Source organism: Myotis myotis, unplaced genomic scaffold, assembly GCF_014108235.1.
Source record: "Myotis myotis isolate mMyoMyo1 unplaced genomic scaffold, mMyoMyo1.p scaffold_m19_p_1, whole genome shotgun sequence".
Lineage (NCBI taxonomy): Eukaryota > Metazoa > Chordata > Mammalia > Chiroptera > Vespertilionidae > Myotis > Myotis myotis.
In genome coordinates this window covers 187,850,998-187,972,893 of record NW_023416313.1, presented here as the reverse complement: position 1 = coordinate 187,972,893, position 121,896 = coordinate 187,850,998, and the positions used below count along the sequence as shown (strand labels likewise).

At 40.1% G+C, this 121,896-nt stretch overlaps 4 protein-coding genes across 13 annotated transcripts; 2 read left to right on the top strand and 2 right to left on the bottom strand.

Moving 5' to 3' along the window:
• Positions 1-497: 497 nt before the first annotated feature.
• On the bottom strand, positions 498-28,104 carry CGRRF1 (cell growth regulator with ring finger domain 1). 3 transcript variants are annotated; one of them, XM_036307613.1, is made up of 6 exons: positions 27,904-28,104; positions 13,132-13,271; positions 5,819-5,996; positions 5,526-5,673; positions 1,375-1,482; positions 498-1,167 (listed from the first exon to the last, which is right to left on the bottom strand). In XM_036307613.1, the coding sequence occupies exons 1-6, from the start codon at positions 28,005-28,007 to the stop codon at positions 847-849; spliced, it is 999 nt and encodes a 332-aa protein (XP_036163506.1). In that variant the 5' UTR covers positions 28,008-28,104; the 3' UTR covers positions 498-846. The 3 variants fall into 3 exon arrangements, with proteins under 3 accessions (XP_036163506.1, XP_036163515.1, XP_036163524.1); XM_036307622.1 differs by lacking the exon at positions 1,375-1,482; XM_036307631.1 differs by lacking the exons at positions 13,132-13,271; positions 27,904-28,104 and adding an exon at positions 8,123-8,291.
• An 8,656-nt stretch (positions 28,105-36,760) lies between these two features.
• On the top strand, positions 36,761-54,167 carry GMFB (glia maturation factor beta). The gene is given in 8 exon segments (XM_036307589.1): positions 36,761-36,912; positions 42,638-42,734; positions 44,334-44,383; positions 45,922-45,971; positions 46,459-46,541; positions 47,932-48,005; positions 50,470-50,535; positions 50,537-54,167. Coding segments are annotated over 8 exon segments (465 nt in total). The 5' UTR covers positions 36,761-36,909; the 3' UTR covers positions 50,579-54,167.
• A 10,440-nt stretch (positions 54,168-64,607) lies between these two features.
• Positions 64,608-81,346, top strand: CNIH1 (cornichon family AMPA receptor auxiliary protein 1). Its single transcript, XM_036307602.1, has 5 exons — positions 64,608-64,817; positions 69,286-69,354; positions 73,736-73,848; positions 74,878-75,021; positions 77,040-81,346. Exons 1-5 carry the CDS (start codon positions 64,737-64,739, stop codon positions 77,065-77,067), a joined length of 435 nt encoding a protein of 144 aa, XP_036163495.1. The 5' UTR covers positions 64,608-64,736; the 3' UTR covers positions 77,068-81,346.
• A 1,884-nt stretch (positions 81,347-83,230) lies between these two features.
• On the bottom strand, positions 83,231-99,321 carry CDKN3 (cyclin dependent kinase inhibitor 3). Of its 8 annotated transcripts, none has more exons than XM_036307555.1 (8): positions 99,184-99,321; positions 96,950-97,032; positions 95,041-95,096; positions 94,467-94,511; positions 91,883-92,105; positions 87,877-87,908; positions 85,509-85,612; positions 83,231-83,445 (listed from the first exon to the last, which is right to left on the bottom strand). In XM_036307555.1, the coding sequence occupies exons 1-8, from the start codon at positions 99,190-99,192 to the stop codon at positions 83,359-83,361; spliced, it is 639 nt and encodes a 212-aa protein (XP_036163448.1). In that variant the 5' UTR covers positions 99,193-99,321; the 3' UTR covers positions 83,231-83,358. The 8 variants fall into 8 exon arrangements, 7 of the variants coding, with proteins under 7 accessions (XP_036163448.1, XP_036163409.1, XP_036163418.1 ...); XM_036307516.1 differs by having other exon boundaries at positions 99,100-99,253; XM_036307525.1 differs by lacking the exon at positions 99,184-99,321 and adding an exon at positions 98,908-99,051.
• Positions 99,322-121,896: the final 22,575 nt, after the last annotated feature.

The following is a 121,896-nucleotide window of genomic DNA, read 5'->3' as shown; positions in this document are numbered from 1 at the left end:
TAGAAGAAAATAGTCATGTGTTTCTGTTAGTGGTTTTTCTGGCTCTAAATCCCTCCAGTTTTGGATGGATTTGCTGTACAGGAGGAAACCTAAGGTAAGGCACTGAGAGTCTCACAGATCTTCCCTGGTAGGCCACAGCCTGCTAATCTAATCCTATTTGGCAGTAAATTTAATTATCCGAGAAATGTTATTATTCTTGTTTTATATATCTGCTTCCTATAAATGAGCATCATTTCAATCTAGGACACACTGAGAACAGTCAAGAATTGTATCTTGCATTTATAATTTAAGAAGCTATATTTAAAAATTACGGCTTGTGTTTATGTGGCTATAAGAAAAATTAGAAACCAAACAGATGGATATTTATAAAAACTGCTATTTCAGGAAAGGACTTAAAGTTAGAAGCCCTTTCCAACTCCTCTGTAAACTAGGGGACATACAATTACTTTAAGAATTCAATTTTTCCCCAATTGCACCCTAAATTATGGCAAAGGAAAAACATTCAGAAAAAGACTTTTACTTACTCAAATTTGAGATGGATTGCTTTTTTGGAAATTTTCTAATTAATATTACATGAAATCCCATAGCTGATAAAAGGCCAGACATTTGCTTTCTTCTCGAGAGCTGAATGCATTTTTATGTATAACACAGATGGTATTCCAGCATTTACCATATGGAACAGGACGGAATAATTAAGTTTCATCATCCAGGTACCGTACAAATATGAAGTTAAAATAGAATTGTCATTGACAGTCAACACCGTACATTCCATGTTATGATTAATTCCAAGAACACAAACTTCTGCGTCTTGAGTGGTAATTGTACTTTTCAGTTGTAACAACATCCTCAGAGAGTTTTCAGTTTGTCTTTATCTTGCTCCTTTTGACTGCGAAGTGCAAACGACTCCTGAACGAACTGCCTGCACATGGGGCACCGCTGGAAATACCTCACACAGCCATCGCACAAGCACGTGTGCCTGCAGGGCAGGAGCACCCAGTTCACAGTCCCGTTCTGGCAAACAACACAGTCCTTGCTACTCTCCTCCGGAGGCTCTACGTCACTTTCAGAAAGTCCAGCCTTTTCCAACAAGCTGCGGTCTGTGCTTTCACCGTCTGGAGAGGAATTGCTGGGAGGAGTGGCATTATTATTTGCAGACATGTAAAGTTGCTGAAAAAATCAAAGAAACAAGTTTAAAGATAATTACAAATGTCAATTACTCTTCAGAGGGTCATAAGAGATGCTCAAAATTTATGAGCTGGCAAATAATAGCTAACTTCTATGGGAACTAACTGTAAAAATATATCCCTTGATAAATGGTCATTCTTTGAAACTGCAAATGAGAAACAAAGATAAGACTACAAGGGTACAACTTACCTTAAGATCATGAAATTGACCTTGAGTCGGGAGTAAATATTGACATAATATTCTACAGGACAGTTTATAAGTTTTATCAGGAATATGAATTACTGACACCATGGAAATCTAAAATAAAAATTGAACACCGGTCAGTACTTAACCTCTTTATATTATTTCACAGATATGTGAAAATATGTCTCAAACAAAAATAAGCTGATAAATTAGAAAACTTACAATAATTTATTCAAATCAGTCACTATAGAGAAACCAGTTACTGACATGTTTTTTCCAGAGTTTTTAAAAATTATACTAGTTTACAAATTTAATGTGATCCCAACAAAATAGCTGAGTTGACTCTAAAATTCTCAACATGGGAAAATAACACATAAGAACAGCTGGGAAAATACTGAAAAGAAAGCTATGGGGTAGAGGATATTAAGCACAGTCAGATATTAAAACATACTGCCATGCCTCTAGAGCTAAAACAGTGTGGTACTAGCACATGGATAGACAGGTGTCTGAAACAGAATAAACCGTCCAGAAATCATATATACAAATATGATAAAAATGGCATTTCAAATCACTGGCAAAGCGAGTCTTTTTAATAAAAAGTATTAGGACAACTGAATAGCTACTTGGAAAAACAAAAATTAGATGTACTCCTCATACCATACACAAGAATAAACTCCAAAAGCATAAGAAATCTAATAGTAAAAAAAAACAACTATACAAATACTAGGAGAAAACATGTGCATTTCTTTCTAGTCTCAATGTAAGGAAAGACTTCCTAACTGTAACTCAAACCTAGAGGCAGATCAATTTGACACATTTGACTATATAAAAATTAAAAACCTGCATAATAAAAAAGCACCATAAGCAAAGTTAAAAGACATATTAGCAAGCTGGAATAAAATATTCGCAATTTATGTCACAAACTAAGGGCTAATATCCCTAACTTATGAACAACTTTAAAAATTGAAGAGAAAGTAACCAAATATCTCATAGAAAAATGGGCAAAAGACATGAATAGACCATTCACAAAAGATATAATCATGGTCCTTAGCCATATTAAAAGATGTTCAATTTTACTCACAACATGATAAATGCAAATCAAAAATTTACTGAGATATTTCTCACACATCAGATTAACAAAAATGCAAAAGCTTGTCAATACACTCTATGGAGTAATAATCACACTCATATATGGTGGAAATGTTAAAAAAAAATAAATTTCAGCCCTGGCTGGTGTGGCTCAGTTGGTTGGGTGTCATCCTATGTCCAAAGGGTTGCCAGTTTGATTCCTGGTCAGGGCACATACCTGGGCCAGGGGTGTGCAGGAGGCAGCCAATCAATATTATGCTCTCACATTGATGTTTCTCTCCCTCTCTCTCCCTCCTCCCCCTCCCTCCCTCTCTCCCACTTTCTCTAAAAGTCAATGGAAAAAATATCCTCAGGTGAAAATTAATAACAACAACAACAAATTACATATATAAAGATCTGGAAAGATACAAATATTCACAGTGGTTATATTTGGATGATAGAATAAAAGTGATTATACTTTTTTCTTTTGGCTTATCTAGAATTTTCTAATGTTATTTCCTGCCATAAGCATATATTCTATGAGTAATACAAAAAACAAACTGATATAATTATGTAAAAATGAAAAAGTTTTAGAGCCAAAATCTTGCAATAACAATCCCTGCTTTCCTTTATCTACTTATAATAACAAACTAATGACTAGCTATATTATCTAAATGTAATTTTTACTGTTACAATAGGAATGGGAGAGTTTAATTTTCTCTTTTTAGATTTAGAGTCTCTGATTCCCAGATAAAATACTGAAAAACCATTTATGAAAAAGAATTATGAAATGCTCGGTTTGCTTTTAAAATTAAGAACAGAGAACATGCCCTGGCTGGTGTTGCTCAGTAGTTAGAGTGTCAGTCTGAAACCAAAGGGTCAGGAGTTTGATTCCAGGTCAAGGGCACGTACCTAGGTTGTGGGTTTGCTCCCGAACCCCCAACCAGGGCACATGAGGGAGGCTACCAGTCAACGTGTCTCTCTCACATCGTTGTTTCTCTCCCTCTCCCTCTCTCTCTCCTCCTCTCTCTCTCCTACTTCCTCACTCCCTTCTAGTCTCTCTGAATGGCAATAGAAAAAATATCCTCAGGTGAGGAGTAACAAGAAAAACAAACCAAAAAAGAACAGAGAACATTATTATAAAATATACTAACAATTATACTTTAGTTCTACCATTAGGCCCAATCTGGGAGATAAGAGATGGGAGAAACAAGGTTTAACAGAAAAAAAAGGGGAGAGCCTGCTGATAAAAAACACAGAGAAGGACCAAGGCAGGGAAACATAGGCAAAGAAAATAATTGTTAACACTTTAGGGCCAGGGCCCAGGCGCCCTGTGGGAATAAGCCGTCCACAGCCACAGCAGGGCCGTGGAATCTTCATTCCAATTGGGTCAGGGACCTGATAAGCAAATCTTTCCCTATTTATAATGCCACTGTACACTGGAAAGTGGTTAAAACAGCATTTAAGTTATATGTATGTTTTAGCATGCACACACCAAATCCTTTTCTATTTAGATGGAGGAAGAAAAGTCAGAAAACAAAGACTATCGGTACCTCACGTAGATAGAAAGCACCAACCCAGTGAGAAGGAAAGGAACCAAAGGGGAAGCTGCGAGGAAGGTGACTGAGAACTGACCCTTTTTTGCAATAAAAGGAAAGAACTAGGGGAACTTAGACGAGATCAGGAAGGCAGGGGTATGAAACACCAACCTAATAGGTCTTATTTATCTTCAATTGAAAAGGGGGTGGGGGAGAAACCAGAAGATCTCTCATATACACTTCCTCATGCACGTGCAACTAAGGAGTTCTGCTGCCGAGCTCTATGAAGCTCAACAATACTGCTTGGTATGACTTTTCCCACGCTGATTAAATGTAGTGAGCACCTCCTGTGTTTAAGGCACAGTGCCAGATTCCGAAAATAACTGCTGTTGGTATGTCTTTTATTTGGAAAAAAACAAGCTGATTTCAGTTCAATGGAACTTCAACTTGATAAGGTTAAAACCCCAAAACCTAGATTGGCTTAACTGCATATGAACAGGGTCTACATTTCCCAATAAGGGTCTAACACCTTCCAAAGCTCTATGCGCACTTGTTTCAGAAAGATATTCCTGTAAAAAAGAAAGGGAGGAAGAGCTACTGGCAAAGAACTACACAGGTTCAGGGTCAAGACCATCTCTTATTTCCTGAATGATTGGGATTTTTCTACCAACTCTGTTTCAGTCCTTTTAAGAAGGATATTTGCCTAACACAATGTTGTTAGAAGAAATAAATAAGTTAATGTTACTTAATAAGTTAATATATTACAAAGTACCATAAAGATGCTACCATTTCTTTATTAATGAACATATCTATATCATGCACTTCAGAAAAGTAGTAAATTGCGTATAAGGGCATTCTTACCATGATACTATTTCACCAACTTTATTTCATGTATAAGCTTCTACCATACTTAGAGGATTGTCAAGGCTCAGGTCTTCTTAGCTCCCTAAGATGCTTTTATCTTTCTAATAGGGATAAACTACCAGACTAAAGAAGTAATTAGTATATAATGAGAAAGGTAATTATCACTATAATTACTGAAAATATAAGGACCAAACATATATAAGATATAGATGCAGCAGACACTATGATCAAAACAAGATGACTGTAAACATGCAAAGAAAAGAGTGGATACTGTCTTAAAATTGAGCATTTTGTTTCACTACTACAATGCTCATTTATTCAGTGCTCAAAAAAATGTTAAAAATAAAAATGTCTCCCAACAGACTTTTCTATGCAGCAAACATGACAGAATGATGAAATTAACTTAATTCAAACATAATGTAGCTTTTATTTTCTAAATAAAATCATATTCTTGTAACCCATATGGGAAAAAAAGTCGTACTCTAAAGGAACTGTTACATGTATAAAAATCATACCGATGTATTTCCCATGTATTTATTTATTTTTTTGTGGGGGGGGGAGGGGAATGTGATCAGGTCAAATGTATACCCTCAGAAATTAAAATACTTTTTCTACATTACCAAATAATTAAGACCTATTATCCAAATCACTTAAAAGTAATGCTTCCAAAACTTTAAAATTACTTACAATATCATAAATTTCTCGGTCATCCTCATCAGCTAGGGTCAACAGTGCTACCAATGGATAGCGAGATCTGGGCACTGTCCCAAAGTCTTCAATGTTAGTATCTTTTGGTAACTGGCAATATATTTCTTCTTTGCTGTCCTTTTTAATACTTTTTGAAAATGTAAAGGTAAATTGTCACTATAAGCAAAAATACAATAAAATACCAAAGGGGGTCGTAACTTAGCAACACTTTATCCATAAAAAGTCTAATGCCTAAAATTCTCATGTCCTGATAGATATAAGATAAAGGATACAAATACTGTTCTCGATGGAGATATTCGCTATACAAAGCATCTTCCAGTGCTTGGGGAGTGCTTATTCGGAAGCAATAAACGTGCTTCTGCAGAGCCTCGTACAATTTTTGAACACTGCACCCCCAGTAGCATGTGAGGAGGCTATCTTCAAGGCAATCTGTTGTCAAAGTTATGCCAGCTATAAAAAACAAATAAGACAGAGAAGAAAATTACCTGACGTAATTTCTAGTACAATTATACATAGCGAGTAATAAAAGCTTCTTTTTGGATGCTGGCCAGGCTGCTGGCAGTTAAAGGAACTCATTAAAGGGTATGTGCCTATAAACGAAGGACCTGGTCTCTAAAACAGGAGATATAAAAAACCTCAGTGTCTACACAATTTTGAAGCACTACCAGTAAACCTGATTATTTATACATTTATGCTTGGAAGTGATCAATTTAATGTTTTTGGTGACTTCAAGACTTTTCCCACAAAGATTTTACAAACTGCAATACAGTTCACTATTGGTAGCCTACCACTCTAATAGTGTCTACAATCCTAAAAAAGAAGATCCGCACAACCTTGCAACTACAAGCAGCAGAGCTCTCTCTGAAAGTGGATACACGCCACCCGCGGCCCCACAAGATGATCACTGGAGTAGGACAAATATTAAAAAGAAACTGAGCTTTACTAATATCAATATACACACTGACAACATTAATATACATTCTTGTCACAAAGTTAATGTCCCATGTAATATGCAAAATATCCTGAGGAAAGCCTGGGGATTCCAAAACATGGAAGTTTAATAGTGATGTCCTCCTTCATTTGTTTGCTTTCAGCATAATAAAAGATATTATGATTTGAGTAAAGCCGATTAAGGGGACATATAAATTATAAACGGACAAATTATAATATATAGTTTTATTTACTTACTTATGGATTTACTATATGCCACCTATGCGATTTTCCCCCTCCCTTGTAGCAATAAGTTCAAAGGCAGCAACATCCAGTGCCTCACATTGTCGGCAGCGCAAGCGCTCGCTCAGTGGCAGTGGAGTACTTGCTAAATCAAAAGGAAACGTTTTTGGTCATTGTGAGGCAGGATAGGAAGAAGCTGGGAAAATTCCTTGACAAGTGGAATGAGGGAAACTGAAACAAAATAGTTAAACAAGGCTGAGCAACTAGCCTGCTAGTAAATCACAAGATCTTGTCTTCCCTAACCAAGGACACTTAGGAGCAGATGGTTTATACCTCTCCTCCTCAACCAGAGAAAGAATAGCTTAAACCACCCAAACTCCAGAATGGATGAAGGAAGGGGAATAAATAACAACAACAACAAAAAAAATAGAGTCAGACAAATCCAAGATAAAAGTAAAGCAGTGAAACTGACCATAGAATGATCCCAAACTCCCCTACAGGCTCATTGTGATGCATCAGCATATTAAAGGACACACCTGGAAAGCTGCTGAATATTCTATTGAGACCCTCCCCTGAGACCTCCCCTAAAATTCCCTTTAGAAAACAAATAAAAACCCTTAAGACAAAAGGCCCAGTCCTCTCGCCTGAGCACTCCCGTACCATTTCTTCAGGCATGTCCTTTTACTTTCTTTCCCCTTAGCTCGAAAGGTTTCCAGGAAACTTGCAATCAGGTGAGCAATGGGCAGCAGCAACTAGTCCTGGGCTAACCCTGTCAACTGTCTCCAAGGGCCCTATTTTTGCCTCTATGTCTTTCTTTCCTGAGTCCACACAGCCCAGCATGGCTCACTTCTGTTCCTATAATTTGTTTCCTGAAGCCAGCCGGCCCCACATGACTCAATTTTGTTACTGTGACCTTTCCTGTATCCAAACAGCCCAGAGTGGCTCAATTCCATTACTGTGACTTCCTTTCCTGAGTCTAGGCAGCCCAGTGTAGGCCCACTCCTGTTGTTGTGATCTTGGGTCTTCTATCTTAAGCCTATCCTTTGTTTCACTGCTCCCAACTTTAAGAAAGGTACTCTCAAAATCATCTGCACTCATGTTGTGAACTTTTTCCTACACAAAGTCAAGAACCCACACATTCCAGACCATGCCAGGGCAGATCTGCTTCGGTCCCGGTACTTTCAGTGACAACTGTTCCTGACTGAACAACCTTGGTCTCTGATTCTGGCTTTCCAAACCTACTGGCAAGTCTGTATACTATTCAATATCCTCCCCTCCCCCCATTTTATTTATTTATTGTTGACAGTATTACAGATGTCCCCCATTCCTCCGCCCTCAATATCCTTTTACTGGAGTCGTTTCTGTTGCTTGCTAATAGGAATTCTGGTTAATATATTACCTACTTTTAAAGGTGCTCATCAGAATGTGTTGGAAGGAGATACACAAATACAACCAGATCATCCACAGGATGCCAAATATTGTACTAAGTACAAAGTGTCAGATTCTGAGTATGTATAGTAGCAGTGACATAGAGCAATTTCTAATCACAGTTAAGCAAAAATTTTAATTGACAGAAACTTTACATACATAATTGATACCAGATTTGATTGCACATTTTTATGATTCTATCAGGTATTAATTCAATTAGCTTTATTTTTCAATTAGCTGTTAAATAGCTGAAGAAAATCACTCCATTAATACAAATTTAAAATATATGTATTAAAAATCATACATAATTTTCTCTGTCACTTTAGAATCACACAAAGTGAGGCAAGAAAAAAAAAGTTGGAAGTAGATGGGAAAGGGGAAAAAATTTAAAGCCTACACAAAAAGTGGAGGTGACGGGGGGAAGAACCCAGAAAAGTATTACTGGCAAAAATGTAAAAAGATGTATAAATAGGCTATTCATTGTAGCACTAGTTATATCAAAATGCTGTACTCCACCTAAATGTTCATCAATAGGAATTAAATTAATAAAATATGGAATACTCTCCAATGAAGTACTAGGAAGCTCTTTAAAAAAATTGAGGCATACCAAAATATCTGTATACAGTACTACTGTGGAATGAGCTTCAGAATATACCATTAAATGAAAAAAGCAAGGTGTAGAAAATATCACATTGTGGGGCAAAAGATGGTTTACAGTTGTGAGTACGTGAAATAGAGTTTATTCTTGTATTATTATTTATTATTTATTGTATTATTTTCCATATGAACAACTGTAAACCCATTTTTCCCCCACTCTGTATATAGTATGCTACTGTTTATCTCACAGGAGAGGATATCCAAATATATGTGTTTGTTTACACTAAAGAAAGAACAATGGAAAGATAAGCCTTAAAAAACAACTCCGCTTTACACAACATACATAGTATCAGTCTAACTGCTTTGTAAAAAGAATCAGAGTTCCAGACATTCAGAGCTAAATAAAACTTGTTTATAGACTTTGTATACTTGACTAAAATGGGGCACATCACAGACTACTGATAATGATATTAATCAGATTTTAATATGTCTCTGATATTAATATCACAAGCAAATGAAAAAGAATTACAGAATCTATAAAACTCTGCCCTCCACAATCTTTCATAAACTTAGGATGAGGAGAATATATTGATTTACACTAAGCGTTCAAACACCCTTAGACCAAACTATTCTCCCTTTAGTTTTTATCACTTCTTCTGCAAAGACCCTTATATTCATTCCCATTCTTATATTTTTTTAGTTTTCTAAAAATTCGGTGCGTACACTATAACATCTTAGATCAACAGCATTAACAGAATTGGAAAATAGACATAATCCAGAATATGCAGAATCCAAATGAAGCAACCTAGGTAGGATTTCTCTCAACCTGCCTACCTGTAACAACCAAATAAAGAGACTGTAAAAGATGGTCTTGCAAGAAATTTAAAAAAAAAAAAACAGGCTATAGTCAAATGAGTTGAGCCATTAATAAAAGGAGAAACAAGGGGGCAGTAAAGCCGCACACCTTCCTACAGAAAAGTCTGTGAGGGAAGAACTAATATACAAGGAGCCCCTGCCCGAGGATGATGAAACCAAAATACTGGGAGATGAAAATTTTGGTCGTAAGGAACAGAAGCTCACAAATTCCTCCAAAAATGCTGTGTCATTTTGCTTAACTCTTTTGCTTATATTGGCTCTTTCCAGGGTGAATAAGTCAAAATACCAGAAAGCTGTTTACAAAAAGACAGCAGAATCCCTGAATTGAATTAATACAACACAACTAATATGTCCTGAGTACCTACTTTCAATTTCATTAAAACCTCTACATTGAGGACATGGAAACATCATAAATCCAAATACAGTATCATTAGAGAACAACAAAAAAATCCCCAAAACCCACCTCTGGTAAATAGAACTAAATGACTAAGATTAAAACTAATTCTCCAGCCCTAGCTGATTTTACTCAGTGGATAGAGCATCAGCCTGCGGACTGAAGGGTCCCAAGTTTGATTCCAGTCAAGGGTACATGCCTGGGTTGCAGGCTCGATCCCCAGTAGGGGGTGTGCAGGAGGCAGCCTATCAATGATTCTCTCTCATCATTTATGTTTCTATCTCTCTCTCCCTCTATCTTTTTCTCTGAAGTCAATAAAAATATATTAAAAACAAAACTGATTCTCTGGTTAATTTTCAAGTAAATCAGTTCTCTATATGTTCCCTGTCCCTCCCCTATGTGCCAGGCACCTTGGGTATAGTGATTTAATAAATAAAACAAAACAAAAAAACAAACAAAAAAAACCTGGATTTTTTAACTATTTATACACCAAAAGAAATAACTTTTTAAAACATCACAATTATTGTTCAGAATATTATTTCAATATCTTGGTTAGACATCTTTTTTTTTTTTTTAAAATATATTTTATTGATTTTTTACAGAGAGGAAGGGAGAGAGATAGAGAGTTAGAAACATCGATGAGAGAGAAACATCCATCAGCTGCCTCCTGCACATTTCCCACTGGGGAAGTGCCCGCAACCCAGGTACATGCCCTTGACCGGAATCGAACCTGGGACCTTTCAGTCCGCAGGCTGACGCTCTATCCACTGAGCCAAACCGGTTTCAGCTTGGTTAGACATCTTTAATGACACCCATCATTCCACAGTTTAAGCAAATGAATTTTATTCTGCCAAATAAAGAATTCCCACCGAAATTCTTCTCCTTATTTCCCCATAGAAGACAGATAATGAGTAATGTGCATTGGTATTTAAAAATTAAAATACTTGAATAAGCACGCTATAAGTACACACATTTAAAATGTTCTTCGTGTACTTCAGTAACGCTACTGTTGGTTAGCATATAGTGTGTTGGGCATAGCTGAGAGGTCCAGCTTCCAACATTTACAGGGCAGGCGCTATTTAGGACTATTTCTATCTTAATAACGGCAGATTGATCGATTTCCTGACACTTTCTAGTTCACAAGTGTCCGGTGTTTGTTTGCTCACGATGTATCCATTCTTACTTTCTCAGTGTCTCCAGGCTTTGGACCTATGCTGCAGGAAGAACCACTCTGTACTAGAATTTTTTACAGGCAGTCCTGCTCAGGAGCCAGATGTGACAATATAGCAGGCCCAAGTGCATGGCCACAAAGGTCAGAGATCACCAAGCCACCTTATTCTGTACATTTTATTCAGGCATGTTTCCTAAATAAGCTAGTCTTCTCTGTCATATCTTGAAATTTGGCTTTCCCAAGTGAAAAATGTCAGAATGAACTCCTTATCTACCACTAGTGGGGGGAAAAAAAAGGTCCTTAGTTTCCTTCAATTCATAGGGGTTATTATATATACAGAGTGTCCCCAAAAATGTATACACACTGTAACAACTGATAGCTCAAGTTTGAAAATGAACTATTTTTTAATAAACACTGCCTTCAAAGTGTGTGTATACATTTTTTGGGACACCCTATATACACACACATACACAGTATAGTATTTACAGCTAAGGAAGAAGATAAGAAACTCTGTCCTTCATTGTAAATCAAGATTTACTTCAGGTTGATAGTGTAACTAATTTTTGACAAGTGATTCTGAAAGTCAGAGGCAGGAAGATGACTAGACAATAAAGTTCACAGAAGATAAGGGAGCAGGATGTCAACAAGGAAGGACTAGTCAACTCTGTTAAACTCTGCAGAGAGAGCACTAACTCAGGCCTGAAAATGTGCCCAGTAAATTTATGACTGCCAGGAGATAGGGGTAGGGGGCAGAAGTGTTAATTAGTCATCTTGGGGAAAGCCATTTCAATAGAGGGATACAGGTAAAAATCAGACTACACTGCTCCGAGGAGTAAAAGGGAAGCAGGCTAAGAGGAGAAGGCAAATGCAAATCACTTTTAAGAAGCCTGGCTATGGCCTTGCTGGTGTGGCTCAGTGGTTGAGCACTGACCTATGAACCAGGAGGACACGGTTCAATTCCCGGTCAGGGCATATACCCAGGTTGTGGGCTTGATCCCCAGTATGGCACATGCAGGAGGCAGCTGATCAATGATTCTCTCTCATCATTGATGTTTTTCTCTCTCTCTCTCTCTCTCTCCCTTTCCCTTTTTCTCTGAAATCAACAAAAAATATATATATATTTTTTAAAAGCCTGGGTGTGAAGAGAAAAAGAGAAATACGACAGCAGCTAGAATAAGATGAAGAGCTGCAAAAATTTAGGATTGTTTTTAAGATACCAGAAATGTGAGCAAGCGTAAAAGGTGATAGGGTCTCAGCCCAGAGAACCTGGTAGAGCTACAGAACTGTACCTAGAACTGCATGCTCTGTGTCTCTGCTTAACTGTCACAAAAGCACTTACAGGGCCAGAAGTTCAAAATTGAATTCATTACCTTTCTTCCCAAACCCGCTTCCTCCTGTATTTCTCATCTCTGTAAAAAGACCCAGCTATGGAGGACCCAAGCAAAGAATTTGAGTCTTCCCTGACTCTTCTGTCTTGTCTGTGCCCAGCATCCCCTCTCTTTCACTCCACTGGCTCCTAGATAGGCTCACAGACAATTTGTTTTCCAAGTACAGAAACAAACAGCTACCATCTATTATTACCATCTACCAAAATAATTTTAGACCAAAATACCGCAATTTCTGACTAACAGACAGCTGTTCTTCAGAAGGTGAGCAACCTTATATTAACTGAACTTACACTATACCATTCTTACCTTTCTCACTGCACTGAAGACTTCTCTTATTAACACCTGTGATACTTCATTTTAGTGTAAATAAGCACATGTATTTGGATATCCTCTCCTGTGAGATAAACAGTAGCATACTATATACAAGGTGGGGCAAAAATGGGTTTATAACTGTTCATGTGGAACATAATACAATTAATAAATAATAATACAAGAAAATTAAAGGGCTAAAACAGGGGCAGAGAAAGAGAGAAGAATCTTTGGAAAATAGCTACCAACTTGAAATCGAAGCTGAAGATGGATTAGCGATCTCTAAGCCAAAAGGATTCTTGACTTGTCTCATTTGCTTTTTGAAAACTCTTGTTTTGAACTGGGTCTCTTCAGAATTTCTCAGAATTACTGGAACATCCCAACCAAACCTGAAGGTGAAAATAAAATAATACATTATTTTAACAAATGTTGAAACTTTATGTTATATGTAGACTATGTTATGCTTCATTAGTTAATCCTCTTAACATATCAGAAAAGGAGATTTACTCAATTTACATTATATTTGAGAATTAACCTAGAAATAACAGAGATTAGAGGTCCCCTAGAACTGCAATATATTGTTAAGCTGGTTGAACCGACATATTCTTGAAACAGAGTTCTATTGTTAATAACAAAGAAGTATACGGATTATAAATTGTACCTAATGTAAGAGCAAAAGCACGATAGAATTATTAAATTTTTAAATGGCATTATAGACAAATACATGTATTTTTAAAATATATTTTTACTGATTTCAAAGAGGAAGGGAGAGGGAGAGAGAGAGAAAGAGAGAGAGAGATAAACATCAATGATGAAAGAGAATTACTGATTGGCTACCTCCTGCACACGACCTACTGGGGATCGAGCCCGCAACCAGGGTATGCACCCTTGACCGGAAATGAATCTGCAGGCTGACGCTCTATCCACCGGCCAAACTGGCTAGGGCGACAAATATATATTTAATATGCAGACTATTTGATATTATTTATGGGATAAGAGAACTTTTTTAAACACCAAATATAGCCCTTCATTTTATAGCATATTTTCTCCTTTTAAAGTTCATGTAAAAATGTGATACTGAACAGACTTAGAAGGAAAATGAAAAGGACTAAATTCAATTATTTATAAAATTAGAAAGCAGCTAAGTTTACTCAATTTAAATAAAATAACTGAAAATGAATACACATTAGTTTAACCAAGAGACTTTAGATTAAGCAGGCAGTTAGGTTCATACTTGGATGCACTCTCTTCTCTCCAAACACTTAGTAGTGACAGATAAAAAGTAAAGAAAAATCAAAAAGACCCTGCTGAAATGAACAAATAAACTGTGTTTAAACAAAGGAACAGAAGAACTCAGCAATGAAAAGGAATAAATTATTGCTATGACCATATGGATAAATCTCAAAAACAACATATTGCGCAAAAGAAGCCATGCTATGATTCCATAACGTGAAATTCTAGAGTCCATAAAAGTAATTGAGTAGAAATAAAAAAACAAAACAATGGTTGCTTCTGGGGTGTAGGAGTATGGGCTGACCAGGAAAGCGATAAGGAAACTTTCTCTGGTGATGGTAATATTCTATATCTTGATAGAGGGTTGAGTTGTATAGATGATGTGTTTGATAACACTTAAGATATGCACATTGCCAAAGCCGGTTTGGCTCAGCGGATAGAGCGTCAGCCTGCGGACTGAAAGGTCCCAGGTTCGATTCCGGTCAAGGACATGTACCTGGGTTGCAGGCACTTCCCCAGTGGGGGATGTGCAGGAGGCAGCTGATGGATGTTTCTCTCTCATCGATGTTTCTAACTCTCTATCTCTCTCCCTTCCTCTCTGTAAAAAATCAATAAAATATATTTATTTCATTGTTTATAAATACTACTTCAAAAGTAAAGTACAAGTGGGTGAAGAGTACAAGTTATTCTGAAAGTGATCAACAAATAAGATGGACTGATGGGTGGATGGAAGGATGGATGGATCAGGACAGACATGTAATAAAGACATTACAGCAAAAGGTTGATTTGGAACCTAAATGATGGGCATATGCATGTTTACTGTATAATTCTTTCATTGTATGCATGTTTGAAAATTTTAATAATAAAATGTTGGAAAGAAGAGGCATAGTTGGGTTCAAAGACATCTTCATAAATTTGAAAAGGGCAAAAAATATAAAGTGATGAGTAAGGCTTATGCCATGGTTTGATGGGCTCTGAGTCTGGCAGTAGGCAGTGGAAACTAAGCCTTCACATACAAGTTGTCCACTCATGACAAGGGCCAGAACCAGGTTCACAACTTGAATCCAGGCAGTGGGTTAGGTCAGTGATGGCAAACCTTTTGAGCTCGGCGTGTCAGCATTTTGAAAAACCCTAACTTAACTCTGGTGCCGTGTCACATATAGAAATTTTTTGATATTTGCAACCATAGTAAAACAAAGACTTCTATTTTTGATATTTATTTTATATATTTAAATGCCATTTAACAAAGAAAAATCAACCAAAAAAATGAGTTCGCGTGTCACCTCTGACACGCGTGTCATAGGTTCGCCATCACTGGGTTAGGTCAATGTCAATATGGGACAGAACTGTCATTGTAAGACCCGGTCCTTTACTAGGGGAGGGGGCTGTCTATAAATCTGGATGTAGGTAATTGTAAAATGGTTAAAAGAGGTCCCCAGTTCCATCTCAGGTCAGAGCACATGCCTGTGTGGGCTCAATCCCCGGTAGGGGGTGTGCAGGAGGCAGCTGATTGATGTTACTCTCTCACATCCATGTTTCTCTCTTTTCCCTTCCTCTAAAATCAATAAAAACATTTTTTTTTAAAAAGCTGAAAAGCAAGCATCGAACAGATCAAATTGTTTCCAATTAAGTTAACTGCATCCCAAAACAAAGCTCAAGAATATTTATATGAATAGAGACATCTACATCAGCCCTGGCCAGTGTGGCTCAGTTGGTTGGGTGTTGTCCTGTGCACTGAAGGGTGGTTGGTTCTATTCCTGGTCTGGGCATGTACACAGGTTTCAGGCTCAATCCCCAGTAGGGGGCGTGCAGGAGTCAGCCAATCAATGTTACTCTCTCACATCGATGTTTCTCTCTCTCCCTCTCTCTGTAAAAATCAATAAAAAATCTTTAATTAAAAAAAAAAGGAAACAAACATCCAGCATCAGATAAGGTAAAATGCACAATGTTTCGTGTTCAATTAAAAATTACCAGGCATGCAAAGAAGCAGGAAAATATGACCCACAATGAAGAGAAACTAATCATAGAAATAAATCCCCAAAAATGACACAATACAGATACCAGAATAAGTAGACAAGGACATCAAAATAATTGTTGTAACTATACTTTTTAAAGAAGATAATAAAGATTGAGCATTTTATACAGAGATATGGATTATAAGGTCCAAATACATTGCTGAAGATGAAAAATATGTTTGAGATGAAAAATACACTAAATGGGATTAATAGCAAATTAGATATTACAGAACAAAATATTAGAAAATTTGAAGATCTAGCAACAGAAGGTATATAATATGAAACACAGAGGGAAAAACAACAAAACAAAATATCAGTGAGGTAAGGGACAAGTTCAAGCAGTCTAATGTACATGCAGAGGAGGGGCAAAGACCGTACAAGAAAACTGCAGACTATTATCACTCAGGAACATAGATGCAAAAAGTCTTAGCAAATTAAATCCAACAATATATAAAAAGATTAATACATCATGACCAAGTGAGCCTTATCTCAGGAATGCAAGGCTGGGTTGACATAACATTAAAATTTTGTATGTAATTCACCGTATTAAAAACAGAGTAAAAAAAAACCCAGCCACATATGATTATCTCAATACATGAAGAAAAAGCATTAGCTAAAATCCAATGTCCATTCCTGATAAAAACCATCAGCAAATTAGAAATGTAAAGGATCTTAACCTGATAAAAAAGGCGCAATAAAAAATGTACAGTTAACCTCATACTTGAAAAACTGCTTTCTTCCTAAATTCAGGAATAAGACACATAATATGTCCTTAAGCAATCACTCCACCTCTGTGTAACTGTTACCCCATCTGTAAAAGTTTGTAACAGGGCTTGGCACAACGTAAGTGCTAACAATGATAATATTGATGACTGCGTAGACTTAGGAGCTGGCAGAAGGGCTAGACCAGAGGTTCTCAACCTGTGAGTCGCCAACCTGTGGGTCACGCCCTCTTTGGGGGTCGAACGACCCCTTCATAGGGGTCCCCGAAGACCATCGGAAAACACATATATAATTACATATTGTTTTTGTGATTAATCACTATGCTTTAATTATGTTCAATTTGTAACAATGAAAATACATCCTGCATATCAGATATTTACATTACGATTCATAACAGTAGCAAAATTACAGTTATGAAGTAGCAACGAAAATAATTTTATGGTTGGGGGTCACCATAACATGAGGAACTGTATCAAAGGGTTGCAGCATTAGGAAGGTTGAGAACCACTGGGCTAGAGAGAAAAAAACAAATCCAGAAACTTCTCTTTGATCCTCAGAGTCAATTACTCCATAGGTTCTGTCTCCACTGCTCACCACTGCCCCAGTGCCTTTTAGAGGTTCAGTCAGGAATGTGGAGTGGTAGGACACAAGATATAACCTTTCTATAACAGCCATAGAATAACACCTTCCCCTGCTTTCCTTCATCCCTTGGATTGGGAAAAAAAAAAAAAAAAGAAAGCAAATGAAGAAAAAGCACTCTAGCCTGGCCAGCGTGGCTCAGTAGTTGAGTGTCAACCTATAAACCAGGTCATGTTTTGATTCCCTGTCAGGGCATATGACTGGTTGTGGACTCTATCCCCAGTGTGGGGCATGCAGGAGGCAGCTGATCAATGATTCTCATCACTGATGTTTCTCTCTCTCTCTCCCTCTCCCTTCCTCTCTGAAGTCAATAAAAATATATATTTTTAAAAAGATACATACATACATTCCCTGGCCTCTTCCTCATAATTTTAATTTACCCTACCTTCCTCCACCCTTTTTCTTTACCCCCACTGTCTGGCTCCTTATACCCACACTAAAAGCTAGAATCCAGATCTCATAGTATCCATTTCTACTGTAGGTTCAAGAATAGTATTTCAGGTACTTTATCATGTTGTACCTAAAAATTGCAATTAAAGAATCCTTAAAAATGTAGGAGCCAGAAACTCCAAAAGGCAGGGCTTTGAAAAAGTAACAGGAAGCAGCCTGTTGTCAACATGAAATTCCTTTGTAATATGCTTTATATTCTCCATGATGTATCTGGTTTTAATATAAAAATATTTATTCAAATCTTTACTTAAAATCATTGTTGTAGGAAGATATACCATATCTGGCTTTGTACACACTGCAGAATGAAACAAACAATCGGAGATGTAAAGTGTTGCTTCTCTGAAAGCATGGATATCCAAGGCTGCTTGGCCCAGCATCACATCAAGAATTGACCTATTGCCCTATCCGGTTTGGCTCAGCGGATAGAGCGTTGGCCTGCAGACTCAGGGGTCCCGGGTTCGATTCTGGTCAAGGGCATGTACCTTGGTTGCGGGCACATCCCCAGTGGGTGGCGTGCAGGAGGCAGCTGATTGATGCTAACTCTCTATCCCTCTCCCCTTCTCTCTGCAGAAAAATCAATAAAATATATTAAAAAAAAGAAAAAAAGAATTGACCTATTATTAAAAGAAATTCAACTCTCTAGATTTTTATTTCTCTGCCTCATGCATAATCTTGGGTCTACATTTTCTAATATCCTAAGGTCCTTGATTTAACTCACATACGTCTTTTAAAATTGATATTACGAATCTTGCTCAATCTTTAGCCTTTTTACCTTATGTAAACTTTTTTTTACTGTGAGGGATAACATACATTCAGAAAAGTACACAAAACATAGTTCAGTGAATTACAAAGTAATTGTTATTCAGCTTAAAAATAAAAATAATGTATTCAGAAAGTCTCCTTATGTCACCTCCCATGTACTACCCCTTCCCTCTCTACTATATTGACTTGTTACTATAACTTTAGTTTTTTAATTTATATGTAAGTGGAAGTATGCTGTGTATACTTTTATTTTCTACTAGAGGCCTGGTGCACAGATTTTTTCACTGGGCCTCTTGCAATCCGGGACCCCTCGGGGGATGTCGGACGGCCGGTTTCAGCCCAATCCCTGCAGGCCAGGCCGAGGAACCCCACCGGTGCACGAATCCATGCAGCCAGGCCTCTAGTATGCATATAAGATCTTTGATTAATCTCTTCCTGCCTTTCCCCCTTCCCCCTTCCCTCTGAGAGTCATCAGACTGTTCCATGTTTTCATGCCTGTGAGTTGAGCGTCTGTCCCCTGGTGGTCAATGTGCGTCATTAGCTACCGGTCAAACTGTCGAACTGTCGCTTAGGCTTTTATATATGTAGATTTTACAACATTTTGCTTGAAGACTCACCCGTGTAGCTATATTTAATGTATTTTTATGGCTGTATAATATTCTTTTGTATAAACATGTCATAATTTGTTTATTCATTCTAATTGTAATGGACATTTATGTGTCATATTTTGGCCATTATGAATATGTATAAACATTTTCATACAAGGCTCTCCGTGCACATACATGCATTTGCCAGGTATACCCTGGAGATGGAATTTCTCAGCCATAACGTCTGTGCTTCTTCAACTCTAGTGGATAATGCTTACAACTATTCTATGTGATGGTATCAATTTCCACTCCCCTCAGCAGTGAATATCCTGGCCATCCTGGTAGATGTATGGTGGCACTGCAGTATGGTTTTAATTTCTATTTCCCTAATGACTAGTGAGGTTGTGCATTTTTTCTTATGTTTATTGCTACTTGAATATCTTCCTTTGTGAAGTTCTTTCCCTGTTTTTCTACTGGTCTGTCTTTATTTTTCTTATTGATAGAAATTCCTTATATATTCGGAACATAAGCCCTTTTTGGGATTTATCTTCACCCCTTCTACATCTTGCCTTTTCAAGTTCATAATGGTATCTTTTGATGAACAGTGTCCTAATTTTAACACAAAGTTATTAACCTTTTCCTTTAAGGTTAATGGTTTTGCTCTTTGGTTTTTCATCCCTGCCTTATCTGAATTATGTCCTAACACTGCTATATCTATTACTATCTCAGATGCTTTTGTATTACTGTCCTAGGGTTGGAGAAATAAAGGAAAGAGTGGGAATTATTACAAGTTAGAAACTTAGAGAAGGGACCCCCCCGAAGCTAGGACCCAGACTGTTTTGGTAGCAGTTCTGGCCAGCTGGTGCTGATATCTTTGAAGGAATGCCATAAGGCTGGTCCTAGATATGAGAAAAAATGATAAGCTAAAAAAAAAAAAAACAAACAAAAAAAAAACTGCTGCAACTTGGGGCAATTGTCACTGCCAGGGTGAAGGCCAGTGTTGCAAATATGTAGACCAGGAAAGGGGAGCAAATTTTTAAGAAAGAGACTGGAAGGCTGGAGGAAGAAGAGGAACTTGAGGAGGAAGAAGATATGGAACTAGCACAAGAGAAATGTGGTTTGCAAAGGCCCAGCCCCAGTATCATAAAGCAGAGTAGAGAAGAGCACATTTGCTCAGAGACAATAGCCTTCGAGAAAGGTCGACTTACAGTGTATCTTTGTGGCAGTACTAGAGGACACAGGGTCCTTCCCCAAGGGGACCTGACCTCCCCTTCATTCAGAAGCTCCCAGTCTATGGATTGGTTTAGACCTGGAAACTGGCTGAAAGGTCACACTCTCCATTGTTGTGACCCAAGTCAGGTCTCTGGCTCCAGACCTGCAGTTTTTCCTTTTATGCAGTTCATGTAGCATTTAGTAAGCCACCATCTATTTTATTCCCAGGGACACTGTAATCCATTACTCACTGCCAAAGATCCCCGCAGGCCGAAACATTTTCTGCTTTGTCTTCCCTTACCCATTATGGAACATGTCCACCTTGACTTCTGTGGTTATGTGTTGCCACTAGACTTTAAGTCAGGAAGTCTGCCCTAAGGGCAGCATCTCTCACCATCATAAATAGCCTGGAGAAGGCAGGTGCCAGAGATTTCCAAGGATAAGTCTCCCCTCAGTAATATATTTCTCAGTGCTTTATGCAAAGCAACTGCCCTAGGCGAGATTATTATAGAACACGGGAAGGCTGGTTTTCTCAGACATGGAGAGCAGGCTGCTTCCACCAATAAGGAAGGCTCAGAGTGACGTGGGGTTTCCAGATGCTCAAGTCTATTTCGATGTTCCCAATCCAAGTTTCAGGGCTCCACTTCTTTCTAATCGGTGTCCTAAATGAGATATCTACAGGGCTGTGCAATGCTATTACCAGCACAATAAAAGCTGTGTTCAATTTTTAGCACAGGGGCTACCTGATAAAGTGCTTTAGAACCACAGAAACTCTCTCATTCTCTAAGACTTGATCTGAGAGTTAAAAGACCTGAGTTTGTCTGTGTGCTTTTCCCCCCTTAAGTGCTCTAGTGATCTCAGAAGTATCCATCCCACCCATCCCTCAGTTCTTACAGTCATCATTACTGCCATATTGGTCAAGTGCGTTAGCCACATATGGACTGCCAGCTGGCAACTGCTGCCCCAAAGCACTTGCTTCAGAAATCTTCATATATAATAAAGAGCTGATGTGCTAATTAGAATGACCTTCCAGAACAACCAGTGGGTGGGAGGCAGAGGAGCGGGTCCACGAGGCAGCCAGGGCTGTGAGGGCCAAGCCCCTTGCACGAATTTCGTGCATCGGGCCTTTAGCTGTATCATAATCACTCAAAAGTAGTGAGTGATTTTATTAACTGTGATGCCAATGTATGCCATGTATTGGCAAGGAGCTGAAGAAATGACCATACCAATCTCCAACCCCACCTCTGAGGCCCCCGCTCTCCAGGATCCCATTCTTAGTAATAATTTATCGACATTTTTATCAGTCCAGTCAGGAGACCAAAATCACACCAGTAATTTTAACAGAGATAATCTATATATATAAAAGCCTAAGTGACCAGCTGACCGTTTGACCATCTGCATCTGACCGGTAGCTATGATGCACACTGACCACCAGGTGGCAGACTCAACGCAGGAGCTGCCGAGCTGCAGTGACTTGGCAGCTGTGGTTCTCGGGTGATGCACTGGAACCAGAGAGGAGGGAGCCCGATTCTGGGGTGCGTCACCCGAGAGCCGCCCTCTTGCAACCTGGGACCCCTCGGGGAATGTCGGAGAGCTGGTTTCATCCCAATCCCTGTAGGCCAGGTCCAGGGACCCCACTGGTGCATGAATCCATGCACTGGGCCTCTAGTTTAATATAAAAAAATGTTAGACAGATTTTAAAGAACTGAAAAGGCAAAAGAGGGACACTGAGTATCAAAAAAGTACTAACAATAGGAAGCAACGATCACTCTTACAATAAGGAATAGAGAAGAAAGAGTTACTAGAGCCTAGAAATTTGGAGGAAGGACCCCCATAGAGCTGGGACTCAGATCTGAGGAAAGGGTATTGATATCTTCGAAGGGTTGCAATGAGGCTAGTTTTAAGAAAGTGGGAAACCTTGAACTGGAAAAACTGGGAATGACTGTTAGTGCCAGAGTGAGGCACTATTGCCAGTGAGACAAACGAGAAAAAGAATCAAACAGGAAGTGGCAAGTCCTCTTGTTCTCTAGCTTTCCATTCTCCCTCCCCTATTGGCAAAGCCTCATGGGCAGCCAGCTAGCAAAGAAATGAGGTTTAGAGGTTCTGCCTCAGACTCACAAAGCAGAGTACAATAATGGTGATATAAAGCCAAGAGACAATCCTATATAATAAAAGGCTAACATGCAGCCCTAACCAGTTTGGCTCAGTGGATAGAGCATCGGCCTGCGGACTGAGGGGTCCCAGGTTCGATTCTGGCCAGGGGCATGTACCTTGGTTACGGGCACATCCCCAGTGGGGAGTGTGCAAGAGGCAGCTTATCGATGTTTCTAACACTCTATCCCTCTCCCTTCCTCTCTGTAAAAAATCAATAAAATATATTTAAAAAAAAAAAAAAAAGGGCTAACATGCAAATTGTCCCCTCGGGAGTTCTACTGACTGGGAGTTTGACCGCTAGCTATGACTGACCACCAGGGGGAGGAGGGTGTGGAATGAAGGAAGGAAGGCCCCAATCAGCCCTGATTGCCAGCCAGGCCTAGGGATCCTACTGTGCATGAATTTCATGCACCGGGCCTCTAGTAGCTTGATAACCCATAGTCAAGAAGAAGCAGGGAGTAGGTTACAGAGTTAGGCTTTCTGATTATTTGAAACTGTTAAAAACTGTGTGTGTTTTTTCTGCACCGTGCATGGCAAATAGCAGGAGTTTAATAAATGTGGGCTACTAGGGTTCACAGAACCCACCGTGTAGTTAAATAGAAACACCATACTTCTAGTTGCATGATTCTTTACTATTGCTATTGAGAGTCCAATAATCAGAAGTTCCTGTTCTTTTTCCACTCCCACACAGTGCAGCTGGACAAGGAGAATGGTGGAAAGAAGCAATGGGAAGAAAACTCAGAGCTGTACTGAGGTAAAAACCATGTGCGAGAAGACAGATGACCACTAGGGATTATATTATGAGAGGTTAAAAAAAATGACAAGGGTGAAGAGCATAGTGGATTAATGGGTTTACCTTCTGCCTGCGGTACTATTAGGAAGTTGTTTTAATGAAATCTAGATGGTTTTCATTGTTTCCACTCAATGCATCTGTGACCTTGGCTTAGGTTAGCAAATAAATGCTAGTAAAAAATATATCTAGATGAACAAAGCTAACCCAGATGGAGAGAATAGTTGGGTTAGCCTCAAGATCAGTGACTGGTTTGACCCAAATCAGGATGAAAATTACTAGCACAAACCGGGTCTCTGGCCTTAGCAGTCCTGCACCCAGAATTCCAAAAGTTCTACAATTATCTTAGCTTCTTCCCTTTGAAAAACCATACCTAGAGTATCATTAAGTTTTCAAACCAAATCTTACACTTGGCTGAGCCAGGATTTGAACTAGGTCTAATACCAAAGTCTGTCTCTTAACCACTACAAACATGAGGTTCCTGACTACCCTTCACACACAGATGCTGCTATCATTACCAATAAGATGTTCACTCATTTTCTTCTTCCCAATACTTAACAGTGGTTCTCAACCTGTGGGTCGCGACCCCTTTGGTGGTCGAACGACCCTTTCACAGGGTTGCCTAAGACCATCCTGCATATCAGATATTTACATTACGATTCATAACAGTAGCAACATTACAGTTATGAAGTAGCAACGAAAATAATTTTATGGGAGAGCAACTAAGATGGCGGCATAGGTAAACACCGGGAAATTATCGCCTCACACAACAATTGAAAATTACCGCTAAGGACTGAGCAAACATCATCCAGAACAACAGGAAGGCTGGCTGAGTGTAAATTCCACAACTAGAAGGAAAGAAAAGCACGCTGAGAGCCAGAGGCGCTGCGGAGGTGAAGTGCAGAGGTACGGCGGCGCGCGCGAACGAGGAAAGGGGGTAGCACCTGAGGACGCGGCTGACTTTTTGAGTCACAAACTCCCGACTGCTCTGAACTCCGGTTCCGGGAAGTCTCTGGGGACCCAGGACTCATACGGGGAGAGGCTGGTCTATCCGGCAGCGAGCGAACTTGAGGGCGGCTTTCCCTCAGAGGTGCTTGCAGCCGTTACCGGAACACTGAGACACGCGACTCCGGGCGGAGAATCGGCCATGGCCGCTTTCTCCACCCTCTGACTCCCTGAGACCCCGCCCCACCCAGGCTGCGGCAGAGGCTTTTGCATGTGAATGTACCTAACTGCAGCCGAACCAGGCAGACCTGGAACTTCCAAGAGAAGGCCCAAGGCCCCGCAGCGGCTTGCATTGCTTCACAGCTGAGCCTCTTCGTGGCTCCTGCTGTGTGGCCTCAGGCAGAGGCTGAATTAGCACCTCCTTAGATCCAGGAGCCACTGTACCCAGTGGTCAGAGGGGGTCCATCCAGACTGAAACTCCTCAGATCCATAAGGGACGCACTCAGGGAGCAGACTCAGTGAGCACCAAAGCCCCACTGAAGCAAGTCTTGCCCCAGAAGGGTGTCTTCAGCACAGAAGTTCTCCCACTTTAGACACAGCTGATTCTCACAGCCAATTGGCCTGGAGGTCAATTCCTCCCAGTGATTCTACAACAACCAAGGCACCAAGAGTGCACCAAGAGTGTCCACCCCAGGTAACTGGGGAGGCTGAGCTACTGGGCCCTACAGGACACCTGGCGCGCAGGGCCACTCTATCAACACAGGGAAGCTGCCAAAATGCGGAGACAAAGAAACAGGTCACAAATGGCAGAAATGGAGGAAAGCAAACGATTGGATATAGAGTTTAAGGCCACGGTTATAAGGTTTTTCAAGAATTTTATGGAAACCGCCGATAAATTTAATGAATCCCTCAATAAGTATAGGGAGACCATGGAGGACATGAAAAAGGACCAACTAGAAATTAAGCATACACTGACTGAAATAAAGAATAATTTACAGAGATCCAGCAGCAGAAAAGAGGATCCCAAGAATCAAGTCAAAGATTTGAAATACAAAGAAACAAAAAATACCCAACCGAAAAAGAAAAAAGAAAAGAGATTCCAAAAATATGAAGATAGTGTAAGGAACCTCTGGGACAACTTCAAGCGTACCAACATCAGAATTATAGGGGTACCAGGAGAGAGAGGGCAAGATATTGAAAACCTTTTTGAAGAAATAATGACAGAAAACTTCCCCTACCTGGTGAAAGAAATGGACTTACAAGTCCAGGAAGCGCAGAGAACCCCAAACAAAAGGAATCCAAGGAGGACCACACCAAGACACATCATAATTAAAATGCCAAGAGCAAAAGATAAAGAGAGAATCTTAAAAGCAGCAAGAGAAAGACAGTCAGTTACCTACAAGGGAGTACCCATACGACTGTCAGCTGATTTCTCAACAGAAACCATGCAGGCCAGAAGAGACTGGCAAGAAATATTCAAAGTGATGAATAGCAAGAACCTGCAACCAAGATTACTTTATCCAGCAAAGCTATTATTCAGAATTGAAGGTCAGATAAAGAGCTTCACGGATAAGAAAAAGCTAAAGGAGTTCATCACCACCAAACCAGCATTATATGAAATGCTGAAAGGTATTCTTTAAGAAGAGGAAGAAGAAAAAGGAACTCTTACCACTTGTCACAGCAGGGATGGAACTTGAGAGCGGATAAATACCACAGGATCTCACTCATTTGTGGAATATAATGAACAACATAAGCTGATGAACAAGGACTGATCCAGAGACGGAGAGGCATTGATTGGACTGTCGGGACTTGGAGGGAAGGTAGGGGAGGGTGGGGGTAAGGGGGAAAGATCAACCAAAGGACTTATATGCAAGCATATAGGCCTAATCAATGGACATGGACAACGGGGGGGTGAGGGCATGAGCGGGGGTGGGGGGTAGAGGGTAACGTGGGGACAAGGACACATATGTAATATCTTAATCAATAAAAAAAAAAAAAAGAAAAAAATAAAAAAAAAAAGAAAATAATTTTATGGTTGGGTCACAACATGAGGAACTGTATTTAAAGGGCCAGAAGGTTGAGAACCACTGCAATACTACTAAAGACAGATATCTAAAATATCTCATTAGTTGGCCATTGAAAATTAAAATGTAAAGATATAATGCAATTATCAACTAGTCACCTATTTTCTTTAGTGAAGAAAAATTGCATTTCTTTAAAAGAATAACACTAACATTGTAGTTATTTTATTTATTTTTTATTTTTTTAAAATATATTTTATTGATTTTTTACAGAGAGGAAGGGAGAGAGATAGAGAGTCAGAAACCTCGATCAGCCGCCTCCTGCACATCTCCCACTGGGGATGTGCCCGCAACCCAGGTACATGCCCTTGACCGGAATCGAACCTCGGACCCCTCAGTCCGCAGGCCGACGCTCTATCCACTGAGCCAAACCGGTTTCGGCGGTTATTTTAAAATCCTGTGTTAACACTGCTTCTCTCACTGGGCAACAGCTTCCTAATTCCAATTACAAACTTTCTTTAAGAACGATAGCAATAAAATCTGACGGGCCCAGAATAACAAATTGTGTAAAATTGGTCTTAATCTTCCCCCACCACACACAAGGAGTTTTATGCTCTACTGGGGAGCAGTGTGAAAGTGTTAAAACTGCTTAGATCCTAAAGAGAGCACACATTGTCAGAAAATGACAAGGGCTCCTGTCCTTTCTTTAAAGTAAGCACATATACTGTGATCAAAGGGTATTTTTTGTTGTTGTTGTTAATCCTCACTCATGTTACACATGTCTCCTCTGCCCCTCAGCCCATGCTGTATTCTCTGGAATGCCTTCTATTCTCTGCCATACATATTTTACTCCACTTATTTTTCAAAACACTCATTCTTCAAAATCTAACAGTTATAGATTCTAACTCATATCTTTCTCACCAGTGGATATAGTAAAACGTCTCAACTAGCTGTTATCTGCGAGGCTTCTCTAAACATGATACAATGGAATTCTGTTACAAGTTACCCGAGGCCAAGTGCTCAATTCAGAAGCACAACAATCAACCTTGTTTACTGTCCGTGTGTGTGTGTGTGTGTGTGTGTGTGTGTGTGTGTGCGCGCGCGCCGCGCCGCAGGGGACTGGACACGGGGCACACAGGAGGTTCCAATCTGGGGCAGAAGCTGGCGGACAAGTACTCTATCCAAGACCAGGCCCTTCCTGGACGCTTTATTACCCAGAAACAAAGCTGGGTGATATACTTCAATCCGGCGCCACCCCCGCATGCCCGCAGCGGCGGGGACCGGGCGGTAATGCGGGGCAGTCATGCAGGTGCAGTGTCTACCTAGCTTTTCTCGCGGAGCCATTTGGAGCCCTCGGCACAGGCTCCCCGACAGCCCCAGGCGCTCCAGCGCCGCAGCCCCCCTGCTTCCATGCCCCCAGCCGCTCGTCGCAACCCGGCTCCCTGGCTGGCCGCCCCTCCTTCCCTTGCCCTTAGCTCTGGGGCCCTTACCATCCCAATACCAGGCCGGTGGTCACGATGAAGCAGGTAAAGACCACCGCGATGTAGAAAAGCGGCGAGTACTCGTAGAGCGTTACCAAAAACACCGCAGCCATCGGGGTCTCCAAAGCTGAACTGGGCTCCAGCGCCCAGCCCAGCTCAGCCCGCTCCGCCCTGGATAAAGCCACTACGGTGCCCCGCAGCGGACAAACTTTGTACTTCCGCACTCGCCAGGGGTTCTGATACACGGGAAGTAGGGGCTGCCTCGCGGGCTGCGGAAGCCGGCGTGCCAATCACGACGTCGCCTGCAGGGCTCGCCCCGCCCCTCCCGCTCCCGTCCCGAGCTATTGGCTTCTCGGAGGGGCGGGGCCATGACTCGCACCGCCCCGACTCATGGAATTGGTGCCCGACGAGCGTTTTCTCCGCCCACCTGTCCCAGCGGTCCCCGCTTTTCTGCGGCAAATTCTAAAGAGGTATTGGGGCCAACTCTGTCCTAAACTCGGGTTAGGTTTTCTGATGCCATAGAGAGAAGGCACACTCCGAAATCGACGTAACAGAGCCTAAATTCTGAAACCCTGCGTGTTAGATCCGAGGCACATTTGGGAGGGGGAAGGCCGGCATCTTGGGCTCTACGAAGTGAAACAAACCCCAAACCTGCTCTTGTTTTATCCGGAAAACTTCGGCACTGTGCAAAACGCCAACAGGAGCCTCACAAGCAGTTTGTACGAGCCTTGTCAGCCTTTTCGAGTTGGATTTAATGGTAGAGGGAAATGAGCATTGCATATCAAGATGCTCATAGAAATAAATCAACTGCCCTCCCACATCCTCTTCTTTTCGCCTCCCCTTCCACCCCTCAAGTTGGAATTAGATATTTGAACTTTTAAAATTGTCACTTTAATAAGAATTTTAAATGTGTACCGTGTGTATATGTGTGTGTGTGTGTGTGTGTATATATATATATATATATATATATATATATTTTTTTTTTTTTTAACTGAGCAGAAATTTTAAGTACACCCTTTTTCTTCATTTCGGCTCATTCAACTCCATCAGGTTAGCCCCCCTGGAAGTCTCTCACAACACTTCCACTGAGATTTTATTAATTTGCTTTTAGTCCTAAGGCCACACCTACCTACCACAGAGATTGGGAAATGTGATCTTTTATTCTAAGCGGCAACATCCGTGATACAAATCCAGATGGGGGATCAGGGTAGGGTTACCAAGGAAGAAAAGAACAAAGGGCCTTGGGCTGAAACTTAGCGGTCACTCCACACTCCCACATCACCAATAAAGTTAGTGCTGGGAGAAAATGAGGTAAATTTGTTCCAAGGTTTCACATATCCCTTGGCAAATGACCACGTATTGCAGGGGTCCTCAAACTTTTTAAACAGGGGGCCAGTTCACTGTCCCTCAGACTGTTGGAGGGCCGGACTATAGTTTAAAAAAAAAACTATGAACAAATACCTATGCACACTGCACATATCTTATTTTGAAGTAAAAAAACAAAACGAGAACAAATACAATATTTGTATTTGCATGTGGCCCTCGGGCCGTAGTTTGAGGACCCCTGACGTATTGGGTATTCTCTGGGGTAATGCTGTGTGAGAAGCTTGGTTCAACAACAATTTTTAATGACTACACATGTGATTTCTGAAAGTACATAGCTTATTTAACCAGCCCCCAATTGTCAGACTATTTTTTTTTTAATTACAAATAACACTCCAATAAACGTTCTTAAAGCTAAATCATTTATTTGGGATAAATTCCTAGAGGTAGATCTTTTGGTTCAAAAAGGATGAACATTTTAAGCTTTTGGAGAAACACTGCTCTCCAGGATGTATCCATTTACACCTCCACCCTTTCATCCTCAGTTTTGCCACCATTTACTTGATGATGTCATTTAACAAAAATTTTGGCCAATGTGCAAAGCAATTTTATTGCCATAAACAAAGAATTTTCATAATGAAAACAAAAGGGATTTAAAAAGTGAATCAACAAAAACAGGAAATAAAATAATAGCAGCAACATATTGGAAGATAGAAAACAGATGAACAAGGATAATTCACTAGCCAGGCCATGGAAGCCAAATCCCAAACCAGCAGTGGGGAAAGCTGAGAACTAACCTGATTTACACTGAAGAATTTACAAAAAGAGCAGGAACTAACACAAATTTAACTCCAGCCCCATTTCCCATTTCGGGGCCTGCTACAACCATTGAAACCTATCACTTTACTTCCAACATAGATTCTTTTCAAGACAGATCTTATTTCATTCCACCACCGGAAATCCTTGATTGCCATGCTATATATGCTTGAGAATTAAGTCCCAAGTTCCGTATTTGTCATACTCACCTCTACATGACCCAATTCCCACTTACCTCTTACTTATTCAGAAACTTTCTTTTTTTTCTTTTTTTTCTTGCTTAAGTATTACAAAGAGTATTACATATGTCTCCTTTTTTTTTCCCCGCCCTTGACAATCCCCTGGCCTCCCCTACCCCCCAGTGTCTTATGTCCATTGGTTATGCTTATATGCATGCATACAAGTCCTTCGGTTGATCTCTTACCCACCCCCCTCCTGCCCTCCCACCCTCCCCGGCCTTGCTGCTGTATTTTGACAGTCTGTTCGAGGCAGCTCTGCCTCTGTATCTATTTTTGTTCATAAGTTTATAATGGTCTTTATTATCCAGAAATGAGTGAGATCATGTGATATTTTTCCTGCATTGACTGGCTTATTTCACTTAGCATAATGCTCTCCAGTTCCATCCATGCTGTTGCAAATGGGAAGAGTTCCTTCTTTTTTACAGCAGCATAGTATTCCATCGTGTAGATGTACCACCATTTTCTAATCCATTCATCTACAGATGGGCACTTAGGCTGTTTCCAGATCTTAGTTAGCTATGGTGAATTGTGCTGCTATGAACATAGGGGTGCATATATCCTTTCTGACTGGTGTTTCTGGTTTCTTGGGATATATTCCTAGAAGTGGGATCACAGGGTCCAGAAACTGTTTCTTGAGTGTCATATATGTTCCATACACTGTAGAAGACATTAGGAATTCAAAAATAAGCAAAAAATGACATGTCTCTGTTCTCATGGAGATTATTATCTAACAGAAAGGACAAACATTAGCCAAAGCATTTTGAACAAAATATAAAGGCAAATTATAATAAGTGCTATTAAAAAGAGGTGCAAGGAGCTATGAAAGCTCATAATGAAAGAATGGGGAAATATATGGTTGACCAAGAAAGGCTTCCCTGAAGAACAGATTATTTGTTTGTTTGTTTGTTTATTTTAATCCTCACTCGAGGATATTTTTCCATTGATTTTTAGAGAGGGTTGAAGAGAGAGGGAAAGACAGAGAGAAATATCCATGTGAGAGAAACAACAATTGGTTGCCTCCCACAGGCGCCTGGACCAGGGCCCGGGCTGGGGAGGGGCCGAAGAATGTGCCTTTTATTTATTTATTTTTTTGTCTAAAGTTTTACATTTGTGCCCTAACCGGTTTGGCTCAGTGGATAGAGCGTCGGCCTGCAGACTGAAGTTTTACATTTGCCTTCTTTTTCCCCAATCTACACCCCCCACCCCCCAAGGTATGTGCCTTTGACTGGAATCAAACCCAGGACTCTTCAGTCCATAGTCGGATGCTCTATCCACCGAGCCAAACCAACCAGGGCTGAAGAACAGATTATTAAGCTGAGTCCTGGTGGAGAGAGGGTTACCAAGCAAAGGGACATGAGGGGAGAAAGAGCATATCGGACAGAAGCTAAGCATGTGAAAAGGCCCCGAGGTGGGAGAAATCATAGTATAGCTGAGAAAATGGAAGGCCAGTGTGATTAAATCATGGAGAGTGAGGAAGAGCATGCTATGATATGAAAATGGAGAGAGAAGCAGGGCCCAGATCATACAGGAGTCTTGCCATTTTAACTGCTCAACTTTAAGAGCAATGAGAAGCCATGGATATGATTGAAGAACAGGAATGTTATGGACTGAATTGTGTCCCTCAAAATTCATATGTTGATGCTCTAAACCCCAATGTGGCTGCATTAGGAAGTGGGGCCTTTCAGTGAAGCTACATGGGTGGGATCTTACTCCAATAAGCCTGTTATAAAAGAATATTAAAAAGGAAGAGACAGTGCTCTCTATGCATGTGCATACAGAGCAGTGCAGAGGTAGGGAATGCAGGACTGATACAGTACTTCCCAGTGCAAGGAAACCAGGTCGTGTGAAGACACAGTGAGAGGGCGGCTATGTGCAAATCAAGGAAGCGTGCTGGCACCTTGATCTTGGACTTCTATCCTCCAAAACTGTGAGAAATTTATTTTGTTTTAGCCACCCAGTCTGTGATATTCTATTATGGCAGCTTAGGTAGACTAATACAGGGAATGACATTCGGTTTGCATTTTAAATCAATCCCTTAGCCAGTGGTTCTCAACCTTCTGGCCCTGTAAATACAGTTCCTCATGTTGTGACCCAACCATAAAATTATTTTCGTTGCTACTTCATAACTGTAATGTTGCTACTGTTATGAATTGTCATGTAAATATCTGATATGCAGGATGGTCTTAGGCGATCCCTGTGAAAGGGTGGTTTGACCGCCAAAGGGGTCGCGACCCACAGGTTGAGAACCGCTGCTTAGGCTCTTGTGTAGAAAACTCATTGGTAGGAGGCTGGAATAGATATGAGTAAATATGGGGATATCAATTCATAGGTTATTTTAAAATTAAGGGCAAGCCCTAGCCGGTGTGACTTGGTTGGGCATTGTTCCGTGCACCAAAAGGTTGCCAGTTCAATTCCAGTCAGAGCATATGCCTGGGTTGCAGCTCAGTCCCTGCTAGGGGGCATGCAGGAGACAGCTGATCAAGGTTCTGTTCCCACATCAATGTTCTGCTCTCTCTCCCTCTCCCTCCCCCTCTCTCTCCAAAAATTAATAGCAATATTAAAAAAAAAATTCCAGGCAAGAAATATTGGTAACTCTGATTAGGTAGTGATGAGGACTTGCAGTGAAATGGAAATTATTTTAACTGAGTGACAAAAATAATAACGGTATCTTAGTTGAGATTGTTAATTTCTCTTTTAAGTGAAAGTCCAGAAGTAGATAATGCAGGATTGATATAGTACTTCACAGTGCAAGGAAACCAGGCTTCTATTTTGCTTTATGTAATTCCATTTCCTAAGGTCACCTCATGGTCCAAAATGGCTGCTGCAGCTCCAGCCATCATGTCTATATTCCTGCTAGCAGAAGGGAGGAAAAAAGAGGGGGAGAATGAGATTCCACTTCAATTTAAGGAAACTCCAAGGACACAGCACACATTCCATTGCCAAAACTAAGCCTCGTGTCCACATTTAACTGAAAGGGAGGCTGTTCAGAGTATCCGGCTAAAACTAGAGGGTTCTATTACTCACAGAAGAAGAAAACAGAGTTTGAAGGAGGACCAGGAGTCTCTAGCATAGGAGAAATATACAGGACCTAATGATGCTTGGATTGGGGCATAAGAGAGGGGCAGGAGTAGAAGTTTCTGGCTCCTTCCACCAGATGAATGGATGTAGCTGTCATTCACTGACATTAGATCCTAAGTTTCCAGTCTCTCACCACCCATTCCTGATCCTCTTCCCTCATCCCCTATAAATACTAATCATCAACCTACTGAATTACCAATCTTCTAAAAATACATTGGATACATTAGAAATGGATGCAGGTTTGTAGGGCCTGAAGCTCATTTCAGGGACCCATTCTAAGAGACTGAAAACAAATTACAAATACAAATTAAATATAAGGCCCTGGAAGGGGACGATGCAAATGAGGGACCCCGAAACGTGAACTTCATTCACTGTAGGATGCTTTACGCCTCACCTTTACTTTATCACCAATAACAAAACTGTAAGATGCCATGGATTGTTAGGTGTATCCTGGTTTCTGAGAAATTAAATGTAGAGAGAAATGAATCTTAAAGTTAGTGAAATAATCTTTGTTTAGATCTCAGAATTGGCCATTATATTAGTCAAGGATCTCCAGAAGAAGGGGTAGGGAGAAAAGTAGGTAGGTAGATAGATATAGATATTGGAAGAGAGGCTGATTGATTTACTAGGAGGAATTGACTGCCATCTACAAGCTGGAGATCCAGGAAAGTGGTAGTATAATTCTAACCCAAGTCTAAAGGCCTGAGAACCAGGGAAGTCAATGGTATAAGTTCCAGTCCAAAGGCAGGAGAAGACCAATGTTCCAGCTCAAGCAAGCATGCAGGAAGGAAAAACAGGAGGAGACAGATTCCTTCTTCCTCTTCTTCTGTTCTCTTCAGGCTTTCATCGGATTGGACGATGCTGGGGCAGGCAATCTACTTTGCCAACCACACCAATTCAATGTTAATCTCATTCAGAAGCACTCCGAAATCATGTTTAATCTGAACACCCCATGCAGAAGTCATGTTGACACATAAAATTAATCATCAAAGCTATATGTATATCCTCTTTCCTTTGCCTGCAAGCTCTCTTTCCTCCTCCTCCTGGCAAATTTCTAGTTATCCTTAAAAGTCAACTCTGAATCTCCCTTCTTTGGGAAGCTTCCTGAACACTTCCCAACCCTTGGGGAGAGCCCTCTCCAATAGCACCCAGTGTGGATCTATATGGAGCCCCCTGACCCTGGTAAAAGCATATGCTCACTTAGTCTATATAGCCTACTAGGTCCCTGAGTGTAGGAATGACACCTAATTGATGTGTGTGCCAACAAAGCTGAACATATATTTTGTAGAGGCTCAACAGGTGTTTACGGAAGGAAGGAAGGAAGGAAAAAAAGGAAGGGAGGGAGGGAGGAGGGAGGGAGGGAGGGAGGGAGGGAGGGAGGGACGTTCTTCTCCAGAGATAATTTGGCAGCCCAAAGTATCTAGATTAGGCTATAAAATATATAACTCTCAGATGAACAGAAAGAATGGCTCTTCTTTATTATCTATAACTGATTTAGTTTTGCTTGTGAATCCTCACCCCACTGAGCAGTAGAAGGAAGGAAAAAGGGGAGAGGAAAAATGGGAGACTCGTGAGCTTAAATTTATCAATTATAGGTATCCTAGTATCCTCAAGTTTAACTGCCCCTTTAGGTAGCTGGTCTCTCAGAAAAATTGTTAGTCTCTCCTCTCACTTCTCCCTCTTGCTTCATGGGCATTCACATGATCCCATGGTAGGGTTGGAAAAATGAGGACTGAGCTCTGCACAACGCTTGTGAGTCCTCAATAAGGTAAAGCAGGTTTCATCTGGCCTTTTGTGGCCCCGGTTGGCAACTACTCCTGAGACCACAAGTTCCAGCCATTTCCTTCTAGTTGTAAAGCCTTAATGCAATGTGACCTCTTAGCTCCACTGTTCACCAGACTGTTCACCATCTTTCATCATTTTACTTCCAGAGGGAATACATGAATATGTGGATTCGCCCACACAGCACTTGCAGGCCGCTGAGAATCAGCAAGTATCTCAGGATGCCAAACAAGGCCACCTCTGCTATTGTTACCGAGTCATGTTCAGGGGTGCAGAGCCAAATGCAAGGCCTCTCCTTCTTCCTTAGTGGAGTAGACCACCAATTCTCTACAGGTTCTCTATTACCACATATATTTGGGTGCTTTTCTACTGCCCTGCCCTGCACCCCGTCCCCACCCCCATTCTGAGACTTCAGCCAGAACAGAATAAGTATGCCTGCCTGCTGCACTTATTCAAGCTCCGTCTCCATCCACCCTCCACCAGACCAAAGTGGAAAGACGCCCTCCTTCCCACTCAGCAGGTACTTTCCTTATGTCATAGCCTCCATCTTCTCTACCATATGGCATAGGCTAAATGACACTTTTAATTTTGCCAAGGTTTGGCTTTTGAAGTTAATGGAGCTTTAAATTTTTTAAAACCTTTCTTTCTTAGTAATGTCTGTGGTTTTTTTCCCCCCCAAGACTACTGTGTTTCTTGGGACTTAAAAGTCTTATTTTTTTGAACAACTCAAAAGTTGTTTTTCTTCTGCATTCCAAGTATCACAGTTATGTTTCTCCTTGGAGGCTGATGGATGCTCCTGGAGAACCAAGGAGAGGGTTTCATAAGAGAAATGCAGAATTTATTAACATGTTTTCAAATGTTATTATCTTCATTATGCATTTTTCTTGCAGCTGCCAACCCATTCATTCATTTATATGGCCTTTTTAATATCCCACATTATTTCCTAGAGGGCAAATTTATCTCTATTTTGGAGACACCAGGAGGAATATAATAAGTGTCATAACTGAGTTTCAAATTTTGAGGCCGTCACTGCACAACAGAACTGAATGGATATGTAATTTGAGTATGATCCCAGAGATGACAGGGATTTCGAAAAATCTAAGCAGAACCTTTGAACCCATTGAACTTCCAAATCCCTCTAGTAAAAAACTCTCCTGGGCTTAGATGCTGGGCTTCTGTCATCTATATACACTAGGTGGCCGGAGGCTACCTGAAGCCTGCCCCAAGTGAGCTCGCACTGGTGATTAATGTGGCACTTATTCTGTGCCCCAAGGCTCAGGACATCCATTTATAACAGTGATTCCCACCCCTGCGTCCTGGCAGCGTTTGACAACGTCTGGTCACAATCTTGGTTGTCACAACTGGGGAGGTGCTACTGTCCTCTAGCGGGTAGAGGCCAGGGATGCTGCTAAACATCCTACCACGCACAGGACGCCACCCCACCCACAGTGAAGGATTCTTGGACTCCAAATGTCAATACGCTTAAGTTGAGCAACCCTGATGCAGAACATTCTATTGAATTGATTCGAGCCATATGGACCTTGAATGTGAAGCGTGCATTTTGGCACGGTCGCCCAATCACGGTCAGGTTAGGAGCCTATCGGCGACCGCGTCCGGCTAATTTTGAGCCGCGCCTCCCACCGTCCGCGGTCACGTGCCGGCCCTCCAGGCCGCTTCGGTCGGTGGGGGTGGCTCTGCCGGGCGTCGGGGCAGGAAGGGAGGCGGCCGCGGTGCCATTCTTAAAGGGGCCCGAGGGAAGGTGACTGCCGGAAGGAAAATGGTGAGCTGCCGCCTGCGAGGGTGGGGGACAGAGGGCTGGGCCAGCCCGCTGGGCTTTCCTGTTTGCCGGGGCGAGCTCGGCGGGCAGCGCCCAGGGTGGGTCGGCGGCCGCTTCCGCCCCGGCTGCTGGCTGGAGGCCAGCGCCGGAGATTGGCGTCCCCCAGCCGCCGCCGCTGCCGCCGGCCTCGGGGCGGTGCCCCCCTGGCGGGCCCGGGGACTGGGGGCGGCCAGTGGGGTGGGCCCTGCCCGCCGGTCCCGCTGGAGGGTGGGTGCCAGCTCCTGAGCTGGTGTCGGGGGTCCAGGGTCTGGCCCGGCGGAGGGCTCCCCCAAACGCGGATTCTCTGCCCGGGGCCCGCGGGCGCGAGCACTCCACGCCTGCCGGCCTTGGCCCGGGGGGCTCGCTCCGATCCTGATTCCGGTCTCCGGGCCTCGCCGCGGCTTCTCGCGCCCTCCGCCCCGCCTGCCTCTGTTTCCCCTTCTTGCTTTCCCCGAGTTACAGCGGTGGGAAGCCTTTGACCCAAGGCTTTGGCGTTACGGTGACTGTAAAGCTCTGTGGTTTTGCTGGGTCTAGCGGCTCTGGCCTCCTCTGACCCCTGCGCCCAAACCTAAGCGGAGAATCGCCCCGGCTGATGCGCCGCGGTCGGTGGCAGCGCCCTCCCGGGCCCCGGAAGGTCGCGGGTTCAAATGGGATCTGGGCACAAACCTAGGTGGTGGCTTAGATCCCCCTCTGGCGCTTACGGGAGGCAACCAATCAGTGTGTCTCACATCGATGCTTCTCTCCCTCCCTCTCTACAAACATAAAATGTATAACCTTAAAAAACACACCCTTAAATATTGTTTTAAAAAAGTGGAGAATCAAGTTGCCCCAAAAGGATCTTCTGGATCTTTCCTATCAGGTTTTTAAATATGCTCCTTTCTGTGATGAAAACAAACAAAACACAAAATCCCACTGACCTATCTCTGGCCTCCCACTCATTTCTCAGCCAACCTGCACGAGTGGACCTTGTTCTGGCTACTAGATCCAAGGGACTCTTCAGTTCTTGCCTTTCCTGACCTCTCAGCTGCAGTCCAGGGTGTTGACCACTCTCTCCTCTTGGAAGCGTTCTCTTCCCTCCTGGCTTCTGGGACACAGAATCCCTGTTTTGTTTTGTTTTTCCTACGTCTGTTGGTCCATCTGTGCCCCGTGCAAACTGTTCCCTTTCTCTGGACGTAACACGTGGGAGCCCTAAGCTCTGTCCCAGTGCTTCGTTTTCCTAGTCTGTAGGCTTCATCCTTTCTTACCTGCACTCACAGCGTCAGTTGCCACATACATGCATATGACCTGTGAAATTGTGTCTCAGACCTTGCTTCTGAGGTCCAGTCCTGATCTGTGCATCCCACTATTTAGTTAACATCCTCTGAGAGGCTTTTCCCCACTGGGGTTCCTCAAAGCCACCTCACTTTTTCCAAAATAGAATTCATGTTCTTTCCCCTCAAGCCTGGTCTTGCTCAGTGCTCTTTAATTTAGTGAAAGGTAGCACTATTTAGTGTTACACAGGGAGAAGCTTAGGAATCATCTTGGTACCCTTTCCAAACCCACTCCTCCCTATATCCCGTCTGACACCAGCTCCTTTGTAGTGGTTAAAAGAGTGAGTGGGCTAGAGGTTAGGCTGCCTGGATTGAATCCTGGGGAGGATTCTAATTATGTAATCTGGCGAGGGGGGGGCGATAATTAACTTCTCTAAGCCTTAGTTTCTTGCAAAATGGGGATAATAATACACATCTCATGAGATTGTTTTGAGCATAAAGGGAGATCCATGTAAAGGACATAGCATAATGTTTCTCTCATAGTGTTTAACACATGTTAACTATTATTAGAGATATTCACCTATTTTTCTTTTTTTATATATATTTTTATAGAGAGAAAGGGAGAGGGAGAGAGAGATAGAAACATCAATGATGAGAGAGAATCATTGATTGGCTGCCTCCTGCATGCCCCCCACTGGGGATTGAGTCCGAAACCCAGGCATGTGCCCTTGGCTATCATTGAACCTGGGGCCCTTCAGTCCACAGGCCGATGCTCTATCCACTGAGCCAAACCGGCTGGGCCTCACCTACTTTTCTTTATCCTCATCAGCCTGTCTAAGCGGCTTTTCATCTCTCACCTGACCTAGCCTTGTCAGTTAACTAGTCTTGTTCTATTTATCCTGGCTCTCTGCCTGTTTCCTGCATGCAAACCTGATCATGTTTTCAATTACCACCCTGCTTAAAACACCTTAGTGCAAGCATGTCAAACTCAAAGGCTAACATGGGCCAAATAAACAAGGTTTAAGTTTATGTGGGCTGCAAAACAAACAAAAGCTTCAATTTTCATAGAAACATAGCTTTATTTCGATAGAGACATGCTGAATACAAAGGGCTGAAATAAATGAGTAATCGTTAACATAAAATAATAGAACATTTTAATAAAAATTAATATTTTTTCTTGAACGTTAACTTACCAGACACTGAATAACTGCACAAATTAATAAGCGTGATGCAAGTAAACCTATTTTTCTTGTTCTCTGAAAGATTTACTGTTGCACACACCAAACAAGTCAGTCCAAGACTAATGACTTGGCAATTGGCTGCTAAAATATTCGCTGCGAGTATTTGTGGAGAGAAATGGCGCGCCTGCGTGTAAGGTGCGTAAAGGAAATGAATGCAACACGATTATAGTAATCAGTCATTAGCGAATGTTGTAGTTTGTTATTAATAATTATGTATAACATAATATAAAAATAAGTTACAAAATTTTTATTAAAACGTTTCTTACATATCATTATATTGGCTGGGCCGCAAAAATATTCGTTGTGGGCCGAGAGTTTGACATGCTTGCCTTAGTGGCTTCCCTTTGCTCATAGAGACCAAAATACTTAATATGATCCCCTGGGCTTTATGTGGTCCAGCTCCTACTGACCTCCTTTTGTACCATGTTTTTGTTCCTTCTCTGTGCTTGAGTCACACTGCCTGTCATTACTCTTATGGGATTACCATTGTATATGCGGTAGGTTATTGACTAAAATATAGTTATGCGGTGTATAATGGTATATCCTATGGTATATTACCTTACATATTACCATATAAAGTTTTCTGAGTGTTATACTCATTCTTAAATTCTTCTACTAACTATAAGCAATTAGAATTGGTCTTTTTACTTGTAGGAAGAAATTGTTGGCCTTATGTTATTGGGAGGGGTGTAAATGCAAAAACAAAAAAAAGCTATATAAATTCAATCACAACATGCCTCCCCCCACATACACACTTGGTTTCTGATACTTAGAATGTCAGGATTGCACCAGCAGCTCTTAGTATCAGAGCTGGAAGATAAATAAGTCTTATAAATTGCTCCTTGCCTAAACAAAAATCTAAAATATTTATTAATTTCACTAGTGGGTTCTACCTTTGGTTGAGAAGAGAATGGAAATTGTTGTTTTCTGACTTCTATACCTTTCTTGGAAGGTAGAAAAACAATAAGATTAGGGTTGGATACTACCTTCAGGAAGCTCCATAGGATTTAGCATCTCTTTCTCTAAAGAGAACTAAAAAGGTGGACACATGACTCCTAAGGAACCTGATTGGATAGTACCTATGGGTGGGATGTACCCTCTAACGGTATAATAGCATATCCTATGGTATGTCACACCTTATGTATTACCAGTGTTCTGAATTTAAAGGACAATTTTTAAAATGGATAACTATCTCCTGCTTTAACCTATGCTTTTAATTTACCCAACACAGGGTAAAAAAAATAGGCTTTTAGTAGATTTTTATTGTAACTTAAAATTGGAAGCGCTAATACTTTTGGATTATAATGACACATATGTATTTAGTATTGTTCTCAGCACGGTTTGATTTTCTTAAAAGAGGAGTGGGGGGGGGGAGGGGAGGAACCTATACATGAAAAGAAACTAAAATATGTGGGTCTCTTTTTAAACCAACATGAAAGCAATAAAAGCATATTTCAAAACAAAAGTAACAGCTAATATCACAAAGCAGAGGTGCAGTATTCTACTTCGCCCTCTGCTACCTACACAGTGTTGGAGATTATCTTCTTGGTCACTTGGTCATTTTTAGTGATCCATACATCTCTTTTAACTTCTCAGGGGACTGAAAATAGCCTGGCTATTCATCATCAATAACTTAAATAACTTAAAAAACACCTTAAAATAGTGAGGGAAATTTAAACTCTTTCTGAATATTTAAGACTGGAATTACTGTTAGATTTATTTTTAGGTGAGATAATGTTATTGCCTTTATATTTTAATGCCACATACTGTTATTTTAATGATGCATACTGAAAAACAGTTGAAATGATTTCTGGCCTTTGCTGTGTGCTAGGCCAGGGGACAGTGAAGGTGCTGGATGAAATAAGATTGGCTATGTGCTGATAACAGTTAAAGCTGAGTGATAGTGCATAGTGTCCCACTATTCTAGTCTCTAATTTTATGTGTTCAAAGTTTTAAACATTAAAAAAAGAAAAGAAAGATTTCCATCCTCATGAATGCAATCATTGATACATTTGCACCACTAAAAGAAGAATGCTTTTGATCATTTCCTTGCCATTTTTCTCGAGAAGAGTCTCTAATAATTTTTCATAATTGTTTAAATCTGGTTTTGCTTTCATAATTCTTAGTAACTCTTTTTTAAAGTCCCATAGTCAATTAAGATATAAATGTTATTGGCCTTTATTCTTAGTGTTTGTTTTTCATATTTTTGTTTATTTAGATATTTTTCATAGTTGTGAGACACAAAAATAAATCCAGGTTTTATCCTATATATTAAAGAGGTAATATGCAAATTGACCATCATGCCCTCACACACGATGGCCACCCCATGTAGTCAGAGATGGCCACCACAAGATGGCTGGCAGGGGAGGGCAGTTGGGGGCAACCAGGCTGGCAGGGGAGGGCAGTTGAGGGCGACCAGGCGGGCAGGGGAGGGCAATTGGGGGTGACCGGCCCTGTAGGGGAGGGCAGTTGGGCGGGACCAGGCCTGCAGGGGAGGGCAGTTGGGGGAACCAGGTCTGCAGGGGAGGGCAGTTGGGGGGGACCAGGCCTTCAGGGGAGGGCAGTTAGGGGTGACTGGGTTGGCAGGGGAGGCCAATTGGGAGTGATTAGGCCAGCAGGCGAGGGCAGTTAGGCATCGATCAGGCTGGCCGAGGAGTGGTTAGTGGGTGATCAGGCAGGCAGGCAGATGAGTGGTTGGGAGCCAGCAGTCCTGGATTGTGAGTCGGACATCCCCCGAGGGGTCCCAGATTGGAGAGGGTGCAGGCTGGGCTGAGGGACCCCTCCCCCTCCGGCCCCCCAGTGCACAAATTTCGTGCACTGGGATTCTAGTTAATTATAAGCACAATAAGATGATTATCCTCTTCTTTCTGTACTTTCCCCACATTCTTCCCTTCCTCAATAGGTTTGATAAAATTGCACATTAATATATGTTTAGTTCTTTGAGATATTTATTAGCTAAAGAGAAAGTTAAAGTATACATATAAAATGAACAAATGTGTGTAATTAATGTAGATACAAAGGTTGGTAGGTTCAAAAGCTCTTTAAGTGTTCATGTGTTTCATGTTAATGCTTTCACATAATTGTGACATTTGTAGATGTCAATATACCTTTTTAAGGTACAGGTTTATAACTTTTTAACATATACGTATATTGAAATCATGGCATTTTATACATGATTTTTTTTTCTTTCTTTTCTAGAGTGAGTCTTTGGTGGTTTGTGATGTTGCTGAAGATTTAGTGGAAAAACTGAGAAAGTTTCGTTTTCGCAAAGAAACGAACAATGCTGCCATTATAAGTAAGCTAAAAGTGATTGCTTCAGTTACATGGTATTAGTTTGTTTTTATCTTACAGCTACATTGAATAAACGGAACGTTTAGAAAGTAATTTAACTTCTCCTGTTTTAACCCTTCCCCTTTTAGATCAGTTTGAAAAATAAGTAACAGCCCTAGCTGGTTAGGCTCAGTGGATAGGGCATAGGCCTGTGGACTGAAAGGTCTCAGGTTTGATTCCAGTCAAGGGCACATGCGAGGGTTGTGGACTTGGTCCCCAGTGTAGGGCATGCAGGAGGCAGCGATCAATGATTCTCTCTCATCATTGAGGTTTCTATCTCTCTCTCCCCCTCCCTTCCTCTCTGAAAGCAATAAAAACATATTTCAAAAAAAAGTAACAGCTAATGTCACAAAACAGAGGTGCAATATTCTACTTCCCCCTCTGATACCTACACTGTGTTGGAGATTATCTTCTTGGTCACTTGATCATTTTTAGTGACCCATGCATCTCTTTTAACTTCTCAGGGGACTGAAAATAGCCTGGCCATTTATCCTCAAACAGAAACCTTTGCCTACATCTAAAATAGTAAACAAAGTTCAGCATTGTGTTCAAAGTGATTTGCGCCCTTATTTCAATTTTAGATGCAAACTCTAGTTTCATGCATTTGAGTTGAAGCTTTACTGACTTCGGACAATGGAAAGAATAATATGAATATTTCCTCTCCCACTGTATTCTGTATCTGATGTTATACAGATTTCTTTTATATTCTTAGGTAATATTTAATCTGAGTAGTAATTTAGAAAGATGAAGGAAGGGGGGTAAAATGTAAAAGTGTATAGATGATGTTTAACAGAGATGCATCTGGCAGATGTGAATTAATGAGGTGGTGACAGTTTGTTCTATTATAAATAAACACTACAACATAGAAATACAGACCTTAACACAGTGCCATCTTGCCACAGAAAGGTAAAGCTATTTGAGATCATATTGTATCTCACAGGATTTACTGTGAAATTAGTGCAAAACCAAAAATGGCCAGCTTTTCAGAGTGGTAGGAAAGAACAGGTATAAATGATCTAAACACATTTTAACTTGGCATTGGATTATGTTACATATAATTGAATACAGATATCACTGTTATTTGTAAGTCACTTTCTTAGAATCCTGTACTCATATCGCGCCATGAAACCCTGACTCGAGAAGCTGGGAATCTGACGGTTGTTCTGTCCTGACTCCTGGCTTACTTTCTCCTTACAGTTCTAACCATGGTACATAGCCCAATCTCAGCCACAATCACCCTTTCAGACCTTTCCTTATTATATAGGAAGTTGCATTTGAGTTACAAAGTTCTCTGTATACATAGTAAGTGTAAGGAGTTGACATAAAGTTCTAAATAAGCAAAGTAAGTGTGGGGAATTATGGGTAAAAACTTCTAACTATTGACTACTTAAAAAGCTAAGCTAGCTAATTGACCATGAACTAAAACTCAGAATGACTTTTCTTATGCTTGTGTTTCTTGATGTTTTAATTTTAGATTCCAAAAAAAGGGGCTGAGACTCTGGGGTTGGGTAGGTTAAGGTCACATTAGAATCACAGTTTACTCATACTATATTTTTTATTTTAGTGAAGATTGATAAGGATAAACGCCTGGTGGTACTGGATGAAGAGCTTGAGGTTTGTTTAATCAGCTAAATACAGTTTTATAGTTAAGCATTAATTGCCCAAAAGATGTTATATTAGTTACATGTACTTCTAAAATGAGTTCTACACCTTTAAATATGTGTTTATTATGCATGAAAAACATGTGCTAATTATTGTGTAGTGTTTTGTCTTGCTAATTTAACCCTAGATTGCCCAAGGAAGTCATTTTGACTGCTTTTTAATTTCAATTAGAAAAACAATTATGTATATAAGGACACAATGTCTTAGAATTTTGTGACTTTTTGTACAACATATAAATGCGTTTTTAATAATTGTAGTTACCTCCCCCCTCCTCCATTTCCGGTATATATATATGTGTTATACCTATATTGCCCCAAAGCAGTCATTTTTACTGCTTGGGAAATTTTAAATAATCAAATGACTCTTATTATTGAATTGAGTAAATTTCTTATATGACCAGTTCGGCTCTGTATTGAAATAACAGTTTTCATTTTTTTTCGATTACCGTCACATGATAACATACAAATACATGATAAATTGTCGATACTTGATAAGTTGCAGTTGCTCAATAAGCTAAACTAGTACTTGTTATTCGAATCTTTATGCAGTGATACTTGTTCTAATAAGTTGTTTATTTTATTTTTTTTGCGCCCTAAATTCATGAAAGAAATGTCGAATAGAAGTGAGTTATTGGAAAAGCTAAGGAGCATAAGTGAAGAGTGCGCCGATATTATTCTTTCACAATGCAGTCATTTTGACTGCTTTTGGGCAATATAGGTACATACTAAATTTCAGTCTTTCTAGTGTTAATCACCTTCTTTAAAACAATGAATCAGTCTAACAAGTGGTAGAAATTAGGGCTATAAATCCAGTAATTACTGAGTCAACTTTATAACTTGCTTGCCAGTAAATAAAAACTAAAACCCTATAACCTAAATATTTATTTTGTCAAATTAAGTAATTTAAAGTGAAAAATTAATTCTGGCCCTGGCCGAGTAGCTCAGTTGATTAGAGCGTCGTCCCCATAAGCCAAGGTTTTGGGTCTGATTCCATCAGAGCACATACAAGAAACAACCAATGAATGCATAAATAAGTGGGACAGCAAAATCAATCTCTCTCTCTCTCTCTCTCTCTCTCTCTCTCTCTCTCTCTCTCTCTCTCCCCCTCTCCCTCTCTCTCCCCTTCTCTCTCTTCCTTTCTCTCTCAAATCAGTAAAAAATAAGAAATTATCTCCTTCCTACCCCCCTAATTCAGATATGTTGTTTCTCCTGAGAGGTTGGCTTATCTCACTATGTTCTGACAATTGGAACATGAGCATAGACTACTGTGCCTCTCAGCCCAATGTTTAGTGAGTAAACAACTAAACCGAGTGGGCTTTCTTTAGAGTGAGGATTCAGGACCCTCAGCTCGTGTGCACCTTAATAAAATAAAATTTTATGTTGTGGTGTATGGTTAGGTATTTATACCTATTGGTAGAATGGGTGCTTGGTATATGTCTTAAGGATATAGGTAAAAAATTGTTTAAAAGTTGTTTTTCTCTATTATTCCAGGGCATTTCACCGGATGAACTTAAAGATGAACTACCTGAACGACAACCTCGATATCCTTTTCTCACTTCTTTAAAGAAATTTGTTTTCTTTAGTGGCCAGAATTTCATTTATGATGTTTCATTTTTCAACTTTTAGAAGACATATTTTATAAAATTTTCTTCTACACCATGATCACAATCAAATTAAAATATGTATGCACATATTGGACCAAGAAAAGTGAAAAGTTAGTATATTCGTGGGATGAATTATTTTTTTAATTCCATTGATTATGTATTTATAATAAAAATGAGAAAGGAAAAAATCCACATAAAATTCATACTTTTAATACATTTATTTTTGAGAGATTATATGATTTTATAACTTATCATTGGGCCTATTTATAAATTTGTGGAAAGATAATGAATAGTGAAGGTGTGGCCTAAATGGGTATGTTAGAAATTTATCACTCACTAGCTCCCAGGTGTGTATTTCAGAACTTTGTTGGTAATTATTTGTCTCATAGAGCAGTAATTTTAGTTTCTTTAACTTGAGAAAAACCTTCATAGTCTATAGTTACAAATATCAACATGATGATGGAAGAGTTTCATATCCTCTGTGTTTTATTTTCTCAAGTCCTGTTGGTAAGTGAATTTTTTTAAATAGTGCATATTTGTTTCTGATCTAATATAAAACATTTTTTTTATATTGGACAAATTGTATGCTTACTTTAAAGAAGAAAAGTGTCAAGTAAACCTAAATTGAGTTGTGTGTGTGCACATGTGCACATGTAAATGTGTCCCTAGAAATAAGTTACTATAAAACATGTGTTAGAACTTGCTTATTTTCCTTGAATAAAATCCTAGAAGTGTCATTGTTAGGTTAGATCATACACACATTTTAAGGAATTTGAAATGTAATAACATTTTAAAATATCCAAAGTACATTTTCTCCTATATTTTAAATATTTTTATAGGTATGTGAATTTTGTGTGTAATAATGATATATATTTATGTTTATCTTTAAAATGGTAGTTGCCCATAATCCTATATTAATAAAAGGCTAATATGCAAATCAAATGAACCGTGGAACGACCGGTTGCTATGACGTGCACTGACTACCAAGGGGCAAACACTCAATGCAGGAACTGCCCCCTGGTGGTCAGTGCACTCCCACAGGGGAACGCTCAGCCAGAAGCTGGGCTCACGGCTGGCGAACACAGCGGTGGTGGCAGGAGCCTCTTCGACCTCCGGGCAGCACTAAGGATGTCTGACTGACGGCTTAGGGGAGTGGGCCTAAGCCGTCAGTCGGTCATCCCCAGAGGGTTCCCAGACTGCGAGAGGGTGCAGGCTGGACTGAGGGATCCAGCCCCCCCCCCCCTTCCCCGCCCCAGGGCACGATTTTCATGCACCGGGTCTCTAGTATGTCTATAATCTTGATAATAGTCCCAGAGTAGCTTACCTTGGATATTAAAATGGCTTGTTGGTATTTAAGGTATCTATCACCAGAAGTCTCACAAGTACCACGTTCAAGTCCACAGTAAAATCTCTACTTGAACTCTTTTCTAAATTTTACTATTTGTGTCATTTAGCACTTAAAATACACTGTAGTATATTTTTAACTTAATATGTAATCAAACTGTAAATTTTCTTCAGGGCAGATCTCTCCCACTGACCCATCACCATCCCAAAACCTTATCTGTGTTAGACATCAATAAAATTGAACTTGATATTTAAAGTCAAAATTAAGAAAGTGCTAACAAGTTTTTAAGTGTTTGCAAGGATTTAAAAGTCAAGATCTGCAGAGATCTAGCCTCATTTATTTTTGCTGACCTAAAGCTTATTTATTTGTAATTTAGCTATGTCTCTTTGTACAGTATGCAAGTAAGTCTCAGAATCACATTTAGACTGAAGTTTTTATAAACTCGAAAGAATAGGAAACCGTAAATGTGTCATTTTTAAAAAAGCAAATAATGAAAACCCATTGCTTTGTCAAAGTCTAAGTCTCAATTCTACACAAATCTCTCTTTTCCAGGATGTAAGCCTGAACAACAAATGATGTATGCTGGGAGTAAGAATAAGCTAGTCCAAACAGCTGAACTAACCAAGGTGGGATTTACATTTACCTGCTTATTGAGACAGTATTTTCACTTAGAATGCAGTAGTACCCCTCCCTTCATCCACGATTTCAGTTACCTGTGGTCAACCATAGTTCAAAAATTCCAGAATTAAACAATTTGTAAGTTTTAAATTGCACATGATTCTGAGTAGCATGATGAAATCTTTGTCCTGCCCAGGACATGAGTCATTCCTTTGTCTAGTGAACACAGTGTTAGTTGCCTGTTAGTCACTGAGTATGTGTCTCAGTTATGAGGTCACTGTCCAGGTATCATAGTGCTTGTGTTCAGGTAACCCTTATTTTACTTACTGATGGCCCCAAAGTGCAAGGGTAATGATGCTGGAAATTCAGCTATGCCAAAGAGAAGCCATAAAGTGCTTTCTTTAAGTGAAAAGGTAAATGCATAGGAAAAAACATAGTGTATATAGGACTCCATGGTATCCGCAGTTTCAGGCAGTCGGTTGGGAGTCAGGTGATAACCTGAGGATAAGGGGGGACTGTACAGAGCCATAAAATAATCTGAAGAGTGAAGAATTTTTATGAAATTGAACATTATTTAGAACAGAGCAGCAAATTAGGCAAAGCTTTTTATTAGCTGAAAATAGAATGATAGAAATTTGAACCAGATGTGTGTTTTTGAATGGGAATTATAAGTTCATCAGAAGAAATCACATTAAAAATGTAAGCAGTTTTAGAAAAGCCACTGTAACTATTCAATCTACTGAGATTTCTTCATCTTCCATAATATAATTTCTAATAGATAAACGTCAGCATTGAAACCTTACCATAGACTGAATGAACCAGATTCTATGCAGGAATTCATATGCAGTTAACTATATTGCTTCCAAATCTAAAGAATACTTATTAGTAGCTTTATTAAGCTAGAACATTCTGTTTTATATGAGACACTTGTTTTATGATTTAATATGTCCCCATTGTCTTATGGCAGTTTTGAAGGTTAGAGGTAAGAAGGGTACTTGCTCTTACACTTGTAACTTCCACATATTAGTTTGAGTTGAAAAAGTATTTTGTACATTTTAGATTTTGAAATAGAATATTACAACACTGAAATAGTATTAAATAATATTTCCTTTCAGGTTTTTTAAAAAGAATTTTATTGATTTTTAGAGAGAGGGAGAGAGAAACTGATGAGAAAGCGAAATATCCATTGGCTGTTCCCAACCCCCTTGTGAGCACACACACACCCTCACTGGGGATGGAGCTGGGACCTGAAACCTGGGCATGTGCCCTGACCAGGAATCAAACCAACAACCCCCTGGTGCACAGAACCATACCCAGCCAATTGAGCCACACTGGCCAGGGTGTTGTTTGTTTTTAAATGTTTTTATTGATTTTAGAGAGAAAGGAAGGGGGAGAGAGAAAAAAAAAATTGATGTGAGAAACATATCAGTTGCCTCCTGCACACACCCTGACTGGAGGATCGAACCCACAATCTGGGTATGTGCCCTGAACAGGAATCGAACTGGTGACTTCTTGATGCTCAACCAACTGAGCCACACCCCCAGGGCTCAGGTTTTATTTTAAGGACAGCATCAGTGTTTTCTCCTTGGGTGCTTAATCCTCAATCCAGGGAATGTCTTTAAGTGCGTTCCACTTTTTCCCTTTAGCCCATATATGCTTGCCATTGGTACCACCAATATACCAGGTATAAACACTACCTTTCCTCATTTGTACCACAGGAATTCCGTGGAGTTGCTGTAGGAGCTTGGGTGGTTAAGAAGGAGCTCTGTTAATAGCCTCAAGTCTATTCTAACCCTGGGTGTGACCTAAAGTGCTGAATTAAGGCTTTGCAATTTACAAATTACTTTTACAAATAATCCCTTTGAATCCTCACCACAGCCTTGTGAGGTTGATGGTGCTATTCCTGTTCTGTAGATGGGAAAACAGGTTCAGAGGATGAATGACTTGTCCAGGGTTGCATAATAATAAATGACAGAACTAGGACTCAAACCCACATCTGGCCTCAAATCCCATTCTTTCTGCTGTATTTACATTTTCTCTCTATAGCCATTACACTTTCTGGCCTGTGTGTATGCAGATTCCTGCTGGAGATTTGTGGCCAGTCCATCTTTATCAGTGCAATCTAAGCTATTTCCTCCAATTATGGAGGACTAGCATATGTTCTTTTATTTAGCTCCTAACCAGACTGATTTATTTGGGTTGTCTCTTTTAGTGGGTAGGATTTACAGAATTGCTCACTTGTAAGAGAGTTTTGGTTTTATGCCATCTTAATTGCCAAACTTTGGTAACTGAGTACTTAGTATTTAAAAAGAGTAAAGCACCTCCCAAATGGAATATCTAATTTACGCAGATTAAGTCATGATCAATATCAAAGGAAGGAGAACCTGGTATTTAATGTGTTTGATTTTTTTTTTTTGAGAGTATTAGCATATAACCTAAGTTTTTTGTTTGTTTGTTTGTTTGTTTTTTAAGGTATTTGAAATAAGAAATACTGAAGACCTAACTGAAGAATGGTTACGTGAGAAACTTGGATTTTTCCATTAATGTGAAGTTCTATGTTTCTAAAGTATTTATGTATTAACCTGACCATACTGGAGCCAGACATAAATACTTATTTATGCCTAAAATGCACTGTTACTTACAGTTTGTTTCCTGCAGTAAAGAAAAATTCTTCATTTGTTCAAAGTTTGAGCAAAGAGGAAATCATCTTCATAGTAATGTAACTTTGTAAAATGTTTCCCTATATTTGTAATTGTTAGATGGACTACTCTCCAGGGACTTTTTGCACTCTTGTGACCAATTTCTATAACTTACGGTTCAGAATTTGTTACTATTTGCAGACACCATCGGAAATTGGGTATTGTGATAGACAGCAGTTGCCTCCTTTTGACAAATACTGGATATTAGCAGTTTATCTACTGGAAAATATGCTATTGGAAAATAGCATATTATCTCTTGTCAAAAAGTTGAAATTAATTTGGGGTAAAAGACTTGAGTGACCCAATTTTGAGCCATGAGTAATAATTTACTATAGTGTAACCTGCATTACAACTACATTTTTCATTAATTCTATTCCTTCTTTGATTTCCTTTCTCCTTTTTAATCAAGTCCAGAAACTTTGTTTATCAGTCACTCATTCTTAAGGTCTGGGAGTTAGATTTTATAATAATTTTGTCTATTCTTATGGAAAATAACATCTTAGGAATTAATGGGTTGTAACTAATCAAGGGCTTCATTCTTGGTTGTGTCATTTCTAGAGAGTTTGAATCTAGATTAATAACATCATATTTACAAAGCATCTCTTAATGTTGTCCTGTGAAAACTAGTTATTTTAAATTGGTTAGTACTGTGCCTTTGATTTGTTAGCTTTAAAGTTAGTTTAAGACTTTTACACTGCCAGTATTCTGGATTTGGTGAAATTAATACTTTTGTAAAGGGTCCAAGTAAAACAATTTTCTAATGTGTGTATCTGAAATTTGTAAAAGATCAACTTCATATTTTTAAATTGAAATTCCAACTGTCCACTTGCATTGGTGAATATATGGCAGTTGAGAGTAATAAATTTGGGCATATTTGTGATTAATTTTGTGCCATTGAAAAGATTTACTTGTCTCAAAACCTTGGCCATAACATTAGCACATCAATAGAAATTGCATTTTATATCCTAAATTTCAGAAAATATTCTAAATTGGACACCTGTCTTGTTAGATGATGGCATCCTTGGCATAGAGCAAGAATTCTAATATATAGTATGCTTTAAAAATGTAAAAGCAGATAAGCAACTGTTTAACATTAATTTGATAAAAGGTTTTGAGACTAAAGGCTAACCAAATTTGGTGAGTGAATTCTTATATTAAGAATATTTTAGTCATTTTAAAACTAGCAAAGGCATTTTTTTTTTATGTTGGCATATTTTCCACTCATATGTTCTTTGCATTTTTTGTTTTGAGGTTTCTGTGCCAACTTTAACAAAGAGGCAAAGATAGTTGGAATTTCCATAATATTGAATAGAGCATCTTCTGTTCCAAACACTGTTTGGCTTCACTAATCTAGAAACAGGAAGCAATAGGAAGTTAGTTGGAAATGAGGAAGTACTAGAGTGGGTATTTGTTGTGGTTAATGAATGAGAAGGATTTTTTATTCCAATTTCCAGGGAGAGAACATTACCCAGGAATTTTAAGAATTCTTTAAACAGCTATTTTGATACTGGAGAATAACGCTTCTAATTCTGCAGAAATGCAAATGTAATCCAAGTGAATTTAATGTAATCCAAGAGTGTTTTTAATATTTTGAATGAAAGAAATTGGATTTGTTACATCTGCTTCTCAGCAATAAGAGAAACTAGTGCTGCAAGAATGTATTTTTCAGTTCAGTTCTTATTTTGTCTTGCTCACTTTAGTTTTGAAAGTCCTCATCATGTCAGATAATATTGACCTCCATATGCAGAACTCTTAGTTCTCCTGTTTTCTAAAAGGGGCAAAGAACTGTGATAAACCGTGTTATTTTGAGCTTGTCTGCTTCTTATCAATAACATGTATTTGCAAGACAATAGATCAAGGTTAGGGGATCAGTAGAACATTTTTTACTCGCTCTGTCCTGTAGGGAGATTGACAAATCCCATGCTCTTCGTTTATATACATTTCTCTTCCATCTAACCAAATTTTGCATTGTTCTTTACAAGTACATTTCTTATTTGATCTCTTTTTCTGCCCTCTCTCAAATAGTAACTCCAGATCTCATAAGTCCAGTTTTTACATTCCATAACTTTCTGGTACAGCCATTCCCATCAGCCTTAAATCTTAATCTTTCCTTTTTGGTAGCAGTTTTTTTTTCCCTTGGAACCTCCTGCATGGTCTTCTAAATTAGCATCAGTTTTGAAATTGTTGGCCTTGCATATGTCCTGCTTAGCATCTAATGTTGTCAAAATAGAACCAGCGAGTAATCATAGCACATTTTTAGTATGGCTTTTGTGGCAACAGAACTGACATGAAGAAAACTGTTCTCAGGTTACTATGCTGAAATTCCAAAACACCAGAGTTTTGATAGTAATCAGTTTGTTCTGGTACTGAAGCAGTTATGTTAGGAAAAAAAGTTGGTTGACTGACTGTTTGTTTAATTGACTTCTAAAATAAGTGTTCAAATTGTCTGTTTCTAAAAAGTTTACTAAATAGTGCAATTAAACATACTCTTGTTTAAGAGGGTATTGCTAAATTTTTTATCTTCATTACTAAATAGTCTTTGTAGCATAACGTCTGTCAGCACTTTTCTCTCCCTTTTTACCTCCTATTTTCAGAAGTCAAACGTAGCCATAAATTGTATCCTGGTCTGACACTTTAACTAAAAATGTCCTGTTAGAGGAGTTTATTGCCAAATTAAATTTGGCTGTCTTTATACCCTACCCATATAGCTAGTAATGAAGGTATACTTAAAAAAATGTTTGGACTACTTTAAAACCTGAGCAGTCATTAATCCATAATGTGGACTAGTGGTGAATAGATATTTTCATAAGGGTTTAAATGCTGATATATCTTGGAAGCAGAGAGTAACTCATATTTTATCAATTCAGATATTCTTAGTATGGTTGCTTTCCCTATTTGTTCAAAGACTGATAATACTGGAATCTATAGAATTTGAGCCTTTAATACTTATGTGAAGACATGTCTCACACATTTCTGGACAAATCTTATTTTGTATTTCTGGAAGAATGTAAACCTTCTAGACCACTTAAAACTAGTGGTCCCACGTTGAATATTCTTGAGAAATTTGTTTCCTCTTATGCCACTTGACATTTCAAATCAGTAATCATGTTCCTGTAATATTTAAAACAACTACATTATGATTATGATGGAAACTGTTTTCTTGCTTTTTTGGAATATAGTTCGTATACATATAATTACTTGAATATTGTTTGAGATCACTAACATGCCAGGGCGGTTCCCGCTGACTTTGATGGTCCAATATAAACCTCATTCAGGAGGCTTGAAACAGTAATGGTTTAGTGTTGTGAATTTTAACAGTTCCCTGTCATCGTTTAACAAAATCAACAACTGGCACAGCTTCTTAAGCTGCGGTTTCAGTCTCTGCTAGTTCATATTGCATGTTTATTTTGGACAGCCTTCTGTTAAGCATGGTGCTTGTACTGGTTTAAATAAAATGTTAACATGAAAGGACTTCTAGCTTTTCATTTTTCACTCGCCTCCTCTTCCCTTTGCAGTTACTGTTACCTGCCTGGCGCAGTTATGGCATTTGTGTGAGGCACACAGATATAGCAGTTTATCCTGAAAACCTGAGAGGGGAAAATAAATGGGAATCACTTCGCAGTATAGGATTGGGAGAGTGAAAATGTAATCCTATCTAATGATAGACAAACATGGTAATTGACCATACCTTCGCTACGTCTCCCGTAGGCTAATCAGCACAATATGCAAATTAACCGCCAACAAAGATGGCGTCTAATTTGCATACTGCAGGCAGGGCGGGACAGCGCCATCCCGCCTGCCCTACCACCATTCGGGCCTGCTATCTGTGACCCAGGGTGGCAGGCAGCCATGTGCGACCCAACCCGGGGCGGCTGGGCGGTGCAGCAGTGATCGGCCAGCCCGCCCACCCGTCATCCGGGCATCCCGTGTGCGACCTGACCCGGGGTGGCTGGGCAGTGCAGCTGTGATTGGCCAGCCCGCCCAGCCGCCATCCGAGCATCCCGTGTGCGACCCGACCCGGGGCAGCCAGGCAGGGCAGCAGCAATTGGCCGGCCGGCCCGCCCGCCCGGGCATCCTGTGTGCAACCTGCCTGGGGCGGCGCCCCAACCCCCGGATCGGCCCTGCCATGTGTGCGACCCGGGGCCTTGCCCCAACCCCCAGATCGGCTCTGCTGGGTGTGCGACCCAGGGAGGCCGGGCAGGCACCGAGGGATCGGGCCTGCCATCTGCCACCTGGGGAGCGGGCCTAAGCCAGTAGGTGGTTATCTCCTGAGGGGTCCCAGACTGTGAGAGGGCACAAGTGGGGCTGAGGGACACCCCTCCACCCCTTTACCCCGCCAGTGCACAAATTTTTGTGCACTGGGCCTCTAGTCTGTATATATTAAAGCCTAAGCAACTGAATGACCGGTCAACATGATGCACACTGACCATGAGGGGGCAAATGCACAATGCAGGAGCTGCCCCCGGGTGGTCAGTGCGCTCCCACAGCTAACCTCCCATGGTCCCTCCCCCTAGCTGCCCCCCCCACCCCCATTGCCCCGATTGCCGACCTGGCCGAGGAATCCCGCCTGTGCACAAATTTGTGCACCGAGCCTCTAGTGAGATTATAAACTTTTCTAAAACTTGGTCTGATACTAAAATTATTTCTTTGTAGCAGCTGAGGAGTTTATTTCAAATGATGAACTTTTGCTTTCAAAGGGAAAATTAGATGTTGGAGGCACTGTGTACATCCTAAAAAATCAAAATAAAGTTTCTTTTATTGAGTATAGTTTATCACTGTTTATTAACCACTCATTGAAAACCCATCCTGCCTTTATGATATATTATCCTACCTGGTATGTGTTTCATAGGTATCTATTGAATGAATAAAACTCACCAGTACTTACATATACATCTTTTGATTGAATATGTGGTAGTACTCACAGTATATTTATGGTTGTGAAAGGAGTGGTTTGTGCCTTACCATCTTTGAGAATCTCACTAGGAGATTTGTCCACAGGGAAACGTGTCTTCCTTATTTCTCAAATTCAGCTACTTGGCCAGCCCCTAAATTTTTTCACCTTCCTTGTCTTTTGGCCCTTTTCACTTTTCAGCAGCAAAACACATTTGTGACCACTAACCTCATAGCATGGGCCCACTCTCATTTGCATAAGGGCACGCCCTGAGTGGAAATGGTATCCTAGTACAGTATATTTTTAGTTATGTTGGGGAGCCAATTAGATTAAGATCTAACTGCTGAGCATCAGGGAGGTTTCACACAGTTCTCTAATCTTTACTGACTGACATCTGCTCGTAGGCTACATGAAAGCTCTCTACTGAGGTAACCTCTCTTCTAATTATAGGAGAGAAAAGGCTGAATGCCGAGGCTGCATCCAGAGGCCACCCTGTGGTGCCCAGACAATGCAGGGCAAGGCTGTGAGTGAGAGAGACAAGAGTGTGTGTGCGTGTGTGACTTCTAGTCTCTATTACCTACACAGCTAAGTATAGATTCTCTTACCCTGGAATGTGAGGTCCTCCATATTTTGGCCAATTCCTTACCTGTAATGCAGAAGCCAAGCCCAAACAGGCCACAGCCCTTTGTTAGGTAGAAATGCCCCAGCCACTGCTTGCTGAAGGGGCAAGTCCTTAGGCAGCTGTTATTTGTCCCAAATGGATGTATTTTCCTGTCCTCAACCCTCTCCCCACCCCTAATACACACATGATTGCTCGCTTCCAGCTCTGCCTGTTAAACCCAAGGGCAGCCTGCCTGTATGATGTTGCCTGACTGGTACCAGAAATGAGCTGGCTAGTCTGTAACTATAAAGTACCTTCAATTCCTGACACTGGGGAGATGATCTCATTCTCTTGAATGAGGCAGTTAGCAGTAGCAGCTGAACTTGGAAGAATGCCATTAGATGGAGACGAGGCCAAGTGCAGCCTACGGAGCAGAGGGAGGATGCTGCCAGCTGGACACCGTAGCATGAAGCAGGCAAGCAGAGACGGCTGAACCGTGAGCCCACACTGAAGAGACACTCTGCCTGTTAGGTTCCTAGTGCCTGCTTGGATCCAGGGCCACTCTTCCGAGTCCCATCTTCCTGAGGCCTGGAGGGTCAGTTCTTTCTGGGTAACTACATGTCTCTCGTTACCAGAAACCCTCTATTCCTTAAGTTGATACATACGGATATATCTGTTAACGTACATACAAAAGTACCTACGTAGTGCTACTTCTGGTTTCATCTGCCACTATTCCTACATTTACACTACAGCCTAACTGAACCACCTTTTGCACAAACATGCCCTGGGCTCATTCCCATGCTGCTGCAGGCTGCCAAAACCAAGCTCCAAAAATCATCTCCAGTGCCATTGAAACCAGGAAGTCTGTTAAACTAAGTAAAGTACTTTCTTCAAAAACCCACAAACTTTTTTTTTTTTTTTTTTAATATATTTTATTGATTTTCACAGAGAGGAAGGGAGAGAGATAGAGAGTTAGAAACATCGATGAGAGAGAAACATCGATCAGCTGCCTCCTACACATGTCCTACTGGGGATATGCCCGCAACCCAGGTACATGCCCTTGACCGGAATCGAACCTAGGACCTTTCAGTCTGCAGGCCGACGCTCTATCCACTGAGCCAAACCGGCTTCGGCAAAAAACCCACAAACTTTTATTAAAGAACTAATATCAGAGAAGAACTAGGAAATATAAATAAGCAAAGGGAAGAAAAATTGTACCACCCCAAGAAATTCATTGTGATATTTTTGGTTATCTCCGTGTGTCTGGAGGAATTCTTGGGCCCCGCCATTTTTCTGATCTCTCTTAAGAATTATGGAATCACGTTCATTTTTTCAGGTAATAAGAATTCCAGTCTAGTCAAATGTCAAAAACTTCAACATCTTATTTTCTTTAAAGCTCCCTCCCTCCACCCTTCTTCCCCCCTTTTCACCTCCTTCAAGTATGCTGTAGGCTGGGAAAACCCACTATGGGGAGAGGTGTTTCTGTATTTGACTGCTCTGCCTTGCTCCAGTAAGGGAGGCCAAAGGAGGCACAATGTAAGGGACTAACCTGGAGTGGGTGCCCTCAAGGGTGTGGCCAGTGTTAAATGCCAACTCTTTCCCCCATGGAGAACTTTGGTGAGTTCCTTGCCCAGTTCCTCCTCGGGGGATTTGCCTACAGCTCCCTTTACTTGGGCCATTCCTCCTCTGGCTAATGGCTACCCCTCCCAGCTCTTGGCTTCTAATAGTCAGCTCTATGTCATAGTCCCCTTGCTTCTCCAGGCTGGCGTCTTGAGCAGGGTCCATGTCTGGCCCATAGGAAACAGGCATTTTTGCCTTGCTGCCATTGGGGAGGGTACACGTCGCTCTCTCTGCCATCAGGGTCAGCTCTCAGATCTGGGCCCTGTGTACCTCTCTGATCTCATTTTGCCATATTCTCTTAGCCCACGACACCTAAGCCAGGCTGGGCTTATTTCTGCTCCTCAACCACACAAGCTCAGGCCTTCTCACTAGCTGTAGCTTCTTCCTGGGAAGATTACCCACTTTCCCTCTTTCCCCATATTCTGGCTGGATCCATTCTGAATGAGCTTAAATGTTGCCTGTCGCAGAGGCTTTCTCTGATCATCTATCCTAAAGTAACAACATATTCACCATCATGTCACCTCTGTGTTAATTCTCTGCACAGTACTTACCACCATCTGATATTTTTCTAGTCCTTCTGATGAAGGACACTCAAATGGAATAGTCCAGTGGTCGGCAAACTGCAGCTCGCGAGCCACATGTGACTCTTTGGCCCCTTGAGTGTGGCTCTTCCACAAAATACCGACTTCTGCGCATGGGCCACGGAGTTTCAATCGCACTGTACGTGTGCGCCCGCATGTAGTATTTTGTGGAAGAGCCACATTCAAGGGGCCAAAGGGCGGCATGTGGCTCGCGAGCCGCAGTTTGCCAACCACTGGAATAGTCTAACAACAATTTTTTGGTTGTTTTGAAAAAACTACCTCTCTTCTTTGCCAACTTCTCTTTTTTCCTCTTGTTAGAAAGCTTCCTTGATGTTATACTATTTTCATAATATTTCAGTTGCATGGTTATTAAAAGTGCCTTTTCTGCTCATTTAAAATCTCATATTTGCTTCCAGCCTCTTCTCCTCCTCAGCACATGCTAAACTTATAGCTCAAGGGAAGCAGGGTGTGGGATGGGTGTCTTCCTGTCTTGCACTGCCACACTCCCCTACCCCCTGGTGTTGGAGAGAAGGAAGGAGACAGAAAAGATGTTAGCTTAAGTGACTGCCCACAGAAAGCTGACTGTATTCTCCTTGACCGATTACCTTTGCAGCTTGCGTGTGCTGCTGGTAAGTAGGCTGCTATTCTTTCGCATGTTATTGCTTCTCTATTCAACACCGGCTCTGAGTACCAAGAATAGGGCAGGGATGCAAATGGTTCTTTCCCAAAGGCCATCTTTTGGATCTTTGGATGGCTTTGTGAGGTGTCTTTAAGATTTCTCTTTCTACAACTTTTGTTTTGCTTGATGATGTCCTCCCATTTTCTTAGTTTTCAATGTATTCATTGCTGTTTTTCCCCACATACCCTAACAGGTTAGTCAGATGCCCAGCAATTTTTTAAAAATATGTTTTTATTGATTTTTAGACAGAGGAGAAGGAAGGGGGGGGGTGAAGAGGTCCCAGTGAGAGAGAAACATGGATCATCTGCCTCCTGCATGCACCTGAGCGAGGACATGGGCCCTGACTGGAAATCCAACTGGCAACCTTTCGGTGCACAGGATGATGCTCAACCAACTGAACAACACGGGCTAAGGCGTTCCTTATATATTTTAAAAAGATAATTGTATATGGTATGTGTCCAATTTTAGGAGTAATAAAATGTATACATTCTCCATTAAAAAAACTTCATAAATCGAATTAGTTTCATAATATTTTTCTGAGTGCATATGTTACGGTTTACTTAACAATTCCCTTATTGTTTGGTATGTTGATGGTTTCCAAAACTATTGCTGGAGATATTTTTGTGCAAAACAGTTTTTCTATGCTTTCGATTATTTTTCAAGAGTGTTATACTGAACTGGACTTCCAGCACCTATGGACAAAGGATCCTTGCCAACATTGAATACTTTTATTATTTAAAGTATTGCTTAACTTGATTACCAAAATGGCTATCTTTATTTTTTTAAAAAATATATTTTATTTATTTTTTAGAGAGAGGAAGGGAGAGGGATAGAGTGTTAGAAACATCAATGAGAGAGAAACATCGACCAGCTGCCTCCTGCACACCTACTGGGAATGTGCCTGCAACCAAAGTACATGCCCTTGGCTGGAATCTAACCCGGGACCCTTGAGTCCGAAGGCTGACGCTCTATCCACTGAGCCAAACTGGTTAGGGCGCTATCTTTATTTTTAAGTTTGCTTTTCTTTGATTACTAGAGAATGTGACTATTTTCTCACATGTTAGCCAACTACAACTGTAAATTGTATAATCCTATCCTTTGTCCAGTCATTGACTGGGGTGTTAGAATTTATTTTAGTGAGTTTTCAACCTACAGGGTGTCCCAAAAAATGTATACACACTTTAACAGCTGATAGCTCAATTTTAAAAATGAAATGTATTTTAATAAACACTGTATTAAAATGTATTTTAATATACATTTTTAGGGACACCCTATATTTATTAACCCCTTTGCCATTTTTTTACTGGACATTTCAGCTTTCTTTTTATTTTGGTACTTTTTATGTTTTAAAATTTTTATTCATTTGCATAATTGGTCTGTTGATTGGATGGGTTGTGTGTGTGTGTGTGTGTGTGTGTGTGTGATGTAACTCACTGATTTTTAGTTTAGAAAGTATATCCATGCCCAGAGATTTGTCAACTCTATATGTTCTCTTATCACTTTATGGCTATCCTTGGATTTACCTAATTATGTGACATAAAGTATTTAAATTATTTATGTACCTCAACAAAGATTTTAACATCACCAAAAATATTTTCCCCCAAAATTTGGAATGCCTCCTTTAAAAAGTATTTAATTCTTATATAGAATTGTCTCTTTTTCTAGGATAAGTATCCTAATACATTGATATGTTTGCCAATTTTGGTGCCTCAATCATAGTGATAATTTTTGCAGCACTATAAAATGTTTTCAAAACTCATAAGGCTAATTTCTTTTCACCTTTATTTTTTTCAAATATTGACTTATTATTTTCATGTATTTATTTTTTAAGGTGAACTTTAACATAATTTTGTTCCAAATCTCATTGGGATTTAGGTTACAATTGTGGCAATATAAATTAATTTGGGAGCAAATGGCACCTTTAAAAACTTCAATCAAGAAAAATCTTTTTTTAGGTCTCTTATTTTTCTCAGTAAATGGTATAATTTATTTTCATATTGGTAGCACACACTCCTTGTTGAAGTTTCTGGGTATTCATGTTAATCTGGCTCTAGTCATTGGATTAATTATGAGATTACTCATAATAATGGATTGACTGGCCCAGAGATGGCTGTACTGTTGAGCCTCATTGAGACTGGAATATGGCTTGGGACTTGGAAGCACCCAGCTCTAGCTCTATGGACAGTTTTCTAGTTTTCATATCAAAAGCAGAAGTTTGTTGATCTTTTGCCACTAGGATATTAAAGCATCTCGCTGCCTAGTTCCATGTTCCTGCGGTTGAACCACCTAGCCATTTACTTGTTAATCTTTTCTCATTCTCACTGCTTTGGCTTACTCAAAACCAATTTGACTTCCCTTCACCCAGGGCCCATCTTGGCCCTTCCTGCCTCACAGCCACTCTCACATTATGAATTCAGATTCAGTTCCCTTTACAATCCTTTAGGCCTCTGGGTGGTAATGGCTCCTGGCTTTGCTGGTTGCAGAGTACCACATCTTCCCTTGTTAGTTTCCTTCAGCCCTACCCACACCATTGCACACAGTCCAGAGCATTGCAATGTGGTACATGGCTGGGCTGGCACCTGCCCCAGGTCTGGCCTGGCCAGAACACGCCCATCTTCCAAAGGTGAGAGTCCTGCTAATGTTGGAGGTGAGAGATGGAAACTCATTACTGTTCTTCTAGCCTGTGGCCCACTCTGAGAAACAGAATGGAGGTAGTCCAATAGAACTGGAGGAAAATGGATTCTTTTCAAATTATAAACTTATTACTTACAAAAAGTTACAAAATATTTCTTTCTTTCCCCCCTCCTTCCCCTCCCCCCCCCTCCTCCTTCCCTCCCCCTCCTCCTCCTTCTCCTCCTCCTCCTCCTCCTCCTCCTCCTCCTCCTCCTCCTCTCCTCCTCCTCCCCCTCCCCCTCCTCCTCCTCCTCCTCCTCCTCCTCCTCGCCACAAGTGAAAACTTTATTGCTCCAAGCACTTTACATGAATGCCACCAATACCTCATTGGGGCAAATATACAAAAAGCACAATCATCTCAACTTCTCAACTAATGCACTGTACAGACGCTTCCCAGGCTGTACCCTCAGCAACACAGATGCATTTCAGTGGCAGCAGCTGCATTTGCTTGAGCTTCCTCTGCAGATGCAGCCCTGGGCACACTTGGCACAGCCCGGAGGGGTGAGGGGGGGAGCAGGAGCAGCGGTCTTTTCAACATGTTTCACAGTTGCAAGTTGTGCATTTGCAGTCATCTCTACAGATGCATATTCCTCCAGACAAGCAGGAGTATTGCTGGGGTCCATGGTCCTGGTGTCTGAGAGGCGCTGTCTGTGCTGGAGAAGGGAGGATCTACAGAATGTTTCTAATAACACTACATAAAAAATTAAAAGTGTATAATTGAAAGGTTAAGCACAAAGGAGTGTAAAATTCAAAGGTTAACAAATGATAAAACAGATGCCCGTGCGCTCGTTTTTCCAGCCTGATTACCACAAATAGAAGCCCTGGGAATGGTGGTCAGCACTAGCTGAATAGCTCCTCAAATGCTCCGGGACTTGCAGGTTATCTGCAAAAATGTGCTTCTTTTTTCCATGTTTTCCCAAGCCAGTGCAGTTACTAGACTTCCAATGTCAGCTCTCTGACGTTTCAGTGTCTAATGAGGTTGGTGTAAATTGACATGAACAGCAGGTACAAATAGCAACCAAGCAGTGAACGTGTGAAACTTTTATTATTGATTTTTAATAACCTCCCATTTTTCTTAAAAAAAAAACAACAACCCACAAACAAACAAGAAGCAGGTCCCCATGAGGAAAGTAGCCACTTTACTTCTGCTGAGACATGGTTTTGATCTACTCGTAAATAGCACGAGTTATTTATGGTCCAGCGCACTCTGGAATTCCTCTTACCATTGGGTTCTGCTAACTGCTTTCTCTTTAGTGCCTCCCCACTTGTGGACTTGCCTCTGTCGCTGAGTGTCCTTGCATATCTCACATTCAAACCCCAGAGGGACAAAGGATCTGTGTGGTCAGCAGGAGGATGCTGTCTGCTTTGGCGGAGCATTGTCCAGTGGCCCCTCCTCAGTATTAGTGTAGATGGGATACATTTGCAAAAACGGGGCTGAACCTCATAGTTTGACTTGGACAATTCCCCGAAAAATGTTTACCCCGAGACCAGAAGGCTGCATCTGCCCCTCATTAGAATCTGAGTTCTCCTGGACAAATATTGCCCAATGCTGTATTTTGCTATGCTTTCTGTGGCCTGTAGTACCAAACAAGTTTTCTCTGACACCTTTCTTTCTCTCACCATGGTGTCCAGTCAGTCAAATCCCGCTGAACCTATCTCCCAAGCACTACCAAATATGTTCACTCCTTTCCCTCCCAGCTTCCACGTCTTTAGTCAGAGCCATGGCCACTCCTTGCTTCCAATCTCATGATCCTAGTCAGGTGCCTGGTGCATAGTTGGGCAGTTTGCATGTTACACACAGGTGGCTGGCCCAGGAGGTTGGTGGGGCTGAAGTACAGCCTGCATTGCTGTGCCCTGGTGTGGACCTCTGTTTATTTGGAGAGAATAACTTTGTGATTTGCACAAAGATGCCACATAATCCTGTCTCTGACAATTGCCACTAGCCATATGTGGCTATTTAAATTTTAATTAATTAAAATAAGTAAAATGTAAAGTTCAATTTCTCAGTCATATTAGCCACATTGCAGATGCTCTGGACAGCGCAGATAAAATTTCCACGATTGCAGGAAGTTCTGCTGGACAGAACTGGATAGACTCTGCTTCTAAACCATTCGCTGTGCAATTTGCTAGTGTGAGCAATCTTTAAGGGAAATCTAAAATGTCCCTCCCTTGCTTAAAAGCCTTCAATGATTTCCGCTCCCGTCAGCAACAATCAGTTAGCAGGTGGTGAATCAATTTTGTGGGTCACAACCAGTATTAAAAACAAAACAGAAACAAAAAGAATAGAACGGAAAGCACGTATGAGTCTTATTGTTTGATGAAATTTTTGTTTCAGCTATATCTGTATTTCCTTGTCTCTATATCCAGACGTCCATCTCTCTATATTTCAAAGTCTATATGATGTTCTACTTGGTTGCAATGGAAAAAGTCACTAAGCTTTTTTTTTCTTTCTTTCAACTCTGTGTCTTTGAATCGTCTCCTTGGACGGCTGATCCCACCTTCTTTTTAATTAGACAACTTTATCTATCCTGCCTTGAATGCTCCAGGGCAGGCTGCATGCCCTCTGATAACTCACCGCAGACTTCCCTTAATGGGGTTAGAATTCTGTCATGATTTATTTAGGTTTATTGCGGGCAGTATACTAAGTTCTTTACGTGCAATTATCTTACTCATATTTGTATTTCAAAGAAGAAGCACAGTAGCTGGAACATACTAGGCTCTCATTCAAAAAATATTTGTTCAAAGAATTAACATGGTAGGGCAGGAAAAATCAATCAGCTGTGCGGACAATATAAGTGCGACGCGGACTTCTGCCATCCGAGGGCGCCGGCGCACCGGGCCAGTGCGCAGGCGCGCTGGGAGGGCGGGTGCCGCGGCGGCGGCGGCAGCGGCGGCGGCGGTCTAGGCTGTGGCCGGGGGAAGTGAATGGTTTTACCCAGAGGGCCCTGCGCCGCCTTTCTCCGCTGGCACCGCCGCCGCTCCCTGCTCCCCCGCCATGGCGTTCACGTTCGCGGCCTTCTGCTACATGCTGGCGCTGCTGCTCACCGCCGCACTCATCTTCTTCGCCATCTGGCACGTGAGTAGCCGGCGCCGGGGGTGGGGGGGCGGGAGGGAGGGCGACGCGGCGGCGCTGCCTGTTCTCGCGCCGGGCCCGCCGCAGTCGAGGTGGCCATGGACCCCCGAGGTCCGCGCTCCGGAGAGTGGGGCGGGGCGGGTGGCGCAGGCCGCGCCGCCGAGGTCCGAGCCCTCGCTCCGCAGGCCCGGGGCTGCAGGTCCTGGGAGGGACGGGCGTGCGGTGGTTCCACGGATGCGCCCGCCGGTCCCGGCGCAGGCCGCGCGCCGCTGCTCTGCTGCCCCCTTGCCGGGTGGGGCGGCCGCCGTCCTGGCGGGCCCTGCGGACCCCGCTTCCAGGCGCGGACGCTCGCCGGCCCACCGCACCCCCGCACCCCCGTACACCTACATCCCCGCATCCCCGCGGAGGGCGTCATGGGCTCAGAATCATGCAGTGTACTTAGCGGAATATTAATACAGATTGATTTTCTTTTCGGGTTTCGGCGGGAGTCCGCCCCAGATGAGATAACCTATTTGAGATGAATTCCAGCTCTGCTTCCCAGCACTTGTTGGGTGCCCTTCAAGTAGAATCACTGTTTTCAGGTTGTTTCCTCGTGAACTTTGATGCTGGATTGATTGCTCTGTTGACCTCATCTCCGAACTTTCCCCCTAAATCATACTTTGACTGCCGGTTTCCCAAGAGACAGTTCCCAGCCACCTCTGCATTCTGGACTTAGTAAAGGAAGTTTTACTTTGATTTTGAAAATGCTCAGAAACCTTAAGCTTCTAGCCCCCCCCCCCCCCTTTTTTACTAACATGCTGCAGGATAAAAGCACATCCTTACTGGTCCCGGGAAGGAACAAGTAAGTTCCCCGTGACATTAGTTCTGCAAGAGATTTTTAAGGAACTCTGTTCCTCTAGCGCAAAATTAGAAGCAGCCTTCAGGGAATCAGCGTTCATTAAAAATGTATCTTGTATTTGCTTCTGCTACTCCCTCGTCCCCCCTCTAGTCCAGTAACTTCTATATTGATCATAGTTTGAATGATTGGGCATGTTCACTGGAATGTGAATTTTAAGTCAGGTTTTATACCCATAGCAAGGATTTGTCTAGGGAACATAAAGCGACAGGGTCATTTAAATAGCTGCAGTGTCTTGTGCAGAAATAATGTCAAAGGTAGAGTGGTATCACAAATCCATTTCCTTTTGCTCCGGAGTGCGATTATGTTCATAATTGTTACGAACTCGACTGTTGGTGTAGTAGGGAGTGCTTATGTGGGCTAAGTCACTGCGCCCTCAAAACGCTTGTCAGTAGGAACCAGTAACTTAGAGAGCATTTTAGGCTCTTGGGTGGAAGAACACTAAATACAGGTAATTTGGGAGGTAGACTATCTCCGTCTTAGTAATAAGCCTCCAGTGAAACTGAAACGTGGTTCCCTTCCATCTGTAGGTGTGGATTTCAGTCACGGCCTGCATGATGGGTCCTCTTTGTTTTCTGAGTGATGTGGATTTTTAGAAGAGAGCTGTGGATGGCTTTTTTACAGGTTGGGTTTGGCTTATGGAAAACCTGAACTGCTTTTTTAAAAAATGGGTAATTTAGTTTTAGCTTTGAAATGAATCTGTGTCCGGATGAAGTAGATATAATTTTAAGTCCTGTTTAGAAATTTAAAAAATTTGTTTGTATTCCACATATTAGTGGAGAGCTTTTATCCTTAGGGATTTCTTGGTAGTTCAGAGGATTATACATCCCATGGGAACAGATTGAGAATTCTAAATAGATCGATAGATACATAGATAGATAAGATAGATAGATAGTTTTAATTTCCTATCTACTCCAGAACCTTCAGCTTATTTTCTTAGGTAGTTTAAATATCTTTCAGAAGACTCATGTGGAAGTTTCAAGTATAAATTCACAAAATCCTGTTTACATTAATCATATGGTAGATTTTTTTAAAAAAAAAATATTTTTATTGATTTCAGAGAGGGAGAGAGAGATAGAAACACCAAAGATGAGAGAGAATCATTGATCGGCTGCCTCCTGCACACCCCCTGCTGGGGATTGAGCCCGAAATGGGGGCCTGTGCCCTTGGCAGGAATGGAACCCAGGTCCCTTCAGTCTGCAGGCTGACTCTCTATCCACTGAGCCAAACTGGCTGGGGTTGGTAGATGTTTTTATGCTGATGGTCACTTCTGTCAGTTCAGTCCTAATTCATGTGATTAATGCTCTGTGGGGAATAGAGTTGGGAGCACAGATTTGTTTGAAAGCTAAAAATGCAGAAGTCATTCCCTAAAGATGTACATCAGATTCGAAGGCATCCTGAATTGGGTAGTTTGGTATTTTTAGGGATTTATCTGTCTTCATTGTGTTTGCACTTCTGTGGGAAATTTTGTGAACATCTTTGTCCAGACATACAATCACAAAAGATTTGAAATCACAAAAGATTCTTAGTTTAAGAATCTTTTCAGAAGAGTTTTGGAAACTAGCTTATAGCACTTAAATAGAAACCCATTTAGCATCATACTTATTAAAAAATCCCTTAAAATCACCTGAAGGAAGTGTTCAATTAAAAAAAAGGTCAGTTTTAAGACATATGTTTTGTACTATGCTGTTAAATTGATCTTGTTTTAGGCAAGTAATTGTATTTGTGATCATGGTTCTTGTCTTGAACTTTATTACTAAAATGCATTGGGGATATGACAGAGCTAATATCAGGTGAGTGACTAATGCCCATAGATGATGAGAAGTTAGTATCTTCTAATTGTATATTTATGTTTTTAACATTTATATGTGTTAGGGATCGTTAGCAGAGGAAAATGCCTTTTGCTGAGTCCTGTACTTTTTTTTCGCATAGGGCTATTTTTCTTTTTTCCCTTCTGACATTCAATAAATATTGATTGATCACTTACGTATGTTCCAGGCACTCTTTAGACCCTAGGGCATAGCAGAGAAAAGCTTTGCTTTTATGGAGTTTACATTTAATTATTTTCCTTCTATTCCTATTTTAGTTAGAATTTTTATTAGGTCAGGTTGGTGAGTTTTATAACATCCTAGAAATTAAAAAAAACACACATTTTTTATGAAGCTAAAAACCTTAATAGGGAAATAAACCAGCATATTAAAATCTAGAAATATATGACTCCATTGGTTACTGGTAATAATGAGTAACACTGTCACATACATAAAGATGCTATTTGTAACCCACCAAAGGGCGGATTAAGTTCTGTTTCCCAGGTAACTAGTGGCAGCAACTAAAATATCTCCTCCATAAACTTGGTGCCTCTGCCTTCTTATTTTGACACCTATCTTAGCATCACAAAGTGGTACATTGCCCCAGTTTGATTTTTTAGTACATTTTGACTTTGAAGCTCTGTGTTTAGTGACCCTACATGTTAAAGCCACAATTCTCTAGAGTCTGGACAACAGCATTTTTGCCATGCATTTTAAGTGGATGCCATCTCTCTCCCCTTCTCACATTTATAAGTGTTGCACTCATCACACTGTGAAAAACTGTCCTTACCTGGCCTTACCCTTATACAGTCTTTAGATTGGTGACCAGATAAAATGATCTGCATGAAGTCAGATTGATCACTTCTATAGTGGCCTTGAACAGGGCTCTGCTCTTTCCTGTATGGTGCATTCAGGTGAATTGGAACAAGATACTTCTTGGGGCAAAAGAATCCTTCCTCCTGAACAGACACAGCCTCCGGGTGCAGAGTCTAGTGTAGAGCCCATGCCAGGGTGCTTGGCAGCAGGAGCATGGGCTGACTAGGAGCCCTTGTCCCGTGCAGAAACGGCGCTCCTGTATGTGGTGGTCCTGCCCATGAAGTTGAATAATCCCCAGTGTTTCTCTACTCTGAGACCATTTTTTGCATTTCCAGATGGAAGCAGGACTTTGAAATGTATGTGTTTGGGCACAAACGGGAACAAACTGAAGCACGAGAGTCCATCTCTAGTGTCCCACTGAACACTGTGATGAGGGAGGGGCATGCACAGATGATTAAAAACACTTCACCTTGATGGGCACAGTCCGGTGGGAGACACAATCTGTATGTAAAAGTGCGAGGAATGCCACATTGGCAGCATTATAAAGCCCTGTGCTATGTAGAGATTAGACAGTAGGCACTTATATCTGCCTAAGGGATGAGTTGACATAGGAAGAAGGTTGTTTAGGATAAAGAGTTTTGATGAATAGTTGTGGGTGGGGCGAAGATAATTTCAAGTCAAAATAACTTGAAAGAGGCATAGAAAACAATTGAATATTGAAGGTATTTATCACAGTAATAGATCATGTTAGTGATAATAATATAAAAGTGTTTTCAGTTCTTTAAGTCTGATTCTAGTTACTTATTAGCAGATATTGAGTTTACTGTAAATCGGTGTACATGCAATGTTTGCTTTTTTATTAACTTTATTCAGTTATTATTTGATGATGGGGCAGGTTTGTTGCATGCTTTTATTAAAGCAAGAGGTCCTAACTGTTGTAATTCTATTTTAGATTATAGCATTTGATGAGCTGAAGACTGATTACAAGAATCCTATAGACCAGTGTAATACCCTGAATCCTGTAAGTTATAATATCGGAGTTTTCTTTAGATTTTAAAACCGTTTTTGCTTTTAACTTGATATAATTTGAAAATGGCCAATATTCTCAGTAGCATGGTATATTTGTACTTTTTGAAACAGACTTTAAAAAAATATTCTTTTTTTCTGTCCTGCTTGACTGTTCTGACTATTATTAATCTGCTGGTGATCTTGTCAGCTGTCATACTAACATTCTTCCAATCTGCTTTTTACATTGTCGGCCAAAGACAGTTGAAAAGGTCAAAAAGATTAAAAGAGTCAAAATTGCATTAAAGGTGTGTACTGCTTTTTAGTTTAATGTTTTCCTGCTACATTCATTTCATGGGGAGGGTTAGGGCATTTGTATTTGTAAAATGTTCTGTTCAGTGTGCTCGTTCATATGCTTGTTGAGGTTTATGCTTTCATGAAATATCATATTTTATGCAAATGCTTGCTGGCCCTGTCAAGTAGGGAAAGCTGTTAAATGCTTATGCATTTTTTAAAAAATATTATAGCTATAGGCACTTCTGTGTTGAATTATTTGGTGCAATGTTTGACAGTTGGTTAACATAAAATGACTTTAATAGATGGTAAGATTATTTACCTGTTGTTACTGTGAGGAAGTCTTTAGTACCCTATCTAGTTTAATCTTTAGTTATGTCTGCTCTGGAATTAATTCTGTTTCAGCTGATGTTTATTCAGAGCATTTTAGGTAGATAGCTCTGTTCTTTGGCTCTGGAATCTTGCAGTAATGCTGACCTCTGGACTCATGCTGCCAGAATTTTGTGGATAATTTGTATACAATTATCTACATAGTTATTTCTAATACATACCCACTCTAAATTTCTAAAACAGGCCTGTCTTATAGTAGGTTCTGATGGGTTTAATTATAATGTAACTCCATTGAGCTTGGGGGTTCTATGTTTTTACTTCATTTACTTACCTCATTTAGAAAGATTCCCCCTTCAGCCTGTAGGTTTGATTTTACCTAGCAGGTCAGAAACTGAAAGGTGGTTTGTAAGAAAGCAGTGGGTACTTTAAGATATAGTATACTATAATTCAGATTTAAAAATTACTTCATGAAGATGAGAGCTTGTGTAGACTTCAGTTGTATAAAACTGTAATACATTAGCTTGCTGGAGGGATTTTATTTGGAAAAAGCTCTATAACAGCGATTTTCAACCAGTGTGTAGCAAGAGTTTTTAAAACATGCAATACATGACTATTTAGTCAGGGGCACTGACCTCTTCTCCCTTAGATTGCCAAATAAAAAATGACAACAGCTAAAACAGTAGCCATCGGTGTGAATGAATCAAAATTATAGCTATTTTTTTTTCAGATAGGCAAAATATATCGTTTTTAGTGTGCCACAGAATTTTAGTAATTAGTTTATGTGTGCCACAAGTTGAAAAAGGTTGGAAGTTGCTAGTCTGTAAAGTTAGTTTGCTACTTTATTATTGTTTCTTAGATAAATATGAATGATGGAATAGATTCTAGTTTGGCTTTAAAGAACTGTTACAGTATGCCGAGTATATACATTTAAAAGTATTAACTTACTAATTGTTTCTCTGCTCTTATGAAACAAAATATAAGATGACTGCCTTCTCATTGGAAAGTAATAATGTTCATTGGAAAACATCTTAACACACTATTACAAGAAATTTAGAAACTGAAGTTTCTCCTTTTGACAGTTGTTTAATATTAGTGTTCTGTCTTTGTCTTTTCACTACTTCAAAAAAGCAAATCATGATGAGAATAATAATAGCTGAAATCAGATGAGTGCTTTCCTGGGTCCCAGGCTCTGAGCTGAGCATCTTATCTTGGGTTTTGTCACCCAGTTCTCATGACAGTTTATTTTCATGCATAGGAGAGTAAACTGAGGCTTAGCGAGATTAAAGCGCCTAGCTCAGGGTTACACAGCTAAGCTAAAACCAGAATTTGAGCCCGACAACCTGATTGTTAAGCTCAAGCTCTTGTATTTTCCTACTTTACTATAAATTTAAGAGGGACTAATTTCATTTTAACATGTGATTTCTGGCTTTTCTTAATGGAAAGAAATTCTCATTTAGAGAAGATGTGGTTGAGATATCCTAATGCTGCAATATGTTGGGAGGAAGTTTTTTCACAAGCACAGGTTGTATTTCGGATAGGGTGCCGATAATTGGCTTAATAGCAGTGCATCTGACAGTTTTCCCTATTAAAATTTTGTTTTGACAATTCTGCCAAAGTATGAGGGAAGACAAATATCATTATTTTTAAAAATGTGAGCCTTAACTATAGAGAATATATTGATTTGTATGTTAAAGTGCTATCATTTCCGCCATAGTGCATGAGGTATTTTTTTCTGGAAGTTTTTGTGTAAATGTTGTTTCCTAAGTGGAATAACTTTGGTGCCACTTATGGGAAAATTTTGTCATTGAAGAACAATCAGAGAGGACTGGTTTTTATGATAGGTGCATAATAAAAGTTTCTGGACTTTTTTTTTTTTTTTTTTTTTTTTTTAGAAGGAGTGTGGCATTTGTTTCATATTAGAACTGGTAGAATTGCAAATTATTTTCACTGTCACTAAAGTATATTGTTTAAGATCAGTAGGGATCATACTTTCAAAATCATTCTCTCCCCATACCTCAGCCTGTAAAGTGTAGGGCAAAAACTTGGGTGAGAATTCATATTGTTAGATATTAATGGGCTTTTAGAGGGCCAATTTTAATTTTCTTTATTTAAAAGAAAAATCCCATAATTTAAACTAGGATTGTAAACAGCAGCTGTAGTGGAACTCCTAATAAAATGTCTTTTTTTCTTGGTTTGTCCTGGTTGTAGTCAGAGTTTTAAAGATTTCCTATGGACATTTTCTTTAGAGATTGTAGATGTTTAACTTTGATGTTAAATAAATGCTAGCTTAAAGGTTCATGCTATTTACAAGTTTATATACTTAAGTTTGTAGAAAATACCTGGTGGGTGGTGTGGAAAAATTAGTTTTATTGGGATTTCATTTAAAATAGTAATTCATTAAAAACTTCTCTCTATAACTTTAAATTGGAAAAGGTAATTAGGAAGTATTAGAAAATCAGCTTGAATGTAGAGTATAACTATTATTTCTACAGCTATGGTTTCCCCTTAGGAAAGATCTGATAACGTTGAGGATTCATATAATTTTAATTTGGTATGATGCAAACATTTGAGAAACTGCTTTGCAGCTGTAACATGTAGGAAGTTCTTTGGCTGCAACTTGCAATGACAGGTGTTATTTTTTAAAAAATACGTCTTTATTGATTTCAGAGAGGAAGGGAAAGGGAGAGAGAGAAACATCATTGATGACAGAATCATTGATTGGCTGCCTCCTGCACGCCCCACACTGGGGATCCAGCCTGTAACCCCAGCATGTTCCCTGACTAGGAATCGAACCGTGACCTCCTGGTTTATAGGTCGACGCTCAACCACTGAGCTAGCCGGCCGGGCCGTGTTGGTATTTTTATTTATAAAGTCATTAGGCTGAAATCTTTAGGATGAGAAAGATAATTTAAAACGAAGCATTAACTCCTGGTCATTTTATAAAAAGCATTTTGCTTGAATTGATTTTTCCTCACTTAATACTACCTACTACCAAAAGAGTTAGTTTGTTCTTGAGTTCTGAGCTTCTGCTGGTCTGCCCTGTCTGTAGCCTTTCATTGGAAAGCAGGCTTAAAGAAACAGGAAGGCCGTGTAAGAATGGAAGCGCAGGAACTGGGGTAAATTCCAATTTCTTGGGTCAGAGCTCAGTCTTTTCCCTCCTACATTGCAGAAAGCACATCGTTTGTATTTGTGCATATTAGTATTCTTTCCTCCCTGACTGTGCTGAGATTATTGGCTGTTGGCTTTCCATTGAAAAATTACTTGATGGTAATGTGATGTGGTTTGTTAAATACAGTATATGTAGCATTCTGGGTTTCTGTTAAAGGCTTAAAAACACTAATGTTTAAACTTCTAAAGGGGAGTTTTGTTTTTGTGGATTTTTTTTATATCATGTTGCATGTGATCAGATATCTCATTTTTGTAATTTTATCATTATTGAATGGTGGAAAGAAAAAGTATTCCAGTTGATTAGCAAATAACTAAACAATCTGGGTGGTAACTTTGTATAATATAACCTATTGCTTTAAGAATTTGAGTTTTAAATTTTAGATTTTATCTTATTCTTTTAGTGCAAGCTATATCCTCTTATCCGTTTGCTTATAATCCTGCTTTGGTAAAAAGTTAAATATGGGAATGAAATTCAGTAGTTTCATCTTTGAGTCTAAGAAAACAGTAATTTTTCATTATGGAAACTTGGTTGCCACCTGCTTTCCAAGTTAACAGTTGATTGAACGCCCAGGCATTTTGATGACTGGCTTGTGTTTTTCTTCCAGCTTGTACTTCCAGAGTACCTCATCCATGCTTTCTTCTGTGTCATGTTTCTTTGTGCAGCAGAATGGCTTACCCTGGGCCTCAATATGCCCCTCTTGGCATATCATATTTGGAGGTAATATTTAGATATACTTCTAATACTTGTCCTAATTAAATCATATTCTAGTCTTACTTGCTAGTTACCTAAATAAAAACTGGAAATTAGTTGGCCTTTATTTTAAAAATCAAGTGGATGAGCAAATAACTGATTTACTACACCTCTTAGACTCTGGAGAGTTTGCTTTATTACTCTTTAAAGGTGTTTTTTTAATGAGGCATAACTTACATACAGTACTGTGCAAAGTCTGAAGCGTACAGCTCAATGAATTTATACATATGTATACACCCGCGAAACCACCACCAGATCGAGACATACACCAGTTCCAGCCCCAGCCCAGCCTGTTGTTACCCCTGTACTTCCCAAAGAGAACTACTGACTTCTAAAACCTTAATTTTGCCCTTTGAACTTCATATAAATCCAAGTGTACAGTGTGTATCTAACTTCTTTCTCTATGTTTTATGACTTTAATGTGGTTATTTATAAAAGATACTCATATTTCATAACTTTTAAAAGTTCTACCTGATCTACATAGAATTAAAAGTTTTTTGTCTTAGATGTAAAAATGACATTGCCCTTGATTTTAGGAAATATATACTGAGGGAGTGTTTAAGAGTAAAATGGTATCACATCTATAGCTGACTCTGAAATGGTTAAAAAAAATATGCATATTTAGAGATAAAATGAGAGAGAGAAGGATAAAGCAAATATGCTAAGTGTAAACATTTGGAATGTCTGGGTGAAGTGTTCTTGTACCTTTTCTGTAAGTAAAATTATGTTAAAATAAAATGTTAAATCTTATATCCTTTTTACAGTTATTCCTGTTTTTCTTGGATTTGTGATAAAGTGTAGAGGAGACCAGATGTGACTTCTTTAGCTGTCCTGTTCTGCTCATTTAGGGGCTGTAGTTTTAAAATTAAGATGATGAAAGGAAAGAACTCCATCTCTAAAAGTATCCTATGTGACCAAACATGAGGGAAAAACCCTCCTTCCCATCCTGAAGGGTTGCTCCCTTTCTGCGTGGCTGATAGACTGTGTTTATTACAGGTATATGAGTAGACCAGTGATGAGTGGACCAGGACTCTATGACCCTACAACCATCATGAATGCTGATATTCTAGCATATTGTCAGAAAGAAGGATGGTGCAAATTAGCTTTTTATCTTCTAGCCTTTTTTTACTACTTATACGGGTAAGTTTAAAAAACAAAATAAAAATGTGATATTTCAATTTGCTAAAAAGTTTGCAGGCATTATGATCTTAACACCTTAGAATCCACTTGAAGGATAGCTCAGTGTCTTGAATATTGGTAACTAGTAATGACAGTGCACACCCGCCAGTTCACATGGAATATAAATATACTGGTACTTGTCAAGGCAGCCAACTGGTGTGCTGTCAGAAGCAGATAGTTTGGCCAGGCATGCTACTTCCTAAGTTTTCAGGTTCATTTAGTTATTGAAGGACCGTCTTCATTCTTCATGGTAAGGGGGTAAGGTGGTGGCATTGGGAGGATATGGCTTGGTGAGTTTGCAAAAAAAAAAGAAAAATCAGTCTCGAGATTGTGTTTAATTTTTTTTCTATCATGCTTCATAAATTGTATATGTGGTGCCCTTTATCTTATAGTTTGCTTGATCTGAATTTGATGAATGAAAGAAACAGTTCTATGTTATAGGATGGTGTAATTATCAATTTTTCTCCCTTTCTACCATGATAGACTGATTCATTCCTTTATACTAGGGTTTCTCAATCCTGGCACTGTTGACGTTTTAGGCGGGTGAATCTTGGTTGTGTGCATTGTAGGACACTTGGCAGCATCTGTGTCCACTAGCCAGTAGCATCCCCTCCCCCAGTTGTCTCCTGTGGTGCAAAATTGGCCCTGCCTGAGAAGCACTGCTCTGAGTGTACTGTTGGGGAAATAAAATGGCTACTTATTAAAACTAGGAAAGGACATTGTCAGTTGTGGAAGTATAACTTCTCTTTAAGTGGTATAAATAAACTTTTCTCATCTTTTACTGATTTATATTCAGCTAGAGAGGGCTTTCCATCTGATTTTCAAAATCTGGGGGGAAATTAGCTGTATGAGATGTAATTGTTATAACTAGCTTCCATTTCCTCTCCTGTTTGTTACTTGAAAACTTGCTAAGTATTATATTGCAAGTTTATATTCATAGTTCTCTTTATAGCATATAAATTTCATTGTAGAAAAGGACGCATGAAAGGCTTGACTGGAATATGCCTTTAGAGGTTATGATTGTGAAAATACCTCTTTTACTGTTATCTACAGATGTCACTCGCATGTGAAACAAAGAAAGTGAATCAGTTCTGAAAAGTGAAGTTCTGTGTGTCATCCCAATTTCTTGTTTTTATTTTTAAGTTTCTGTAACAAATGTCTGGGACAGTGCTAGCGGATAGTAGACAATTAAAACTTTATTGAAAGAAATGAATGATTGGATCAATCACTGGAGATGTATAGTGTGGGAAAATGTTCACCAGGAGGTGGTGGTACTAGGACATTCATTTCCGTTTTAAATTGAGTTTGCACATCTCCTTGGTTTGCATTTTCATTTAGAGATACATGGTTCTGAAGCATGCTATGCCTACATAGCAAGTAGAATTGTCTGGCAGTCTTTAAGCCTAAATCAAATGGATATTGCTTTTCATTTTGCTTGTTTGTCCTTTTTTCTTTCCTTTTTTTTTTTTCTTAAATCCCTGTTGCTGTTGCCTAGAGCCTTTCTCTAATGGGAAAGTTCCTTAACTGACCATTCCTATCTCTAAAATGGGGTTAATAGTAGTACTCACCTCTTAGGAGTGCTTGGAGCATTCAAGGAGGTCATGTATGAAGATCTAACAGGGCCTGGCAGGAAGTGACCCTTTGGAGACTCAACTTCCATTAATAGACTCAACTCCCAAGTGTGGTATTTGGATTTCTCTAAGCTCAGATCCCCCATTAAGCTTTAGCTGTGCTGTTCTACTTGCTAAAATGGGAAAGGAACAGGGAACAACTATAGTACATGCACCAAGCTAAGTCCTACCGTAGGCAAAAGTCCATAATTGCCAGTTAAAATCATGTTTGAACTTACTGGTCTTTTATGTTCTGTGATGGTGTAACACCACAGACTTGCTTGCTATATAGAATAGACTCAACTTTTTGGCGCGCTTAGTCTTTATAATGAGGAATGTTTGAATTAACAGCCTTTTCCTTCTTTTCAGCATGATCTATGTCTTGGTGAGCTCTTAGAACAACACACAGAAGAAGTGGTCCAGTTAAATGCATGCAAAAAGCCACCCAACGAAGGGATTCTATCCAGCAAGACCCTGTTTCCAGGAGTAGCCTATGGAATCTGACCAGTTACATTAAAAATGACTCCTTATTTTTTAAATGTTTCCACATTTTTTGCTTGTGGAAAGACTGTTTTAATATGTTATACTCGGATAAAGAATTTAAATGAATTACGTATAAATTAATGTAAAGTGATTACCTCTGGTGTTGACAGGTTGGAACTTGCACTCCTTAAGGAACAGCCATGATCCCTTGAATGATTGCATTAATTATTGTCCTTAGTCCATTGGAAACTTTTGTTTATAGGAACTTGTTTTGGTTTTAATGAAATGCCATCTAATTACAAATAGCTGTAGATGACCAGGTGCTTCTGATGAACTGAAAATATATATCTGATCTGTGGGAAACTTCATGGATTTCCTCATCTATCATGTAGACGATTATATAGGATACATTAAAAAAATAAGAAGAGTGGGATTTCCCCCCCCCTTTAACTTGAATATTATACCTGTATATTGCATGAATGAGAGATTTCCCATATTTCCATCACAATAATATACTTGCTTTAATTCTTAAGCATAAGTGAATATATAAAAACATACGCTGAATTACTTATGAAGAATGCATTTAAAGCTATTTTAAATGTGTTTGAATTTGTAAGACATTATTATTAAGAAATTGGTTATTATACTTACTGTCCTAATCTGGTGGTAAAGGTAGTCTTAAGAGTTTGCAAGTACTTCAGATTTATAAAACAGTATGAAAGAGAACATTGTATAACTGCCCTGCTGTTCCTTTAGTGCAATACAATAAAATTCTGAAATTAAGACTTTCAGTGCATTGTTTTAAAGATTACAAATAGCAATTTCCTAAACTTGCTTAACCCACAATAAAGACATATTACTGTCAGTTTTTTTAAAAAATAGAGTATTACATTGTTTTTTTGTTTAATACCACGTCTGGATCTAAAAAGGAAGATTTTTAAGTGACTAAGCACATTATCTTCTGTTGTCACTTGTCATGATTCATAACCATTGATGGCACAGCAGTGTCATTTTTCTTACCAACTTAAAAAAATTGTAGCACTTATAAGTTCTAAATTTTTTTTTGCCTTTTTGAAACAGCAGGTTTTAAGATAAAATGACTTAATTTTTGTTTAGGCAGTTAAATTATGGCTTGCATGTTTTCATAAGCATTTTTGTGCTGCATTTGGGATGAGGAAGTTAAGGCAATTGAAAATAGTGTAAATGGATGAGTTTCTTAAACAATGAAAACCAATATATAGAAATTGCATATAATGATCAAGGGTGTTTATGGATATCTTTGTAGAAATCTAAGAAAAATGCTTCCTCACTTTTGGGAGAGTAGCTGTCACTGTTTGGGATTGGGTAATAGAGGAGAATAATGTTGAAGAAGAGGATGTAGAAACAGGAGAATGAGAGGAGTCACGCCATTTCATAATGAGAAGCTTTACAGACCTTGTATATTACAGCCGGGGAACACCTCGAGGGAACTGACTGTTGGTCAGTTCCTGCAGTAAACTATTTGCCGAGCACAGCTAGGCATTGAAAATTCATGCTCTGAATATGAAGAGTCATTCAGTTTCAGATCCACCTGATTGTATCAGTACCTACTTCTGACTTTTCTTTCTTGTTTACAACTACTTGTGATCATGAGAGACCCAGCCAAGTCTATCCACCAGATAGATTTCCTGGGGCTTTCATAAATAATCCTGTCCAAGTATTTTCAAAACCTTTATAAGTTTTAACAAATATCCTTTTAATAACGTATTCTGGAATATTCAGGATTAATGCAGGGTTTACTGGTTGCAATTTGTGGAAGCCACCTTCTCATGCTTTAAAAACCAGATATGTAGTCCTTAGCTGATTCCTCAAAGATGATTGACCGTGAAGGTCACCCATCTTGGTGGTAGGTTGTTGGTTCCTAGGCACGTAAGTGATTAGAACATTGAGTTCTTGGATGGTCTCTCAATATCTACTCATCTTTACCTTTTCTAGTGTTTTATGCAATTTAATCCCTTACAGGAGAAAGTGGAAACAAAATTGCATTTGACAATATCCCATTAACTCTTTCCTTGCTCTGAATTTAATTTGTGCCCCATCTACCCCCACCTATTAATCTGTTTGTTTTGTTTTGGGTATTTTTTCCATTGATTTTTAGAGAGAGTGGAAGGGAGGGAGAGGAGAGGAGGAAAAGAGAGAAGCAGCATTGTGAGAGAAACATGGATTGGTTGCCTCCCACATGTACCCTTGACTGGCAATTGAACCCGAGACCCTTCAGTGTGCAGGCTGATGCTCTAACCACCGATCCACATTGGCCAGGGCCCCTTTAGCCTTACTTATATTATTCTTGCAGGTCCAGTTGAGGCATAGTTAGCCTGGGTTATAATCCTTCCAATAATTCCTCTGCAGACAGCTGTTTAAATACTCTTTCCCTCCTTGTTACAATTACTTTTGATATTAAGTGCTTTATCTTTAAGAGGTTTCCAACTAAGAAACCATTACTGTAACACATTGTGACTTATGTTTACACTAACAGCTCTTTGTTGCTATGGGTACTATAGATTCTCCTGAGTTAGAACTCTTATATAACAAATGTAGTCTATTTAGGAGCTATTCTCTTGAGTCATACTACTATATCATGGGTAGAAACTTATTTGAATGCCAATATCTGAATTTTATTAGTGGTGGTTCTTGATTTTCATAGTGCTCAACTGATTTCCCCACCCCTGTCCCATAGTAGAGGAGAGTTGGCTCCTAGGCTATATACAAACTGCTTATTTGTTTGAAATTTAAATTATTTTCCATGAGAAGGGGGCGTGATAGGAAATGATCAGACATCCACTTTTGACATGTACCAGGTATTACTAAAGCATTTGAGAAACACCATGGATTAAAACATGAACTGTCAGACCTACCATCAGGTTCAGATGCCCTGATAATGGTCTCTCACAAAGTGTGTCTGTCTCTCAAAGGTGGTTCAGTATTTTTCATCTTGAGGACCACTCATGCTAACAGCTCTCATAAGAGCTCTTCTCTGCTCCTCAAATCAGCTTTTTTTTTTTTTTTAAAAAATGTCAGATATTTGTATAGAAAGGAAATAGAGCTGTAGATATACTTTGAAGCTAGCAAAATATTTTCTTTGGTACAACACTTCTCTTTTCCTCAGGTTATGTTTATGATCAGTGTTCATGGAATGGTATTGCCATGGTGCAAGTAATGGCTTCTGTTGCGTCTGTTATACCCAGCAGCGGGCTGGGCTTTCATCTTAGGTGTGGCTACAGCATAGCATTGTGATACATGGAGCCCATTCAAGTACTGATCTGTATTTTAAAAGTACACATCTAAGTTTACTTGTTTATATAATGTAATACCCACAAATGTGCATCTCCCAATCAGTTGTATAGTATAATTGTAAATCAGAAATTCTGATAGCAAAAATATTTTAAAACATTCTTTTCAAAGGGGAAAGACAAAAATATTGACACTGTGTCTAGTAATGTTCATGAAAGTACTCAGTCACTCTTTTTGGAAACTAATAATAATGTTAGTCTCAATTGTTTTTTTGCTCAAACCAATCATTGATCTATAGTCAGACCAGCAGCTAATGAGTCTCTGGGACTAATATATAGCTCAGAAGTTGGTTCTGAACTAATACTCCAGGGTGACGTCAAGAGCAAAATGTGGTTCTATTTCTGGATATGTTGAGTAGCTTTTGTAGAACAATTTCACTAAAGCTAATGCTAAATGTTTAAAAGGGGTAAACAGCTTTGCTGTTTGTTCTATTTGGTTTTGGAAAACAGTATTAACAATATAAGGTGATCAGTCTATGGGATGAGAGTGAATGTCTTATCCTACATTGATTTTGTTAATGCACATTGTGGAAGTGAAGATGTAGTGAATATCTTAACATGGAAAAGAATGAATAATTTTATTGTTCAGTGCTTTTCTAAACATTGCATTTCTTTGGTTACCATGTTTATGTATTCTGGAGAAGAAAAGTTCTTAAATAATAGATTGATGACTGGGTAGACCCTAAAACTGCTAAGAGAAACATAGAATGTAGTTAGCTATTTGTGCTCCAGGTTTGTTGAAATCTAAGTTAACCTTAAAGGTGCTGTACCACCATCCAAAGAAAATGCCATTAAGTAGTCCTACCTTCCTAGAGCTTGATTTATTTTGCTTTTGTATATTTAATAAAAACCATCTCAAATGTTTCCTTGTGTAGTTTATGGATAATGGTTGGTTATAAAGCGTGTTATTCAATTTCAGCAGTTAACTTGGCTGGACCAGCACTCTAGACAGTCTCTCAGCCTCTCCTTTCCCACTGTTCTGAGGACTGACCCACAGGTTGGGCAGATAAGATACTTTCTAAGACTGATTTACATATTAAATTTAATTGGACAAATATTTTTGCATAGTGCCACCCCATGTTTCTCTGTGTTGGAATAATTGATGTTTTCCCTTATCCCCTTGGTACTAAAGTAGTTTAGTCAAGCATTTAAATGGAAAGGCTTAATGAGCACTTCCAGTGGAAATTAATACATGTGTGCACTTGACAATTCAGTTGATTATAAAGGGTTTGATTAATCCAGGCCAGCATTTTCCCTTCATTTCGTAAGTATTCATTAATAAGCCATAGGTTTATATTGGAAGAAAGCTAATATAAGATTTGGTCATGTCAATTTGATTGACTTCCTAAAGTTTAATAGACTATTGTGATTTTAAGTTGTATTTGGTTATAATACCAAAATCATTAGGAAGGTCAATCTATGATCACAGCCTGTACTTTAAAAAAATAACCTTTCTTGCTATAAGTTGGCATTTTTTGTATTGGAAAAGAAATCTCCAGTTTAAACATAAGAATGTTAAAATACTGATTGTATATTATGGTACGTACTGGACCTTTGATTTGAAGTTCCAAAACAGCACTAGTAATTGTTTTAAAATATTGCCTAATGAAATTCAAGTAGCTCAGCAGCAGCAAGAAGAATGTGAGACAAAATAAGTTTTTTGGGGGGTAATTATATTATTTACAAACTAAGTTTTGATGGGGTGAAATTTACTGTCTTGTGTGCAAGTGCCTATGATGATCCTGGCTCACATTTGTGGTTATAAGGAACCAAGAGAGCCATGGGACCCACCTCATATGACATTGAAACACTGATGTCTGTTAAAACAGGTGGCTTTGATTCATTGTATAATCCTTATCTATAGTCCAAATGACTGCTATTGGTAGCTCAGCCTTGAATTGAAAGACAAAAAGAGCCCTAACCTGTTTGGCACAGTGGATAGAGCTTCAGCCTGCGAACTGAAAAGTCCCAGGTTCGATTCTGGTCGAGGGCATGTACCTTGGTTGTGGGCACATCCCTAGTGGGGGGTGTGCAGGAGGCAGCTGATCGATGTTTCTCTCTCATCGATATTTCTAACTCTCTATCCCTCTCCCTTCCTTTCTGTAAAAAATCAATAAAATATATTTTAAAAAAAGAAAGACAAAGACTGCTGATGGGGAAAAAGACATGTTCAATAGCCTTAGGTAAGGTGAAGGAGTGAGAATTGGAGATTGTTAATCTGTAGATAAGTACTTTATACAATAAATGTGAAAGAGGGATTAAAGTCATTCATGTAGTCTTTAGGGTGGAAAAAATGTTCTAAAACCGGAGCAGCTGTCTGAACCAAGAATTCCGTGTCTCTGAAAATGGCCAAGCAAATGCTGGCTGGATACACAGCTGTCGGGAATGATTCAGTATTGGCAGGGAGGTGACTAGATCCATAGGATCCCTCACAATTTTATTTATGAAGTAGAAAAAAAATGGGAAAGAGTTTGAGAGGAATAAAAAGTTAAAATTATTTAAATAATTTTAGCTTGCTTGGGTACCTATACCAATTTTCACACTTAGTACTATGTTATATGCCACCCAGTAGTTACAATAGTAAAATGAGGTAAAGTGTGGTAAATAAAAATATGCAACCAAATATTTTTCCCATATGCTTTTTTCAGCATTATCTCCTGGTTAAATACATCAGAGCAGCCAGTTCATTTCTAAAAGGAAAACTATATAGCAATTTTTTGTCCTATAAAAGATGAAAGAGACACAATGAAATTTATCAATAAAAGCTTTAGAAATATCTGCACATATACATTTACATTCAAGTTGGTAACATGGTTTCACGTTAGAGAACTCAAATATCAGACATGGTCATATATATGCTGTTTGGAATTTTTTTTTTATCTAGATACAGATCTTGATAGTGAATCTCTTGATGACAGGTGTGCAGCTAGTTTGTCCCGGAAGTCATGAAGATAATTATATTGCTGAAAAAAGTAAAGATATATTGAAATATATTGTAGAAAACTACCTCCCAGAGTAGTCTCAATGCTGGTAGGAATCAAGAATCAGAAACATTTGCTAAAAACAATCCTACATCCTTTGGGATAAGCAAGCATTTATATTTCAATAAAGCTGCATAAAGTGAAAAACTGCTTCAAAAATCAGAAGGTACCTTGAAACAGATGAATATTTTATAAATCTGTAAAAATCCTTTCTCCCTTTACTGGCAGGTGCAAATAAGATTTTAAAAAGGCAGAGAAGGCATTCTTTCTGTAAGTGTATTTTCCCCCGTGGGAGGGGGTGTGGGTAAGTAGGGCAGAGAAGGACTTTCTAAAGCAATTAACTTTGGAATATTCAAGAAAATCTATTAATTTATAGAGCCCTATTTTTTCCCTTTTTGTGATGACATCCATTTGGAATAATTTTCATATAGATAATATTACAAATCATTAATCTTAACAAATAAGCACATTTTAAAAAGTTTTAACTTATTTGGAGCTTTAGTAGCTTCCTAGAGGATATTCTTACTCTGCCAATAATCTCATTCCCTCTCATTACTGAGGGGTTGAAATTGCATACTGCTAATGAGGAAAAGCCTGTTTGCCACAGAATGCTAAGGTGATAAATTGACAGCCCATACTAACGTGGGCTTAATTCTCTCAAGATTAAAGATGTAAAAAGTGCATATATGTGTACAGCTACGTGTATTTTATTTTGTTTCAGAGAGAGACTTGAACATTTTGAATTTGAAGCCTCATTTGATCTTAACAAAGGAAGCTCTGTTTTCAGAACGTGTGCATGACCTTATTTGAGCACTGAGAGCCAGGCTGCTCGGGGAATTCATCAGTTGTAATAATTCACATTCATTACACTTGGTTAGACTTGCACCCTGGGAAGATGGACTGTCCAGCTCAGGGAACCACCTAAAAGCCAACATTCTTTAGTGCCTGCTCCTGCTTGAGCTTTACAGAGCTAAAATAAAGTGAAATCTGCAGAATCTTTTCAGCAACATGATTAATATATAATAACTAGAGGCCCGATGCACAAAATTCGTGCAAGAGTAGGCCTTTCTTTCCCTGGCTGCCGGCACTGGCTTCCCTTGCAGCCCTGGCTTCATCTGGAAGGTCATCTGGTCTAATTAGCATATTATGCTTTTATTATTATAGATATCCTTGGGTGTTGCCACTGCAGTGCTTTTTAAGTGTTAAGGGAAAAGTCAATGTGGAAAATGCCACTTTGATTATCCACAGTGAAAGATAATTAGCATTGCTTTACATTTTTTTGTATTATAGTCATCTATCCTTATTAAGTGTTTGGGTGATATAAGATCTTCATTAGATCTTTTTTCAATAAAAATCTACCCAAGGAACTACATTTGGTTTTCATACTTATGTTACCAGTGGGTATTATTTATACCAAGTTTATGGTAACCATCTCATTTTTCCAAGTGAGGATTCACTTCCAGAATTGAAGGGGCAAAAACTGAACAGTTGTAGATCCTGAAGAGTAAACTGGGAAGTTCAAATTTTTTCACTATTTTTGCAATATTGAATTTTTTTAGACATCCAGGTTATATTTAAATTAAAACAATTAAAATATAAACAGGTGATAATATGAATAATAGAATGCTTTGGATTTTTATTGTCCTTTTCATAATATAGGGGTTCAGAACCAGCCACCCCAAGACGTATGTCAGTGGTACATGGGTTATTTTGAGCTAAAGGCAACCGAGACCCTGTGGGCTCAAGAGAAACTTCTGCCACTCCCTCTCCAACCATCTACTAGTAGAGGGATTTGAATTACAGCCTTGCTGATAATGAGTTATTATTGGAGATAACTCATCTATATGGCAGGGCAAATTAATTACTGAACATAAATTTGATTTTTTATTGTCAATATCTCATGTTGATTTAATTATTCAACCAGCCAAAAAGAACCAGAGGAGAGAAGGGGACATCTTTTCCTTTCCCCACAATGATGAATTACCCTGTGTTTCTAAAGGTCTGCCCCCCAATCACACCTGCACAAAAACAATCCACCTCCGTACCTTTATGGTCTGTATTGCTCCAGATCCTCTTAGGTCTCTCAGGCTGTCTATGGCTTGCTGTGGTGATACTGTGTCAGACAGATATAGTAGGAGACAAGCGGCTACTAATAGAACATGATAGGAAAATAGTAAATTATTAACTAATTAATGGTAGGGTAGAGCATTTTATATTTCATTACACTTACTTTGGTACAGAACACTAAGTTTGGTGTAATTGTTCGAAATGAATTAAAAGACTGAGGCCTTAGTATGTGTTTTTTGACAGTTAAATTGTAATTTTAAATGATTGAATTAAAAGTTTAACACTGGCTTCATTCTTTTTTTTTCACATAGCTTTATTGAATTACTAGAGGCCCGATGCACAAAATTCGTGCAAGAGTAGGCCTTCCTTTCCCTGGCTACCTGGCACTGGCTTCCAGCACCCGGGACCTGGGCTTCCCTTGCAGCTCCAGCTTCATCTGGAAGGATGTCCGGTCTAATTAGCATATTATGCTTTTATTATTATAGATAATTCATATATCATATAACTATATAATTTAAAGTATATAAGTCAATGGATTATGGTGTATTCAGATATGTGCAGCCATCACCAGTCAGTTGTATGACATTTTCACCACCTCAAAAAGAAACCCTGTACCCTTTTGTTACCATCCCCCTACCATCCCATCACCCCAGCCCTAAACAACCAATAACCTACTTTCTGTCTCTATAGATTTGCCTATTCTACACACTTTTAATAAATGGAACAATATATGGTCTTTTGTGACTAGCTTCTTTCACTTAGCATAATGTGTTGAAGATTCATACATATTGTGGCATGTTCGTTTTTATGGATGAATACTTCGTTTTTTGGATATACATTTTGTTTATTTTTCAACTGCTGGAAATTCAGGTTGTTTCAATTTTTTGGCTATTATGAATAATGCTGCTATAAACATTCACGTATAAGTTTTTGTGTGGACATAACATTTTTATTTCTTTTGGGGTATATATCTAGGAGTGGAATTGCTGGGTCATGTGGTAACTCTGTGTTTAACTGAGGAATTGCTAAATTATTTTCCAAAGCAGTTGCACCATTTCACATTCCCACCAGCATTGTATAAGGGTTCCAATTCCTCCACATCCTAGCAAATGCTTATTTTCCATTTTTTAGAAAATAGCTATCCTAATGAGCATTAAATGGTATCACATTGTGGCTTTTTTGTTATTGTTAATCTTTAGCAGAGGATATTTTTTCCATTTATTTATTTTTTTCCAGAGAGAGTGGAAGGGAGGGAGGGGAAGAGAGAGGCACATCGATTGGTTACCTCCCACAGGCGAGGATTACAACCAAGGTACGTGCCTTGATCAGGAATTGAACCCGTGATCCTTCTGTGGTGTTCGGGCCAATGCTGTAACCACTGAGCAACATTGGCCAGAGCTCATTGTGGCTTTGTTTTGCATTTCCCTGATGACTAGTGATGCTGAACATTTTTTTAAATGTTTTTATTGATTTTTTAGAGAGGAAGGGAGAGGGAGAGAGATAGAAATATTGATGGAGAAATTTCGATTGGCTGTCTCCTGTACACCACTACTGGTGATCAAGCCTGAAAGCCGGGCATGTGCCCTGACCAGGAATTGAACCTGTGACCTCTTGGTTCCTGGGTTGATGCTCAACCACTGAGCCACACCAGCCGGGCTGAACATCTTTTCATGTGCTTATTGGTCATTTGTATATTTTGTTTGGAGAAATATGTAGTTATATATTTTTCTCTTTTTTAAAAATTGGATTGTTTGTTGTTTTATTATCAAGTTGTATGAGTTCTTTATATATTCTAGTGAGTCCCTTATCAGATATATGGTTTGCAAATACTTCCCCCATAATGTCTTTTGATAGTGTTCTTTGAAACACAAAAGTTTTTAATTTCCATACTGTCCATTACTAGAAGGAATAAATGTTACTCCAGTGTGGCATTTCATTAAATGTTTTTTTCTCTAATACATTTTTTTAAGTTTAAAGTTAACATATGGTAATTAACTTTGGTTTTCATATTTATGTTACCAGTGGGTATTATTTAGAAGTTACTGTTGGTATCATAACACCTGCATACGGATAACATTAGAAAACCAAACAAAACACAAGAATGCAGGTGCTAAGACTTGTAAATTATGTTTTGCAGAATCCTCCAAAACAATGTTGAAAACACCTCTCGCCCCCACCTCAGCTTCCTAGGGAACACCAAATTTACGGCCTTAAATAAACTGATGGGTCCTAGCAGACTTATATTGTATTTTGTTTCATTTTCATACCGTGAACATATGCTCCAGAAAGAGGAGTTTGCATACTAGAAGTTAAAAAAACACTGAATAATGAAAATATATTTCTTACCAAGACAAGATCTCCCAATTCCTCCATAACAGCTGAAAGGGAAGAACAGTTTTGAAATTTATATATTTTCATTCCATCCCAACAATTACAACGAAAGACTTGTTGTTTCTGCCATCTATTTTTAACTTTAATGCCCAGCACAGTGCCTTGCAAACCGTGATTAATAAGTATTTTTGAGTTGATGAAGAGCAAAGTGCTTATTTATATGATGAAGAGCAGTTATTCTGAACACCTCTAAGGGTCAAGTAGGCAAGGTCTTTTTAGTGACCTCTTTAAACTCCAGGATCTACATCTGAGAAGTGGAACTTGTTACTAAATATGGTAGAAATCAGACTATTTTACCAAATGCCACTTGGATTGTCTTCCTCTGAATAAAACCTTAGTGGTTACGGGACAAGTGCTGTCTGTATAATAACTCTTCATTTACCTTAGCAGAGTACAGAGATAACATACCATAGAAGTTTAGAGCATGGGCTCTGGAGCCCCACTGCCTGGGTTGACTCTGGATCTATATTTATTAGATGCTTGAACCTAAGTAAATTACTTAGCTTCTTGGGCCTCAGCCTTTTCACCTATAAGATGGTGACAGCAATAGTACCTACTTCGTAGGGAGGACTAAATGAGGTAACATCTGTAAAGGGCTTAGAACTGAGTTTGGCACAGAGTAAGAAGTAAATTAATGTTAGCGCTATAAAGATATTAGCAATTCTGCAAAACTGATCTCGAAAAATGAAGATTAACCTTGAAAACAACAAAATCATTTTAGTCATTTTCAAAGACCCTAAAAAATGTATTACACACTTCCTAACTTTCTTAGAGCATATACTGAACCCAATTGGGTGCTGATGACTCATCCTGAACATCAATTACTGTAGTGTATTGTAGATGAAGCTGTACATACATGTCTCCGGACAGGACGTGAGGCAGAGGACCAGACAGGCACTGACCTCTAGAGCAGTAGTCGGCAAACTGTGGCTTGCGAGCCACATGCGGCTCTTTGGCCCCTTGAGTGTGGCTCTTCCACAAAATACCACGTGCAGGCGCGCACGTACAGTGCGATTGAAACTTCGTGGCCCATGCGCAGAAGTCGGTATTTTGTGGCAAATAAAAGGGGCCAAAGAGCTGCATGTGGCTCGCGAGCTGCAGTTTGCTGACCACTGCAGAGAATTCATGAACTGGCTTTCTACTCAGTGTCCCAGATGTAGGCCTGTTTCAGAGATGAGGATCCACCGCAGAAAGGTAGATAGAGCACTGCAGTGGCTTTCTGCAAGATGACTACTACTTTACACCTCTTGCTACTCCTATCTTTCCTCCTCTGTCTGATTGGTTGATTGATTCCTACTCATCCTTCAAAACCAAGCTCCAATTTTATTCCCTGAAATGCCTTGCACTCCCACAGAAACTATCTCTGTCCTGGGTGCTGCCTCATACACACCTTGTGTGAGTTTTGCACTCACATGGTAGCATTGTTAGCTGTGGATTCCTTGAGGGTAGGGGCAGTGCTTCACAGTGTGTATTCAGTTTGGGACACAGTATGTGTTTTGGGTTGAATTGTGTCCCCCAAAAGATACGTTGAAGTCCTAACCCTAGTGCTGTTAATGTGACCTCATTTGGAAACAGTCTTTGTAGATGTACTAGTAATCAAGCTAAAATGAGATCATTAGGGTGGGCCCTAATCCAATTTGACAGGTGTCCTTATAGAGGAAAATACCATATGAAGGCACAAACACACAGGGACAATCATGTCATGACTGAGACAGAGACTGGAGTGACGCAGCTGCAGGCCAAGGAATGCCTGGGATTGCCGGCCACCCCCAGAAGCTTAGGGAGAGGCAAGGAAAGACTTTTGTCTCAGAGGGAGTATGGCTGTTGGTGTTGATTTTGGGCTGCTAGCCTCCAGAACTGGGAGAGAATAAATTTCTGTTGTTTTAAGCTATCCAGTCTGTGGTACTTTGTTACAACAGCTCTCGGAAACGGTATATCATGGTAGGCAAGCAGTGTTCACTGACTTTATAAAGGAATGAAATGTCCAGGGAGAACTAGTGAGACAGTGAAAAAATGTACCAGACCCTGTTTCAGAGGGATAAACTCTAGAGCTGTATGGTCATCTGGGCACTCAAAGATGGCAGAATGGAGAGAAAATTGTCTTTGTCCCAACAATAGTTACTCCAGGACACCTTGAAAGCTCTGGGACAACGAAAACTTCCAGTCTTCAGATGATTTGTGGGAGCCTGAAGCATTTAACATATGCAAGGCTGCCCACCCATCTTTCCATCCTCTCTGTATTCTGTTCAAACTTCAGAGTATTTGTTTTGCTAGAACCTATTAGAGTGGATTTTGTTAAGCTTCACTAATCTGAGCTAGTTTGATTTCTGGAAACTTTCTGGTAAATCTTTCAAAAATTTACTTGAAAAAACACCAAAAGAAAAAAAAAATTTACTTGAAAAAAAAATCTCAGAATTTGTTTGAAAAAAAGGGTCCAAAAATTGGAAAATGTTTTTCACTAGCTACATCTAATTATCTAATGAATTTTAGGCTTAGAATATTTAGCAAAGACAACTATTTATTCTAAAATTTTGCTTTTATAATTAGTAAAGCAATTAGTAATTGCTTACAGTGAGAGATGATGCTTTTCTCTAGAGTAAGTTTGCAAACTGTAGGATGGCTTCTAGTTCTTTATTCCCTATTAGTTCTCTGTTTGTCAGAGTTCAGTTTGGCCACAAACAGGTGTGTGCCCTCAAAGACCCTGCACTACTGTGCTTTGCCTTCAGAACAGGAACTGTTGCATGAGGCCCGAGCTCTAGGTCAGAGAAGAGAAGTTGACTGGGCTTGCCCTTTTCCTAGGTCAGCAGTTCTCAACCTGTGGGTCGAGACCCCTTTGGCGGTGGAACGACCCTTTCACAGGGGTCGCCTAAGACCATCTGCATATCAGGTATTTACATTACGATTCATAACAGTAGCAACATTACAGTTATGAAGGAGCAACGAAAATAATTTTATGGTTGGGTCAGAACATGAGAAACTGTATTTAAAGGGCCAGAAGGTTGAGAACCACTGTCCTACGTGGTCTAAGACTACTCGGTTATTTCGGTTAGTCTGCATAATTTCTAACTCAATGCAATGAATTCAGGGACGTTAGGGCTTTTGAGGTATTAGAGTATTTAATATTCTATCTTGTTTCAGAAAGGATTAAGCAGCTTATTAGGCTGCAAAAAGCATGAGCACAGAGAAGGACTGGTTGCTCCCTGTGGCTGGCCCTCTGCTGTGTCTCACTTCTGGCAGAGTGTCTGCTCTCCTTATCCATAGCACCACTTCTCTTCTTCCTTTCTACAAGCTACTTTTTCTTCTCTCCTCTTTCTTTCTTAGCCTATTTTATTTTGTTTTAAGCTTTCATATCAGCAGCTGTGTATAGCCATTTGACAAACAGTGAGAGTTTCTCTTTCATACTGGCAGCAAATTCACATAATCAAATATAATTTTCAAGTCATATTTTTAAGAGTACCAGCACAACACCTGGTACAGAGCGAGCACTCAGAAATTTGCTTTCATTACTTTTGAAGAGTTAAGGACAATAAAAGAGTAGATTGCTTAGGATTATTTCTTTACTGCTGATTTAAAAAAAAATTGACTTTCTTGCTGTTGGAAGCAACTGAAAGGCTGATCAATAAGTTAATACAAAAATAATGCACACTCTTTTTTTGGGAGGGAGGGTCCTAAAATTGTAAGTAAAGATCTAAGACAAAAGAAAAGAAAAGCCTGTAACCCTATTTTAGAAATTTCAAAATCTACTGTTTTATTGTCCTTATTCTTCAAAAGTAATAAAAGCAAATTTCTGAGTACTCGCTCTGTACTAGCTATTGTGCTGGTACTTTTCATGCATTCTTTCTTTTTAATCCTTACAACAAAACAGAAGGTAAGTAATAACTGAATAAAGATGCAGTAATTGGAGAAGTCATTCTGACTGGGAACATTTCTCATGTAATATATGGAGAAAAGGAGAACTTACTGTATTAAGGTTTTTCGGTTATTTTTAAGGCATATTGCAAGCGCCTCCATTATTTCACAGCAGTTGGCTATGTCGGGAGTCCCTCCATCTGGGATTGGATGATGATGAGTAGTAATTCCATACTGTTGGTAGAAGTTCAAAAGGTTTGGGACTCTATATTTTGATAGTTCCCCTCTGGTGCAGAAAACAAATATGTCTTGTATGCCATAGTTCTTTAGTTCTTCTGCCAAAAGACCAAAATACACAAACACACACCATATGGAGTTAACATTTCTTTTTTTAAAGGTATTACTATTATTTAAAAAAAAATGTTTTTATTGATTTTTTGAGAGAGAGAATCATGGATGTAAGACAGAAACATCGATTAGTTGCCTGCTGCACCTCCCCACCCCCGCCCCCCCTGGGATGGAGCCCACAACCTGGGCACGCACCACCAGCAATCTTTCGGTGCACAGGATGATGCCCAACCAACGGAGCCACACCAGCCATATAACTGGAGTTACATTTCTTAAGCTAAACTAAGTAAATAATAAATGATAATCTATAAATTTGAAGTGCTTACTGATAATCTAAAACAATATTGATCTGTCTTCAAACTAGGGTAAAAATTAAGTCACTATCCATAAAATGGGATTTAACGAAACATCTGCAATGAAAGGTGGTTAAAATTAAATCAGACTTTATAACTCAAAATGCTTTTTACTGAATTTAAAAATGAGTCAATTATATTTTTGTTCTTGACATTTTTTACAGTATATGTTTAAAAATAAATTTAACATTTCAAAATAAACTCTTGAGAAAGGATGATAGCACTTTTTTTTTTCTGTTTTCTTCTCACAAAACCAACCATGTTTGCTGCTTTCACCAATCTGTTGTTTTGTGTTACCCCAAGCATTGTATATAACATCTCCAGCATGGCCATGGTGCCAGAGCTCTTGTATTCTCCCTTATATTCATACTGTACTACACCATCATGGATTTAATTTATGGACTAGGTCTTTAGGAAATAAAACACTAACTATACTAGAGTTATGCAATTTAGCTACTTTCACTATAATGAATATGAACCAAGCAATACTATCATAGGCCATTCTATACACCAGAACTTTCTTATGGCAATATCTAATTCTGGCTGAGCTGAGCCTCTTCTCCCTCCCCGCCTCATAAATGCAAGGATACTTACCTATCTCATGAATAATTTGTTTTATAATAAAAACCCATTGAAATGATTCTATTTAGGTTATATTAGGTTAAGTAAGATATATTATTATGCTAATTTCACCTTTTTTTTTTTTTAATGAGACAACTAGAAAATACGAAGTTACATATATGATCTCTACTTGTGGTTCCCATTATATTTCTATGGACAGTGGTGCTCTAGATATTACTGCCATATTTTTATACTTCTAAAAAGATTTAACCTATCATTAACACACCTGATTATTTTTAAGAGGAAGTAATTTTCTATTTGCCTCTTGTACACATTGGGTAATTTCAATTATACAGTGGTTTTCAAAATTCCCTGGAAAGGACTTTGAGGAGGGACCACAGGGACTGCCACTAGGAGATTCTAGGTCTCTATCAAACATTGTCATTTTTAAAAAATATTGAATTACATTGAAAAACAAAAGGTGTGATAAAATATTGGAAACCCCTCTTATAGAAGATACTAAATAAATAGGGCTTTCCAAAATGTGCAAGGTTGGATCTTGAACCAGTGATTTACATTAAATATTCTTCAAATGGAAATTTCCTACCATAGTGGGTGTCTCTAACTCAGAAAAGTTTTACAAATATTACAAGGGTCAACAAATCTATTAGCCTCTTTAAGTCTTTTTTTGGTAGGTAAGGAATAAATTAAAGAAAGTACATCAGCAAATTCATATTCTAAAACCAGAAAAAAATAAAGATTAAACAAGTCTATACTGGTCAGAATCAAGTAGTAACATTTTTATTTTGATGTGTTATAAGGACATTGGTAAGACTAGTAGCCTTGAAATATTCCAGGCCAACTAGAATAAAATATTTTGAAAATCTTAGTTTTTTAGTATCATGCAATGTGTAAATTTCAAATTGGGGTAGATTATCAGGATATTTGTGAGATTATCAGACTTGAGGCTATAGTGGTCTGAACATCCTTGACCATGTGAAGATCAGACCCCGCTCCATCTTTCCCACCTAGATGCTGGCTCCCTAAATTATCTATGTGGGATGGACAATTTCCCTGCTACCTCTGGGTTCCCAGCTCAGGCTTACTTTCCACTACCACAGTCAAGTCTGTAGAGAACAGCATTCAAAAATCTACGCAATGTCAGTTTTCCATTTACATATTTTTCTCCCTCCAACTTATACATTCTAAACCCAAAGGCAGTTTCTACGTATTTATTTTAGTGAATGATGAGTTTTCTGTACCCTTCAAAAATACCTCTTTACATATTAGAATAAGTGTGTGGTTTGAAATTTTATGAAATATCAGTCATTTATTTGCTATATTGAGAAGAGACTACAGTTTTTCTTTCTGACAAAGACTGTTAGTGTTATTTAAAAAGAAACGATTAACATGGTTGTTTCCTATTACACCTACCTGTATCTTTTTGGATATTTCTTCTAATATCTTTAAATTTACAACCTATAAGTAGTGATAAAACAAGTGAAAAAGTCAGTTTTTGGTCATATATTACAAGTATATTTTAACATAATATAGCTACTTAGACATTCCACATGATCATTAATATGCTTCAATTCCATTTTGACTGTAAATTTCAATTTCTTATATTCTTAGGAATAGAACCCAGAGATTTATAGATCCCAGCTGAAGGAACTCCTAATGTGAGGATTATTTCTTCTATGTTCTTTTGGTAGTAAGTACCTAGCTATAGTCCCCAGCCTCACATTGTACCGCAGGGTTTACATTTTATTAAGATAGGAAAGTCAGAAATGTAAAACTGTGAATGTGGATCTGGAAGGGTGGAAGAGTGTACTTATGTTCCTTTACCTATGGTCCAAAAGTGAGTGTCCGTGCTGATGGCAAATTCTGCTACTCAGTACGGAGAATAATGTGTTAGCTGACCAAAAACAAAAAAGTAAACAAAAACCTAAAAAAGAAAAAACCCCACCTTTAAATATATCAGTAAGAAGCCAACGGTAGTGTTACCTACCTGGAAGAGCACATAAACCCAGAAACTGAGAACAATTCACTCGTGACAGGGGCAGCCTGAAAAGATAAAACTTTATCAAGTATAGTTCAGTCTTTAAAAAGTTATAAATGAAAATTCAATTTAGTAAACGTGTGTGCTTGCCACTAAACAAGAGTGTTTTAAAGGTCTATAGTAGTCACAAAACAAAAATTCATAGTTAAATATCAATGCATTGGTCACAAAAAGGCCTAGAAAAAACTGGAAGTTTTGAAACGGAGACTTGTCATTTGCTTTGTTACAATTTAAGTCCTAAAAAGTGGCAAGTTAAACTTACCTTAAAGATAATGCCTAGAATGCCAACACCTAGCATAAAGCGTTAAGCTACCCTGAGATATGCTGTCCTAGTAACCTTCAGAAATAAGCTGGAAAATGACCATCTGACAATATCATCCATAGCATTCACTCTACATTACTATTTTAAGATTCCTTTGTAGGACCTCCTTAAACAGATATAATTTCATATGATAAAAAAAAAATCACAGGCCACCCATTCCTTGTAGTAATGGATTTTGGATAAAATGAAATAATTTCAAGAACCATATTCCCAGTTTGCAGTACTTGGGGACAGCAGGGCAGAGGCTTACCTTATTTGTAAGACAGAAAATGAGTGTAGAGGAAAACAGGGGCAACGTATAAATACCACTTGACTTTGAAAATTAGATGAATTTTTGAGTTTAAAAGGGAGTTTGGAAAGGGCAATGAAAGATAATTGCTATTTGATGGCAGAACAGAAAACTTTAAAGATAACACTTTTACTCTTTTTCTCTTCCTATAGTAGGGAATGGCTTTCTCTCTTTTTCTTTAAAAAATGAAAAAAAAAATGTATTGATTTTAGATAGGAGAAAGAGAGAGAGAGAGCGAGAGAGAGAGAAAGAGAGAGAGAGAGAGAGAGAGAGAGAGAGAGAGAAGAGAAGAGAAGAGAAGAGAGAAGAGAGAGACACTGACGTGTTGTCCCACTTACTTATACACTCATTGATTGATTCTTGTATGTGCCCTGACCGGGGATGGAACTCACAATCTTGGTGTATCAGGAGGATACTCTAACCAGTGGTCGGCAAACTCATTAGTCAACAGAGCCAAATATCAACAGTACAACGATTGAAATTTCTTTTGAGCGCCAAATTTTTTAAACTTAAACTATATAGGTAGGTACATTGTTATTAACTTAATTAGGGTACTCCAAAGGCTTGGGAAGAGCCACACTCAAGGGGCCAAAGAGCCGCATGTGGCTCGCGAGCCGCAGTTTGCCAACCACGGCTCTAACCAATTGAGCTATTTGGCCAGGGTGCGAATAGCTTTCTTAAAGAAATAGATGATTATATTTACAGGCAAGAAAGAAAGCATTTGATTGCTGGGTGTAGAGAATCTGGTATAACCGTAAGTCACTGCCAAGATTTGGAAGTTGGTTTTCTATAGAAACATTTGTATTTGTTATTGTATCTATGGCAATTGGCTTTTAATGTTAAATGGTCTGCTGATAGATGCATTACTGTGGCAAGTAGTTCTAGGATTTGACTACATAATAAATGATTAAATATCTTACCCTGTATGGTACATTGTTCTTTTGTCATAAAAGAATAAGTAGGTTTTGGAACTAAATGGGAGATCATTCCAATCGGATCTCAACTCCTTACTTACCTGTTTCTATATTGGTTTTTACAGTGTATAAAGGACACACACCCACCTGCAAAAAAGCCTAATTCTATCATAGATAGTAAATAAATCATGGAGTTAGACAATCTCGTAATTGTAATTATAATCAGTGGGAGAGAATAATGAAATACTTTTAATATGTGGACTTCCTGCTATGAAGATTATGATGTACATATCAAATATTTTAGCTCATCATTGATCAGAAATGTTAACATACCATGATATCTGAATTGGAGTCTGTTCATCTTCAATAGGTTCGTCATCTGATGAGTCAAACTCACTTGTCTGCAATGAAATAGGCTTCAAAAGAAAATAGTTATGTTAAATAACTGTAAAGAATATTTACATATCATCTTAGTATAACTGATCTTTGCTTAAACACACACTGAATGCATATTTGCAATTTATCCAATCTGGAATGCCAGAGAGATTAGCAATAACAATAATAAATTACTGTGATTCACCATACTATTAATAATTACAGTACACTGCAGTAGAGTTGGATTGGGAATCAAGAAACCCGGCTTCTGGTATTGGCTCTACCACTTAGTGTATAAGTGATGTCATTTAAATCTGGATCTCAGTTTTTCACAACTATAAAGTGAGACTTACTCACTCACTCACAAACATTTCTTGGACACCTTCCTTTGCCAAGTTCTGGAGACCAAAGATCCATAAAATAAACAGCCTACCTTCAGTATAGTTGGAAACACACATGTGTGCACAGATTACAGAAGATTTTAAATGCTAACATGGAAGCATAATCTATGCATTTTGGGGCAGAAAAGGGAGTGAATAACTGCTTTGGGAGCTGGAGAAAGCTTCACAGAGGAGATGCATTAGCTGGGTTTTGAGGGGTGAGCAGGAGGTTTGGGGCAGAGAGGGAAGAAGTTAAGGCTATTAGGACAAACGGAGAGAGGGCTGTGCATTTGGAAACAGATCCGAGCAGAGGAGATGAAGCTAGAGATGTTTTACCTACCCCATTTATAAAAAAATAACCCCCACACAGCCTAGCAGTTTGAATGAGACAGGGGTTTAGGTGGAATAACCTGCCCTCAACTTTGAAAGATTGAGGTGGACTCTGTATGCTGACCTAAGGAGTTAGAACTCAATCCTGCAGGCATCGTTTCTACATGGCAGACTGTTGGGAGTTGTAGGGCACCAATAAGAACACACCTTTCTTCTAATCCTTACTTGGAAACGACTGAGAGATAAACCACAGGAAAGGCAAGTGGAGATCAATCTGTCGGTTTTATTACTGGGTGTCACATGGCTTTAGAGCAGTGGTCGGTGGGCTTGTCAAATCTGCACTCCAGAATTGGATTCGTCCGCCCATGGGCAGCCGAGGACCACCCAGGGCTCCCCTGTGGCAGAGAGCACTTCCGAATGTACCCTCTGCAGAGGGGAGGGACGAGGGGGTTGAGCGACCCGTGTCCAGCTCCTCCCACACCTCTGGGGACAAGTGGAGGTCCTAGGAGGCCAGCTGATGTCCCAGCACACGGCGACCCTGGGACCAGTAAGTGTAACTACCTAATGCCCTCGCCAGCTCGGACGCTACCTTCTATACCGGCCTTGTTTGTTACAACACGACGTGACACAGCCACCTCGGGCTGTGGGTTTGAGGTGCCTTGGACCTATCCGTATTAGTATTAAATACTCGGCTCAAAGGAAGGCCCGGCAGTAAGCTGTCAACCTGAGGGGTAGGGGGTGGGAGTCAGGTGGACTTCGGCTTCTTGCATTGATCTGTTTTTCCCCTTTTCCCCCTCTTAAAAGCAGTTTTGATGATTGAAGACTTTCAAACTGTGTGGCCCACTCCGGCAATCCTTCTCAGACAGATTTAAAGCTCGGGACACAAGTGCACGCTTCTGGCTCCCCCAGACCCAGGGACTCGGAACCTCAGGGAAAGGCACGCAGTGTGCCGGGGGGCCCCGGGGGATGGTGACAGCGGTGACAACACCCGCGAGCGGGGATTGGCAATCGTCTTCCACGGAATTTCCCTCGTCCACGGGGAGGACAGCCCCCCAGGGGGCACAGGCAGCCTGCTACATCTTTGGGGCGGGGGTATGCGGCAGACGGAGACGCTTAAGCTCTCGATGCCTCAGTTTCCTCAGGAAAACGGGCATGGCTGTCGCGAGACTTAGAAGACCCCCCCGTAGGCTACAGCACAGCCCTCACCCGGCGCACGTCTTCCCCTCGTCCCGCCGGCCCACTTCTCTCAGCCATCGCCATCGCGGGCCCCGGGAAGCGCCACCTCCCTCCCAAACGGTTACTGCGCGAGTCGGCATGCCACCAGACCAGGCTGTCCAGGGGCCCAAGCACCGGAGAGCAGAAGGAAACCGAGATCCGGAATAGACTGACGGCGCTTACACAGGAAGTGGGAGAGCCCACACCAGAGGCCAGGACCGCTTCCGACCCTGCGGCTTCGTTCCTCCGAGCCTCGGCCCGACTCACCGGCTTCATCGCGGGCCGCCCCACGTCGCGACCGGCCACCGTCTCCCTTCAGCCGCACCAGGGTCTCACCCCGCGCCGAGCCCGCCCCTCCGCTCAGCTCATTGGTACATCCCTTTGTGAGGTGGGGCGCGGTGTCTTCTAGGAACCAATCACGCCCTCTCCCTGCTTCTGACTCCGCCCCCAGGCGCCCTGGCTAGGCCTCTGACCGCTCATTGGCTCCTAGATGGCCTTTGAAAGACGCGCGGGAGGCGGGCCCTGTTGAACTTTGATTGGCTGGGTGGGCGCCCCGCTCCCGCCAGTTAGGAGGACGGAGGTGGCGGGGAACTAGGAGGAGCGGAAGCGTTCAAAGGCAGCCCCCGCGCTTTGGCAATGCTGGGAAGCCAAGCTTCTTCGTGTCAGGGTTTGGAAGTGGTATCAGGGTAGGAAATTTTGTTTTTTTTCTTTAAAAAAAAAAAATTGTATTAGGGCGTGGGAAGAGTGGGGGAGGCACTGCCCTGAATCATCTTATGAAAACACTACATCCCAGTGGTTCTCAACCTTCCTAATGCCGCGACCCTTTAATACAGTTCCTCATGTTGTGGTGACCCCCAATTTCATTGTTACAAATTGAACATAATTAAAGCATAGTGATTAATCACAAAAACAATATGTAATTATATGTGTTTTCCGATGGTCTTAGGCGACCCCTGTGAAAGGGTCGTTCGACCCCCAAAGGGGTCGTGACCCACAGGTTGAGAACCTCTGCCATAGACTTTATATTTATGGCTATATCTAGTCATCCAAATACCATGGAGATAGCTAAAAATACAGAATATAAAGATACACTGTATGTGTGATATTTTATGTTCTTCGCCATTACAGGATCTAGACAGGTTACTAACCGTTAGGGTGTAGCTCAACCTTCCTGTTCACTAAATATGAATGAAATAATATTGTGTGAAGGGAAGATAAAAAGTCTCCAGATGGTTCCAAGCACCAGTGTTTCTTACATAATCAGTTACAATCTTTCAGAAATGTGTTTGATTAGTCCCTCCCCCATTCTCCAGTCCCCATTTTTCTGGCCATGGGGAAGGAAGTCACCAGGAGCAATATTACCTGTAGAGCTGACAATAATATGCAGAAGTTTCAGCTCCCTGACTCATGCTGTGAAAATCAGTGGGTGTCGACGAGCTAGCACAGTTTTACTTAGACTGAATTAATTAGGGTCCTCCAGAGAAACAGAACCCACATAGGATATATACATAAAGAGATTTATTTTAAGGAATTGGCCTCTACAGTAGTGGAGGCTTGGTGAGTCCAAAATCCTGTGAGGGAGGCTGGAGGACTAGAGACTCATGAAGGAGTTTTGGTTGAGTTCAAAGGTGGTCAGTCTGTTGTAGAACCAAGACTAGTTGATGTTGCATGTGAAATCCAAAGGCTGTCTGTTGCAAAATGACCCTTGCCTTTTTGTTCTATTCAGGGTTTCAACTGATTGGATCAAGCCTACCCACATTATAGAGAGAAGGCAGCTTTATTCAAAGTACATCAATTTAAATATTAAAACCCATCCCAAAACACCCTCACGGAGCCCTGGCCGGGAAGCTCAGTTAGTTAAAGTGTCATCCCAATACGCCAAGGTTCTGGGTTCAATCCTCAGGGCATATACAGGAATCAAATGATGAATGCATAAATAAGTGGAACAACAAATTGAGGTTTCTCCTTCTCCTTTCCTCTCTCTCTAAAAATCAATAATAATAATAAAAAAACACAACATAAAACAAAAACACCCTCACAGAAACATCCAGCATAATGTTTGACAAAATATCTGGGCACCGTAACCCAACCAAATTGACACATAAAATTACCTGTAACAGACATATCGTACTTGATCCATCCATTCATCCAGTAAATATTTATTGAGCACCATCTGTGTCCTGGGTACTATTTATAGCTCTTGGAATACTGGAGAGAACGAAACAAAGTACCTGCCTTTATGTAGCCCATTTGCTATTGGTGAAGACAGGTAGTGTTATGTGCTGTGAAGAAAATTTTAAACAGCCTGATGACTGGAGCCTGATGGCTTTTCTAGGCAGAAAAGTCAAAGAAGGCATCTTTGAGGAGATGCCATTTGAGAAACATCCAAATGAAGAGAGTGAACCATTTGAATATTTAGGGGAAGAGCTTTCAATCTGTCTCAAGAGTGAGGAGGTACAAAGGCCCTGGGGTGGGAATATACTAGGTGTGTTCAAGGAACAGCAAGGAGGCCAGTATGGGAGGAGCTGAGTGAGTGAGGTGGAGAGCGGTAGGAAATGAACCAGGGCCTTGTGGTGGGCATAAGAGCTTTTCTGAAGGATTCAAGAGAGGGTTCAAAGAAAGATTAGGCCCTGGGCTTTAGGTAAGGTAATTCACATCTCTGTAGGGCACAGGGGAACAAATGCCCTCTTGGTGGGCTTCAGGATGTTGATACTCCCTCACTTCCTAACTCCTGCCTTCTCTCCACTTCTCCCAGTGTTGGCTCTACAGATCCTTGACCTTCAGCACCAGGTGTCCCTGTCATTTCCTCAGAACAGACCTCCCCCCTTGGAATGAAGTTCTAGCCCCTTCAAGTGTTGTGTAAATTCTGCCACCTCTGGCCTCAGCTGGATGTGAACAGCCTCAATCTGTTCTAGCTCCTGCTGATTCTGCGGAGAGAGAAAGATCGGGCTCTGGTCCCATGAGAGGAAGTGGGTAGAGGGCTGGGTAAGTTGGAATATTTTAACTTCTGTTTGTTTTCTCTAACAGAACTGTGTCCAGGCTTTCTCTTTCTCTATCTGAAGATAAACACATCTCACCTCTGTGATGTAGCCTTTTTTTTTTGTTTGTTTGTTTGTTTTGGTTTGGTTCAGGGGTTAACAGACTTTGGCCCATGGATCAGATCATACAGGCCTGTTTCTGTAAAGTTTTACTGGAATACAACCATACTCATTTGTTTAAGTATTGTCTATGGCTGCTTCTGTGCTACAATGGTAGAGATGAGTAGATGCAACAGGGATTGTATGACTTGCAAAATCGAAAATATTTACTGTCTGGTCCTTTACAGAAAAAATTTGCCCACCTCTGGAATGTAGTCTATGAGAGAAATGTATATTTCTTCTAATAACATGACTTTAAGTTTACTTCTTGCAAAGAGTTCTGGCTTTATTATGCTAAAACATTCTTCTCTGCTTGTCTTGGTCCCTTCGTTATTGAGGGTCCCACATAAACTAATAAGGCCTCTGGCTGAGCCATCTGGTTAACGGCATCATAGTAACCTGGTTCCTCTCTAATCCCCAAGATTCTTTCCTGAGAGGGGGAGTAGGAGTTCAGCTTGCCACACCTGTGGTCTGTAGTTAATTTTTTTGGTGTGTGACTCATAGCTGTTAACAGAATGGTATGTGATCAAAACAATGTGGAAGATTTATCCAAACTACCAGATGAAAAAGTGTTAACACATGTTCATAGACAGGAGTGTTTTGAGAAATACTCAAAGGGAAATGAAACATGATTGCCATCAGTAGTTGCACTTGGATGTATGTTTTACAGCAGATCTTTATTTAAAAATATTTTAATATTAATACTAATGGATTTGACATATGTGTTAGGGAGAGAACATTGGAAACGTAGAGTTAGATGCAATTTGGAGAGAACATACTTCCTCCTCCTTGACACGATGAGTTTAAGAATTTCTCTTGTAATGACCATCAGATACAAAATATGACATTCGCAGTAGACATGTGTTATTTTCCCATTGTTTATCTCTTTGGTGAATTGCCCCTTTCCCAGTTCATGTGGTCTTGTTGGGCATGTAACTGGGACTGACCAATACATGTACCCTATTCCTCGGTCACAGTCATTAGTGCAGGGACTGCATATTACCCATGCTCCCTGGTCTTGTGTGCTTTGGTTGATCTTATTTTCTTCTTTCCCTTCCTAAGATTTCTGCTTTTCCCCAGAAGGATGCTGAGTTCTAATTTGCCCTGGATAATTAGAGTAGATTGTGAAATTTATTTGAAATATCATTTAAAATTTAAAATGCCATTGCATCTTGTAATTGGAATAGTGTACTTTTCATAACACTTTTACTCATCTTAGCTGCTCTTCTGCAATGTGGCTTTATCAGGAGGTAGAGTATAATATTCCGGCTCTTGAATATGGACTGGCCTTAGGCACCAGCTTGAATGTAGCAGAAGTGACAAATGATAAGCTTGTTAAAAGTTCATATTTCATGTAACCAGAACCCAATTCAAGAAATAGAACATTATCAGCCCCCAGAAGTTTCCTTTATGTCCCTGTCAACTGTCCCCCATAAGGTTAGCTATATTTTGACTTCTGACACTATTGCTTAATTTTGCTTGCTTAGGAATTGTAAATAAATGGAAGCTTTTGTGTATGGTTTCCTTTGCCCAGCTTTATGTTTGTGAGATTCATTCATGTTGTTGTGTGTAGTTGTACTTGTTTATTTTAATGGCAGTATTTCATTATTTGAATACATTAGACTTTATCCAGTCTGCTGTGGCTAGACATTGCGTAGTTTCCAGTGTTGCGCTATTATGAATAGTGCTGCTATACACATTCTTGTCCATGTCTTTTGGTAAAAATATGCATCCATTTCTGTTGCATTCTTGTCCATGTTCATACTAGGAGTAGAAGTGCAAATGTTCATGTTTAGGGATACTGCCAGTTTTCCAAAGAGGTTATACCAGTTCAGATTTGCACTGACTCTGTGTTAGAATTCTAGCTCAACATCTTTGCTAACATTTGGTATTGCCTGTCTTTTTCATCTTAGCCATGTGGTGAGTGAGTCATTTTATTTCAAAGCAGCATCTAATTTCCAGTTGTTGAAAGACTAACACCAATCAGTTATATATCAGTCAGAATCAGTAGATGCCATTCTTTAAGAGGTAGCAAACGTTTATAATGTTTAGAATGTATGGGAAATGTTTCTATATTATGTGTTAATTAGCATGCGTTGATCTTTTTCTGCATTATCTTATAAATGCAAGTATCATTGGATGTATATGTTTGGGTGGTTTATGCCTACTTTTGACCATAAAACTACTGATATGAACTGAGTGGTCCCAAGTTAAGAAGGTTCCCAAACTTAGACAACATCAAGGAGTAAGTACCTTACACTGTGATGGAAGAAATATATGTTTCCCAGGCATCATCAGTTTGGGGCTAACATTGAGGTCAAAATAACCAACCCTTATGAAACAACATTTCTCTGGTTTGTCCTCTGTCCACTGTGAAACTCCAGTAGTTCATGGGTCCCTTACAATAGTTCATGGGTCCCCATGGATAAGCTCCTGTACGCTCCCAAGATGCTAGAGCAAGGCACCACTGTCTTTGGCTCTCCAGCTCTTGCTTGCCGAGATAATGTCTCCAATCACTGCCCAAACCTGGGTCAGGTTGACACCATGCTGACACCCACTGACGTCCCACCCAACTGCCGTGCCAGCTGCACCTTCTCTGTTGCTGCTGAAATTGCCGACAGATGACTTTACCAACCCTTGATCTTTAATGTCTCGTGGAAATTTTTAATGAAACAGCTCTTTTTAGTTTCACTGACTTGAAAGCCATGGAACCCGAGTCACAGGATGCGGGGTGCAGCCACCACTGGGCAGAACATCTCTCCCCTCTGGCCCTGTCTCGATGTCACTGAACCCAATTTGTGTCCTTTGACTTTTCCCTTAGAGTGAGTTACTTCCCAGGAGTCCCCTGGCCTCTCCTGTCAACAACCCTAGCAAGGTTACCTCACTCTTTCTGCCAGTGGAGCCCAGGTGTGTCTGAGTCCTGAGGGCTTGGTCTCGAGCTAGGTGCCCGCATGTCCGGGTCGGCCGGGGTTAGTCCTGGTTTATGACTGTTGTACTGGCATAATTATTAACAGCTCTTCCTTTTACTTTCAAGTCCAGGCTTGGGTGGTAAATTGTACGGTCACCATCTCTCAAGCCATCTCTAGCAAAGTTTTCCAGAGGTAAAACAGAACCAACAGCACATTTGAGAACAGTCAAGAAAAAATACGTAAAAAAGAATCTGAACTCTGAAGGCTGGTGTTTGGCATGACCTGCCTGTTCGCTGCCCCTGCTTTTCCTCTTAGCCCCAAGGCTGGCAGCCACTGGGCTCCACCTACAGGCTCGTCTCTGCTCTGGCCCTGGATGGAAAGAGCTGGAATAGACAGACTGCTCTGAAAGGCAGTGGAGGTTAATACCTGAGATGCTGGGCCCTCTGGCATGCCCTGTGCCCAGTTTTTCTAATCTGCCTTCTGCTGTTTCCCTGAGACAGTGTGTTTTGTCCCCATCTTAGTTCAGCACGGGGCCCTAATTATCTTGCCATTCCCCACTCCCTGGCCAGTCCTGGAACTGCTCCTGGCTCCTACCCCTCTGTCAGATGGGTCCTGCTGTCCACTGCCAGCTTTGTCCACCTGGCCTGTCCTACCCTGGTGCCTGCCCTGCTCCCCCCGCCCTTCCCACTCTTCGGAAGCCATTTTGTAACCTCTTATTGCATGTGCACATGGGTTCTCACCAGGAAGGTGGGGTGCCTATGAGAAAGGGCAGGGGCACTGAAGTCAAGTGACCTGAATCAAAAGACCCTGACTTCTGAGCTCAGCGATGAATCAGTCATCTGTGGCTGGACCAGTCTTTGGGAAAATAAGATTTCTGAACTTGAAGAATCAAGGCTCCACCTAAGAGAAGCTGGGGAAGAGAGCCTGGAACAGCTGGCTTGACTTTCCATCCTTGTGCTAGGAGAAAGTTTGGGCGGCTCTTGAAGCTGGGCCCACTCGCCTATCCCAGTCACTACAAGCCCGGACAGCTTCTTACAGGGGAGTGTCAGTAGCACCTTTTCCTCATCTCATTTCCTCATCTCATTTCCGTGGTTTTGGGGAAACCAATTTGAGAAATTTTCCAGGAACGGAAAAAGAATCTTCTACTCTTTTTTTTTTTTTTTAAATATTTTTTATTTATTGATTTTTAGATAGAGGAAGGGAGGGGGATAGAGAGAAACATCCATGAGAGAGAAACATATCAGTCGGCTGCCTCCTGCACACCCCTACTGGAGGTTGAGCCCACAACCTGGGCATGTGCTCTGACCAGAATCGAACCGGTGACCTCTTGGTTCATGGGTTGATGCTCAATCACTGAGCCACACCGGCCTGGCAAGAATCTTCTCTTAAGTCTCTGTCTTTCAGTAATACTTAGTTCATGTTCAAGCTAATCTAAAGTAAGGAGAAAGAGCATTATTTCCGTCACTTTGTACTGAAGTGAATTCAGAATGAGTTGGAAACATGTATGTTATAAGCATCCATATTAATGACCTATAATATAAAACAGAAATTGGCAAGGCCCACCAGATAATAGTTGTTCTTCCTGGAATGGGAGATGGCAGTGGAGAAAAGTAGGATTTCAGTAAACATCTCTCTCCTGTGCAGCAATCCCCAGCGAGGGACTCAGATCTGATGAAATGAGTCAGGCTTGCAGTTATTACGGTATATTACAAACATTTTTCAGCATTCATTATGACTGGTGTCTCCATGGATTTGGCCAGTTCCTGGCAATTATGGACTTGGCTGCTAGTGGAAACCAGTGTGCCAAATGCCTGGAATGACAGTCCATGTCTGAGTGGCTTTCAGTCTGGGAGGGATGTTGTTCAAACACCTCGTTCCTTCCCGGGGTGCCAAATTCTGGTAACAGTTCTGTCCTTTAAGTCTGTTTATCCTAGAAACTTGACCAGAAAGGATATGGCCACATCCCTTGCTTCTGCATCAAACACCTGGGGGACCCTGCATGGATTTTACAGGATCTGCCTGCCGCTTGGTCCAGAAGTTTCATGTCTGGGGCCTTAGTCAGAAAATCACATTCAGAACATAACATGTTAGACGGATTATCAGAAAACACCAATTCCTTTAGAGACTGTTAAATCTGGAGGCTGGGCTAAATCCCAAACTGAGTTATGGCACTCAGCTCCAGTTTTATTTGAGTATTAACCAACCTGTCCTCAATTATAGCTGATTCACACGTGTTCTTTGTGCTTCAGCCCTTTATTAAGAAGAGAGGATGTGGCTTGGCATTTTCTGTTTAGCAGTAGAAGCTGTGGAAAAACCAAACACTCTGTAGGAACGTGAGCAAGGACCATCTTAGCATATATGGCGAGGACTAGAATGTGTGCTCCCCGAGGCAAGACTTTCTGTCTGTCTTGTTAATGACTGTTAATAGTATCTAGACAAGCATCTAAGTATTTGTCGAATGAAGAAATAAGTGGATGAATAATTATAAGTCCGCCATACTGAATTGCACAGTAAATATCATTTTGTCCATTCCTTATTCTCTTATTTTCCTCACTTTGTTTTTATTCATTTAGACAGAAGGCAGTTAAAAGCACTTCTTTACTAAATGAAGCAAACTGGAAGTAAATATGGCCACCTTAACTGGGGCCTTGTGTGTGTTTGTCAATCTTTTCATTTATTCCTGCCTCCCTTCCTCCCCTAACTTTCACAGCTCTCCTCAAGAAGTAGCCCCCCTCTCCTGGCTCACCCTTTGGCCTGGCCTTCCTCACAGAGTAAAATTTGTCTTCACCTATAACATTATGTGGCCATGAAAATACTCACCTCTTTTCCTCTAGTTTGAATGAGGCATCCATTCTAAATAAGACAGACCTCCCTTTGTTGAATCTTGAAGTATGAGTTACTTCATCTCTTTTTAAAAAAATCTATTTTTATTGATTTCAGAGAGGAAGGGAGAGGGGAGAGAGATAGAAACATAGGTGATGAGAGAGAATCATTGATCAGCTGCCTCCTGCACACCCTGTACTGGGGATGAGCCTGCAACCCAGGCAAGTGCCCTGACCGGGAAGTGAACCATGACCTCCTGGTTCATAGGTCGATGCTCAATCACTGAGCCATGCTGGCTAGGCATTACTTCACCTCTTTTCTGCCTTCTCCTTGCTGTTGGCTTTCCATAGGAAAGTTTAAGTATCACCAATATTAAAACAAACACATACACAAATAAAACAGGACAATAAAACCCAAGCCCCCCAAACTAGTCCCATCTCACTTTACCCTCACAGCCTAGTTTTTCAATAGAAAGGTCTGCATTCAGAGATTGTACTTTCTCCCTTAAAAAACCCCACACAAACCAATTATTTTTTTGTGAAATTAAAGAAGAAAAAAAGTTCTCTCAGAAGGAAAATCTGAAATCAGAAAGTATGTCTCTTCTTTAAGAATAGAACTATATATGTTTTTCTTCTTTTCTTTGATTTCTTAGGATAAGAGCATAAATCCCAAATAAAATTGCATTTTATCATGGAACTTTCTGTTGGCAAAATCTCTTGACAACAAAGGAGAAAAATACAAGAACAATCTTTTATTGTAAAACTTGTTTATAATCCAAGAGGAAATACACGTTTGGACTCTTTGTACAGGGGTTTGTTTTAAGGTTGATGGACTGAAGGTGAAACTAAATAATGGTTCTTAAATGGAACCAGTAGGTATAAATGAACCAGCAGGATATTTGTTAATCTTCTTTCTTTAAAAAAAAATTTTTTTAAAATTGATTTCAGAGAGAAAGGGAGAGGGAGAGATAGAAACATCAATGATGAGAGAGAATCATTGATCAGCTGCCTCCTGCACACCCACTTCTGGGGATCGAGCCCACAACCCGGGCATGTGCCCTGACCGGGAATCGAACCGTGATGTCCTGTTTCATAGGTTGACACTCAGCCACACTCAACACCAGCCGGTGCCTTTTCAACTTTTTTGGGCCCTTTCTCTTCGTCTCCTCTGCCACGGCCTCAAATCAGACCTTATCACTTCTCACCTGAAATACTGAAAATTTTCCACCTGCCTCTTTGCTTCTGCTCATACACTTCTCCGCTGCATTCTCCACATGAATCGCTTGATGAGGCCAGAGGGATCATTTTAAGATGCAAATCTGTTCATATCATTTCCCTACTGAAGACCCTTTACTTGCTTTCCACTGTTGATGAAGTTCAAATGTTGAGCATAGCATAAAGATTATTTGTTAGTTGGCGCCCCCTGCCTAGACTATGTATCTTAGCTTTCTTGGGGGTTCTCAGACTCAGAGGCCTACACTGGAGGTTACAGTGGGGACTAGGAAGGGAATGGAGAGTTTATAACCCCATCTGAAGGGGACATTCTTTTTTTTTTTTTTTTTTTTAATCCTCACCCAATGATACTCTTCCATTGATTTTCCAGAGAGAGGGAAAGACAGAGAAAAACATCGATATTGACTGACTGGCTACCTCCTGCATGAGCCCACAACCGGGGCTTGTGCCCTTGACCGGAATTGAACCCGGGTGTGAGAGAAACACATCGACTGACTGACTGTCTCCTGCACGAGCCCACAACCCTGGGGCTCATACCCTTGACCAGAATTGAACCTGAGACTCTTTGGTCTGTAGGCCGACACTTTACCCACTGAACCAAACCAGCCAGGGCTGAAGGGGACATTCTTTTTAGCTCCATCCAGTTGTTGCTGGGTGGGAATTTGGGCTCAGTACAACCAAATTACGCCCCCCCCCTTTTTTTTTTTCATGAGAAGCTAGATTTTTAGGTTAAACTTTCTGTTTATTAAAGGTTGGAAACTAATTTAAAAATTTTAAAGACATTGGTGGTAGTTCATTATGAAAGTGAAAAAGAAAAACAAACACATAATCTGTGGACCAAATTAAACACAGCTGTGTAAGATTGTGCAAGATTGATGCCTGTGCCTACAGGCTCCCCCCGATTCTGCATTATAGCCACATGGAACTGCTTCCAGTACCCTGTGCATGTGGAGTGCTCCTCGCCTCTGGTTTTGCTGGCTCTCTTGGTTTGAAATGCTTTCCTCTTTACACGATGCCAGCCCTCCCCCAGTCTTTTCCCAAATACGTGGTAAGGAATTTGGAATTAATCTTTCTTTGTCAAGACTTCCCTTATAAGTCCCTTCTCTCTGAAGCGTTTCCTGACATGTCTTTACCTCACTTTACGGAGAACCAACTCTTCTACCTTTGCACTCCAACAGGTTCTATGGACCTCTTTTTAGTTTTGGTTTTTATTTGTTCCCATGATGCAATCTCTACAGCAGGGGTGGGCAACCCCTGGCACACGTGCCAAACATGGCACGCCAGTAACTTTTGCTGGCACACGAAACCCTCTCTTATAATCTCCCATTTACAATTTTTTTCTTAATGTCGACTTTTTTATTTTTCAGATAAATTCAGTGTAGGTGCATCTTAGATAAATAAATAATTTTACATAGCATGTATACATTAAAAAATAAACGTATTTTTCATCACCATATACTGTGTTTTTGTCGCTCGAATGAATTTTATTATTTCTTCAAGGTTCTTCACATACATACACCTTAAGAGATATCAAGTAGGTGTAACATGTTCTTAACAAATTAGGGTTAGCACGCAGAAGAATTTTGAGTCAGAGATTTTGCTGGTTTTGGCACGCACTCACAAAAAGGTTGCCCACCCCTGCTCTAGAGTTTAAGCTGCAAGGGGACAGATGCCAAGTCTAATTTATCCATGTATCCTCAGTGCCTAGCACAGTAATTGGCACACAGTAGGCCTGTAATAAATATTTGTTGAATGAATAAAATACACAGTAGTTATTTGCCAAGAGGCATACTTTCTAAAGTTGATACCCACTCTAATTTTTATCAACAAATAACAAAATGTTATTTTATGGTTGAAAACTATGGTTGAAATGTCATTCCCCAATCTTTAGAAATATTGATACCTCTTTTGGAAACTAGTCTCCAAAGATGGCCACCAATGAAGCATGCCTCCCAGTATTCTTGCTCTGATGTGATTCCCTTTCCTAGAATCTGGGCTGGCCCTGTGGCTTGCTTTTTGACCCGTAAATGAGTGGAAGGGACACTGCATGGCTTCCAAGGCTGAGTCATAAGAAGTCTTCCATTTCTGCCTGAGTTTCTTGGAATGCTTGCTCTTGGGAGACTCTGTTTGGGAACCCAGCTGCTGTGCTATGTGGAGCTCATGTCACATGAAGAGGCCATATGTAGGCCATTTACAGACCCCTGCTGGGCTCTCAGCCAATAGTGAGCATCAACGGCCAGCATGGGAGTGAGGCACACTGCACATTCAGTCCAACTGAGCCTTCTGATTGAAACCTTAGCCAACTTTGCACAGCAACTGCATGACACCAAGTGGGAATCATCCCCTGAGTCCATTCCACCCACAAAGCTGGGAGGTAATAATAAAATCACTCTTTTATCAAATTAATTTTAACTTAATTACTTTGTTAGGCAGCAATGGATAGCCAGAATACCTTGGAAGTGAATAAAATATTATGCTTGAAACTGCATGTCAGGAAGAGTTTAAATTATCTTGCTATAATTGACCTTGGAGTTCTGTGCTACATTATTTCACAAATAACCTACTTGACCTCACACTTTTAAATGTGCAGTTAACTGATACACTTTCATCAAAAAGTCTTTAAGTTCCCTAACAGATTTATACACATCAAATCCTTATACAGTGAATAACATGATGATGAAAAATTGCATCCTATAGTAGCCAGTTCATTTTTTCTTTTATGAGAATGAAGTTATAGAAAATATTTTCTATGGTTCTTTCTGTGGAGCAGTTATTTGTTAGTAAAATAATATATGCCAGGTTTTAGTCATTAACTTTTTTTTTAGTTTCTTTATGTTGGATAGTTCTCTTTCACTGATTTTAAAATTAAGCTATAATTCACATACAGTGTAACTCGCCCTTTGTTCTATACAGTTCTGCAAGTTTTGACAAATGTAGACAGTTGTGTAACACTACCACGCTCAAGATGCAGAACAGTACCATCACCCCCAAATATTCCTGTGCCTCTTTGAAGTCAAGCCTCCTCCTTGGCCACTGATTTTTAAAAGATAATTTATTGAGGTGAAACTCCCATAACATAAAATTAACCATTTTAAAGTGAACAATTCAGTGGCATTTAGTACATTCACAATGTTGTGTAACTACCACCTCTGTCTAGTTCCAAAACATTTCCATTACTTTAAAGCAAAACTTACAATTTTATCTCCCATTCCCTCCTCCCCCGGCCCCTGGCAACCACCAGTCTGTATTCTGTTTCTGTGGATTTATCCATTCTGCATATTTTATCTGAATGGAATCATACAATAAATATGCGACCTTCCTCTGTCTGGCTTCTTTCACTTAGCGTGATGTTTTGGGGGTTCATCCCCTTTATAGTACCTATTAGCACTTCTTTACCTTTTATGGCTGAATGATATTCCTCTTTATGGATATGATCTGTTTCTTTGTCCCAATAGTTTTGCCTTTGCAAGAATGTCAGACAAATGAAATAACATAATCTGTGTAGCTCTCGAGTCCAGTGAGATGTTTGATTTTTGCTTTTAGAGTGTATGGGTACCTTCAAATATCTCCATCACTGTTAAACTTTCTTCCTAATGGTTCTGTGGGGATGTGGTATTTTGGGGTCAGAACTTGTGTGTACCCTCCTCTCCTTTGCTTCATTGGACTTTCTCCTTTTTACTTTGAGGCCCTGTCCAGAGCCTGGGCACATGACATCAGACATCATCGCTTTAGAGAAAGGTTGGTGGTATGAAATCGGTGAACATGAGAGCCTAACTGTTCACATTAAATTAAAAAGCCATTTTATGGGTATAAGTAAGATTTGTGAAGAACACTTAAGGAGTCAGGTTTTTCCCCCTTGAGATGCAGAAGAGAGAGCTATGGACTAAGGAGGTGAGATATAGGCAGAAATAACTGGAGATGCTACTGTGTTCTTGGAGGAAGCAGTAGCCTCACCCACTGCCTTCGTGGAGAGCATGTGTTGTGGGAGAGGCAGCAGATCTGTAAGGAATATGAGGACAGAGGGAGTTTCTGATTATGTCCAGAGTGGGGTCTGGGAAACCAAGGCAGATGCTGGGGAGATATCCCTGAAGTAGGTAAGGCAGGAGGATATGGCAACTAGAGAGGACCCCAGCAGCTGCCTGGTTTGCTGGCCGAGAGTGGGCCTTCAGAGAGCTGACCCGGTTTCACATCACTGGGGGAGGGCTTGGAAGTTAGCCAAGAGCGAGAGAAAGAGCAGGGGAGCCTGAAGGGTCTCTCGGTAGGGAGATCAGCTGTGGAGAGAGTATGTACTGAGTGGCTGGGACCAGATGGGGAACCCAGCCTCCTCAGTAGATGTTGGCCTGCAGGGACATTCATCAGAGCTGAAGACCAAATGGGGCTGAACATCTCAGCAGAAGCCAGTGTGGGGCAGATGATGCAACAAGGGACGCGATGCCTTCCCCTCGTGTCTTGATGCCGCAGGAGGCCCTGCAGCTTGAGAAACACACAGGAAAAGGACTGGGAGGAGAAACTGTTCCTTAAACTTGAAATGACTAAATGCACCTGGAATTAGCTAGGGGTGTAATTTCTGCCAGTAGGTGGAATTGGAGCTTGAGCTAGAGAATATGAATATAGTAGACTTACTAGCCTTTCTGTGCCTCAGCCTTTTCATCTGGTAAGGAGAGGTGGGGGCAAGCATAGTACCTTCTCAGAGGGTTATTATGAGGGTTGAATGAATGAATATGTGCACAGCATTTAGGCCAGTGCCTGCCACAAAGCAAACACTTACTACATATTAACTCTCATTATCTGCAAAATACATAAATATAGACCACAAGCAAACAAACTGAAAAACAGAAAGCGATAGGAAAATAAAGACATTCCTTGAAAATCTTATCTGCTGTGGTTCTGTGCTATTGCACAGGTGACCCAGGAAATCAGAGTTCCTGCCCTTTGGAACCTTCAGTTTAAGACATAATCAAACCTGACAGCCCCTCCTGTTGTTGCTAGAGCTGAATTATCAATAAGCATTGACTGCATGCCAAGAAAGTAAAATGATGACAAGAAAAAGCATGGCTGATTATTTCAGGTATGGCTTTTAAGATCTCTGCGTCGGGGGTAGGGAGATTGGTCCCTTAGATCTTGCTCTCAACTTTATGGGCTTAGCTTATCAATTTACCCAGAATGCTCCGCTTCTCTCTCTATATATATTACATGTAAAAATAGTTTATGTTCAACTCTTTAGTACTTTAAAAGATGTATTGATCAATTTGAAAATAGCATCCTAATATATAAAAAGCCAGAAGCCATCACGACCAAAACAACTGGACAGATGACTGAACAGCAGGCTGCGTGGGGTGACCAGGCCGACAGAGGGGGGCAGTTGGGGACAACCAGGTCATCAGGGGGGACAGTAAGGGGCAACTAGGCTGGCAGGGGGGCAGTTGGGGGCAACCAGACCAGCAGCGGGGGCAGTTAGGGGCAATCAGGCAGGCAGGCAGACGAGCAGTTAAGAGCCAGCAGTCCCAGATTGTGAGAGGGATGGCTGACTGACTGCCGGTTTAGGTCTGATCCCTGGGATCGGGCCTAAACTGGCAGTCGGACATCCCCCTAGAGGTCCAGGATTGGAGAGGGTGCAGGCTGGGCTGAGAGGACCCTCCCCCCCATGCACAAATTTCGTGCACTGGGCCTCTAGTATTATTATAAGTGTTGTTGCTAGTAATTAGTAGCCAAAATAGAATATGTGATACAGATTTCCTTGTTCATCCTTATTTTTTCCATCCTAACTTTTTGTTGTTGTTGTTTTGTTTTGTTAATCCTCACCTGATGACATTCTTTCAATTGCTTTTCAGAGAGAGTTGAAAGAAGAGAAGGAGGAGGGAGAGAGAGAGAGAGAGAAAGGGAGAGAGAAAGGGAGAGAGAGAAAGAGGTATATAGAGAAAGAAAAATCAATGTTAGAGAGACACGTTGACTAGTTTCCTCCTGCACGCACCCAGACCAGGATGGGGAGAGAACCTGCAACTCAGGTACCTGCCCTTGACCAGGAATCGAACCCATGACGCTTCAGTGCTCAGATCAATGCTCTAACCACTTATGAACACTGCTAACCACTTATGAACACTGCTCAGGGCCATCCTAACAATTTTAGGATTGTAAACCATATTATCTTTTTCATCCTTCACCATTCTATACATATGGTCAGTGTCTACTATAATCCCATACTATTGGCTTTTGGCCTGTTATTGTTGGATTGTTATTCAGAGAATTGGCCATCTGCTTGATTGCTTGTGGCTGCCCTTCTCCTGAATCATCACAGTCTTCTGCTCTTCACCATGTTCAGGCAGTGCCAGTCCTCTTAGTTTGCACTCATTATGCAGAAATTCCAACTGAGTCCTATGAAAAGAGCTGTGCCTGGTCTGATTTTCTGGTGCCAGAACCAAATAATTAACAGGTAATTTCCTTTTATTAAAACGGATTTTTTTTCATTTTTAATTACAGTTTACATTTAATATTATTTTGTATTAGTTTCAGGTGTACAGCACAGGTAAGATAATCATATACTTTATAAAGTGGTTCCCCTGATATTTCAAGTACCTACCTGGCACCATACATAGTTATTACAATATTATTGACTACATTCCCTATGCTGCATTTTTACATTCCCATGATTATTTTGTGACTACCAATTTGTAGTTCTTAATCCCTTCACTTTTTTGACGCAGCCCCCAATCCATCTCCCCTCTGGCAACCGTCAGTCTGATCTCTGTATCTATGAGTCTGTTTCTATTTTGTTTGTTCTTTTATTTTGTTTTTAGATTCCACATATAAGTCAAATCATATGGTATTTGTCTTTCTCTGTCTGACTTATTTCACTTAGCATAATAGCCGTTAGGTTTATCCATGCTCTTGCAAATGGCAAAATTTCATTCTTTTTTATGGCGGAGTAATATTTCATTGTATTAATGCACTACAGCTTTTTATCCACTTTTCTATGTTTTCATAGTTTTTAAAAATGTTTTTTTATTGATTTTTAGAGAGAGAGGAAGGGAGAGGGATAGAGAGATAGAAACATCACTGATGACAGAGAATCATTGATTGGCTGCCTCCTGCACGCCCCCTACTGGGGAACAAACCGGTATGTGCCCTGACTGGAAATGGAACTGATGACCTCTTGGTTCATGGGTCAACACTCAACCACTGAGCAACACAGGCTGGGCTCCACTTGTCTATTCATAGGCACTTGGGTTGCTCCATTTCTTGGCAATGGTAAATAGTGCTGTAATGAACATAGGGGTATATAAATTAATTTTTAAAAATCCATTTTACATTGGGGGAGAATCTGTTTGTCTGATATCAAGTGTTCTCCAGGAACTCACTGGGCCTCAGCCCCACAGGGGCTTGTTTTAGACCCTTATTCATGAAGAGGTATTTCATTGACTTTGGATGGTACCTTCTAGAGTTTCTTTCTGTTTTAATAGAAGAAAAAAAATAAGATTGCTTTTTCTTCCAAAAAGTCGTGTGTTTTTTTTTTAACATGTTAAAATTCATTGGTGGCTAAATTATTATTGTGAAGCTCTTGGAGAGCTCTGGGTACAAACACATCCTACCCTGTGCATGAATGCCCGGCTCCCGCCCCCTCTGTCCTGAGGGAGAAGGATGAGCCAGGCAATAAACCAAACAGTGGGACTCCAGCTGGCTCTTTCAGCTCAGACAGAAGCAAAGCCAGGACACAAAAGAAGCATTCCAAGGCCACAGCAGGTTGCTCTCCAGGAAAAGGAATCAGTAATTTATTTCTAAACAATCTATTAACTGGCCTCTCCAAGATAGTCCGTCTCCCCTCCCCCCTTTATTGAGATATAATGACGCTTTTTCTTTTCAGCTGCTTCTGAACCCCTATGCAATTGAAGTGGTGACTACAAACAGTCCAGCTTGAAGAAAATGTAACTGAGAACCAATGAGCAGACATTAATGTGCTTTTCTAGTGCTTTCCTCACTTTACTTCCCAAATTGCTTTCATTTAGTCAGGAGAGCCCTCGTGAGCAGGATCCCTCCGCAGCTGGCTGGGCCATAGAGTTCACCGCCACTGGAATGCCTGAGCCGTGAAAACACGGCGCTGTGCAGTCGGGCTGATGGGAAGCCCTGAACAGCTTGCTGAATTATTACTTCATTCTCGGCCCAAGCAGCGGGAGGCGAAATGATGAGTGAGTGAAAGAGCCCATGGACTGCAGTGTGGGCCGAGGGAACCAAAACAAACACGGAGAAGACAGGCCAGTCTTTAAATCTGCGTAAGGGATGGAGCGCGCAGGAATGTTTGACCATATTTTGTCTAGTGAACAGATTTCATTTCTTTTTTTTTTTTTTTTTTTTTTTTTTTTTTTTTTTTTTTTTTTTTTTTTTTTATTAGTTAAGGTATTACAAATGTGTCCTCATCCCCTCCATTAACCCCCAACCTCCCCCCCACACACACTCATGCTCCCATCCCCCTGTTGTCCATGTCCATTGGTATGGCTTATATACATGTATACAAGTCCTTCGGTTGATCTCTTCCCCTTACCCCTGCCCTCCCCTACTTTCCTTCTGGGGATTGATAGCCTGATTGCTGTTTCTCAGTCTTTGAGTCTGTCCCTTTTCATCAGTCTATGTTGTTCTCTATAATCCACAAATGAGTGAGATCATGTGGTATTTATCTTTCTCTGACTGGCTTATTTCACTTAGCATAATGCTCTCCAGATCCATCCATGCTGTTGCAAAAGGCAAGAGTTCCTTTTTTTTTACCGCAGCATAGTATTCCATTGTGTATATGTACCACAGTTTTCTAATCCACTCATCTGCTGATGGGCACTTAGGCTGTTTCCAAATCTTAGCTATGGTGAATTGTGCTGCTATGAACATAGGGGTGCATATATCCTTTCTGATTGGCGTTTCTGGTTTCTTGGGATATATTCCTAGTAGTGGGATCACTGGGTCAAATGGGAGTTCCATTTTTAGTCTTCTGAGGTAGCTCCATACTGTTCTCCACAGTGGCTGCACCAGTCTGCATTCCCACCAGCAGTGCAGAAGGGTTCCTTTTTCTCCACATCCTCTCCAACACTTGTTGTTTGTTGATCTGTTGATGATAGCCATTCTGACAGGTGTGAGATGATAACGCATTGTCGTTTTGATTTGCATTTCTCGTATAATTAGTGACTTTGAGCAGGTTTTCATATGTCTTTCGGCCTTCTGTATGTCCTCTTTCGAAAAGTGTCTATCTAGGTCCGTTGCCCATTTTTTTATTGGATTGTTTATCTTCCTTTTGTTAAGTTTCATGAGATCCCTGTAAATGTTGGAAATTAAACCCTTATCGGTGGTATCATTGGCAAATATGTTCTCCTATGTAGTGGGTCTTCTTGTTGTTTTGTTGATGGTTTCCTTTGCTGTGCAAAAGCTTTTTATTTTGATGTAGTCCCATTTGTTTATTTTCTCTTTAGTTTCCATTGCTCTAGGAGCATTATCAGAGAAGAAATTTCTTCGGCATATGTTTGCGATTTCGCTGCCTGTGGATTCCTCTAGTATTTTTATGGTTTCCCGTCTTACGTTTAAGTCTTTTATCCATTTTGAGTTTATTTTTGTGTATGGTGTGAGTTGGTGATCTAGTTTCATCCTTTTGCATGTATCTGTCCAATTTTCCCAACACCATTTATTGAAAAGACTGTCTTGACTCCATTGTATGTTCTTGCCTCCTTTGTCGAATATTAATTGGGCATAGTGGTTTGGGTTGATTTCTGGGGTCTCTATTCTATTCCATTGATCTATATGTCTGTTCTTGTGCCAGTACCAAGCTGTTTTAAGAACAGTGGCTTTGTAATACAGTTTGATATCTGGTATTGAGATCCCACCTACTTTGTTCTTTCTGAGGATTGTTGCAGCTATTCGGGGTCTTTTTTTATTCCAGATGAATTTTTGGAACGTTCGTTCTAGATCTGTGAAATATGCTGTTGGTAATTTAATGGGGATTGCATTGAATCTATAAATTGCTTTGGGTAGTATGGACATTTTGATGATGTTGATTCTACCAATCCATGAACACGGTATATTCTTCCATCTGTTTATGTCTTCCTCTATCTCTTTTTTCAGTGTCCTGTAGTTTTCAGCATATAAGTCTTTTACCTCCTTAGTTAAGTTTATTCCTAGGTATTTTAATTTTTTTGGTGCAATGGTAAATGGGATTGCTTCTGTAGTTTCACTTTCTGTAAGTTCACTATTGGTGTAAAGAAATGCCATGGATTTCTTAGCATTAATTTTGTATCCTGCTACATTGCCGAATTCATTTATTAAGTCTAATAATTTTTTGATGGAGTCTTTAGGGTTCTGTATGTACAGTATCATGTCATCTGCAAATAAGGACAGTTTTACTTCTTCTTTTCCAATCTGGATGCCTTTTATTTCTTCTTCGTGTCTGATCGCAATGGCTAGTACTTCCAGTACTATGTTGAACAGGAGTGGTGAGAGGGGGCATCCCTGTCTTGTTCCTGTTTTTAGGGGGAATGGTTTTAGTTTTTGCCCATTGATTATGATGTTGGCTGTGGGTTTGTCATATATGGCTTTTATTATGTTGAGGTATGATCCCTCAATTCCTATCTTGCTGAGAGTTTTTATCAAGAAAGGGTGTTGGATTTTGTCAAATGCTTTTTCCGCATCAATTGATATGACTATGTGGTTTTTCTCTCTCAATTTGTTTATGTGATGTATCACATTTATTGATTTGCGGATATTGTACCATCCTTGCATCCCTGGGATAAATCCTACTTGGTCATGGTGTATGATCTTTTTGATGTACTGCTGGATCCGATTTGCTAGGATTTTGTTGAGGATTTTGGCATCTATGTTCATGAGGGATATTGGCCTGTAATTCTCTTTCATTGTATTGTCTTTATCTGGTTTTGGGATTAGGGTGATGTTGGCTTCATAGAATGAGCTGGGAAGTGCTCCTTCCTCTTGGATCTTTTGACATAGTCTGAGGAGGATAGGTTTTAGGTCTTCCTTGAATGTTTGGTAAAACTCCCCTGTGAAGCCATCTGGCCCTGGGCTTTTGTTTGCTGGAAGCTTTTTGATTACTGCTTCGATTTCCTCCATAGTTATTGGCCTATTGAGATTTTTAGATTCTTCCTGGTTAAGTTTTGGAAGGTTGTATTTATCTAGGAATATGTCCATTTCCTCCAGGTTGTCTAGTGTGTTGGAGTAGAGTTGTTCATAGTATTTTCTAACAATCCTTTGTATTTCTATGGGGTCTGTTGTTATTTCTCCTCTTTCATTTCTGATTTTGTTTATTTGGGTCCTCTCTCTTTGTTTCTTGGTGAGCCTGGCTAGAGGTGTATCAATCTTGTTTATCCTTTCAAAGAACCAGCTCTTGGTTTTGTTGATCTTTTGTATTGTTTTTTTGGTCTCTATGTCGTTTATCTCCGCTCTGATCTTTGTTATTTCCTTCCTTCTGCTTACGGTGGGCTTTTTTTGTTGCTCTCTTTCTAATTCTTCGAGTTGTAGAGTTAGGTCATTTATTCTCATTGTTTCTTGTTTCTTGCAGTAGGCTTGTAGAGCTATGAACTTCCCTCTCAAGACTGCTTTTGCTGTGTCCCATAGGTTTTGGATTGTTGTGTTTTCATTGTCATTTGTTGCCATGATGTTTTTTATTTCTTCTTTGATCTCACTGGTGACCCAGTCGTTGTTTAATAGCATGCTATTTAGTCTCCATGTGTTTGATTTTTTTGGATTGTTTTTGTTGTAGTTGATTTCCAGTTTTATGCCTTTGTGATCTGAGAAGATACTTGATATGATTTCAATTTTCTTGAATTTGAAGAGACTTTGTCTGTGACCCAATATATGGTCTATCTTTGAAGATGACAAATGTGCACCCGAGGAGAATGTATATTCTGTGACTTTGGGGTGAAATGTTCTGAAGATGTCAATTAATTCCATCTGATCTAGTGAGTCATTTAGGATTGATGTTTCTTTGCTGAGTTTCTGTTTAGAGGATTTGTCCAGTGGAGATAATGGGGTGTTAAGATCCCCTACTATGATTGTATTGCTGTCAATCTCTCCCTTGATCTTCTCCAGAAGATTTCTTACGTATTTGGGTGCTCCTATATTGGGTGCATATATATTTACCAGAGTTATTTCTTCTTGTTGGACTGCTCCCTTTAGTATTATGAAGTGGCCTTCTTGATCTCTTTTTATGTCCTTCACTTTGAGATCTAATTTGTCAGATATAAGTATTGCTACCCCAGCTTTTTTTTCACTTCCATTGGCCTGAAAAACCTTTTTCCATCCCTTCACCATCAGTCTGTGTGCGTCTTTTTTTGTGAGGTGGGTTTCCTGTAGACAGCAGATATATGGGTCATGTTTTCTTATCCACTCATTTACCCTATGCCTTTTGACTGGGGAATTTAATCCATTTACATTTAAAGTTATTATTGATAGAAACTTGTTAGTCGCCATTTTTGTTCTTTACCGCTGCGTTCCTTCTTTGTTTCCTGTTTTTTTTTATTTACAGCAGACCCTGTAGCATTTCTTGCATTGCTGGTTTGGTTGTAATAAACTCCCGTAGACCGTTTTTGTCTGTGAAGCTCCTGATTTGACCCTCAATTTTGATTGATAGCCTCGCTGGGTATAGTATTCTTGGATTCAGACCCTTCCTTTGCATGACTTTGTATATTTCATTCCATTCCCTTCTTGCCTGATGTGTTTCTGTTGAGAAATCGGTCGCTAGTCTGATGGGGGATCCTTTGTAGGTAACTTTCTGTCTCTCTCTGGCTGCTTTTAAGATTCTTGCTTTGTCGTTGGTGTTTGCCAATTTAATTATTATGTGCCTTGGTGTCGGTCTTTTCGGGTTCATTTTGTTTGGGACTCTGTGAGCTTCTTGGATTT

Bases quoted from the DNA above. Each gene is read 5' to 3' on its own strand.
- CGRRF1 (XM_036307613.1), bottom strand. From the start codon at position 28,007: ATGGCTGCGGTGTTTTTGGTAACGCTCTACGAGTACTCGCCGCTTTTC. The intron at 5,997-13,131 runs GTTGGTAGCTAT...TGTTTTTTATAG, and splicing joins ATCTTCAGCTTCGATTTCAA to CTGGCATAACTTTGACAACA. The intron at 1,483-5,525 runs GTAAGTAATTTT...TTTTTATTTTAG, and splicing joins ACCGAGAAATTTATGATATT to ATTTCCATGGTGTCAGTAAT.
- CNIH1 (XM_036307602.1), top strand. From the start codon at position 64,737: ATGGCGTTCACGTTCGCGGCCTTCTGCTACATGCTGGCGCTGCTGCTC. The intron at 69,355-73,735 runs GTAAGTTATAAT...TTTTTCTTCCAG, and splicing joins AGTGTAATACCCTGAATCCT to CTTGTACTTCCAGAGTACCT. The intron at 73,849-74,877 runs GTAATATTTAGA...TGTTTATTACAG, and splicing joins TTGGCATATCATATTTGGAG to GTATATGAGTAGACCAGTGA.
- CDKN3 (XM_036307516.1), bottom strand. From the start codon at position 99,192: ATGAAGCCGGTGAGTCGGGCCGAGGCTCGGAGGAACGAAGCCGCAGGG. The intron at 97,033-99,099 runs GTAAGCGCCGTC...TTTCTTTTGAAG, and splicing joins TGGGCTCTCCCACTTCCTGT to CCTATTTCATTGCAGACAAG. The intron at 85,613-87,876 runs GTAAGAAATATA...ATGTTCTATTAG, and splicing joins AATTGGGAGATCTTGTCTTG to TAGCCGCTTGTCTCCTACTA.